The 120215-nt window shown below is 41.6% G+C and overlaps 2 protein-coding genes and 2 long non-coding RNA genes across 7 annotated transcripts; 2 read left to right on the plus strand and 2 right to left on the minus strand.

The window, feature by feature from the left end:
* The first annotated feature begins 4119 nt into the window (after nucleotides 1-4119).
* On the plus strand, nucleotides 4120-20985 carry LOC124868951 (sterile alpha motif domain-containing protein 9-like). 4 transcript variants are annotated; one of them, XM_047366612.1, is made up of 5 exons: nucleotides 4120-5291; nucleotides 6406-6534; nucleotides 6674-6778; nucleotides 15056-15110; nucleotides 15198-20985. In XM_047366612.1, the coding sequence occupies exons 2-5, from the start codon at nucleotides 6437-6439 to the stop codon at nucleotides 20013-20015; spliced, it is 5076 nt and encodes a 1691-aa protein (XP_047222568.1). In that variant the 5' UTR covers nucleotides 4120-5291; nucleotides 6406-6436; the 3' UTR covers nucleotides 20016-20985. The 4 variants fall into 4 exon arrangements, with proteins under 4 accessions (XP_047222568.1, XP_047222569.1, XP_047222567.1 ...); XM_047366613.1 differs by having other exon boundaries at nucleotides 6412-6534; XM_047366611.1 differs by lacking the exon at nucleotides 4120-5291 and adding an exon at nucleotides 5700-5754.
* A 4682-nt stretch (nucleotides 20986-25667) lies between these two features.
* On the minus strand, nucleotides 25668-27082 carry LOC124868846. The gene is made up of 2 exons (XR_007038404.1): nucleotides 26765-27082; nucleotides 25668-26025 (listed from the first exon to the last, which is right to left on the minus strand). It is a non-coding gene; the product is annotated as an uncharacterized LOC124868846 (long non-coding RNA).
* LOC124868847 lies at nucleotides 26998-29034 on the plus strand. The gene is made up of 3 exons (XR_007038405.1): nucleotides 26998-27119; nucleotides 28181-28451; nucleotides 28524-29034. It is a non-coding gene; the product is annotated as an uncharacterized LOC124868847 (long non-coding RNA).
* A 13857-nt stretch (nucleotides 29035-42891) lies between these two features.
* Nucleotides 42892-96368, minus strand: btr01 (bloodthirsty-related gene family, member 1). The gene is made up of 12 exons (XM_047364632.1): nucleotides 95585-96368; nucleotides 94718-95034; nucleotides 85562-86087; nucleotides 66695-66845; nucleotides 66287-66382; nucleotides 53478-53567; nucleotides 53255-53398; nucleotides 51010-51157; nucleotides 50846-50890; nucleotides 50748-50774; nucleotides 47507-47682; nucleotides 42892-44060 (listed from the first exon to the last, which is right to left on the minus strand). The coding sequence occupies exons 3-12, from the start codon at nucleotides 86068-86070 to the stop codon at nucleotides 43692-43694; spliced, it is 1755 nt and encodes a 584-aa protein (XP_047220588.1). The 5' UTR covers nucleotides 86071-86087; nucleotides 94718-95034; nucleotides 95585-96368; the 3' UTR covers nucleotides 42892-43691.
* Nucleotides 96369-120215: the final 23847 nt, after the last annotated feature.

The raw sequence follows: 120215 nt of genomic DNA on the forward strand, positions 1-120215 counted from the left end.
AGATGAAAGCAAATTCTGCATGTCATTCGGAAATCAAGGTGCCAGAGTCTGGAGGAAGACTGGGGAGAAGGAAATGCCAAAATGCCAGAAGTCCAGTGTCAAGTACCCACAGTCAGTGATGGTCTGGGGTGCCGTGTCAGCTGCTGGTGTTGGTCCACTGTATTTTATCGAGGGCAGGGTCAATGCAGCTATCTATCAGGAGATTTTGGAGCACTTCATGCTTCCATCTGCTGAAAAGCTTTATGGAGATGAAGATTTAATTTTTCAGCACGACCTGGCACCTGCTCACAGTGCCAAAACCACTGGTAAATGGTTTACTGACCATGGTATCACTGTGCTCAATTGGCCTGCCAACTCTCCTGACCTGAACCCCATAGAGAATCTGTGGGATATTGTGAAGAGAACGTTGAGAGACTCAAGACCCAACACTCTGGATGAGCTAAAGGCCGCTATCGAAGCATCCTGGGCCTCCATAAGACCTCAGCAGTGCCACAGGCTGATTGCCTCCATGCCACGCTGCATTGAAGCAGTCATTTCTGCCAAAGGATTCCCGACCAAGTATTGAGTGCATAACTGTACATGATTATTTGAAGGTTGATGTTTTTTGTATTAAAAACACTTTTCGTTTTTTGGTCGGATGAAATATGCTAATTTTGTGAGATAGGAATTTTGGGTTTTCATGAGCTGTATGCCACAATCATCCGTATTAAGACAATAAAAGACCTGAAATATTTCAGTTAGTGTGCAATGAATCTAAAATATATGAATGTTAAATTTCCATCATTACATTATGGAAAATAATGAACTTTATCACAATATGCTAATATTTTGAGAAGGACCTGTAGTGAATGTTTCAATAATAGTAATCTTTCTAGCTCAGTGAGAAAGTCTTTGATTAATTCTATTACCTAAACTCAGCAATACAAATCCAAAATGTGAAAATCTGCTACCAATATGCTTAATAAATACAGACAAAAATATTTTGACTAACATTTTGTCAAAAAAATTAGAAAAGGTGCTACCAGATATTATAGAGGACGATCAAAATGGATTCATAAAAGGCAGACTGAGATTTTACATTGTAAGAAGAGTTCTTAATATCCTATATAATCAACAAGATGAGGAAGATGCAGGCATTCTTGTGCTTGACGCAAAAAAGGCGTTAGATCGAATAGAATGGCCATATCTTTTTGAAGTATGTAGTATTTGGATCTTGCATTGGATTAAACTATTACATTCTAATCCCGTAGCAGAGGTTTTGACTAATGAAACCATTTCTGAACCCTTCAAAACTAGGAGAGGATGTCCCCAAGGCTCAACACTGTCGCTATTTGTACTCATTTTAGCAATTGAACCAATGGCAATTGTTATAAGATTAAATACTTTATTACAAGGAATTAAAACTGGTAGTAAAGAACATAGAATACCTTTATTTGCAGATGATGTTATCTTATTTCTTAAACAATTAAATACCTCCTTGCCAGCTCTCTTAGATTAAATAAAGCAATCCAACCATCTTTCTGGTTATAAAGTAAACACTATGAAATCATCACTCATGCTACTTTTGGCTGAGGACAATCAAAGTATAAAACAAAGTTTAAATACTTTTAAAATGACTTCTGGGATTACTTATTTAGGTATTAAAATAGTATCCCAACTAGAAAATGTTACATTAACAAACTATAAGACATTAGTAGAAGCAACCTCAAAAGAATTGGAACTATTGTCATCTTTCCCAATATCATTTATTGGAAGAATAAATATTATAAAGATGAACATATAACTTAAATTTATGCATGTATTTCAAAACATTCCTTTGGCGCCACCTGCAGGAATGTTTATTAAAATGTCAACTATACTTAGAAGATTTATTTGGAACAAAAAACGACCTAGAATTTGCTTATCCTTATAATACTTACCTTTCAATACTGGGGGTTTGAAATGTCCTAACCTTTATCGGTATTACTTAGCAACACAACTGAGGACAATAATGTTTTAATTTTCATCCAAAAACATTCCATCTTGGATAGATATTGAATCAAGCTCAACTAAGTTACCACTAAACCTGTATAAGTATTCTGCCAATTTAAAGAAACTACAATATGAGACAAATAATCCTATAGCACAAAGTATGATAGATATTTGGTTTGTAGGAAAAAGTGGATGAATCTAAATATTTTTATGTTTAGCCCTATTTGGGGAAACACTTCATTTACACCAGAAAAGATGGATGCAGGATTCCAGATCTGGGGAAAAAAGAGTATTTGTAAAATAGGCAATCTTTTCAATGAGGGGAAAATTATGTTGTTTGAAGAAATTGTTTTGAAATTTGATATACCAAGAAAACACCTTTTCAAATTTTTACAAATAAGAAATTTTATTTTATCACAAAATCAATCTGTCCAACTGCCACCTCTCACATCTTTAGAGGAACCGGTGACAAATAATTGCTTTAAAAGAGGCTTAATTTCAAAATTTTATAAGTGGCTCCTATCTGTCTCTTCGGAAACATCAATGTCTAAACTTGATCTATGGAAAGTGGAGCTGAATACAAACATTTCAGAAGAAGAGTGAGAAATGGTATGTCTTAAAGCGCAAAAACAATCAAATACTAGCATAAAATTACATCAATACAATTGGTTAATGCAAACATGTAACTCCGATGAGGTTGAATAAATATAATACATAATAATACAATACAGTAATACATAAAAAACCTGATACTTGCTTCAAATGTAGAGTTGCTAGAGGAACATTTTCCACTGTGTTTGGGAATGTGATATAATTAAGGATTTCTGGAAGAAAGTGATGAATAAAATCAAAACAATTCTGTCTGTCAGGGTGGAGGGTTTGGAGGTAGGACCAGAGCGCAGAACATGGTGAGGAGGCTGCATGGTGAGTAGATTGAGGTTTAATGTTATAATTGCACTCAGAGTTACAAGCAAGCCAGCAGGCAGAGTTCAGAGTACATGCAGGCCATTCCAAGAACACAAGTTCAGGAGGCAAACAGAAAACAAACCACTAAGAGGAAATCAGGAAGATAACTGGGGAGTAGATGAGAGGAACCACTGGGGAACAATGAAAACTAGAGAGCTTATAAACTGAGGAAATGCAGTGTGGACCAATGACACAGGGAGGCATGTAATCAGAGGAAACATGTAAAAGGGGTGGACCAGTCTGCAGGGAGGCTGAGGGAATGTGTTAGGTTAAACTAACGAGCAGGAAGAAAGCAGGGACATGAGGAACTGAGCAAAAACTAGACTAAATAAAACCTGGGAAAACTCTGACCTAAAAGGAAAGTAAACCAACACATGAACACAAGAATCTAGAAAGTAATAAACTAATAAACAAAAAACAAAATGGCAGATCCTGACACTGTCTATAAACATGTCCTTTGATGCAATGATGATATTATTACACCTGTACCCTAAAAAATGTCAGGTGAGATTTCATCAGATTAAGTTTATAGATTTAGCGGTGTTGCAGGCCAAAAGGTTGATAGCTCGTAACTGGAAAAGATTCGAATCCCCCACAATCAGTGCTTGGATTACTGTAATGGCACAATGTATAGCGATGGAGAGAATAACATGTAATGTAAAGCTTGCAAAGTATTTTTTCCAATATAGAAGAGAGATAATTATTCAGAAAAAGAAATAAAAGGCATGACTTTCTGTTTGCTGTCTAACTGCTAACTGTGTTGCCTCTTTAAATGAGGATACAAGTATACTCTTAATAATGCTGAAGTTGTTTGCTTAACTTAAATTATGAAAATATTTGAAACTAATGTAAAGTTTAAATACTTATTTTACCTCTAATTAAGAGAAGATTAATTATTGGGAGAAAAAAAAAACAAGACAGACTTCTGTTAAGATCAGTGGATGTATCTAATGATATTCTTTGCTGTCTTAAAGTGCTAAGTGCACATCTTCTCTTAAATAGGTTGATGTTAGTTGCTGGGGAGAGTTGAAAAGACTGCAGCACTTCCTGATCTCTTAAAAAAAGTATTTTGTTTAAATGCACTAGGGTATTCAGAGCAGCATTACCTTCTCCTACAATCTGACATCCTTTCTGTATATCTTGTCACCTAGTGGACATCTGCTTCTCATTTTTGTAGGGAAGATCTGAAAGAAAAAAGATGGATAACAGAGAGAGCCGGTCGACACTCTTTGTGGTGCTGGGACAACAGAACATGATAGCCTGAAGTTTGCTGCACGTACACACACAATCACAGATACTGGAAGATTTTAAAATCTTCCAGTATCATCAATCATTTTGACAGAAACATTTTTACAGACTGGGGAGCGGCTCATACAGCAGGTGGGCGTGGACCAAAGTTTTCAGTGCTCGTGCTGCGCACAAAGGGATAAACTCACCAGCAATAGTCTTTAAGGGTGAGTCCTATACAAAATACAACTTCATTTTATGGAGTTTGGGGATTGGGCAGAAGGGATGCTGCAGGTAGCATTTGATACATCAGCCAGTACCAGTGATGTTTACATTGAGCTTGATATTGCTTCAGGTAATTATTTCTGTTAAGTTCGGAGCGAGCGAGCTATGTAACTAATTGCAGCTGAAAAACACTGACAAAATGTTCTGGTTCAGTCCACCTTTTTTTCTTCACAGTGGCTGCATTAAATGTTCCTAAATACCACTTTATGGATAGCTGGGAGTCCTCTGTTTTGTTTTGGGTCACTCTTTAAAAGTTGTGCTACAGATTGTTGCATTGAGCACTTAGTTCCACACATAAACATTCTGCATTTGTTCAGGAATAAAACAACAGTAAACTGAAGCAGCATTGTAAAGAAGAGTGGGACCTAAGTCCTCTCACTGATGTGAATAGTGAGAAAGGCATAACTGTAGATCTGTATGCCAAAATGATGTTTTGTTTTGAAATAACACACTTTTAGAAAGAGGTTGTAGTTATTTCTACCGTGACTTCAGATCTGTAATACACCCTATTAAACTGATGTAAAATATGTGCCAGGGACACAACAATTGATGCGTAAATATTTCTTGTTGAGCAACTCAAACCAGAGCGGCCAGGCTCAGTTCCAAAGAACATAACTGACACACCTACTGTACAAATACAATCATCGCCTAAGCAACGGCAGTAGTCAGATAGTCAGATAGCTTTTAAGAGTCAAAGTACACTTCACTGAGGAGCAGAAAGACTGTACTGTGCACCAGCATGATTTCTGGAAGACGCAGAATGGGACAACTGACATTTTGATCCATTTGTTCAACTTTGGAAGCATGAACACTACGCAGTTTCATTAATACTGCACTAAAAGGTGAGAAATAAAGCTTGTTTTATATAAAAGTTTGACAGATTTGCTGGTCCTTTGACCAACTATAAATGTGTCTACAGTTTGTTCTGCTATCATCCAAAAGATGGACGCAAACTAATTATATTCAGTCTGACTTTGAATAAGAAGAAATAACTTCAAGTGTAACATGGCTCAGTGAGTAGTAATAAGTAGATATTAACATGTTTGGTAGTTTTACCTAGTAAAAGCATTTAGCAAAAACATTTTTGCGGGTCATGGTTAAACATTTTTTATTTATTTATTTTTTTTGCGACACTAGAGGCCTTTATTTTTTACGACAGTAGGTAGACAAGAAAGAGGGCAAAGAGAGTGGGAGACATTCGGCAAAGGTTCGGGACTTGAACCCAGGACAGCTGCATCAATGACTATAGCCTCTGCACATGGTCGTGCGCTTAACCCCTACACCACCAGCGCCACGCCCATCATGGTAAAACATTTGCGAAATTATTTTATCACATGTCAAACTGATGTAAGTTAAGGTTTTTTTCAGATACTTATAATCGGTTACAGTTCAGTCACCTTAAAGTTTGCTCAGATACATTTTTTAAGTTGTAGTGCTTTTTTTATTTGTAACAGAATAACATGCAGTTGGCTTTGAAGTAAACAGACACACTAAGGTGTGTCACATGTTATCTGAAGAAATTCTTGTCTTGGTACAAAATTAGACTACTTAAGCTTGCACTGGCAATCTCATGAGCAGGCTAAATAAAAGATGGAACCTTCACTATATGATTTGATTAGACCTGAAATGAGTTGTTTTTTAGGTTTTTCTGCCCAGACAACCTTTGCTGTAAAATTAGATAAAACTATACTGAACTCAAGTATGAATGAATGCTGTAAACAGGTAAACAGAACAGTTGAATCACATTTATTTTCTGCTTGAGCTGCTGTTTGTGTTCATTGGATTATCGAAAACAGGCATTAGCAAAGAGCCCCGACCTGAAGAACTGGTTTTGTATGTATTCTAAAATGCCTTTGGACTCTGATTGTTCAAACATTCCTTTTAATAACACTTCTGTACGAGACAAAGTTCCTTCTTAAATATCTAAAAAATCTTCTAAAATATTTTCACTGTAAGGACTAGCTCAGAACAAAGTCACCAAGCAACAATGGATCCTGAGCAGAAGAAGCGGACCACTTCTACATGCCTTTCTGTGATGAGTGACCTCTCTAAAGATGATCCTCCAAACTTTACTGTGGATGAAAGGTGTGTTACTGTCGTTACTTCTCTTGTGTGTCTGGTGAAAGCAGGTATTATTAAAGAATGAAGATTTTTACCATCTTGTTTTTTGTTAATGTTTATTGTGGCTTCACTTCATGTATACATGTATTTTTATCTTTGCCAGGAATTCTCCGAGCTCTATGACAGATGAAATAAATGCAAGAGCCTCATACCCAACTGACCCATCTCTAAAGAGCTATAGGTCTAGGACCCCTCCACCAGATTTCAGGTTTGATCCTACAGACAACAGATGGGGCTTTTTTTTCTCCATTTTTTTAAATTGGAGTTCTGAGATGAAAACTAAGGGAAAACTGTCACACACATATGAAACTAACACCAGTTCCTCAGAGTACCTCAATGATCATGTAGAAAATGATATATCACCCATAACTATCTAATCTTCTAAGATGCCAGGGGATGCATTTTATTGTAGGCCAACTTTAACGGCTACAGAAAATTGCATCCCTCCTATTTTCAACACCAGAATTATTATTTAAGTATGAAACTCACCAGTAGCTCAGAGTACATGTGTAAATATGTAGATAAAGTGAAATCTGCTACAAGTGTCTGTTCCTCAAAGATAGCAGGGTATGCATTTTTTGGCAAGGCTGAGTTTTAGGTTGCCGAGATTTGCATCCCCCATATTTTCACCCCAAATATTGTCTCTTTTTTATGACACTCAAACCAATAGCTAAGAATACATCTATGATAAAGTAGAAAATGATTTTTTTTATTCATAAGTACTCAATTTTCCTAGAACCCAGGAGATGCATTATCTGGTAAAGAGGATTTCTAGGTTGCCACATTATGCATCACCACTCCACCCCAAAAATGATCATACAGGTGTGAAACTAACACCAGTTGCTCAGAATATATCTAAGATCACGTAAGAAAGCATATATTATTCATAAGTATTTTATTTTCCTATAATCCAGGAGATGCATTATTTGGTAAAGCTGGTTTCTACTTTGCCGCATTATGCATCACATCTCGTTTCACCCCAAACATTCTCAGACAGGCATGAACCTTGTTGCCGAGATTGACCTCCACCATCTTATGTACGTAATCCATTTGTTCTTACATATATGTGTTTTTGGAAATTGTTTATTTCAACAATTAAACTAGCATGGCACACACTTATTGTTATGTGTAGTTATGTCTTATAAGAGTTGGTTATGTTACTTTTTTAAACATTAACAATGTAGTCAAAAAAACTGCTGAAAATGAAAACTGACAATGTTCTAACCATAATTGTAAACCATCTATGAACAATTTTTAAACCTATCACCTATTTAACTTACAAAAGCATTAGTTACCACATTTTTCATATCTAGCTGCACACGTAACATCATGGGGTAAGAATGCACACATACTTAAATCAAAAACAATTTCACAATAATCTATGTACTGCACAACTGTAAAAACATTTAAACTGTTAACTTCAACCTACAGAAATACAGAAACTATCTACACAATTCACATTGATACTCCTTGTCTGTTGGAGGGTTATTCACACAGTCTTGGTGGTACCACCTATTGCAGCTGTCACAGGCAATCTGAAAAAAATAACATTGAAATTGGATATATAGTAAATTTGTGAAAAACATTATATACTGTTCTTTAATTACATGTTTCTACTACATTTTTCTTTTATACAGTATGTCATTTATACAATGTATCTTTTAAACTTGCTGTAAATGTTTTAGGACAATAAACGACTATTGCCTAATACAACAACGTCCTTGTAAAATGTTTGAAGTTGTTTGCTAGTCAACACAGACCTAGTGAGGACAAGTTTCATTTCTCCTGAAAGTTTTGCAACACAGCATCCACATGCTTCCTCAGGTTAATGTACACATGAAAATTCTCTATAACTGTCCATTAACATTCAACTTAAGAATAATTGACTATTTAGTTCAACTGTGTGGTATAAGTACTCAGTTGAAGTTGCCAATGTGAAACTGCAATGAAGTCAGACTTTATGACTGTTTTTACAACATAAAATAATTCTCTTACCCACAGAAGGTAATCTGTGTCCTCACATCCACATTGACAGCAGAGGTTCTCTAGTGATTCTATAGAAAGTAATTAGAAAGTAATTCTTCTAACATGCAAGGCATGGTAATGCTTTTTTAGTGCTCAGTTACCTCAAATGAATGCATAGTTTGCCAGTTCTAATAAAACCGTGGCCTCCTACAGCCTTATGCTCCATTCAGTTCTCATTTGTCTTATGGTTCCCTGCTTATAATTTCTGGGCTTGTACATAGATGTAATAAAACCTCTGAACTTGTTGCCTCTACGTCATATGCTTATTTGCAAATTAAGCTATCTCCTGTTTATTTCTGCTCTAACATAAAAAACATCCGTATTAGTTGTCTTCTATGCAATCCAACAGCTGACACGCCTTTTTTATTTGGTTTTAATTTTGGCAAATTTAAAATTTGTGAATTATTAAGGTGAAAAACTTTTTTTCGTTTAAAGACCTAGTCAATGTCAGTATTTGCTGTGACATGTTATTTTTGGAGCTGAACATACTGAGAAAAATGTAGTTGTTGGAGTCATCCATTTTGGTCGCACAGTTGAACATGCGCTGCTCAACAGACATCGCTGCTCTGACGTCACCCGGGATTGTAAAACACGCAGAAAATAAAGTTTCGTTGCCATTTCCAGCGTGTCTCACGGGACGACACAACGGAGGTGCATATCCGGAGAGACAAAAGCTCGCAGGCGAACTTTTGCTCCACAAGGCCATTCCCGGAAGAGCTTGAAAGCTGGAAATCTGTCTGATACAAGAAGGTCAGAAGATTCATATACCGATCGAAGACCACGCCGACACCCGGCGAAGGTGAAAAACCCACAGAGGTTTTATTTCCAAGGAGATGAGTTTCCTCCTTGTTGATTCAGTCGACTAACAGTTCTTCATCTTTTCCCCTCCTGGACGGATGAGAAGTTTACCGTTTTTTTTTCTTGAGTTGGTCACAGACGGGTGATCCCCCTCCCTCGTTTTTCTTCAGACCTAACCCAACCGGTGGAGATAAGAAGTCAACATCAAAGTAATTTCATTCTTTTTTTTGTATTAAATTGAATAGGTGCATTTGGAAGTCTGGGCAGGAAGAGGCATAGTTAAGGTGATTAAGAATAACCAGTAGTTAATCAAAGGTATCAACTTGTTGCATGCAATATTGATTGAAGTGTTTTATGCTGAGCTGTGTTTTGATTTGCTGTGCAAGCGCTGCTGAATCGTGCGTGTTCATGGCTGATCCCAAATCAGCCAGGAGTGAGAAGTTGGACTCTTAAAAGTTTTTCATTCAAAGCAACTGTGGTCTGGGCCTCGCCTGACCACTCCTTTGTTCCAGTTTTATTACTGGAGTTTTTCCACTGAGTTCCCGCCTCAGAGTTTTATGACTCTTTGTTTGAGATTTGGGGCAATCAGCTGCTAGAGGCTAAAGGGGCGTGGCCCCACCGTTTTAACAGCTGATCACTGCAATCGAGACATCAGCACACCAGGAGGACTTCTCTTTCCATTTAACCCAAATTACACATTTTGTCCATAAAACTGCTGGTTTGATCTTCATAGACACTCAATGTGCATATATTTTTCTTTTATTATTATTGTTATGTAGTCATTTTTATTCCCTTTGTGTAGAATAGTGCTTGTTAGTTAGGTGAAGGTTTTTGGACCAGAATAATGGTATAACAGAATTATTTGGCTTCAATAAATCTTCATATATATATATCACATATATATATTAGAGACTATAGCCTAAGCCAAACTTAGGTGCGTAATGCATAGCCGCCAGGTCCCTACCATCTGAGGTCGGTCATGAGAAGACCTTAGTATTGGTCCAGCAGGCATGCACCTACTTCACAGTAGGGAGAACAAGTCTGATACACTGCTGATTTTGCAGGTTTTCCCACTTGCAAAGCATGTAGAAGTCTTACATTTTTATCATAGGAGTATGGCACACAGAAAAAAATGAAAATTCTTTCCCTCGCCGGAATTATTCCTGCATTGTACAGTATATAAACCTTTGAGAAATATCATGAGAAAGACTACAAACTTAAGAAAACCCTAAATCCACTGGTGGACATTACCTGTGCAATGTTTCATGCAGCTGAGGTAAACTAAAGCAAAGTTAAAGAGGTTTTAGTAAAGACATTAGTAGACGTTTTTACTTTTGACACCATATGGCACATTTCAGCACAATTCGGCACCATCTGCAAAAGTGGAGATTTCTTGTGTTTTTACTTGAAAAATGTAATAAACTACTTTTTACATGTCTAAAACAGCCTGTTTTTGATTTTTTTCTTTTTATTGCCCACATCTATTTTTTAATAATTTTCAATAGAACAAGAAAAATGCTATGTTGAATCATACTCGAGCACATTTATTGAACAGGAAGCACGTAGTCGTCTTGCAATCAGAAGGTTGTGGGTTCGATACCAGCTTACTCCTGCCATATGTCGATGTGCCCCTGGGCAAGGCACTTAACCTCAAGTTGCCTACCGATCTGCGTATCGGTGTATGAATGTGTGAGCGTTAGTGAGTGCAATTGGGTGAATGTGGCTCTAGTGTAAAGCGCTTTGAGCGGTCTGTATGACTGGAAAAAGCGTTATATAAGTTCAGTCCATTTACCATTTAAAAATAAATAAATAAATCTTCGCAATAAAATACGTAACAGCATCGCTAAAAATAAAATAACATCAATTATGTTATTTTATTTTTAGCGATGCTGTTACGTATTTTATTGTGAAGATTTATTTATTTTTTTTACACTGGTGCTTCCTGTTCAATAGATGTGCTCCAGTATGATTCAACATAGCATTTTTCTTGTTCTATTGATAATTATTAAAAAATAACAACTAGGAATGAATGTATGTGTACACAACAACTTTGTTTACCGGGCAGGTGGGGGTGGATGTGTAGGGGCTACTTACAGATGCAAACATTTCAGTACTATCTTCCACTGTGTGGCTTACAAATCCATTTATTACAGGATATCACTTAGCACTAGTGTAAAAAAGAAAATCAATCTTTAAAAGTATTTCACAATAAAACTAAAATTACATACCTTTCAAGCGGTAGAACTGCATAATCCAGCTCATCAGTGAACTTGTCGGGATAAATAAGGTCTTCGTCTTCAGATGAGAAATCCTCTGCACAGACCTCAGTACCGCAGTCCATTGTAATTAGGTCCAAAGCTTCAGCGACAGTGTTGAAATTTGTGCGGGAAACCATTGCGTTTAAAAAAAAACACGCGAACACGCGAAATGATAACCACAGCACATAAACAGCCAGAGGTAGGAAGATCTGGTGCATAACCGCTGTAGCAACTGCGCCTTGCGGTACAGCGTGCTCAGTGTTTATACTAACAACCTACATTACACACACCAATAACTCGAGTTTGGTTTGGCCAAATTGCACAAATTACCCCTCCTTTTCGTCCTTAGAGCCACTAGAATAAAGTTATCTCCACGTCTTTCACACCAATCAGGAAGCAGAGGCTGAGACTTCTGGTGAATTTATTTTGTAGAGTGCGTTTACTTCCTGCATTTTTCTGATTCAACTGCTTGTAGTTTTTACTGTGTTTGGTGTTCATAGAAATGGTTTATATCCACTTTTAGCCAAGCGTCTGATGTTTCAGAGGATACCACACATGTCTATGTTTAAGTAAGGGAAGTCAGTCAGTCATATTCTACCGCTTATTCCATAGTGGGTAGTGGGGGAGCTGGTGCCTATCTCCATCAGTCTATGGGCAAGAGGCAGGGTATACCCTGGACAGGAAAACTCCATGCAGAAAGACCCCCGGCCGGGAATCGAACCCAGGACCTTCTTGCTGCAAGGCAACAGTGCTACCAACTGCACCACCATGCAGCCAGTAAGGGAAGTTTGAGCAATAAACATAGGGGAAGCTCCAGGTCCTTTTTTTCTGTTTCCGAAGGGGTTGGGGCTTAAGGGGTTAGGAAGCCCTTCTGTTCTCCACTCATTACCTGTATTAACTGCACCTGTTTGAACTCGTTATCTGTATAAAAGACACATGTCCACACAATCAATCAAACAAACAAACTCCAACCTCTCCACAATGGTCAAGACCAGAGAGCTGTGTAAGGACATTAGGGCTAAAATAGTAGACCTGCACAAGGCTGGGATGGGCTACAGGAAAATAGCCAAGCAGCCTGGTGAGAAGGCAACAACTGTTGGTGCAATTATAAAAAATGGAAGGAGGTCATAATGACGGTCAGTCTTCCTCAGTCTAGGGCTTCCATGCAAGATCTCATCTCACGGGGGATCAATGATCATGAGGAAGGTGAGGGATCAGCCCAGTTGAAGTTTGCCATTGACCATCTGGATGATCTAGTGGAGAAATGGGAGAGGGTCATATGGTCTGAAGAGACAAAAATAGAGCTTTTTGGTTTAAATTCCACTTGCCGTCTTTGGAGGAAGAAGAAGGATGAGTACAACCCCAAGAACACCATCCCTACTGTGAAGCATGGATATGGAAACATCTTTCTTTGGGGATGCTTTTCTGCAAAAGGGATAGGACGACTGCACCGTATTGAGGAGAGGATGGATAGGGTCATGTATTGGTAGATCTTAGCCAAACAACCTCAGTAAGGGCACTGAAGATGGGTCCTGGCTGGGTCTTCCAGCATGACAAGAACAAGCACACAGCCAAGGCAACTAAGAAGTGGCTCCATAAGAAGCATCTCAAGGTCCTGGCCTAGCCAGTCTCCAGACCTGAACCCAATCTAAAACCTTTGGAGGAAGCTGAAAGTCAATATTGCCCAGCGACAGCCCCAAAACCTGAAGGATCTGGGGGAGATCTGTATGGAGGAGGGGATATTTGTTTTAGCCGTCACTCACATTTCAAGAGTACCTATGATAAAAATTAAAGAAACATGTGGGGAAGACTCCTGCTCTTGCCTTGCCCTCACATGGAAAAAGAAACGTAGCAAACAAAACAGTGGTTTTCTCACTTCAAAATGCTGACGCCCTTATAGACAACTTCTGATGCAAATAAACTGTAGGGCATAACTCTGACCATGGTCTAAACAGTCAATTTGTAAGTCAAAAATAAACATGAAATACTGTCCCCTGAAACAATGTATAAAACATGTAAAATGAAAACACAATATAGAGCGGGACATATAAACAATGTGTAAAGGTCAACACAACCTGAATAGCATAATGCTCAAGGGGAGTCGGACCTACATTAATTAACCGTCTTCACTACCCTTTGCTGAGATTATATTCTTTTCAACGTGGTCCAGGGCTTTATTTGCGTCTGCAAACTCTTTGTCCTCACCGCAAGTAATCCAAAGCTGTGGAGCAAAAAGTAACCCATAGCAAACAGCCTGCTGGTTGCAATGAATCTTCCTTACCTCTGTGAACGCCACCCAGACCTTGGCCACATTCGCTGTGTAATCAGATGTGATATTGATCGTGTGTCAAACCTTAATACATTTTCAAAGTATTTCTTAATATTTGTAGCTTGGCTACAGTAACTTGGAGCTTGTCGCCTGACTTCTTCCCGCACCGTGTCCAGCTGCAACACCTCCATGAGCGGTTTAGTAACCGCTGTGGTACAGCTAGACTCTGATGTCTCGGGAACTCCAAGGATCCACACATTGCACCTTCTTGTATGCTCATCCTTGTCCTCACACTTCTTTCTGAGCTCGTTTATCTCGTCTTTCAGTTCCATCATTGTGCTACGCAGAGCAACAACCTCATCAGACAACTTCATCAGCTGTATCTTTAGCATCGTTAACATTCAGTTTAACCTGGTCCAGGTCAGCATGAAGTAATGCTGTGCCTTCAGAATGATTTTTATTAAGCTTAATACTTACTACTCTAACTAGTGCATTTCTTACATGCATATCCTTTGGAAGGTCTGAGTTCCCTGATGCTGACTTCTGCAGGAGTGTTGTATGCCTCTTTTCCATTCACGGTTCCAGCACCACACAGCTCCACTCCATTTGATCTCACTCTGCTCCACACAACTGGAGTTATGTCTTGAAGCCCCACCTCCAGCTATCAGTGTGCTGCGCTGTGCTGCTACTAATCCTTGCTGTTTTATAGTTTGTTGTGAGCCTACCAAACATGAAGTAAGTACAAACATGCAAAATAAAATAAACACTCACCGTAGCACATCATGTCCTCCAACAATTGAACCACCATCGTCACGGCTTTCGGTTTGACTTGCTATGGCCATTGTGGTCCTTAATATTAGTAGTTCTTAATCTGGAAAAAAAAACCATGGGGCAAGTCCTGCAAAATCCTTTTTGCCTGTCTGATTACGTTGCCCTCACCATAATCAGACCGGCAAAAACATTACCTTGGATTGAGTCAAAAGAAATCTCCTTAATCTTTTGGGCATGTTTCAAGGAAAGGGGTTTTAAAGTGTCAATTTTGTGCTTTTTCTTACAGTTTCTTCAATGACTGCATTCTATAAAGACCAAATGCACTTTGTTTTGTAATTATATATATTTTTTTATCTGTTTACAGTAATGTGATCACCCCCGCAAGCCTTCTCCCTGTTGGTGGGCTGCTGACAACAACAGTAGGTGTTCTCTTAATACCAATGTATGTTCGAAAAAGTCTGTGGAAATATCCTAAAATTTTTTTCCTTATATTTCATCTTTTCTAGGAGGAATATAACTCTGCACTTCCACATCTAATTGAAGACTGGACTAAGGACCAAGTTAAAGACTGGCTGGTCATTAAACTGAGAGTATCAAAAGAACTTGCACAGAAACTTTATGACCAAGAGCTTACAGGAGCTTGCCTGGACTCTTATGAGAAAGAAGACTTGTTAGAGCTAGGTGTTCCTCCAGCACCAGCAATTCAAATCATTAGGCAGGTCAAGAAGTTTAGGAAGCAATCAGAGGCATTTGTGCCAGCTACTAGAGCTGCAGAAAGCGAACCCCATCTAAGAGATAATGCAGATATATCAGGAAATGTTGATGAATCAGCAGAAAATGAGACCGTGTCATCAGATTCAGGAATACAAAGTTTAAGTTCTTCAGTAAGGATGTTAAAGATGGCAAGAGACCGAATACGATCTTTAATAGATAAGAATACAGCTAAAAGACACACTTTTATTCCAGCTCCCGACTGTTTAGAAGCTCTACAACCACAGAGTGTATGTCAGATTCGGCCCTTTGATAAAAGTAACTTCCTAAACTTCTACATGGAAAATGACATTCTTCCTCCAATGGCAGGTTCAAGTAATCTCATTGACCCTGTTCATGAGTACCACCTCCTGCCAAATGTAAATAAAGTAAGCGAAAGGGAGATCCTGCATGAATTCACTAGGGAAGTATTTATTTTTGCTGCCAGCTGCATGAATTCACGAACCAATGGAACAATCCATTTTGGAGTCAACAGACAACTAGAGCAACATGGTCAAGTCGTTGGGCACATGATCACCTCTTTCAATAAGTACAATGAGGCTTTTGAATCATCTCTGAAGGATTTTTTTGAAGAACAGTATGTGAATGTTGCTCGACTGTGTATCAGGCCACCAAACTTCATACAAGTTTGCCATCAAAATGGAACAGCTTCAGAAAAATGGGTGATTGAGGTTGATGTAGTCCCAGCATATACACAGACACAGGAATATCTTTTCTATACTCAGCTGGGTATTACATCAACTGAAGAGAAACATCAGTGCAAAACTCTATGTCTGTTTGTCAGGGAAGGTCCACGGTCTGTCAACATTTTAGCAGATACTAATCCGCGAATAGGTCAAGAGAAACAGAAAAACCTAACTGAAAATGTCAAGAACTTGGTGTCAGCTCGTAAGACGGCAGAAAAAAACAGGGCAAAATGTGGCTCACAAAGCTATCAGGGGCAAAGGCTAAAGCAGCTGATAACACGTGGAAGAGATGCTCTTGAGAGTTCCCTTCAGGTTATTGTAGTTACTGAAAAATGTCACCCAGGCCAGCTGGAGCATATGGATTTTCTAAAAGAAATATCTCTGTTTGCTGTACTGGAGTTTGACCCAGAGTCTGATTTAAGTGGAACATGTCGTTTTTACAGAAGAGATCGTATTGCCAATCTACACTACCCACATTTGTACACCAATCTGGATAGTTTACCTACACTTATGGAAAAGCTTAACTTGTTTAAGCAAACCAGTTGGATTTTCTGCAATGGTCGACTGAATGAGGAGAGCAAAGAAGACAAGCCACTAGCACCCAATGAATGGCTTAAGAGGCGTTCAGGTGACATCAGTAACATGATTGCTTTGCTTTGCAATCCAGATGTAATTTCAAAAGACAGACTGCTGGTAATTTTTATTCTTCATTCAGCTATAACTGACCTGTCAAATCCTATTTTGGAAACATTCTGTGCAATCTATCGTACACTGGAGGGGGCTGACAATGTGCTGTGCATTTGCAGAGATTCAGGAGTATTCATTCACTGGAAGCAGCTGATAGATGTGCGTTGTAAGGAAGACATCTCCAGCAAATGCATCTATGAACTGAGCCTGAATGAAATATCCAGTACAGTAAAAAAACTTAAAGAGCCACAAACACAGTCTTCTCAGAGATACCTGCCTTCCACAGGCTTAAGCTCAGTACTGCTGACAAAAAAAGATGAGGAACTTTTCACGGTTTTGGACATTTTGAGTGAAAATGAATGTGAAAACACAGAAATAGAAAGTTCAGTTTCCTTTGATGAATTTAATAAGAAAACAGAGGAGGATTTTTATAGAGGTGGACAAGTAACATGGTGGAACTTTTACTTTTCTGAGCTGAGAGGCAGTCTGCCATTTATCAAGCGAGACAAATACAATGAGTTGTATGACCTGATCATGCCTGTTGAAGGCTACACATCTCCATGTGTCATGATCAACCTCTTCCATCCACCAGGGTGTGGGGCAACGACTCTAGCAATGCATGTTCTTTGGAACTTGAGAAGAAAATTCAGATGTGCTGTCGTAAAAAACAACAGGGCGACAAATAATGACATTGCAGCTCAAGTCATTGACCTGCTCACGTATGGAAAACAGGATCAGCCAGGCTACACACCTGTCTTCCTCTTAGTGGACAACTGGGAGGATGTTGAGGACCTCAAGCAGTGCATCCTTAATGTTGCTGGCGAAAGGTGGCAGCAGAACACTCTCATGGTTATCATTCTGAACTGTGAGAGAACTCATTTTCCTGCTGAGAGCTCCAGAAATAGCAACATTCGAAACGTGTTCATAACCAACAAATTATCCTCCAAAGAGCAGAGCTTGTTTTCTGGAAAACTTCAGCAGTTGAAGACTGATCACAAGAAGCCTGAAACCTTTTATGCTTTTATGATCATGACAAATAATTTCAGTGAGGATTACATCTCAAACATTGTGAGCAACATTGTTAAAGATCTTAATGCCACCACCCAGCAGGGCAGGCTCCTCTCTTTTCTGGCTTTGTTGAACACTTTTGTGAATGGATCCTACATGTCACTCTCTTTGTGTGAAAAGTTAGTTGGTATAAGGAATGCCTTTCAGAAACAAGAGACTCTTGATGATAAAATGAATCCATATTCCACACTGCTGTTAACATTCAGTGTTGAAGAGCATGGCTTCTATCAAGCGGTCCGATTCTTACACCCAATGATCGCCAGCAACTGCCTTCAGATACTCGAACAAAAACACAAACACTCCCTGGCAGAGATAACCATTGACATTTTATACTGTGACGAGGTCTATAAATCCTGCATGGGAAAGGATTTCCTTGTTCAGAACATTCAAAGCATGCTCATTTCACGCCACAGAAAAGAACAGGGGGATGATAGAGATACATTGTTTTCTCCTTTAATTGAAAAAATACATGAAGGTGAAGGGTCAGAAAAAGTTAAAGAGCTTTTAGAGAAAGCTATAGGGAGGTTTGACAGAAGTGCAACACTTCCACAGGCACTGGCAAGATATTTCTATTTGAAAGAAAAAGATTTTGTGGTTGCCCTACAATGGGCTTTAGATGCACGAGGTAAAAATTCTAATTCCTATATTGCAGACACAGTAGGACAGGTTTACAAGAGCCAACTGAAAAAGAAAATTGAAGATTCTGATCCTGTAACTTCTGAAGCTCTTAATGAATGCTTGATCCTGGGCTCCAAAGCTGCAAAAGCCTTCCAAGAGTCGCAGGAGCTGGCCAAAAAAGATGAACCAGTAGACCCATTAGATCACCACAATAGAAAGAGGGCAAAGTCTTACAACACATCAGGTTATGTTGGAGAGACAGAAGTTATAATGATACTTCTTGACCTCATTAGAGGACTCCCTCTTTCTCAGAACAAAGACAGACATCAAACAGATAAACTGTTACAGATTCTCAAAGGTCACCACACAATAAAAGGTTTACATTTTGATCACAGGAACACAGCCACTGCCCAGTTTGTGGATGTCTTGGAACACCATGAGAGATTTTTGATCTCTTTGAAGCCGAGGCTGAAGGAAATATTTAGCTTTTTTGAGAATTACTTCACATACCTGAGGCCTAGATCACAGGAAAGGGTAATAGCTGATGATAGAAACAAAAAGAAGTTATCAGAGTATTTCAAAAAATACTTGCAAATATTCAGTGGTTCAGAACAAGAGAAAACATCTGAAAAAGCCAGTAACCCCAATCTGAGTCTACACCAGGAGATACAGGACCAGAGGTTTTATCTGGAAAAAAAGCGAGCAGACTCATTTGCTGGACTTTTGCAATGTTTGAGTGACAAAAATGGTGTAGAGATGGAGCACATCCTCAGAAAATGGAAGTTTATCTTCAAGAGCACCCCTAAAAGATCTGTATCAGACACAGTTAACTTCATCTTGGCAAACATAGTGATGCACAGCATCAAACCATCTTCAAAGGAACTGAAAAAATATGAAGAGTTGGTTGACCTTCTGAACGAGGAACTACAAAAGGAGGGTACAAACTCAAATTCGACTGAGATGTACTACCTGTCCATGTTGCTAATGTGGCCAACTAAAGATAGAACACTGGAAAGCCTTTCAACATACAAAGATATCACAACATATTTCACATCAGGCAAGAAATCGTTTCACCGACGCTTTTCCTACATGTTTCCAACCCGAACTGCCCTAGCTCATTTCTTTCTTGGCAAATCCACTGGACTAAGGAGAATGGTCTCTAAAGTGAAGCTTGATCGAAGCTTGATTGATCATGTTTTAAAGCAAGAGTCTTGCAGTGGTCAGAGCAGTCAGCCTCGCACCCTGCACCATCTTTGGCAGAGTGGAGCAGCTTGGAATGAACCAGAAGTGGAAAAAGAGCTGTTAAGGGTTCAAGGAATTTCTGAAAATAGAGATATATACGTCAACTATGGAGGCAACCTAAAAATTCCTGTCCGCCCAGCTTACCTGGGAGACATCCGCAGTGGATGCAGTCGGGAACAAATATCTTTCTATCTTGGTTTTACAATGGAAGGTCCTGTAGCCTACAATATTAAATATCTCACTGCTCAGTGAGGCAGTAATAAGTAAATGGTATAAATGTAACAAATTTTACAAAAACACTGCAAGAACTCCAGAAACTGGTAAAAGTGGTAAATCATGTAATTGTCAACCAGAGCATATTAAGAAAACATTGAGGAGTCACTATAAATGTTTATTTGACCAGGATTTCTTTTTTTGCAAACCATTTTTTCTCTATACTCTATAAACTTTGTATATATATTTTTTTTTTTACCAGAGGTTTTTTAGTTCTGGGCTTTTGAGAACTTGGAGTTAGTCTTTTGTAAACATTTCTGGGTTGTAGACTACTTAAGATAATTTATCATGATTTATTTTACTTTTTGATGCATTTTACTGTGAAACAGTTTTGTTTTATGAAAATAATATTTAGGTTGGATGGAACTGTTAGTCTAGCCTATATGTAGGATTTAAATATTAAGAACCAGGATTACATAATGTTCTTTGTTTTGTGCATTAAAATAAAATGTATAAAAGTCAAACAAAATGGCTTTTTAAGTTTGACAAGATTTTTACCTTTGTTACTATCAGTAAGGTTATTATTGTAACTTTTGACCTGATTGGATGGAAACATTTATACTTTTTGGTCACTTGTAGACCTGCCCAGAGCCTGGACCAGGACAGTTTGATAATTTAGGCCTTAGCTGTCATTTTAGCGGATTTTTATAAAAACAATTTTATGGACTTCCTTTACCTTATGTTATCACTGCTTTTATTTGTTTGGGGGTTTAGGCCTTGCTGCGATTCCCTGTGATGGGTGTGCTCTGGTGGGGGTTTGGGGGGATTGCCCTGCATTTTTGGAGGCTTGATTTTTGTGTGCATAACTTTTTTTGTTTTTTGTAGACCGTGTCCTGGATAGTGCATTGTTGCATTCTGTCAATTTTGCTTTGAGGGTGTTATGGCCCCCTCTCAAGTTGAAGGAGGGAGAACACACAGGACAACCATAATAAAATGTCAGTCTTTGTAAGTGTGGTACTATGGGATTTATTTTTCTCTTTTAAAAAAAACAGACCCCAAAAGGGTTGAACAACCTGTGGGGGGGGGGGGAAAGGGGCGGTTAGGTTGTGCCAAATCAAAGAAATAAATAAAACAAAACAGGGCCTAACTGTCACCTAAACTAAGCCAGAAGAAATAGAGGAAAAGAAAGCTCTGCTATTCTAGACTAACAAAACAAGCCAAAAACATTAGATGGGTGGCACCAACCTACTTACCTAGTGTGTATAACAGAGAAAAAACTACATGATGGAAATATACAGGGTACCCCAAACTTACCTAGCCCACAAACTCCCACCACAAACCTTGAAATAATGCTGGAGAACAAAGCATGTGCCAAAAAGCCAGCCAGGTGAAGCCACACCCCCTGCCCTACAGGTGAGCAGTTTATGTAGAGCTGCCTGATCGGCTCCCTCAAGCCAATCAAGGCAAATTGGCATCACCCTGCCACCCTGCACTCTAAACCTGTGAGAGACAGGAGACACAAGGGGGGAGAAAAACACACAGTCCAGCAGACATGTAACAGAGGGTGTCCACTCTTGGTAGGGTGGCAACCCACTGCTGAGGGATGGACATAGATGGTAAATTGTTGGGGCTGAGTTGCCTTGTAGATTGACATGTGGGGTGCTCAGGGGCCTTTGCTAAGCATGCATTCTGCCAGGGCTGTTGCTCAATACCATGTAAACTCTAACATTATTGGCAGATGGCAGTTGCGGTCTTAGAATGAAACTATCTCCAGGCTTTGCAAGGATTTCGGGGGAGCAGTGATCTGTTGGCTGTTGGAGGGTCCCTTTCTTTGGCTGTGATTGGTAAGAAGTTGTTTCTGTGGGCGGTGGCCCATGAAGTTTGCTAGGTCTTGGTCCTTGGCCACCTAGTGATATGCTCTGTTTTCTGGCCTCACATCCTTTCTGTGTTGAACATGGAAATCGTTACTCTTGCCCCTATAAGGTAAATGTGACTGAATGGGAAGAGTAGTCATCTTGTAATCAGAAGGTTGTGGATTTATTTTCTGCTTCCTCTCGTGCCACGTGTCAATGTGCCCATGGGCAAGTCAATTAACCACAAGTCATAGATAATTCTAATAAGTTGTGGCAGATGGCCGCTCACACTGAGCCTGGTTCTGCTGGAGATTTCTTCCTGTTAAAAGGGAGTTTTTCCTCTCTACTGTCGCTACATGCATGCTCAATATGAGGGACTGCTGCAAAGTCAATGCCAGTGACTGTCCACTGTCTCTACATGCTCATCCAGGAGGAGTGAATGCTACAAATCACTGACTGGATGCAACCTGCTGGGTTTCCTTAGAAAAACTTTTTATCCAATTTGAATAAATAATTAACTTTGACTGCACTGTTCAATGGTTAGGGCTAATTGGAATGTATGTACCTGACTGTTGTGTAGTGCCTTGAGACAACATGTGTTGTAAATTGGCGCTATATAAATAAAACTGAATTGAATTGAAAATAATTAGTGAATGAATTTTCGCACATTTGTGAGTATGACTGGGTAAACGTGGTTCCAGTGTAAAGTGCTTTGAATGATTCAATTCAATTTATTCAGTGTCTACTCACAAGGCACTTTACAAAGTCAGTTCAATTGAATCATACAGATTTCAAGTTGGGTACATGATCAGTATCACTTGAACGACTAGAACAGTTCATATTTTTTTCGCTTTAGATGGATGAGAAGTTTACAGTTTTTTTTGAGTTGATCATGGACTTGTGATCCCCCCCCTCCCTTGGTTATCTTCAGACCTGACCCATCCTCAACTGGTGGAGATAAGAAATCAACGTCAAAGAAATGTCATTCTTTTTTTTTTAATTAAATTGGATAGGTGCATTTAGAGGTCTGGGCAGGAAGAGGCATAGTTAAGGGGATTTAAAATCACCAGTAGTTAATCCAAGGTATCAACTTGTTGCATGCCATACTGATTGACATGTTTTAAGCTGAGCTGTTTTGATTTGCTGTGCAAGTGTGTTTGCTGTCCAGCTGATCCCAAATCAGCCAGGAGTTAGAAGTTGGACTTTTAACGTTTTTCCATTCAAAGCAGCTGCGGTATGGGCCTTGTGGCCTGACCACTCCTTTGTCCCAGTTTATTACTGGAGTTTTTCCACTGAGTTCCCGCCTCAGAGTTGTATGACCATTTATTCGAGATTTGGGGCAATCAGTTGCTAGAGGCTAAAAGCACAGCCCACCGTCTACCAGCTGATCACCGAAAATCGAGACATCGGCACACCAGGAGGGCTTGTGTTTCCAGGTTAACCCAAATTGCACATTTTATCCATAAAACTGCTGGTTTGATCTTCATAGACACTCAATGTGCATATATTTTGTATTATTATTATTATTGTTAGGTAGTCATTTTTATCCCCTTTGTGTAGAATCGTGCTTGTTAGTTAGGTGAAGGTTTTTGGGCCAGAATAATAATTATATCAGGGCTATATGGCTTCAATAAATTTTCACATATATATATATATATATATATATATATATATATAAGAGAAGTGTTTGTGTTTATTTTGTGCAAGAGTGATTTATCTGTCAAAATAAGGTGAAAGTTCCCGCACCTTCTATGAAGCGTTTGAATAAACAGGTGTTAATGACTCTATTTAACATATGAAAAGCGGCTGGCAACAGCAGTAGCCCCACGTGGGTACTCAGTCATTGGATGGATCAGCTGACATCATCAATCACTAATCACACGATTGGCTGTCATTCTATAGGTAGATCTGTCTCTTTTGGACACCCTGATAATAATCCTGTATCAAAAATACAGGCCTTACTCAAAACTGTTTTCATATAATTCAACTCATGTTTTTCATTCATCCTGGGCTAATGATCTAACCAACTGGTCCTCAATCCTGCTCATCAAGTACCCCTGTCCTGCTTGTGTTAGGTGTCACCTTGCTGCCACACATCTGTCTAACATGAATGAGGCTTCTGCAACACTGCAATCATTTGTATGCTGAAACAGAGACCCCTACATGCAGGGCAAGGGTTATTGAAGTCCTGAATATACAGGTCCTTCTCAAAATATTAGCATATTGTGATAAAGTTCATTATTTTCCATAATGTAATGATGAAAATTTAACATTCATATATTTTAGATTCATTGCACACTAACTGAAATATTTCAGGTCTTTTATTGTCTTAATACGGATGATTTTGGCATACAGCTCATGAAAACCCAAAATTTCTATCTCACATTAAAAGGGTCTCTAAACGAGCTATGAACCTAATCATCTGAATCAACGAGTTAACTCTGCACACCTGCAAAAGATTCCTGAGGCCTTTAAAACTCCCAGCCTGGTTCATCACTCAAAGCCCCAATCATGGGTAAGACTGCTGACCTGACTGCTGTCCAGAAGGCCACTATTGACACCCTCAAGCAAGAGGGTAAGACACAGAAAGAAATTTCTGAACGAATAGGCTGTTCCCAGAGTGCTGTATCAAGGCACCTCAGTGGGAAGTCTGTGGGAAGGAAAAAGTGTGGCAGAAAACGCTGCACAACGAGAAGAGGTGACCGGACCCTGAGGAAGATTGTGGAGAAGGGCCGATTCCAGACCTTGGGGGACCTGCGGAAGCAGTGGACTGAGTCTGGAGTAGAAACATCCAGAGCCACCGTGCACAGGCGTGTGCAGGAAATGGGCTACAGGTGCCGCATTCCCCAGGTCAAGCCACTTTTGAACCAGAAACAGCAGCAGAAGCGCCTGACCTGGGCTACAGAGAAGCAGCACTGGACTGTTGTGGTCCAAAGTACTTTTTTCAGATGAAAGCAAATTCTGCATGTCATTTGGAAATCAAGGTGCCAGAGTCTGGAGGAAGACTGGGGAGAAGGAAATGCCAAAATGCCAGAAGTCCAGTGTCAAGTAGTGTCAAGTACCCACAGTCAGTGATGGTCTGGGGTGCCGTGTCAGCTGCTGGTGTTGGTCCACTGTGTTTTATCAAGGGCAGGGTCAATGCAGCTAGCTATCAGGAGATTTCGGAGCACTTCATGCTTCCATCTGCTGAAAAGCTTTATGGAGATGAAGATTTCCTTTTTCAGCATGACCTGGCACCTGCTCACAGTGCCAAAACCACTGGTAAATGGTTTACTGACCATGGTATCACTGTGCTCAATTGGCCTGCCAACTCTCCTGACCTGAACCCCATAGAGAATCTGTGGGATATTGTGAAGAGAACGTTGAGAGACTCAAGACCCAACACTCTGGATGAGCTAAAGGCCGCTATCGAAGAATCCTGGACCTCCATAAGACCTCAGCAGTGCCACAGGCTGATTGCCTCCATGCCACGCTGCATTGAAGCAGTCATTTCTGCAAAAGGATTCCCGACCAAGTATTGAGTGCATAACTGTACATGATTATTTGAAGGTTGACGTTTTTTGTATTAAAAACACTTTTCTTTTATTGGTCGGATGAAATATGCTAATTTTGTGAGATAGGAATTTTGGGTTTTCTTGAGCTGTATGCCAAAATCATCCGTATTAAGACAATAAAAGACCTGAAATATTTCAGTTAGTGTGCAATGAATCTAAAATATATGAATGTTAAATTTTCATCATGACATTATGGAAAATAATGAACTTTATCACAATATGCTAATATTTTGAGAAGGACCTGTAGATCCATTGATCTATATCTGAATAAAGGACATGAGGCACATGCTTGACTTTATATAAAAATAAAAAAAATCGAAATTAAACATGAAATTTCACAGAAGAGTTAAAAAACTTGTCCAGTTCTGGACCATGTGAAAGTGGCGTTCGTGCAGATAGGTCCCCAATGTGCAGATGCCTGTGATGAGTCAGACTGTACTTTGGGTCCGCCTCCAGTCTCCTCTGTAACTTCAAACAGAGGTCACTGAACTCCTGGCTGCAGAAACTTGGGGGCCGCACAATCCAACCAGACGCCCCCTCGAAGCTGCCATTTTCCTCATCTGACATAAGATCAGCGGTGACCTCTTTCTAAAATGCATGCTCCTCTGCTTTAAGCACACAACCTGCCCTCGCCTCCAGCAGCTGAAAACACAGAACAGACAGTCATTATCAATGCATCAAAGAATTGTCATTGTAAGCCATAATTAACTTTTTTGGTTAAAATGCACATAATACGCAGACAGAAAATAAAAAAAGATCCTTGTTACAGTAAAAGTATAAAGTAGCAGCAAATGTTTATGTAAAAAATTTTTCAAATCATGTATAATTTTCTTTCTACTTCACAATTATTTACCACTTTGTTTTGGCCTTTCACATAAAATTCCAAAAAATATATTTATGTTTGTGGTTGTGCCAGAGCAATCCATGAAATGGATAGATAAATGTTCCAATGCCATTTTGTAATTATTAAGAAGTTGCAATGTAAGTATAAAGTTGTAAGTTTTAGCTTTGCTCATACTTTGTTAGCTTATTTAATTGGGTAAAATATTTGAATTACTGTTATTGTTATGGAGTTTAAAAATTTAGATCACCTGCATGAATAAAGGTTAAACAAAAAAGGTGCATTACAAATACATAGAAATCTAATAATAATAATAATAATAATAATAAGTAGTTGAAGTATAAATTGCTTTCTTTAGAAATACATTTAGATAGCCTCCATAGAGTACATGATGTGTGATGTCATGTGGGAACTATTCAAACCTTGTTATGCTTCCTATGAGAAAAGTTGGAAAAAAAATAAAATAAAATTGCTTGGTGAATTTATTGTAATCTCACCATGATTCTTTGCGTTTTCGGTTTAGAAATGACCAAGCCTTACCACAATGTTTGGGTTGTTTTGGCACCTTTTCCTCTGCAGCTCTTCGGAACACGAGGCCTTGGACTCAACGACTAAACGACTCAAGGACTAAACCACTCAGTCTCTCATTACAAGTCACCGAATCATCGCGGACCCACGCTAACTGCTGGCAGACTTTGGTAGCAAACTGAGTCATCTGGCGAGACAACCCAGTCATTGTAGCAAACAGTGTCTTTTCGTCAATGGCGGTGTTACTTCGGGTCCCCGTCAGATACGGTTTCCCCTACATCTCCTTCCCGCCCAGGTGGCAAAAAGCACGTGTGCTTGTTGCACGCTCGGAATCGCCATGCTGTGCTCGCGCCACAGGGAAACTACGGTAACTCTGAAAGCTCAAACATCATGTTTCAGAGAAGTCAATCTACAGTTGTTGAGCTAGTGTGCTCTCAGATAAACTGATTTAAATATCATAATTTTAAGGATACATACCCATAGATGGATAGAAAGATGGATGGATTGATAGATAGATATAAACATTATGAAGCATAAACATATTTATACACACACAGACACACTATACCCTATACCTGAGGAGAGGGGGGGTCAGGGGGCCAACACTGATAAAGAAAGCTGACATCAATTCCTGGCATTTTACAGTGCTGATAGAAAACTGCTGTTTTCAGCCACTACCCTGAAGTTCTGCTGCAAATTTACGTGTCAATAACGGCTGATAATCCCGCTTTTCATGCAGTGAATAATAATCTTTCCAAGGTTTGGTGTAGGTTATGGTGTGAAATACAACTTAATTTTCCAGCTGGTCAAAGCAAGCTCCTGCTGCACTTAGAGCTGTAGCGCAGTCAGCCTGTTACCATAGCAGCCAAATTCCTGCCAGAGTAGGAGGCATCTTATCTGCCTCTGGTGTCCATTGGTGTAACCACAGCTGGAACTAACCCTCTCCCAGTCAGGGAGGATGCAACACCACTATCTGGTGGCCACTGAGTGAACTTCAGTTGCAACAGGATTTTTTTCTGCTGCAGACAGGCATTCAATGCCATCTTGTGGCCATTAGTGAGAATTACAGTTGCAACTACAGAAATTAACTCATTTGATTAGTTCCATTAACACAGGCAGATAATCCCATCACCAATGATCAAAGGGCATAACTTGAACTAAAATTAAGTTGTTGATCATTCATTCTGCTTTGAAATTTATGCATTTTTGCTGGGTTTTTCTTGTGTGTGAAGCATGTTTTGACCAGACTCGTATAACTAACTTTAGTTGTCTAACTTGTTAGGTTCTGCAAGAAAGTAAATAACCCATAGTATGCCTCACTAACATTCATTCGTTTGAATGTTTTAGTTTGCTTATCCCACTTAAAAAAAAAATTTTCTAAAAAAACGAAAAATGTATATATATTTTTTTCTATCTGTTTGCCTCTAGCCCTGGAACTCGAATCTGTTTCTGTCCCTGGATTTACACCCCAGCCATGCCACTGGTTTATTCAGCCTGAGCTCACCTGGCTCTCAAGTCTGCCTGGAATTATTGTCAAGAGGACAAACATAGCTCTCTGTGTTCCTGCCACAGTTTCAGCTGATTCCCCTGAGGATTTGGATCAGTCAGCAATCCGACTTCAGTCTGTTGGACTCTTCCACATAAACTGTCTGGATCATATCCTCTTCTGGATTCTGCACCTCATTCCCAGACTGAGAAGGTTAGTGGCTTTTTCTAACTGTTTTCAAGTCCTGAGTTTTATTCAGCCACTAACTCGTCTCTCTGTCCTCAGTGATTCGTGGAAGCTGACTGCTGGTCTCCTGTTTTCTGATCCTGATTTGCTGAATAAACCTTTTAACTTTTCACTTTGTGTTTGGCTGAATTGGGTCCTCTGTCTCTGGTTGTGATACCCTTAGGTGGTTGAGTAAAGCTCTCCAAACTACTTGGCTGGGGGGAAGGCGGTCAGAGTGCCAGAAAGCTCTGAACTCCTGTGGAGACGTTCGCGGGTTTTAAGGAATATTCACCCATTACCCAGCGCGTAATGGGCCTGACAAGTCCTAAGGAAACACCTCCTCCTCCTCAAGTAGAAATGTTTGACTACACAGTAAAAAATATGGACCAAAAATCACAGAGTGCATCAATTAAGGGGTTAAAGAGTCAAAACTTTCCTGCAGGAAGTTTCTTTTGTCTTAAATATTGCAATCACCCGGAAAAGAAGGCAAGAGTGAAAAGGAACATTAGAGATGGGAAAAGAAAGTTGTTTTTGAAAAGAGCACAGTGCATGTTCTGGAAGGAAGAGTGTGGAAGATACAGAAAGTAGAGTTTGAAGGAAATGCCAGGTATGTGGACCACTGACTGATAATATTTTTGTGTTCAAAATCTGAACCTATACTAAACTTTTTTCTTCTGTCTCGCTCACACACACACACACAGGATTTGAGTGCAACCTCGGCATTTTTGAGTCTGGACATCAGACACCTGCCCTCCCCATGGCTACTCCACCAGAGACGCTTCTTCAGTATGGCCTGAAAGACAGAGGAATAACAGGAAGAATAAAATATAAAACCCCTCTAGTTTTCCCCTGTAACAGTTCAAGGTCTAAAACGTCTCACAATGTTGTGTAAACAATAACTTTCATTTCCTATTCAGAGCTGCACACGGTCAAATCCAGGCTCTGCTGCAAATGCCAGTGTGAGTTTCCACCTGAATGAAACTCAGGAGAAGTCTGGCCAAAAGCCCCAAACCCACTGAGATGGGCAACGATCTGTGCTGTTTGCCAGAGCCAGAAGAGCGATACACTGGACTCATCTTGAAAGCACATCTTATGCAGGCAGAATAGAAACAGGCCGGGCAAAGTGCTTTCTCCCTCCTGGAGAAGTTAAAGTGGACAAGGAAGGTGCGTATGTCCTGGCCGGGTGAAGTCCTGGGTTTTTGGACTGATAGAGGACTGTGTGCCATGACAGCCTGACTCTGGAGCAATCAAGAAACTGAGGGGGGTAACGTACAAACACCCACATTTGCATATATCTTTTCTATTTTCTGCAATGAAGAACGCTTATTAGCCGCTGCTCATGTGACATACTTGCTTGACAGATGTAGCAGGTTAAAAAACGTATTTTAGGGTTAAAAAATGGGTGATAACTTATGCTCATTTGATACTTTCCAGTTAATTCTTTTAGAGAAGCAAGTCCCTCTCATCGTGGAATATTCAGGGTCAATTATTCTAGTTGCTGAAAGTTATTAAGAAGCAGAGGAAGTTACAATACCTCCAAAACCCAGCAGTAACCATGTGTTTCTATGTCAGCCTCAGGACAGATCTCAAGAAGGAGCATTTTCAAGACCCAATGCATGTGTTTGTGAAATTATACATCTCCAAAGATGAGAACATTATGAAAATTCTCTTTGGGTATTCTGAAACTATGGAAACAATGACCTGTAATCAGGCCTTCCACAAACATCATATTTCACATTTGTAATGTTCAGAATATTTAGCAGTCACTGCTTGTATAACAGGTAAAGTCAGGAGATTAATTCTTTTTTGCTTTCCCAAGATCTTTTGATGAAGTTCCATGTAATTAGGCATCTAGAGTAATAATGAACCACTGCATTTAGATTGCAAAATCCAGAAAGATAGACATGGGCTTCATTTTGTTGGTGTAGTGAAAGTATATAGTGATTGTTGTCTGTTTTCTTGTCCTGTTGAAGGCCACAGAATGGTCGTGGTTTCTCTGTGGGTGCAGCGAGGGGAGAGAGATACGTTTGTTTTTTGGGGATTGACCCACTCACGCATCCTGCATATCACTCACTAAGTGGTGAGGCAGTGGAGTGGGAAAATGGGACTTTAAAATTAAAATTAGCCAAGTGTTGTGGAGAGACTGCCTCACCTTCGACAAGGGTAAGGCAATATTTAAACATACTTGGGTAACAGTAAAAGTTCAACTTGTACTGTAATGGCACTATTTTATGTGGAAGGTTACATTTAGATTGACCCAGAAGTGACTAGGAGAAACCAAAGAGGTGAATGTTTGGAAAACAATGTTCTGTGTATCTAACATTTAGATGTTTGACATTAAAAGAAGCTTCAACGAAACTGGTGATACCCTTGGTTATCCTTGGTAACATTACATGGTGTCAGAAGATTTCGAAGTTCCCACTTCCAGAAGCTTTTGATTTTCCAGGGTCGGATTACCCACAGCCGGAGCAATGGCCTGAGTGGCAGCAGTGATTTCAGTGTAGCTACGAAGCTCAACCTAGATGAAGTTTGGGTCTGTACACTGCTGTTCACTTGGGAAAGAAGTGGAACAAGTGTTTAAGACATTTACATACGAAGAAGGGGAAGACGAAGATAAGTACAATTCCATTTTGACTCCGCCGCAAGTGCGCGGAACTCAATGGCCATGTCAGCTACCGACCTTGCGCCCTGTCTAAGAGCCAAAAGTTTTTTAGCTGCCTCCTCATTACTTATCTTGGGGGTGAAAGTTAAGTTAAATACATCCAAAAACTCCTGAAAAGAATAATACTGAATGGAAACTTCATCAATAAAAGCCTCCGCCCATTGTAGTGCCCTGTCCCTGAGTAACCCGACTATATAAGGTATTTTACTGGCGTCGTCAGGAAAAAAGGATGGGGATCGGTGGAAAACAAGTGTGCATTGAAGAAGAAACCCGCTACTTTTACTAAAATCTCCAGAAAAAGGCTCAGGAGCAGGTGGGAAAATTTCCCGGCTTACCACTCGTGACTGGACCGGAGTGGGCAGCACCGGAGCTGGAGGAAGAGCAGAGGGAGCACTGTTAGTGGAGAATGAGAAAAACACTGCTTGAAGCTGTTGAGCCATGAGATTTACTGTCTGTTGAATATCAGTTTGCTGTTGGGACAATGATTGTAGTGTAGTCTGATGCTGCCCTAAAAGAATGCCCTGATGGCAAACAGCTGTCCATAGTTGTGCCTCAGAGTTCTCTTGGTCAGCCCGTTCTGTCATAATGTAGCGTTTCTTTAAACCCTGAGGAGAACACAACCACAGATTCAGGACAGCGTTTTAACAGATTTATTTTGTGAAGAAAAAGGATCAAGGCAAGACAGGGACCCAGGCAATGACAGCAGGAGACTGGTTCCTCTCTGGAAGGGAAGGTGACAAGGTTGTGGATATCCCAGGAGAATTTCAATGTGTTTTCTTTTAGAAGGGTTTGTTTAGGAACTTACAGCCAGACCAGTTGTGGTTTAGCTGGGGAGGTAAGTCTTTCCTCTGAGATGGAGGTTGGCAGGATGAGTGTGGTAGGCAACAGTTTCCTTTAGCTCTCAAGTGATGACTCAGTTTAAGCGTTCCGACGTAGGAGGGTGGACAGGTAGGTGACAACAGAAGTAAGGTTCTCCAAAAAAAAACCTCACCCAAGCTAGGGCCAGAAGCTGAGAAGGCAGGGAGACTCACGGTGGGAGACGAGGAACGAAACCTTGAAGCTCACTCAGAAAACAGATCACAGGACTAGGAGCCTTAAAATCCCATCAGGCAAGGTCTGGGGAAAAAGACAAGAGAAAATTCCGATTAGGTTCAGCAAAATGTATTCACAAGCACTGCACATCACGGTCAGTACCACAAAAATGTAGCAACGGGTTGAGGTCTCCCTCCTGGTCTCAGCTCCTTAAGAAGGCCAGTGATTAGGCCCTGATCAGCAGCACCTGCCAGGAAACGCTCTAGAGCAGAGGGTGGAAAGAAACACACACACACATACACTGCGCACCAACACAGAGCCCTGACAGTATCAGTATTTTCAATACAGGTAGAACGGTTGCTATCTTTATATGATTTTAGAAACATTCTGGAAACCTTATTGAGATAGAAGTTTGGCAATGATTATCAAAATATCAGACCTTTATTAGGTCCCTCAAAGATGCATTACAATGAAATCAGTCATTCCCGTTCACATACATTCATACACTACTTACTTACTGACTTCTCTGTCAGAGCAATTTCAATTGCAAAAATTTGAACATAATATTACTTCTATTATTCTTAAAATGGACATTGTTTCCTCATGTCCCTTTTTGTTTCCACTGGGTCTGTTTTGAATGCTTCAATTCTTTTTTTATTCACCAAGAATCAATAAGGTGGGGTCCACCTTAAAGGTGTTGTCTGTTAATCATTGTCAGGTCAGTGAGGTTCATAAGTCAGTCAGAACCTTGGTCATTTGCTCTGTGCACATAATGTTTCATAGATTCACCCTATGATTAGTCAGCAAAACATCCACCTATAGGAGAACATTTTATTGTTAATAAATGAGCTGCATTTCCTAAAAATACTGTCTTCCTTCTGGATGAGCATCACCTGTTGAAAAACCTTCATCATTGTATTACAATATTGTAATATTGTTTCACATATTCACTCAGATCTTTATATTATACCAGTAGGTGACGTTTTTAGTATCTCATGTAGACTGACATATACTGTTGCATTGAGAGAATCTCAGATTAAATAAATTTAGTTAGAGCTCCAATCCAGGTTAATTTTGTGTCTGCAGACTTTAGCCAATTTTTCTTTTTTTTTTTTATACATAAAAATTCAAGCACACAATCACCATATTAAAGGCTCTACTTCTAGAGAATCACTAAACTTCTGGGGGCCGGTTTTGGCCCGCGGACCTTGAGTTTGATACATGCAGGGTAGAGTTACAATCTTCATCAGAGCTCTCAGCAGAGACAGGATTCTGCTGTGTGCAAACGTTTTATCTTTATTTTCAGGCACCTGCATTTCCTGTGTCAAGGTCGTTTCACAGAGCTGGAATTTAACTTCTCTCAAAGAGGAAAAAAATCAAAAATGCACACAATCTGAGACAAATACAAAATATTTCCCTATAAAATGAATCTTTTGCATTTTATCATGGTGCAGTTGGCAGTATAACACCATAGAATGATTTTTAAATGACCTGTTTCTCACTAACGCTTGACTACAAGATCTATTTATTCTCAGATTACTTCTCAGCACTGTTCTGCCTACAGGGATGGGTGGCGGTCTGCCCCCCCCTTCTTGTTTTCATTTTTCAGTTAAGCTGAAAGTTCTGCTTTTTCAAAAGGCCTCAGTATTATGGCTATTTCAGTTAAAGGCTGCTCTTGCTGTTTTTGAATTTATTTTATTTGTTTTAATCTGTTTACCAACTGTGTGCACGCAGAGACTGAGAGCTCCCCTTTGAAATTATAATCTTTCTGCCATTTAGCAAGCAACTTCCCATCCTTGGAGAAGGTGTATATACTTATTTTATATTTTAATTAATAGTTCCTAATCAATAACTTTTAACTATTTATTATTATTATCTTACTTTAACAACTTATTATTATTATCTCATTTTCAGAACATAAAATATGTATGTGAATCCACCAGCAAACAGAATTTCTCACCAGACCCTCAATTTCTCCTGGAAAACAGGCTTCTAGATGAAAAACCTAGTTTTCATCTGGTTTTCCGCTTAGGGTTCTAATCCCGGAGGTGAAAGAGGTTTTAGACTGTTGCTAGTAAAATGCCTAAAAATACAAATCAGAATTCTCTACAGCACAGGTTCACTGGAGAGCAACTTTATGTTCACATAACCAAACATGGAGAGGCAGCTTTTAGTTCTTATGCTCCTGTAGGATATAAACTATCTATGTGTGTAACTGAAAGGTGCAGATAGAGGAGAGGGGAGTGAAGCATAGAAAGTGCAAGGTCATAAATTGGTGAAGGACAAGGGATTACCGGATGGGGGGAAGAAGGTAAGATAGTTATCCTATCTTACCTGAGAATAACCAGAAGCACTCCTTATTTGGACCTAAGGAACATGTTATGTTATACATGAGTGACATGATATATGTATATGTTGAACACACCCTTGAAGACTGCATAAAACGAGCTGGAACCAGAGAGAGGGCAGAGTTGTTGCTTGCAGATTTTGGCTGGAGCATCTTTCTCTCACTCTGCGCAGAGTCAAACATAAGCTGATTGTACTTTGTGTTTATTTCACTCTTTTGAAACCTGTGCCCAAATCAACGGACCCGGGGAAGCAGAGACGGCTTCGACAACTGGGGGCTCGTGCGGGATTTGGAAAAACAGGTGAAAAAATTGGGATCACTGACAGGGACCAACAGACACCGGACACAGGCTAGCCAAAAACTACAGTAAAGGTAAGCAGAACCTGTTTTATCAAACTCTGCTTTTGGATTTTCGATAGGCTAAATTAATATTGTGTCCGATGTCTAAGTAAGTCTGAGTCCACCAAAACGTCAGAAAAAGAGTGTCATAAATGTTGACTAGGATTTAAACTGGTGAATAGGATGTTGTTTTAAGAGAATTACAAGACTTAGTGGTGGTGTTGTGTGGAAAAAATATAGTAGTTTCTCGAACGTGGCAGTTCAGAGTAGTCCTTGACGGAGGACTACAGTTTAGCTGGGTTGGAGGCCTGAGGAGAGTGAGAAACCTCAAATTCTACAGAAAAGTAAATACACTGAGATCAGGCATAAACACTTGGGTGTGAATGCCGTGTTTTACGTGAGTTCTGCCTCAGTAAAACCGGATTACAGACATAATAAAAGCACAAGCACATAGTCTGAGAATAAGTCCTGTGAAGTGATAAACTGTGAGTTGGAGAAATAATCCAACAAGACCAGGTTTGTGATAAAATGAATGAACTGTGAGCTGAATATGGGAATTCAGCAAGACCAGGCTTTTTGGTAAAAAACTCATGAGCTGTGCGCAGAGGAAATAATCTGTGTTACAGACATTATTAGGCGGAGTGAGTGAAAATTTGTGTGACTGGAGAGCAGCGCTGTGCAGAGCGACTCTCATAGCAGGTGACTGAATGCAGCTTTCTGTCCAGAAACCGAACGGTGATAACAAAGACAGACTGCTGATTGCTGCTTTTGATGAGTAACGGAAATATTTCTTTGTGAAAACTGCGCAGAGTCAAACATAAGCTGATTGTACTTTGTGTTTATTTCCGTCTTTTGAAACCTGTACCCAAATCAACAGGCCCGGGGAAGCAGAGACGGTTTCGACATGGGCCACCTCTGCCTCTGTGTGGACAGGCCGGAGGAGCCATGGCGGGACCGTAACACCCATACCCTCCGGGTGGACCATTCTTATGGGGGCAATCTCGGGCCCAATGTCCAGGCTCATTGCAGTAATAACACACATCAGCATTACCCAGCGTCCTCTGTGGTCCTCTTTGGAATCCCTTGCTCTTGGCCCTCCCCGTCCCCCAAAACGACCAGCATGTCCCTGATATGGGACCGGGGCCTGATGGCACTGTCCTGCTGTTTCTTGATTTCCAGGAAATGGAGGAGCCTGAGGGGGCTGAGACACTGCACCTTCATACATAATTTTAGATGTTTTACCCTCCTTCACCAATTTATGACTTTGCACTTTCTATGCTTCACTCCCCTCACCTCTATCTGCACCTTCCAGTTACACACATAGATAGCTTATATTCTACATTACACACATAGTTTATATCCTACACTCCACTAATTTGGAAGTTGCTTAAAATCAATTAGTGAAGTTTTCAGTTCAACTTTCGTTTCGTTTTCTTATCAATCATTCTATCATTCTTTTTATTATCATCTGATTATTTTAATTATAAATTTTTATTCTCTTTAATTATTTGTTTGTGTATTTTAATTGTTTGTGTGTTATTTATTTAATTACCTTTATGCCACTGCAATGTACTTTTTCTGTTTAGTTCTCTTTCTCTTTTTTTTATATACAGCACTTTGAATTGTCTTGCTACTGAATTGTGCTATATACAGTAAATAAAGTTGCCTTGCCTTTTATATTGCGTGTGAGGGAAAGACAATTTTCCCCCGCATGTAATAAAGGAGTTATAAACCTGATCCCCTAGACTGTCTTCAGAGGGTTGTTCCTTCCTTTCTTGGACTCTGTCAACGTTGCAATTGCACGCTGCTCCACACGTCGTATTCCGTTCTCAGAATCTCCCTAAAACTATTCTGAAGCATTTCTCTGCCTCCAAGGATACAAAAACCAGCTCACTCAGAACCAATAACACAGCCAAAGTGTTTTAAGAAAAAACACTGGAGATATTTAAAGAAATCTCCTCACCTGGCCGCATGGTATGACATCCTGTTCCTTTGTGGACCCTAGCCAGAAGTGGTATTTCGTGGGCGGAAACATCCAATTGTCCGAGCTACCGCAACCTGTTGGCAGTTACACATCTCGGAATTCCTTGGGATCTTTATCCCAGAAGTGACCCCACTATCTACAACATTTTCTCTTTAAGGAACCACACTCAAACAGAACAAAATTTGTAACACTTTTATTCTAAATAAGGCAGAGGAATGATTGCAGAGATCATCGCTGAGGCTCCAATTCTGGATCGTCTCGGAGATCAAAGTGACAAAACAGCCTCAAAGGAAGGTCACATGTAGTTATATATCTGGCACTCCTGTGCAAGGGATGTACACTCCCTCAGAGTTTATCAGTACACTATGTGTATGTGTCACCAGATATACATATGGATTCTTATCACATAAAAAGTGTACTGATATACATATGGATTCTTATCCATATCCTAACAAAAGTGAAAACATTAGAATTTATACTTTTATTATTATGGGGTGTGTGTGAAATCTCATGTATAAGTAATAATAAGAAAGGTTATTCCTAACATCTAAAACAAACAGACCTAAAATCAGTTTCTTTACCAGAGCAGTGAAGGCAACCGTCCCCCTGTAAACACTCAATAGTCCATTTCATGACCAATGCCCATTCATAGGCTGCTCTAGCACATGCTGCACTCTATGTAAATATGTCATGCTACTTCCCCATATTTCATACTTCTCTTTAGAGATGTTTTCAGCTGCTATAAGTGCTCCAATTCTCCTCCCGACGTTCCTTATAATTTTTATCTGTGTGTTTCTTATCTATGTGCATTCAAAGCCGAGTGTCTCAACAAGAAATTTCCTAATGGGTCCATAACGACAGTAAAGATTCTTGATTGTACAAATAAAGATTTATTGATTGAAATGTTTGACAGAAAGAAAATGAAAATAATGTTCAGATTTTTCTTTTCCTTCAGATTAACAGTACACTTTGTGAACTGCTCTCTATTGAGATGAGTGTTACTGCTCCAAACCATCCCTAAACAAATGGGCTGGATGATAAGAACAATGACAACATCAAATGGTAAGCATTAATTAGTATTAATTATGTATTTATTTTTTGGCCTTTTATTTGATCTTGTGCTCCATAATAACCCCTTCATAAACTGAATTGTCTATGAAACACACACCATCAAAACAGCATACCCCTTTATAAACTGTATTTTCTTTTAAACAAGCCACTATTAAAATAGTATTGCCCTTTGACTGTATTTTTAACAACATTAACACACTTAACAAATATGTGGATACTCCCTTGATAAGGTATGGTAAACTAACAGATGGAACTGTAAAAATCTACTTCTGGTTTGCTATTCTGACAGGGTATGCCACACCGACAGAACATAGCGCTCGTTCATGTGTTTACAGGTCCGCTCTGTGGCCACCACCGTGTCTATGGGGCCAAGCATGACAGCAACTACATGGGCTGAACTACCGGGCTACAGGCCATCTAACCCACTGGCCCACTGGGGGATATACCCACTACTCCCGCATGACAGTCCACCCATGGGTGCAGGTGAAAGTTCAATTCTGATGCGACTACCTTGTTTGGAGGACTGCCTTCAGGTTACGGTAGGAAGGCACTAGACAGCATGGCAGCAGCTCATTTGTTGTTGGCCTCCAGACTTGCCTTTATATACGGACATGCATTAGTGTGAGCTTCTGCTGCTTCTGCAGCCAATCAGGTGCTGCTTATATATGACATTGTCACACATAAGCAGCACACTGGTTGGGCAGGGGGTAAAGTGCATGACCTATGTGTGGACGCCTTAGTCCTCAACACAGGCTGTTGCGGGATCAAATCCTGGCCCGCTAATGTATGCTGCATTCTCTTCCCTGCTCTCTCCTCTCTATCTCCTATGATAAAGGCCACTAGTGCCTAAAAAAAATCACCTTTAAAAATCCCTCATCCAAATTGAATTTCTGACAGGGATCCAAGCTAATCTATTGGCTACTCAGAAGGCAGCCATGACAAAAGGCAATTTTTCTTTATGTAAACCAAATTGGACCCCAATGATCATAAATGAATTATAATTGATAGTTGCAAAACAACAATTATAACAATAAAAATCTGGGCTTCAACAAGGTTTGCATTATATATGGTTAAGAAAATGTCACATAGTAATATGTCATTTAACATCCATGTCAAGTTCCATTATAAGGTTCGAGCTGTTTGATGTGATGACCTAAGCATGAAAAACTTCCACAATCTAGAATGATGACAAAAACAATAGATATTTACAGTGGCTTGTAAAAGTATTCATACCCCTTGAACTTTTCCAAATATTGTCACATTACAACCACAAACATAAATATATTTTATTGGAATTTTATGTGAAAGACCAAACAAAGTGGTATACAACTATGAAGTGGAACCAAAATTATACATAATTTCTTTTTTTTTAACAAATTGACCAATGCTGATTGACCAATGACCAAAGCACCTTCTTCCACATGTTTGCTGTGTCTCAAACATGGCTTCTGGCAAACTGCAAACAGGACTTCTTATGATCTTCTCTTAACAATGGCTTTCTTCTTGCCATTCTTCCATAAAGACCACATTTGTGCTGTGCACGACTAATAGTTGTGTCAGGAAATGGGGTTGTTGGCTCTGTGCTCTATGTTCTGTGTGGCTGCAGTTTTGCAGATTCTCCAACAGAGCTCTTCCTCTAGTCGGCTGCTGAGCTGGGTGTCTCACCTCCTGCTGCACCTCCTTGAAGGTGTAGCTCAAGGAGGTGCGCAATCAGCCTCATTCCATTGGCAGCATAAAGAAGCAGGAAGCCAGTCACTCTTCGCCTGAGTGTTAACCATCACTGGTAACGTCAAGCCTCCTTCTGAGTATTCTTCTGAGCATTTCCCTGAGCATTATTCTGAGCTTTTTGTGAACCAACCTGAGCATCCTACCAGAACAATCTGATATCTCACCTGAAGAACCTACAGTAATCCTTATGTCTCTCCTCTCCTGAAGGTATTACCCAGTTCTAGTTTACATGCAGTTTCTCCTGTGAACTTACCTCCGCCATTACAAGAACCTCCGTTACCTGGATTACATTCCCACGACTGGCTTCCGTTACGCTGACCAACCTATCCATCTTCTACCTCGTCTTCCACACTACCTGTTCACCCAGCACCACTGCAGTCTTCATTACCCTCTGGATTTCATCAGCGCTGTGGAACAAACATTCATTCACCGGACTCCCTGTTGTCAACATCCCTGTCGGCCACTCACCTTCCCCCTGGCGGAACAGCACATATAATCTAGTAAGCTCCTTTCTTCTCCCCTTCTCCGTTCTCTGGATTCCCCTTCTCACCAGTGTCTCTCTCCTGGTTCTCCGTGTCGCTGTTTCCCCCTGTACCAGACTCTCTGCTACACAGTACCCATTGTATTCAATAAATATCATTTAACTGATTCCGATTGTCCTGAGAGTTTTCCTCCATGTGGGTCAGAAGCCTTAACAAAACAATGACAAGTTGTCTTGTGGACAGATTCCTACACCTGAGCTGTGGATCTCTGCAGTTCGTCTAGAGTCACCATGGGCCTCTTGGCTGCATCTCTGATCAGTGTTCTCCTTGTTCAAATGGCCTTGTTGTGGTAGGTTTACAATTGTGCCATACTCTTTCCATTTCTGGATGATGGATTGAACAGTGCTCCGTGAGATGTTTAAAGTTGGGAAATCTTTTTATAGCCTAAGCCTGCTTTAAACTTCTCCGCAACTTTATCCCTGACCTGTTTGGTGTGTTCTTTGGACTTCATGATGCTGTTTGCTCCCCAATATTCTCTTAACCAATCTCTGAGGCGTCACAGAGCAGCTGTATTTGTACTGAGTTTAGATGACACACAGGTGGACTCTATTTAGTCATCAGTAATCATCAGGAAACTTCTAAAAAGAAAATTGGTTGCACTCAGAGTAAATGCTGAATTTACTTATCTAAGAGGTAAAGACTTTTACACTCAACACTTGGTGGTTCCACAAAATATTGACTCAGAGGGGCTGAATACTTTTGCACAATGCCTTTTTCAGTTTTTTATTTGTAAAACATTTTATAAATCATGTATAATTTACGTTCCACTTCACAATTGTATACCACTTTGTGTTGGTCTTTCACATACAATTCCAATAAAATATTTATGTTTGTGGTTGTAATGTGACAATATGTGGAAAAGTTCAAGGGATATGCATACTTTTACAAGCCACTGTATAAATACTCACAACCCCACTTAAGGAGAAAAGCAATATCCTTTGTGAAATCTTCAAAAGAAGGGCTACATATACACCTAAGGGCTTACACTTAGGTGTGTATGGTTGTCTGTCCTGAGTGTTTCTGTGTTGCCCTGTGATGGACTGGCAACCTGTCCATTGTGTACCCCACCTCTCACCTATAGACCACTGGAGACAGGCACCAGCTCCCCAATGACCCTGTACACAAGAAGTGGCTATAGAAAATGCATGGATGGAAGTTTTAAAAGAAATTTCTTGTATGCTCAATGCATAATCATTTCCGCGAAATTGTTCATGAATGTGTGATCTTTTCACAATAACATTTAAAATGTTACTTTTATCCAATGGAGATTTCTTTTTTTGGCCCACTTAAATTTCTGATTAACATGAAAGTATTTTATGCCTATTAGAAACACAAAAATAACATGCTAAAACACACATTTAAGAAGATTTACATTCAAGCTTTACATTTAAATTCATAGCATGAGGTATAATGTACTTCTGGATGATTTGGTTCCTGAAATTTTAGAACAACTTAATATTTTAAGTTGAGTTTCCATAAAATTAAGTAAAAAGGGTTTGAATTTTTTATTTGAAGGAACCTAAATGATTTAAGAAAGGTGTCCTTACAAGACAACATAGAAACACGTGTAATTAAAAATTAAGACCTAAAAATACAGCTGCAGAAAACCGTAATTAAAATCAAACTGCTGGTGCATCAGTTAAGGTGACCAAAGAGTTGGATGATTTGATTTGCTTTATTCCTAACTTTTATATTTTCACGTGTGGCAATAAAGAACACTCAATGAAATGAAAGGACTATTATCATTGGTCTGGGAAGTGATTGGTGAATCAGAAATTATTATTACAAGTATGACTGACAGACAGACAGACAGACAGATTGATCTTGTGGGAGAATATTGAAAAGTATGATGAAACCCAATGTTTTGGCCAAAAATCCAAAAGGCAAAACAACTCTGCACATAACCAAAAAAACTCCTTCCCCTCGGTGAAAGATGGCTCTGTCAACATCATTACTTTTCTTATATATATATATATATATATATATATAAAGTGTGAAATAACTCTTAACATTATTATATTTAAAATACTTCGAAATAGCCATCCTTTGCTTTGATTACTTCTATTGGACCTTTAGCATTCTCTCCATGAGCTTCATAAGGTCTGAAATGGTTTTCCAAAGAGTCTTCATTGGAATTCATTCAGCGGTTAATTGAAAGACGGCCAAAGGTTAATATTTCAGTCATATCAGCAAAGGGTTGCTACAATAAGGAATCTAAAATTAAAACATATTTATTTTACAGTTTTTGTTTCACTATATAATTACTGTTTTGATGCCTTGAGTGAAAATCTACGTACAATGTAAATAATCATAAAGAAAACCATTAAATAAGAAAGGCATTCCTAAAACTTTTGTAGTGTATATATATCTAGATATATATCTTTCTCACATCCTACTGTCTCTTCATGTATTCCCAGTCACACTTGATGATGTTGAGATCAGGGCTCTGTGGGGGCCATGCCATCACTTCCAGTAAGTCTTCTGTTCACTGAAGATAGTTCTTAATGACATTGGCTGTATGTTTGGTTCGCTCACTTAGCATTTTGTAAATTGATAAAAATAAAAAATCATTTATATTTCTGAAAGCATTCTTCTTTTACAGCATCTTTTCACACCTGCCTAAAACTTTTGCACAGTACTGCTCATACATACATACATACATACATACATACATACATACATACATATGCAGTATATTTCTTCAAGTTGGATCATGAACCAGGTTTTTGCACATTTATAATCTTTATTGTTTGTTTATTGTTTCTTGTTGTTTTTCAGTTGGATTGGTCAGGATAAATATCACATTATTTTCAGAAACAGGTTTTTAAATCATTTATCATGGTCTAATTTTATTTACATGACAAAATCCTGACAGGACTGTTTAGGCTACAGTTTTACATTCATTAAATCACATCACACTATACAGCAATGAGTAAAAACAAGCTAAAGGCAGCTACAAGTAATTCTGACTGTCTCACAATCATTAAGGTTGAATATTTAAATAGCTTTAACTTAATTTTTTCAGCATTCACTAAAAGCAAGCACTAAAACTCAGGGCCCTTATTCACAAATACTTTCAGAGTCCTCTCACAAAGCTCCTATCTTAGCCTAAAAATTCTTGGTCAGGACTCCTAGCACCAAAAAGTGCAATGTGAAAGCAAACTGCACCAAATGAAAAAAATAAAGTTTGCTTTTGGTCCGGACCAAACAAGCGGACCAAAGGACTTTCCTGGTGTGAATACAACCTTTGGCTCACTAAAAGTCTTCCTCATTACTCTTAATATCCCCTCACATTAGAAGCTCTCATAAGGCCTAAGATGCTTCGTGAATAACTTTTATCTTACTGAGGGAAAATTCTAAGAAAAACCTTAGAATTTGAGAAATTCTGAGATATTTCCTAGAATGTCGTCACTAGGAGCTACTTTTAGTCTAAGGATTCTTTGTGAGTATGGGCCCAGATTTCTAAAACAGAAATATTTACATTCAGCATGGGTGAAATAAGTTAAAAGGAGACTGCTTCATTTTATTCTGTCACTGCAACAGGGCAGATGACTAAGGGAGCCTCATTCTGTCCTGATTTATTGGTACAAGGGCTGAAGAATGGATGGATGGTGTCTGGAAAACTGCCTGTGAAGGTATAGATAAGCAGTTTGGCCTCCACATTGTAGAACGACACAAGTCCTTTATCACAGTCTATATAAATTCCAACCCGTGAGGGTCTGACGGCAACTGTTAGGTTGGTCGAGGGATCTGTCCTGAAGGCATAGTCAGTCCCATCCCGCAGACTAAGGAACCAGTAGCCATGGGCGGGGCTCACTGGGATTTTACCCTTTCGAATAACAGACCGGCTTGCTAATCCCAGGTCCCAGTCGGTCTTATTGCCAACATCTACCTAAAAGAGGACAAATTACTGCATTAGCTAAGGACACATTACTGCATTAGCTAAATTTTTAACTGCTAACAGACGAGTGATGTCTTTTCTTTGTTTAATTACAAGAAACTTTACAACATGATAGTGGCCACTGCTGGCCCCTGCATTGGTCCCCCCTGGCCAGACAGTCCAAGTCAAAATGGGGGGGGGGAGGGGGGGGGGTTTCACCTGGTTCCGACAACTGGGCAGTGTGCAGCAGTGATTCGGGTATGGCTTCGCTTTGGTGGAGGGGATGGCCAGCCTGCATGTTGCAGTGGGGGTATGCCGTGCAGGAGTGTGTGCGGCCAGGATCCTGGGCCACTTCCGTGGTTGGGATGTGTGGTTGGCAGGCTCTCCAGTCTTTGGCGCGCTCTGGTGACCTTCCTCCGATACTTTGTCCTGTGGCTCTGGCCCCCAGCCTACCGCTGAGCTATAGTTGCAGTTGGTTGTGTGGGGCGCATCTTGTATCTGCACTGGGGCAGCTGCTGGGTTGTGCTCAGCCTGGCAGTTGTTCAGCCCAGGTGTGGGTATCCGGCTGTGCATGCTTACTTTTTTTTGTTCCGCTGTCATGGATGGGCAGCCTGGCATTCGCCTGGTGGTTGGGCAGGGGTGTGTTGATGGTGGTGGTTGGTGATTCATGGCATTTGTGTTTTGTGGCATGTGTTGGATATCTGTGTCCTGGTTGGGGGTGACCTTGTGGAGAAATTCATATTGGCCTTCATGGGGTTGAGATCGGAATTCATAAGTGGGGGGGGCACTGTTTCGTCCTGGGACAGCTCTGGTTGGCTGGCTCATTTGGACCAGGTAGCCACCTCTCCGGATGGGGACGTGGGGTAAGGAGCCATGGGTCGTTTGGGTTCAGGCAGTGCCGGCACTAGTCTAGGCTGGTGCTAGGGCGGTCTGACCATCTCCACCCCGTAATGAAGGGGACCACCTCCTGCGTCCGGTTGCCCCTCTGGGGTATTGGTACCTGGACCTGGGAGTATAGAGTATGTATGGGGAGTGTGAGTGAGTGTACGACGTCCATTGTTGTGTGTCTTTACATTTGGTGTGTGGGTGTGATTGTGAGTGTTTTTATGTGTACGCATGACTGTGGGAATGTATGATTGTGACTGTGTGTGCCTGTTTTTGGGTCTTAGGCTGCTCCCTCTTCTGGATTAGCTTAGGTCCCCTCCCTGCTGGTGGCTGGTGTCTCTGCCTGCTGGTGGTTCTCGGTGTCCAGGGCTGGGTGCTTTGGTGTGTAAAGGCTCACTCCTGGTGGCTGCTGGTTGGAGCCTGGGGCCCTGGCTCTGTCCGGCCACTGTTAAGGGGGTGAGGGGGTGATGTGCCCCGGGATCTTGGGTTTTTGGATCCATTGCGGGATGTGGTCTCCGGCATAGACGGCTGGGCCTGTGGACTCATCGCTGCAGCTGCCCGGGGCTTTGGCACTGTGGCTACTGGGTGTTCCCCAGGCCCCAGGGGCACTCCTCTGCTCTTCTCTGGGGGGTGGGGGTTGCGGTAGTATATATATATATATATATATATATTTATATACATAGTACAGTACAGTACAGACCAAAAGTTTGGACACACCTTCTCATTCAAAGAGTTTTCTTCATTTTCATGACTATGAATATTGTAGCTTCACACTGAAGGCATCAAAACTATGAATTAACACATGTGCAATTATATACTGAACAAAAAAGTGTGAAACAACTGAAAATATGTCTTATATTCTAGGTTCTTCAAAGTAGCCACCTTTTGCTTTGATTACTGCTCCGCACACTCTTGGCATTCTGTTGATGAGCTTCAAGAGGTATGGTTTTCCAACAGTCTTTTTTAAAGATATTTTTTCGGCACTAGTGGCCTTTATTTTTCTTCTTTTTTTTTTGACAGTAGGCAGACAGGAAAGAGGAGTAGAGAGAGGGGGAGACATTCGGCAAATGTCGCCAGGTCCGGGACTCGAACCCGGGATGGCAGCTTCGAGGACTGTAGCCTCTGTATATGGTCGCGCGCTTAACCCCTACACCATCAGCGCCGCGCCCCGGTTTTCCAACAGTCTTGAAGGAGTTCCCAGAGATGCTTAGTGCTTGTTGGCCCTTTTGCCTTCACTCTGTGGTCCAGCTCACCCCAAACCATCTCGATTGGGTTCAGGTCCGGTGACTGTGGAGGCCAGGTCATCTGGCGCAGCACCCCATTACTCTCCTTCTTGGTCAAATAGCCCTTACACAGCCTGGAGGTGTGTTTGGGGTCATTGTCCTGTTGAAAAATAGATGATGGTCCAATTAAACGCAAACCAGATGGAATAGCATGCCGCTGCAAGATGCTGTGGTAGCCATGCTGGTTCAGTATGCCTTCAATTTTGAATAAATCCCCAACAGTGTCACCAGCAAAGCACGCCCACACCTTCACACCTCCTCCTCCATGCTTCACGGTGGGAACCAGGCATGTAGAGTCCATCCGTTCATCTCTTCTGCGCCGCACAAAGACACGGTGGTTGGAACCAAAGATCTCAAACTTCGACTCATCAGACCAAAGCAGAGATTTCCACTGGTCTAATGTCCATTCCTCGTGTTCTTTAGCCCAAACAAGTCTCTTCTGCTTGTTGCCTGTCCTCAGCAGTGGTTTCCTAGCAGGTAATTTACCATGAAGGCCTGATTCACACAGTCTCCTCTTAACAGTTGTTCTAGAGATGTGTCTGCTGCTAGAACTCTGTGTGGCATTGACCTGTTCTCTAATCTGAGCTGCTGTTAACCTGCGATTTCTGAGGCTGGTGACTCTGATGAACTTATCGTCCGCAGCAGAGGTGACTCTTGGTCTTTCTTTCCTGGGGCGGTCCTCTTGTGAGTCAGTTTCTTTGTAGCTCTTAATGGTTTTTGCGACTGCACTTGGGGACACTTTTTTCCACACTTTCAAAGTTTTCCCAATTGTTTGGACTGACTGACCTTCATTTCTTAAAGAAATGATGTCCACTCGTTTTTCTTACTTCCTGCTTTTTTCTTGCCATATTACAAATTCTAACACTCTATTCAGTAGGACTATCAGCTGTGTACTGTATCCACCTCCTGCACAACACAACTGATGGTCCCAACCCCATTTATAAGGCTCAAAATCCCACTTATTAAACCTGACAGGGCACACCTGTGAAGTGAAAACCATTTCAGGTGACTACCTCTTAAAGCTCATCAACAGAATGCCAAGAGTGTGTGTAGCAGTAATCAAAGCAAAAGGTGGCTACTTTGAAGAACCTAGAATATAAGACATATTTTCAGTTGTTTCACACTTTTTTGTTCAGTATACAATTCCACATATGTTAATTCATAGTTTTGATGCCTTCAGTGTGAAGCTACAATATTCATAGTCATGAAAATAAAGACAACTCTGTGTGTCCAAACTGTGTTACAACATTTTTTTCAGTAGAAATATTCTTTATTTGTCACCACTCCTACCTCCCAGTAATGGCGTCCTGACGTAAATCCCTGATGGGCCAGCACACACACCACCCGGTTGAATCGCTCTGGGTTGTCCGGAACGAGCTGATAATGCTCACTACATTGCACCTGCTTTCCATCAGCTGATATGAAGAGGCGTGGGTGAGCGGTGCTTGGGTCCAGGGTGATGTCCTCTGGCAAATCAAACACATGGCTAATTAACACTAGAACTCCCAGGGCCGTCAATTTGACGGTTTTGAAAGTTTGACATGCCATAACTCTGGTTTATTAAAACTCTTATCTTCCTGGCATCCTGACTTTTTCTAAACCTGTGTCTTGTGTATTCCTATGTCTCTATCTATCTAAAATAACAAAGTAAATAAAAGATCTAAGTATTTCTACCTCTAACTACCACATATTTTGACGGCCCTATTATTTACATTGACATTTTATTCCCGCGGCTGAGTATATGCGTGAGCGTTGCCTAACAACCACCACTCTAGAACGCAGTCTGAGAAGGAGATTGTTGGCATCCTACAATTGGCTTCCAGAAGGATATTTTCTGTCAAGGGGCATTGGAAATGCTTCAAAAATTACATGATTGTGATTTTGGGGTTGAGAGGGATTCTGACGGCTCTTGGTCAGCATTCAGTTCCAGTGACAGCGGGTCAGAGAGTGAAACCCCCCGGCTGAAAAACACAAGTCGTTCCATTAGCAGGAGGTTGTGGCGCATTATTTCAAGATAGTAAAAGACTAGCCTATGTAACGATTTTATCATTTTAGGCTATAGTTTACAGATTAGTAAACTAATAACACTACTCAAAAAAATAAAGGGAACACTTAAACAACACAATATAACTCCAAGTAAAGCAAACTTCTGTGAAATCAAACTGTCCACTTAGGAAGCAACACTGATTGACAATCGATTTCACATGCTATTGTGCAAATGGAATAGACAACAGGGGGAAATCTTTGGCAATTAGCAAGACACACTCAATAAAGGAGTGGTCCTGCAGGTGGGGGCCACAGACCACTTCTCAGTACCTTTGCTTTCTGGCTGATGTGCTTTCACACTCGTTGTAGCGTGAGACGGACTCTACAACCCACACAAGTGGCTCAGGTAGTGCAGCTCATCCAGGATGGCACATCAATGCAAGCTGTGGCAAGAAGGTTTGCTGTGTCTCTCAGCGTAGTGTCCAGAGCCTGGAGGCGCTACCAGGAGACAGGCCAGTACACCAGGAGACGTGGAGGAGGCCGCAGGAGGGCAACAACCCAGCAGCAGGACCGCTACCTCCGCCTTTGTGGAAGGAGGAACAGGAAGAGCATTGTCAAAGCCCTGCAAAATGACCTCCTCCACGCCACAAATGTGCATGTGTCTGCACAAATGGTTAGAAACCGACTCCATGAGGATGGTATGAGGGCCCGACGTCTACTAATGGGGGTTGTGCTCACAGCCCAACACCGTGCAGGACGCTTGGCACTTGCCAGAGAACACCAAGATTGCCAAATTTGCCACTGGCACCCTAATCTCTTCACAGATGAAAGCAGGTTCGCACTGAGCACATGTGACAGACGTGACAGAGTCTGGAGACACCGTGGAGAGCGATATGCTGCCTGCAACATCCTTCAGCATGACCGGTTTGGCAGTGGGTCAGTAATGGTGTGCGGTAGCATTTCTTTGGAGGGCCGCATGGCCTTCCATGTGCTCGTCAGAGGTAGCCTGACTGCCATTAGGTACCGAGATGAGATCCTCAGACCCCTTGTGAGACCATATGCTGGTGCGGTTGGCCCTGGGTTCCTCCTAATGCAGGACAATGCTAGACCTCATGTGGCTGGAGTGTGTCAGCAGTTCCTGCAAGATGAAGACATTGAAGCTATGGACTGGCCAGCCTGTTCCCCAGACCTGAATCCAACTGAGCACATCTGGGACATCATGTCTCGCTCCATCCACCAACGTCACGTTGCAGCACAGACTATCCAGGAGTTGGCTGATGTTTTAGTCCAGGTCTGGGAGGATATCCCTCAGGAGACCATCCGCCGTCTCATCAGGAGCATGTCCAGGCGTTGTAGGGAGGTCATACAGGCACGCGGAGGCCACACACAATAAAGAGCCTTATTTTGACTTGTTTTACATTATATCAAAGTTGGATCAGCCTGTAGTGTGTTTTTCCACTTTAATTTTGTGTGTGACTCCAAATCCAGGCCTCCATTGGTTAAGAAATGTAATTTCCATTGATGATTTTTATGTGATTTTGTTGTCAGCACATTCAACTTTGTACAGACTATTTCATTCAGTCAGATCTAGGATGTGTTATTTGAGTGTTCCCTTTATTTTTTTTAGCAGTGTATAAACTACAGCAACAGTGCCACAATCAGCGCAGGTTCAGAGATAGGGAGACGAGCCAAGTGCACAATCAGTGCAGGTTCAGGTGCAGTGCTATGAACCCAGCAAACCAGCTCAGTGGCAGGAGAGAAACTAAAAAACAAGGTACTGATAATGGAAAAAGAAATAAACAATAAGTTAGGTCGTAGATATAGTAGCCCAACAGTAATCTATTCTGCGCTTTACAGCGTTTTCATCGCAAGATGAGAGCACACCGGGGAAGGAGGAGGAAATAGGAAAGGATGGCGCTGTGTGGACAGTAGTAGGGGAGGAAGAAAGTAGAGGGAGGCGTCAGAGCTAGAACGCGTTGACAGAGCGCCAGATCCAAGATGCCCAGACCACGTTCCTCTGCTTGGTGGATGCCAAAATGCTCATCCGCATTCAGTGCTGCAGTGTGGCTGAGGCCTGCAGAGTTTTAGGAGACGATTCCTCCTCGGACAGGAGTGTGGATGAGCTGAAGGCATTTTTAGCACTAGTTTATATCCGCAAAGTGAAAGGGGGGTGTAACATGTAGCTGTCCAGCTTTTGGTCAGATTAGTAAAGCTTTTTTTTTAAATGTACCCACTACTCTGTATTATTTTTCAGTACTATTTATAAATAATAATAAAACATAATAGGTTTTGATCAAATACTATTATTAATTCTTGTCAAAACCATAATTTTATAACGTGCAAGAAAACCTTTAGCATTCCGACCAATGTAATGCAATGACGTCATCACCGCCCTCGCATCCAGAATGCTCGCCGTCAAATTGATGGGCTAGGGAGTTCTAGTAGTGTTAGAATTCTGGGAGTCCTAGTGTTAATTCTTCTTTCTAACAAGGAAACACAGTAAAAATTACCTATGGAGAATAGAAGGTCTATTAACATCCCTTACCTGCATATTCCTGAACCCTCTTTACCTCTGCAGAGAAAGAAGAACATTATTTACAGTATTTGAATATGATATAGTTCAGTAATTAACCAAACGCCTACTTGGGTTGGGCCGAGGGTAAGGCTGATCTGATGAGGATTGTTGGCCTGTACATGAAAGACGTAAATTCAGAAAACATGCTAAGGAAAGAGACTAGTTGAAGTTCTTTAAATACATAATGTGATCATCAAATTTTCCTGGGAAATGTCTCTAAATTTGAACTTACAGACTTCTGGCAATTTTTGCATCTCTTGCTGGAGGTGTTCCATCATCTGATTGACAGTCCTGAGAATCCCTTCAGAGATCTTTACAGATGGGACAGAGACATTTGACCAGTCTTTAGCCTGCGGGGATGTGGACAAGGCAGGCAATGTCTGTAAAAACAAAACGTCATTCAAGTTTCATTCAACTCTGCAAAACAAAACATTCTGAATAACTGCACTCTAAAAACTAGTACTCCTTTTCAAAGCAATCAGTCACACTTTAACACCCAGATTTCTTGCAAATCTTGAATCTACAAAGCCTAAAGGTCCAAAAACCATTCCACACCTTTAAGACTGGACACATGGGTGTCTCAGAATCAGAATTTCTTTGAGAAATATGTACCAACAATATTAGAAAAACAAACCTGATTATGCGCAAAACATTAAAATAACGGTAGTGGATATGGCTGTGGCTGCCAATTTGATCGATTTACACATTGTACTTCAATCAGTTTGACCTTGTTTTGTTTAAGAATTTAAGACTGAGGACATACAATTTTACTAAGGATCATAACAATACTGCTATATAACAGTGCACATCCTGAACATTGGTTCCACCCAAATAGTGATGTTTACAGTGGCTGCTTGCAGCTGACATCCTGAACCTGTTTGTGTGACTGATGGTAAATGAAGTCCACTAGAAAAAAAAACCAAAAACATACAACCTCTGACCTAAAGGGCGCCTTTGTTTCTGACTTTAGACAAGCTATTCTGGTTGTGTAAGTACTCGTACTCGTCGTCTTCCGCTTATCCGGGACCGGGTTGTGGGGGCAGCAGACTCAGCAGAGATGCCCAGACGTCACTCTCTCCAGACACCTCCTCCAGCTCCTCCGGGTGGAGCCCAAGGTGTTCCCAGGCCAGCCAAGAGACATAGTCCCTCCAGCATGTCCTGGGCCGTCCCCTGGGCCTCCTCCCGGTGGGACATGCCTGGAACACCTCCCGAGGAAGGCGTCCAGGAGGCATCCGGTATAGATGCCCAAGCCACCTCAACTGGCTTCTCTCGATGTGGAGGAGCAGCGGCTCTACTCCGAGCCCCTCCCGGATGGCCGAGCTCCTCACCCTATCTCTAAGGGAGTGCCCGGCCACCCTACGGAGGAAGCTCATTCAGCCGCTTGTATCTGGGATCTCGTTCTTTCGGTCATGACCAAAAGTTCATGGCCATAGGTGACGGTAGGAACGTAGACCGACCGGTAAATTGAGTAAGGATTCTCTTAAAGAACCTAAATGAGACTTCTTGTTCATGAAAACCGAGAAGTGACAGCAGATAAGAAAGTAAAGAAGAGTTTAAACAAAAACGGTTTCATACAAGCTGCAATGATTCCATCTGCATCTAAATTCATTTAATTCTCACTGCAAGTTTGATTTATTTGAAAAATACAAAGCTTTAACTTTAAATACATGATCTACCTGTCCGACTGTGCCTCTAGGAATATTTTTTTGCTAACTTTTTTGTGTCCTTTTCCTTGTTTGTGCAAGGCCATGATCTCATCTCTGAACCTTCTGGATAATTCTTTTGATTTTACTATTATTATTCGAACATGCACTGGAAATTGTCACATATCTTGCACTCAACCTTCGCCCATAGAGGAGCAAGGACCAAAGTCTTTAGTTTTTGCCACATTAGTGTTTAAAAAACATGAATAGCATTAACTGTGGGATTTATTCACTATAACCTCAAGGTTTGAATTCAATTCAATTATTTTAATGCCAAGGAGAAATTAAATAAATTCAGTCATTCAGCATGTACTTTTAGTTATTACTCCTCTTTCCTGATACATGCCTTTATCCACTTTCCCCTTAATACAGACATCATTGTCAACATCACTCAGTTTCTGTAATCTTCCTCTTCTCTTATTTTCAAGGCACTGTCGCACCAGTCAGCTGAGATGATAAACCTCTTGCATAATGTTTGTGCTTATGTGCTTTGTAAATTAGTTTGTAAATCTTTTTGGAGCATAATTCCTAAACATCTTATGGGATTTTAAATACCCTTTATGGGGTATGGTGATGGATCAACGTTTAAAAAAGGGCAATGCAGGATAATCCGGAACTAAACCTTCTCTTAATATCATATTGAGTGAAAAATGTAAACACAGTACAAAGCTAAAATAAATCTTCTAGTGGGTTTATGTTTAAAAGGAAGAGTGCAGTGGCTCTTTTGCTCCATTTGTCTGCTAAATCTTTTTCATTATGTAAAAATGTACTCACACTGAAAAAGAGCACATAGTCGTCAGACACAGCCAGATGGCTCAGTGTTGAACTTCTCTTCTTCAGTGCAGCTATCTCCTCCTCCAGCTCTTTCAGAAAACTCTGAGCTCTGCTCTCTGCTGCTTGAACAGTTGTCTTTATCACCTGGTGGGAACACTCAAAATGCTAAAAACCGGCAGTTATGTAAATCACATTGTTGTAATTATTCTGTCAGATCATTTACCTCTAAGATTTTATATTGGCAGTACTCCATCGTAGAGATCAGCTTGGTCAAGGCACAAACAACTTTGTCTGTCTCTATCTCCGCAGCAGCCTGAGTGAATCATAGCACATACTAAAACTTTGAAAAGAATGACAGAAAGCGACTATTGGATTGATAATCTCCTGACTAAAACATTTCTTATATGGCAAATTCAAAGCTACGTTTGAAAAAATAGAAAATTGGTTGGTTCTATTCTGTGATTTTACTTAACATTGGTGTTGTGTAATTCTAGAATGCATAGACAGTGCACCAGATAGTCCCAACATGTTTTACCTGGAAACAGAAAGTGAATTCACAGATAAAGTCTACTGTTCTTCGCCAAGCTACAACAGCTTATTTCTCATCATTAATGGAAGAGAATAAGAATAATCCTAGGTTTCTCTTTAGTACAGTTGTGTGAGCATTTAATTCAATTCAATTCAGTTTATTTATATAGCGCCAATTCACAACACATGTCTCAAGGCACTTCACAAAAGTCAGGTAGACAGTAATGATCAGTTTGAAGAGTTTCAGTCAGGTTTCAGAGCTCATCATAGCACGGAAACAGCACTAGTGAAAGTCACTAACAATAATCTTATGGCCTCAGATAATGGACATGTGTCTGTACTTGTTCTGTTAGATCTCAGTGCTGCATTTGATACAGTCGATCACAATATTCTCTTAAAAATGTCGGAACATGCTGTAGGGACCAGGTGAACAGCACTAGGCTGGTTTAAATCTTATTTGTCTGACAGATTCCAGTTTGTTCATGTAAATCATCTTCCAACGCAACGGTTAATTGTGGAGTACCACAGGGTTCAGTGTTTGGGCCAGTTCTCTTTACTATATATATGCTTCCAATTGGTAAAATTATGAGGCAGCATGGGATACATTTCCATTGCTATGCTGATGATAATCAACTTTATGTATCCATAAATCCTGATGAGCCCAACCAACTTTGTTGTGTAAACTTTCTGCTTCTAAATTCAGACAAGACAGAAGTTGTCATCTTTGGACCGGAATCTTTGAAAAAGAAATTGCTTAGTCAATCAATTAATGTGGATGGCATTAAATTGACCTCTGGTAATAAAGTAAAAAACCTTGGTGTTATTTTTGATTAGGACATGTCATTTAAATTAAACAGGACTCTAGGATTTACTTCTTTCACCTCAGAAATATTGCTAAAATTAGAAATATCCTGTCCAGCAGTTACGCTGAAAAACTAGTCCATGCACTTGTTACTTCAAGGTTAGACTATTGTAATTCTTTACTATCAGGATGTCAACAAAATGCAGTTAAAAGCCTTGAGCTGATTCAAAATGCTGCAGCAAGAGTTCTGATGAAAATTAAAAAGAGAGATCATATTTCTCCTATTTTAGCTTCCTTTCATTGGCTCCCTGTTAAGACCAGAAAATAATTTAAAGTTCTCCTTCTCACATACCCTTAATGATCTAGCTCCATTACACATCAGAGATCTAATTGTTCCATATATTCCTAACAGAGGACTTGGTTCTCAGACTGCAGGTTTACTGGTGGTTCCTAGAGTCTTTAGAAGTATAATGGGAGGCAGATCCATTAGTTATCAGGCTCCTATCTGTCAGTGTCTGAGGTTGTTTTGGACAAAAATGCAAACAAGCACTGGGCAGTAACATGATGAGGGAAAGCTCATCATGTTACTGCCCAAAGGTTTTTCAAAAGCTTTACAGGAGATGATTCCAAAATTTACAAGAGCAATCCAAAACTTACATGAAGTTTCAAAAAGAACTATAATGCCAACAGAGACACAAGAGGGTAGTGAACAGGAGGAACCAGTGAAGAATAATTAGAGGAACCGGGTATTTAAGCAGGGAGAGAAGGAGAGTGGACTAATGAAGGAGAAGCTGGATTAATCAGAAGAGAAGTGGAAGCAGGTGTGGGAACTGGCTGTGGAGACTGAGGGAATGAATGGTTACTGTGGCGACAAGAACTAGGAAACACAGGGACACGAGGGAACTAAACTAAAAAAAAACCATAGGGAAACTAGAATCTATCTGATAAGGAAGAGCAGGGAAGCGAAGACCTAGAATTACTATAAACTAAAACGTAAACAATAAGTGGAACTAAGCCTAGTGAGGAAATAAAAAACTATAAACTATAACCTGTTGGAAGGAACTTAAACAGTAGAGACTAATACGGAGAACTATACTAGAAATAAGGCTGGGGAGAATTACTAATATAAAAGGGAAATGGACACTGAGTAAATAATAACTGAAGGGGATCTAAGGACAAGAGGAGGAACTACTAGGGTAACAGCAAAGAGGAAAGGCAGAACAAAGTAAACAGAAGGAATCAATAAACACAGCTATTAAACCAATAGAAACATTAAACATAAGCTAAACATAAATAGTAACTCTAGAGAGAACTAAATCTAAGGACATGTAAACAAGCACAAGAATCTAAGCAAATATAAACTAAACCAAGTAAACTACTAATCAAAGAAACAGGGAAAATCTTTAACGGTAAACAAAAACAAAGAACAAAATGGCAGATCCTGACACTCTCCTGTGGAACCAGCTCCCAGTTTTAGTCCGCGAGGCAGACACCCTGTCTACTTTTAAGGCTAGGCTTAAAACTTTCCTTTTTGATAAAGCTTATAGTTAGAGTGGCTTAGGTTATCCTGAACTATCTCTGTAGTTATGCTGCTATAGGCTTAGACTGTTGGGGGGCATAATGACCACTTTCTCTCTCTACTACATTGTCATACTACTCTCCAATTTTGCATTATTTGTTGTTATTACTTTTAACTCTATGTTCTCTCTCTGTTTTTTCTTTTTCTAGAAGCTACATCTGACCTGGCTCTGTGTTTAGCTGTGGCACCTTCCTAGAGGGGGACATTGGCTAAGCTGCTGCTGCCAACAACTTAATGCTCACCTTATACAGATGATACACTTGGCCCTGTCTTTCAGTGTTTAACCCTGTCTCTCCTAGACATGGCTACTGGCTGAGCTTCTACTGTGACTAACTGTATGTGCTCTCTTTCATACTCTAGAGTTGAAAACTGGCTCAGAGTTCATCTCCTTAGCTGTCTTTCTTACCTAGATGAAGCCACTAAAGGAGCTATAACCGTTAATGTTTCACTTTTCTTTCCGATAGAAAGTCCTACTTGATCAGTGCTTCTGTGTTTTTTTTTTTTTTTTTTCTGCTTTGTTCTCTCAGACCCCCAGTTGGTTGTGGCAGATGGCCGCTGTATGATAGAAGAAACTTCCTAGAAGCTACACCTGGCCTGACTCTGTGTCTACTTGTGATACCTTCATGGAGGGGGGCATCGTCCAAGCTTCTGCTGGCAACAACTTAATGCTCACCTTCTACTGATGATACACTTGGCCCTGTCTTTTAGTGTTTAACCCTGTCTCTCTCCTACTGACTGAGCTTTTACTGTGACTAACTGTATGTGCTCTCTTTCATTCTCCAGCCTTGAAGACTGGCTCAGAGTTTATCTGTTCTTTCTTCCTAGATGAAACGACTAAAGGAGCAACATCCATTAACATTTACTTTTCCTTCCCATAGAATGTACTCCTGGATCAGTGCTTTGTTCTCTTTGTGTCTCTGCTCTGTTCTCTCTAACCCCCAGTCGGTCGTGGCACATGGCTGCTCACACTGAGCCTGGTCCTGCTGGATGTTTTTTCCTGTTAAAAGGGTGTTTTTCCTCTCTATGAGCATGCATGTAGCGACATGCATGCTCAGTATGAGGGATTGCTGCAAAGTCAAGGCCAGTGACTGTCCACTGTCTCTACATGCTCATCTGGGAGGAGGGAATGCTGCAAGTCATTGACTGGATGTAATCTGCTGGGTTTCCTTAGACAGAAAAACTTTTGATCCAATTTGAATAAATTACTGAATTATACTGCACTGTTCAATGATTAGGATTAATTGGAATGTATGTACCTGAGTTTTGTGAAGTGCATTGAGACAACATGAGTTGTGAATTGGTGCTATATAAATAAACTGAACTGAATTGAATTGAATCTGTTTGTCCCACTTCCATTGGGATGGTGCTTCAGCTGCATTAAATCCAAAACAGACTTAAAAACAGTTTATTTCCCAGAGCTTTAAAGGCAATCGCCCCCTGTAGACACTCAATACTCCAATTCATAACAAAATGTCTGTTCATAGGCTGCTCTAGCACTTGCTCCACTTTATGTAAATACATCATGCTACTTCCCCATGTACATATTTCATACTTCTCTTTAGAGATGTTTTCAGCTGCTTTAAGTGCTCCAATTCTCCTCCTGATGTGACTTATATTTTTTATTTGCATGTTTCTTTTATCTATGTGCATTCTGAGCAGAGTGTCTTGACAAGAAATTTAATTATGGGTCCATAAGAACAACAAGGCTTTTGATTCTTGAAGTGTTGTGATTAAGGGGATTATGATGGTAATGTTGGCCTAAACCAGTGAAGAAGGAAAAGGGTCCAGTGAACAGGTGGTGGACTTAATTCTTCAAACATTATCTTGAATCTCTTTTGCTGGGGGACAGGGATGAAATTGCAGAAATGCTGGAACATTCCAAACTGAAGGTCATCTGTCAGGTGAAGCAGAAAGGATGGAGAACACAGTCTTGAATGAATATTGATGATGCTGGTACAGAAGAAGTCCAAAAACACATTACATTGGCCACCTGTGGGATTTGAGTTTAAGGATGTATGTGACTGGTTGAGATGATTAATTGTTGAAAAAAAGCAGTTTGGAGTTTCCAGGAGTGATTTGGATGATATTTGAGAAGTATTGTGTTCCTGCCTTTCTTAGTGATCTTGAATAGGTCTTTTGGTGATCCTGATAGGCTTGTCAGTGCGCAATGGGACCAGAGGATGTGAAGTTTTGCTCAAGAGCACGTCCAGCTGTCTTCATTTTCTGCTTAATGTTGGTATGTCAGGGAGCAGAACAGGAGAAGCTGACAGTCTTGGTTTTAATAGGGGTGTTGAGGTCCAACAAGCTGGTCAAAGTTTTATTGTAGAGGTCAACTGACTTGTTAAGTGGGGAAGGCTTTGTATCTTAATAAAAAAAAGCTGTTTTTCATGTTCCAAAAAGATATTGAAACGTTGATGGCATGGGTAGAAGTACTTATCATTTCCACAGAGACATCCAGATAGTAAGAGACACCAAGGTCATAGATGTTGAGCCATCCGCCATTTTGGTCATGTAAATGACTGTTACTACGCAGCTCAACAGGTGTGGCAGCTCTGACATCAGTGGAGTTGATAAAAACCCACTGAAGCAAACACTAAACTGCCATTTCCATCCGCAGTGTGCCAATACTACGCTCAGAGGCAATCTCTGGAGAATCGACGCTCACAGACGGGTTTACTTTTCCTCCACACTGGCCATTACTGGAAGAGGTTGAAAAGCTGGAAATCTGTCTCATATAAGAAGATCAGAAGATCCATGTCACGATTGAAGACCATCAGCTGATAGCCTGGCGAAGGTGAAAACCCCAGAGGGCTCCCCAAGCAGGCGAGTTTCCTCCTTGTGTCTCAGTCGACTGCAACAGTGCATCATATTTTTCCCATTTTGGACGACAGAGGAGAAGGTGACTGTTTAGAGTCTTTGCGGACGCACAACACTTGCTGCTCATAACTTCACCCCTTCCTTGAAGGAGGCCCACTCACCAGCACCCCTTTTCTCAGAGGATTCACCACCAAGTAAACTAGTTTTGTTTCCTATTTTGACCTCTTTGGTTGTTAGTCTGGGCAGGGGGAGGCACATAGTTAAGATGACCTATACTTTTGAAAATTGTCCGACTGCAAAGCGTGGCTGCGCTCAGCAAATTTTAAAGCTGGTGTGTGTGTACCATGTTCTGATCAAGTGAGCACTGACCCAGTTTTGAAGTTAAAGTGGACTTAAGCAATTCCATTCTGATGAGTTTGGATTATGTCATCTTTTAGCAGGCGAATCTGGCTGAGTGGAACAGTAGTCATCTTGCAATCTGAAAGTTGTGGGTTTAGGTTCCCCCGGGACATGTCAATGTGCAAGGCACGTAACCTCAAGGTACCTACAGATCTGCATATCAGTGTGTGAATGTGCGTGAGTTTGTGTGTCCAATTGGGTGAATGTTCCTCTAGTGTAAAGGGCTTTAAGTGGTCAGTATGACTGGAAAAAATGTTTTATAAGTTCTGTCTATTTACCATTTCAGTCTATTTGAAGTAATGGCAGAAAGCTGTGATCCACTATGCGTCTTCCAGCTTGCCGGCTGTATTGCTGTGTAACTGCTGTGATGGTGATGGTGCAAACCGTGTGACAGTGGGAGCGGCTGACCAGGATGAGGAAAAGGAGTTCTATTTCATCCCTAATGACCGCCAGAGGCAGTGCTTCAAGCAATGAATTATCATTCTTGCGCATAAGCAGGTCGAGAATTTAATAACAACATGGTCACATGCACCCGGTCACATGCACCCGGTAGGTCACATGCACCCGGTGTCAGTGACTATATAGTCACATGACACCGGGTGCTCAGTCCTTTCTTTCTTCTCGCGCGGAGGTTGATGAATGCAGGTGTTGGCTTGTGTTCGTTGTTACTCGTTCCTCTTGTTGCTAGAAGCCTCGTGATCAATTGTGGTCGGAGTTGCGGATGGTTCAGCCCTCCAGAGGCGACGCATGCTGCTTTTTCCTCCAGGTTTTCTGGTAAGTTTGTTCCACTCGCCAGTGGCGTTTTCTGCTCGTGATGAGTCCGTTAATTTTTTTCAGCGGTAGTTGCTGTCTGCTTTGCTTTGATTGCTAGATTCGCCAGTAGCATTTTCTGCTCATGCTGAGTATGATTCCTTTGACAGTGTTGCTGTTTGTTTTCATTTATACATTTCTATCTGACTCTCCAGTGGTGTTTTCTACTCGTGCTGAGTCTATTTACTTTCTTTGGCAGTGGTTTGCTGCTCGCTTTGATTTGTTCGAGCCTGTTATTGGCTCGCCGGTAGCGTTTTCTGCTCGTGCAGAGTCCGTTAAATTTTTTCGGCAGTGGTTTACTGCTCACTTTTGTTTATTCCTATTTGTCTGACTCGCCGATGGCGTTTTCTGTTCGGGCTGAGTCCTACGGCTTGCTGCTGTTATTGCCGTAACAGGGTCTTGACTGCGTTTTTTTTCTGCCCGTTTCACCCCATCTGTTCCTGCCTTTCCCTAGGTCATGGACAATCTTTGGTGTGCGTCCTGAGGACGGTCATGACATGTGCCCTCCCTTGCCCTCCCTGCCTTGGTGTTGACCATCTCAGGGAGGTGCTTTCGGATCATGCCTCCTCTAATTGCAGCGTTCTGCCCCGAGCGGTGCGGTTGGCCCAGCTATCCTCTGTGGAGCAGCCTGCTGACTGGGCAGTCTCTGTCCAGCAGGATCCGTTGCCACCTGGACAGGCTGCGGCTTCGACGAAGCGGTCTGCAGCGGACGTGCCTTTGGCCTCTGGGAGGAGGGCCAAGCAATGCAGGCCCCCAGGACTGTCCACTAGGGTGGATCAGCTTTCGATGGAGCTGGCCCAGATGAAGGCCCTCCTTCAGTCTCTTCGGGCAGATGGTGGCCACGGTGAGACTTCCCCTCTTGAACAGGGTGGGTCCTCAACTTGCGAGGATGATGCTATTTTGGTCGCGGCCTCGGGCACCCTTTTTTGAGAGAACTTTCTGGAGTTGGGCTCCTGTACTACAGGTTTGGGCACCGGTGCCTCTCAGGGAGGTGCAGGGGAGCTGTGGCTATTTGAACGGCTCAGGGCCGTTTGCAGCAGGGTGTTCCGCCAGCCCAGTCTGCTCCATCTAGTGCCTTCTTTAGGCGTTGTGACGCCGAGGCCGCCTTTGTCGTTCCTCCCTCGGCGGAATACGTCCAGGAGCTGCATGCTTGCTGGACGAACACTAGGGCCTTTTCCCGCCCGAAGGCGGATGGCAGGGCTCTGGCTGCCATGTATGAGGTGCCCAAGTTTGGGTTGGGCTGCATGACCCCTGTTGAATCTGCCATTGCCTCTCTTATTGTTTCTCCTGATGAGGCGTTGAGGCCTGATGCTCAGGCCACCTGAATGAGGCAGCAGCTGGCGGGTCTCTATAGACCTGCCCGTCGGCCTGTTGCTGCTGGGGCAGCTGGGGGCTCGTTGCGGGGCCGAGACCAGCTAGGGCCCAGGGGGACCATAGTGGGGCCCAGGCTTTGCGTCCAGTTCGGGCTGCTCAATCTGGTCGGTGTTTCCCCAGGCCCTCCGGGGGGCCAGGGATGGTGATATTTTGGAGCCGGTGGTCAAGTTTTTTCCCCCGGGTCAGCTTCGTTATTGGGCTGTTCATGCCCCGGACCCGTGGGTGTTGTCCACTCTGTCCCGGTGTACCATCTCCAGTTCCGCCCCCGGCCTCCCATCCCCAGCCGAGCCAAGATTACAGTCATTGGCGACCCGATAATGGCTTGGGCGACTGGTTCACATCTATCGACCTGAAGGACGCTTATTTTCCTGTCCCCATTGCTCTGGATCATTGGCGGTTGGTTTCTCCACTTTGTGTTTCACGGGAAGCACTTCCAGTTCAGGGTTCTTCCCTTTGGTCTTTCCCTCTCACCACGGGTGTTTACCTGGTGTGTGGCAGCAGCCCTTTCCCCCCTGCAGGCACGGGGAGTGCGGATCCTGCCTTATTTGGACAACTGGCTCATTTGTGCTGCGACCCGCAATCAGGCGATCCAGGAAACTCGGACGGTGCTCGTCCACATATGTCAGCTGGGCTTCGGGTTGTGCCTCGGTGCCTGCAGTCTCTGTCCCAGTGGCGGAACGGATCCTACATCACGGTGGGTGTTCCACTCGGCCCCCTTCTGTGTCGGAGGGAAGTGGTTCATGCGGATGCTTCCTCCAAGAGTTGGGGAGCAACCTGGCAAGACCGTGCGGCTCAGGGGGTGTGGTCCCCGCAGCAGTGCGGGGTCCATTTCAACGTTCTGGAGCTGATGGCTGTGTTCCTGGCGCTCCATGCTGTCCTTCCAGGGCTGCTGGGGAGACGTGTTGGCTCGCTCAGACAACACCACGGCTGTCTTTCACATAAATCACCAAGGGGGGTCCAGGTCTCTCAGACTACTGTCCCTGACCTGCAGGCACTTGGTCTGAGCGGCGCCACAACCTGCCAGCTTCAGGGCGGCCGATATTCCGGGTCCGCAGAGCGTGTCCGCGGACTTTCTGTCTCGGCAGGTGCCACTTTCGGGGGAATGGCAGCTTCACCAGAGGTGGTGGATAGCATTTGGGCGACCTTCAGCAGGGCAGAGGTGGACCTGTTTGCCTCCAGAGATGCGGTTCATTGTCCCCTCTGGTTCTCCCTGATGGTCAGTGCCAGTCCTCTGGGCTGCGACGCACTGGCTCTGTCTTCTCCCATTATGGGGGCAGGGTTGACAGACCATGACTGGCGCTTGGGCACCGTCCACGCGGGCCGTCTATGGTGCTAAGTGTGCGGTCTTTGCTGACCGATGTCGTGGTAAGGGACTGGACCCTGTTCACTGTCCTGTTTCCCATTTGCTGTCCTTCCTTCAGGGGTTGCTGGATCTGGGGCAATCCCATTCCACTTTGAAGGTGTATGTGGCATCCATTTCCCATTGGCATGTCGGGTTTGGTGGTTGCTCTGTTGGCCGGCATGGTAATGTCACGCTGTTCGTGAAGGATGCCAGGTGCTTGTGTCCACCCAGGTGCCCTGTGGCCCCTGCGTGGGATTTGTCGTTGGTGCTTGCGGCCCCTCAGTCTCCCCCTTTTGAGCCCGTTATGGGGATGGATCTCAAGTGGCTCTCCCTAAAAACCGCCTTCTTGTTGGCAATGGCTTCTGCTAAACGGGTGGGGAATTGCATGCTCTGTCTGTGTCTGAGCCATGTTGTCGGTGGAACCCGGATGGCTCCAGAGTACACTGTGGACTAATGCTTCCTTTGTTCCAAAGGTGCCTGCAGTGGCTGGCAAGTGTCCTGCCGCTCTGGCTTTCCCGTTTTAATCCTGGTACCCCCTCTGAGTCTCTTTGCCTTGTCCGAGCATTACAGGCGTATGTCCGCTCCACGACACCCATTCGTCAGACTGACTGTCTCTTTGTCTTTTATGCTGGTTCTTGGAAGGGTCAGGGCCTTTCTAGACAGCGGTTGGCACATTGGATTGTGGAGATGATCTCTGTGGCTTTCTCCATGCAGGATCGGCCCCTGCCGGGCGGCGTGCAATATCACTCCACTAGGAGCCTGTCCACCTTATGTGCTGCCATGGCCAGGGTGCCTCTAGAGGCCATTTGTGAAGCAGCTTCCTGGACGGCACCAAGCACCTTTGCCAAGTTTTACAGGGTGAACGTCACTGCGCCGCATCCCCTGAAGGCCATACTGGAGCAACCGCGTTCTGCGTCCCGGTGAGGTTGGTGGTGTTGCTGTGTTTGTGGAAGCGTAAAGCTTCGTTTGGTAAATTAATAAGTGTTACTATTGTTTTTACCATATGTAAAATTAATTCTGTGGAGATTGTTCTGGGCATAAGGGAAAAGTCCCTCTGAGCAGCATGCAAGGCCTGTCTGGGAACAATATAGATAAGGAAACAGTCTTGGCGTGAGGAAAGACTGACGGACTTGTTATTATAGAAGCAAACTTGTAGGCTGGATGGAAACAGTTATCCTGAATCCTGCCAGGTTGCTTTGACATTAGTTCAGCAGTCCAGTTTAGCTCAGGAATGGGGAGTTGACCGGAGTGATGAAACTGTTATGGTACAAACTGTCACGTAGACCAATTTGATTTCCTGCAGATGTTTGCTGGAACTGCGCTTGAGAATCAATGTTGTGAGTGCCAAAATGTGCATAAGTGAAAGGGTACATCTGATTGGTCAAAAAGTCTCACATACACAACAATGATATGACTGTTGTATATATATCTTGACTCATGAAAGGGATTTTGGGATTCTTTGGGATTTTGTATGAAGATGTAATCAGAGATGTGTTCTGAATGAAAGGACTCCCGCGTCAGCTTTAAGAGGAAACCAGTTGTCTCTTCATCAATTTTAAATTAGGAAACTTTCATCTCCCACATGTTCCTTTGGGTTTCTGTAGGATCCCTCGGGACCCTGTTGGTATGCATCATCAAGTGCTTAAAGCACCGCCTCTGGCGGTCAGTAGGGATGAAATAGAATGAAAGTTACGACGGTAACTACGGTTCTATGAATCTCGGATGACCGCCGGAGCGCTTGGGCCCTCAGTCTCCGCATGCTCACAAGAAGATTGTCGGGACTGAGATGACATCCATCAAGTGGAAAACCGTAGAAGCCCATGGATTTTGTTGCAGTTGAAGTCAGCAGTTGACAGTGGTTGAAGAACGGTAAAAATATCCAAAAATTGTCATTAAAAAGCACTTTATTCAAAAAGGAGGAATTGCCATTTTTAAGCATTAAACACATTCAAACATTCACACCACAAAGAGCAGTAGCAGCTAAGATGTGCCATCCTCTGTGTCGTTTGGTCTCTACTAATTTTACCTTCAGAAGCACATCAGCATTTACAGATGATTTGGATTTTCTTGCACACTACAGTTTGCTCCAGTGGTGTGTCAGAGTTGTGCCAAAAACAAAAATTTTTGGCCAGTCAAAGCATATTTTCATCTGAACCTGACTAAGATCTGTAAGATCAGTAAGATCTGTAAAATGTAATCCCCCTGAGTGAAGTACAGTATATTTAAAAGGTAGAAATCTGTCACTTTGTCAATAACAAAGTTCTCTTTAGTTATTTTGTACTGTGCATGGGTGTTTGATCCAATTAGGAACTGGTTCTCCAACTCCAGTCCATTACAACTTAAATAATTCATGTTCAGCTCCTACACAAACCAAGACCTAAGTTCACAGTCCACATATAAACTTGTTTTTGTTCTTTTCTCAGTATTTTGTTTTTTTGGAATAAAGTCTTTATTAATATGTAGATAATGATGTCATCCACAGGCCGCACGGTGGCGCAGTTGCCTTACAGCAATAAGGTCTTGGGTTTAACTCCCGGCCGAGGGTCTTTCTGCATGGAGTTTCCATGGTCTCCCCGTGCATGTGTGGGTTCTCTTTGGCTTCCTCCCACAGTCCAAAAACATGACTGTTAGGTTAGTTGGTCTCTCCAAATTTCTCTAAGTTCTGTCTTGTGTTCTGTTCCTTGTGTTAAGGTTTGGATTTATATTCTACTGTTAATCTTTAGCTCTTGGTTTAGGAAACTTTGTGTTCTGTTCTTCTGGCTTATTAGTCATTTTCCCTGAGCCTTTCACACTTACAGTTCATCATATTAATATTGACCAACCAATCTTTTCCTTTCACTCCTTTAGTTTAAAATTTTTGTTACTTGTTAAATCCCTTTTTGACACTGCTCTTCCTTACAGCTTCTGGGTCCTACAACCTATGATAAACCTGATGAGTGTGGCTATTCTTCCTTCACCATGAGATCACAGAAGAACTAAAAGCCACTGATATATACCTATAGCTTACTGAAAGCTATGGTTTTCTTTACATTAACATCAATTTTGATGGAAAGACAAAAGGGGAGAATTATGAACTAATGTGCGGCAGCTAAGTAGTAGGAAGGCTTCTGGGAAAGCAATTCATGTACATACTGTTGTTTACATATTTAGATCTAAATTCGATAAATCCTTAAGTTCTACCACTGCTACATCACTGCAGGTGTTTGTTGGTAGTTCCATATTAGTCCTATTCATAATTTCATATGTTCCCATGGTGAAGGTCTTTTCAATCAGCATAGCTAAAGTAAAAGTGCTCCAGAAAGTTAAAGCCACTCATGAAGGTCTTCATGCTTAACACTGGTCTTCTCTGGTCTGATTCTAATAAATAATCTGAGAACTCACCTTCATCTCCCGAACAGAACTGCGTATTTCCTCCACTTTTCTCTCTCTTTCATAGATGAGCTCCTTCAACTCCACCTCATGGATACCTAACTGCGACTGGAGATAAATAAGATTATTCAAAATAAAAAAATAAATATGAATTTTAAAATAAATAGTCACGACAAGAAGTAGTCTTACACAGAGGTGTGCAAACAAGTTGCACTGGATTTTTAAAGAGAAAATCAGGGTTTTAAAGACTTAAATCATTTAAATTTAACCTGTTGTTATGGCTACATGAGACCATGGTATGCTTTGTAAAGCTGTAACATCAGTCACTAAGCATGTGTTCAGCACCAATAATAAGTTATACATTTCTACATAAGTTCTGACAGAAGCAGTTAAATAAATTAGCTGGAAACACACCCACACCTTTTTAATCTGCCACTCTCTTTCTGCAGGGACGACGCTGTGTCCTCGGTGCTCTGCTGTCCCCACACAGACACTGCACACACACAAGTTGTCAGTGCGACAGAAGAACTCCAGGCCTGTCTTATGGATGGGACACAGTGGCATATCGTACCTGTATTAAAGATAAAATTATTTTTATAACAACATTCTGAATCATAACTGATTTAAATATATAAAAGATGTAACAATATGTACTTTAAATTCAAGGTCTTACAGGTGCTGTTTTTGGTAAATATTACTGTTAAGAGTTTTCTCTGAAATCAGAGAAGAAAAATTGAAAAGTAAAATAACACCTTGCAAAGAACTAATAATCTCAACTTTTCATGTTTTGTCACATTACAGCCACAAACTTTAATATGTTTTATTGAGATTGTATGAGACAGACCAACAAAAAGTGGAGCATAATTGTGAAGTATAAGGAAAATAATAAATGAAATTTTGTGGTATGCACTGGTATTCAGCACACTTTACTCTAATTTTACTAAATAGACTCCAGTATAACCAACTGCCAAAAGTTATTAAAATAGTAAGAAAGTTCTGGAGACGTTAACAGCAGGGTTTGGACATTTCACAAACCACCATTATTTTTGTAAAATAATATTTAGGGAAATATTATTTGCTGAACGATGAATCAATAATCATTTGGACAATTGATCTTAATGTTAACCAACTAATGGACTCCTAAAATGGTGGGGAGGAATGTCGATGGCCTCACACCAGATGGCGACGGATCGTATGTAAATATTTGATCTGCTTTGCGCTAGCATTAGAAGTTAGCCATTTTATCAGAAAAAGTTAGTTAGCTTAATTATAAACTTTTTTAGTTTTACATGTGCTTGAAATACTATTAATATAAATATTAAGGTGTTAATGAGCCCTAGCAATGCATTATGGCTGATCTGTGTTTATGATACTCATTATATTAAAGTTTGTCATATTTTTTATATACAACTCGGAACAAATAAATCTCAAGGCTTAAAGGACTGTTCACATTCAAATGGTTTAGCTTTAAGTACCACAAACAAAGCAAAACACCATGAAATAAACAATGGTTAGGCTGTTTTATCCTATACAAATTTTCTCTGGCCAGACACCAATTCTTACTACCATTCTGCTGAACAGAATTGAACAAGGTCCAAAGGGCGTAGGGTTGTGTGCCAAATACTGGCCCAGTCTAGCCATGTAGTTGCGTGGCATTCTAGAATTGCGCTACTCAAGGTGGCAGCAGGTTGGAGTAGCTCTGTTACTTTTGATTCTGATTTATTCTTTTTTGGGAAGTATTCCTCTTGTGGTGGATACAGTTGATTTTTTTTGGATGACTGTCCTCTCCGGTGTCGGATGCTGTGCAGCTTGGAGGATTTTTCTTAATACTTTCTATTTTTGGACATTTGTTATGATGCATTGCCATGGCAACGGGGTTGTTTCTTACAACCGGGAGCAGCTGATTAATATCTCAAAAGCTCAAATAATACTTCAACTACAACCCCAAATCTCTGATGAGTTGAAAAGGAGACGCCGTGGATGCAGAGCAGGAGCTAAGAGAAGAGAGAGAAGGAGGAAGTTCAAACCATCTCTTCCGTCGATTATGATGGGCAATCGTTGGGAAACAAGTTGGATGCACTCCAAGCCCTACAAAGGACCCAGCCAGAGTACCGGGCATGCAGTATCATGTGTTTTACTGAGACATGGCTGCAGGATCATATTCCCGACTCCAGTGTCTCTCCGCCGAGCTTTTTAGCCATACGAGCAGACAGAGATTTAAAGAGGAGCGGCAAATGTAAAGGAGGTGGACTGGCAGTACTTGTGAACAAAAGATGGTGTAATCCAGGACATGTAACTGTGAAGTGTCATCTCTGCAGTCCAGATATTGAACTCTTGGCAGTAAGTTTTCGTCCATATTATTTACCCAGAGAGTTCACCAGTGTTATTTTGGCAACAGTTTACGTTCCACCTTTCGCTGTTGCCGACACTGCATGTGATGCCATCAGCTCAGTTGTTGCTAAGCTACAGACACAAAACCCCAATGCTTTTGTGGCAATTTCTGGTGATTTTAACCATGCTTCACTCTCTGCTACACTTCCAATGTTTCAACAGTTTGTCAGCTGCTCTACCAGAGAAAACAAAACATTGGATATGTTTTATGCAAATGTCAAGGACTCATACATCTCTACAGCAAGACCTCCTCCAGGCAAATCAGATCACAATCTTGTTTTTCTCTGCTCGAAATATAAGCCCCTTGTTCAGAGGCAACCTGTAATAAAGAGGACTGTGAGAAAATGGTCACAGGAAGCTGAAGAAGCTCTGCAAGGTTGCTTTGAGGCTACAGACTGGGACGCACTGTGCCAGCCACATGGAGAGGACATCAATGCCATGACTGAGTGTGTAACCGACTATATAAACTTCTGTGTGGATAACATCATCCCCACCAGAACCGTGAGATGCTTCCCCAATAACAAACCTTGGATCACCAGTGACCTGAAGGACCTGCTGAACACGAAAAAAAGAGCCTTCAGAGAGGGAGACAGAGAATTATTGAGGAGAATACAGAAGCAACTTAAAGTCAAGATAAGAGACAGCAAGGAGGTGTACAAGAAGATGCTGGAGAGCAAGCTCCAGCAAAACAATATCAGAGATGTGTGGACAGGGATGAAGAAGATCACAGGCTTCAAGCAGAAGGATGATCAGACCGATGGAGGTCTGGACAGAGCCTATGAACTGAACACATTCTTCAATAGGTTCAGTTCAGAAACAAGCTTCGCATCCTCCTCTCCTGCTCACAGCCAAACAGACATTCCACCTTCCTTTGACCCACAGCTGTCCAGTAACACCTCACATTTTTTATCTTCCACCTCAGCCCTAGACCCTTCTGCTTCTACATGTTTGCCTTCAACCATATCAGAAGACGCTGATACTTCCTTTGCTTCCCCCTTCCACCTGTGTGTCTCAAGAAGTCAGGTGAAGAGACAACTGGAGAGACTGAATAGGAATAAGGCTGCAGGTCCAGATCATGTCAGCCCTAGAGTCCTGAAGGCCTGTGCAGAGCAGCTCTGTGGGATTCTGCAGCACCTCTTCAACCTTAGCCTGGCCCAGAAGAAGGTTCCGGTGTTGTGGAAGACCTCCTGTCTTGTTCCGGTACCAAAGAAAACTCACCCATCAGTCCTCGATGACTATAGACCTGTTGCCCTGACATCTCACATCATGAAGGTCCTAGAGAAACTCCTGTTGGCCCACCTGAGTAAGCAAACAGTAAACCATCAGGACCCCCTTCAGTTTGCTTATCGCTGTGGAGTTGGAGTTGAAGATGCCATCATACACCTGCTTCAACAAACCCACTGTCATCTGGACAAAGCCAGCTGCACTGTGAGGATCATGTTCTTTGATTTCTCCAGTGCATTTAATACAATCCAACCTGATTTGCTTTGTCAGAAACTCCAGAAGACTCAGGTGGAGGCCTCAACAATCTCCCGGATCAAAGACTACCTGACAAACAGACCACAGTTTGTGAGACTGAAGGTTTGTGAGTCTAACCAGGTAGTCAGCAGCACAGGAGCACCACAGGAGACTGTACTCTCACCATTTCTTTTCACTCTGTACACCTCAGACTTCCAGTACAAGACAGACTCCTGTCATCTGCAGAAATAATCGGATGATTCTGCAGTTGTGGGGTGGATCAGAGATGGACAAGAAGCTGAGTACAGGAAGGTGGTGGACCGCTTTGTGGCATGGTGTGGAAACAATCATCTCATTTTGAACGTGACTAAAACAAAGGAGATGATTGTAGATTTTAAGAGAAACAGGAATAAGTCAAAAACTATTTATATCATGGGAGAAGAAGTGGAGGTGGTGGAGGAGTATAAATACCTTGGTGTTCACCTGGACAACAGACTAGAGTGGAGATGCAACTGTGAAGCCATCTACAAGAAGGGACAGAGCAGACTGTACTTCTTGAGGAAGCTTAGGTCCTTTGGTGTTTGCAGCAAGATGCTGCATATCTTCTATAAGTCTGTTGTGGAAAGTGTGATCTCTTCTGCCATCATCTGCTGGGGTAGCAGCATCAGAGCTAGGGACTTAAAAAGCTCAACAAGCTGATAAAAAAAGGCTGGCTCTGTTCTGGGGACTCCTCTGGAACCTCTGGAGATCATTGTGGAAAGACGGATTCTTCATAAAATGAAGAACATTATGGAGAACCCTGAGCATCCTCTTCATGAGACTGTCCTACAACAACAGAGTGTCTTCACTCAGAGGCTTCTTCAGATCTGCTGTAAGACGGAGCGCTACAGGAGATCCTTCCTGCCCACAGCCATTAGCATCTACAACGGCTCTTTGAGGAAACTTTCATAATATGAGCTACAACATTTAATTTCCCTTTGGGATTAATAAAGTATTTTTTAATTGAATTGAATTGGATACAGTGGATAAAGGCACAGTGGCAAATGACATGACCTAAAATGGCAGCTAACATGCCTCTTTATTAGATGTTTATTATTATTGTATATTTTAAAAAAAATAAAATGTGCTTCTTGATATCAGAGGTGAACAGTTCACAGACTTTTTAAGTTAAAAAGATTCAGTTCCTTGTTAGTATTTAGTGAGTTTTATATGCACTGTCTGATTGTGAATAATAAAGCACCAACACATTTTAATGTGAAAATTTGAGTGTTGAGTTTAAAAAGCATACAGGTCCTTCTCAAAATATTAGCATATTGTGATAAAGTTCATTATTTTCCATAATGTCATGATGAAAATTTAACATTCATATATTTTAGATTCATTGCACACTAACTGAAATATTTCAGGTCTTTTATTGTCTTAATACGGATGATTTTGGCATACAGCTCATGAAAACCCAAAATTCCTATGAACCTAATCATCTGAATCAACGAGTTAACTCTAAACACCTGCAAAAGATTCCAGAGGCCTTTAAAACTCCTAGCCTGGTTCATCACTCAAAACCCCAATCATGGGTAAGACTGCCGACCTAACTGCTGTCCAGAAGGCCACTATTGACACCCTCAAGCAAGAGGGTAAGACACAGAAAGAAATTTCTGAACGAATAGGCTGTTCCCAGAGTGCTGTATCAAGGCACCTCAGTGGGAAGTCTGTGGGAAGGAAAAAGTGTGGCAGAAAACGCTGCACAACGAGAAGAGGTGACCGGACCCTGAGGAAGATTGTGGAGAATGGCCGATTCCAGACCTTGGGGGACCTGCGGAAGCAGTGGACTGAGTCTGGAGCAGAAACATCCAGAGCCACCGTGCACAGGCGTGTGCAGGAAATGGGCTACAGGTGCCGCATTCCCCAGGCCAAGCCACTTTTGAACCAGAAACAGCGGCAGAAGCGCCTGACCTGGGCTACAGAGAAGCAGCACGGACTGTTGCTCAGTGGTCCAAAGTACCTTTTTCGGATGAAAGCAAATTCTGCATGTCATTCGGAAATCAAGGTGCCAGAGTCTGGAGGAAGACTGGGGAGAAGGAAATGCCAAAATGCCAGAAGTCCAGTGTCAAGTACCCACAGTCAGTGATGGTCTGGGGTGCCGTGTCAGCTGCTGGTGTTGGTCCACTGTGTTTTATCAAGGGCAGAGTCAATGCAGCTAGCTATCAGGAGATTTTGGAGCACTTCATGCTTCCATCTGCAGAAAAGCTTTATGGAGATGAAGATTTCATTTTTCAGCACGACCTGGCACCTGCTCACAGTGCCAAAACCACTGGTAAATGGTTTACTAACCATGGTATCACTGTGCTCAATTGGCCTGCCAACTCTCCTGACCTGAACCCCATAGAGAATCTGTGGAATATTGTGAAGAGAACGTTGAGAAACTCAAGACCCAACACTCTGGATGAGCTAAAGGCCGCTATCGAAGAATCCTGGGCCTCCATAAGACCTCAGCAGTGCCACAGGCTGATTGCCTCCATGCCACGCCGCATTGAAGCAGTCATTTCTGCCAAAGGATTCCCGACCAAGTATTGAGTGCATAACTGTACATGATTATTTGAAGATTGACGTTTTTTGTATTAAAAACACTTTTCTTTTATTGGTCGGATGAAATATGCAAATTTTGTGAGATAGGAATTTTGGGTTTTCATGAGCTGTATGCCACAATCATCCGTATTAAGACAATAAAAGACCTGAAATATTTCAGTTAGTGTGCAATGAATCTAAAATATATGAATGTTAAATTTTCATCATGACATTATGGAAAATAATGAACTTTATCACAATATGCTAATATTTTGAGAAGGACCTGTAGAGCTAATATTTTTCTGTTTTGTGTTGGAGCTATCAGGACACTGTGTGTATGGTGACTTCTAGGCTTCTGATTCCAAGCAGCTCTGTCTGACAAAATTTTTAGGAATTTCCCTTTGGTGCTGTTTATGTTCGCTAAAAGAAAATAGCTGCTAAGTATCTCTTATTCTATTTAATTTGGAATTTTTTTCAAATGATTGTTTTACTAGTTTTTTTGGTGTTTCAACAGATCTCCAACTACGCCACCGTGCGGCATGACATCATTATCTACATATTAATAAAGACTTTATTCCAATTAAAACAAAACACTGGGAAAAGAACAAAAACAAGTTTATATTTGAACTGTGAACTTAGGTCTTGGTTTGTGTAGGAGCTGAACATGAATTATTTTAGTTGTAACGGACTGTAGATGAAGAACCAGTTCCAAATAATATCAAACACCCATGCACAGTACAAAATAACTAAAGAGGACTTTTTTTATTGCCAAAGTGTCTACCTTTAAAATTACTGTATTTCACTCAGGGGGATTACATTTTACAGATTTTACTAATCTTACAGATCTTAGTCAGGTTCAGATGAAAATATGCTTTGACTGGCCAAAAATCTTTGTCTTTGGCACAACACTGGCACACCAATGGAGCAAACTGTAGTGTGCAAGAAAATCCAAATCATTTGTAAATGCTGATGTGCTTCTGAAGGTGAAATTAGTGGAGACCAAACAACGTTCCAGCGACCATAGTTTGACTGCTGTGCGGTCTAGCTGCAAGTTGCTGCTCTGCAGGAGATTCTACAATTAAAGATTTGAGAAACTTCCAAAGCAAAACCATCAAAGTGCTCTATTTACCTGAGAGAAAATTGTAGGGATCATGGCTGAAAAGCCAACAGTCTATCTTTATGTTAGCACCTGAAAATGTGGATTAAAGCTGTTTTGTACCAGTGACTCAGCTTCCCTAGTTAGAATTCAGTACAACAATGAGACTATCAATACTATCATCTTCTTTTAGCATAAGATGCTTTATTATTAAGAGTGGCTTGGAACCAATTTCTACCAGTAAACCCATAAGGATTATTAATTATTTTTACTCCCAAGAATAGTGTCATTTGATTTGTTTTTCTGTGTTTGATTTCTGAATCATTGTAAGGTTTTTCCTCATGTACAGCGCTTTCAGTGCCTTGTTGCTGAAAAGCACTATATAAATAAACTTGACTTGACAATCCAGTTTGTCTTTATCTTGTTTTTAGATTAATGTTCTGCCTTTTCTAAATTACACTTGATAAGAACGTTTTATAAATCGCCCTAGAACTCCCTCTAGTGGTTGTCTTGTGACATTGTTTTAGTTACTCTGAAAAAAGAAAATAGAGAAAGCAGATGGCGGGACGTAATGCCTGGGTGTTCATAAATAATGATGATATCAACTTTGATATGTCGTTTTGGACGAGATTTGTCTGTAAGTAATTAATTAATGACTAAAATATTAGTTGTCTCTTTGTTTTGTGTAACAGTAGTGTGATAAATTGTACATTTCAGTCATTTATGAAAATGTTTTTATTTTAGCTTGCAGTAAGCATGTAACAAGCTAGTTTGCAATGTTAGTTAGCTAATACCATATTTATATATTCCAGTTTTACGATGGTCAAAGAGAAGGCAATGATCAGAGGCAATTCTTCAATAAATCAGCAAAAAGAAAGAGAAGTCTGTTTATTGGAGCATCGTTATCTTGCCGTCTAGCTGGTGAAAACTAGAAAAAACTCAGGGCAAGGACAGCATGATTAAGGTAATCACTGCTTGACTCATTGTTGGGGACTGTGAGGCGAAAGATTCTTCAAGGTTGACTTTAACAATGGAATTATTTAGGTAGAAAACTTCTTGTAAATATCTAAAGGGTAACCGTCCAGACCAAATGACTTTTCAATAGTTATGTTATCATTAGCCAGGGAAGTGCAAAATAAGGTCTGATAGTATTTTAAACAACAATAATTTATATCCTGGTCATTATCCCCTGATCATTGCGAATCTCCAGAATAGTTTGGTTGGCGGTTCTTTGTTGTAGCTGGTGAGCTATTGACTTCCCTGTTTTTTCTCCATGTTCATACGAAAAGCCACACATATTTGAAATTAGATATTCCGTTTGTTTAGTTATCAAACGGAATAATCAGTTTGTAATTGTAATCTACTTTTATATGACACAGGATCAGGAGAATAGCTAAATGCAACATCTCTTCAGCTAATTGAGAGAGACGCTCATTTGCCATTCCTTTTTCGTTCTGATTTTGACACTGGATTCCTTTTTGTGCACTGTGATCCAGAGCACATAATACACAATTTAAAATAATATTATGTGATGCCATGTTGGGGAGTCATGAGAATATATCACTACATAAATTATGATCATCCCAGTTGGGGGCATAGATATTTGCCAAAATCAAAGGGAAGCCATAAAGTTGTCCAACAACAATAACAAAACGGCCTGTCGGGTCTGTATCTATACTTGTAAGAAAAAAGGGTAAAGTTTTATAAATTAGAATTGCTGACCCCCGCGCTTTGGAATTCAGATCAGCTGGAAGGGTGGGTCAGATGTCTGATCTACCCATCCAGTCTTAATTTGAAAATTACGGCGGTATGCAGATGGATTTCCTGAAGAAATGCTATATCTGTTCTGAGACATTGTAGATGAGTAATACCCTTCTTACACTTAACTGGGTGATTGAGTGACTTCACATTCCAGCTTACAAAATTCACCACACAGTCATTGACGGATTGGACTGCACTCATTTCCATTTAAGTAGGAAGTTGTATAAGCACTGAATATAAAGCACAAGTGATAGCAAAAAACTAAATAGTTATAATAATTAAAAAGAATAAAAAATGAAACAATCTGGCTGTAACTCAAAACATTAAGAACAATCACACCAATTTGAACTTGGTGACTGAAAACCTGTACATGCAAATCCAAACATATAGTGGTTGTTTGGTTAACTATGAGCCAAACTGGGGCCCCTGCTGAACATGTAATAGGCTACATCCTACACTAAGCACACTCCCAAAGAAAATATGAATGACAAATCAAAAATTTTCACTTCATTTATTTTTTTTAGTTATTTATTTAAAATGGGACAGTGGAATTTCATAAAACATGACAATTCAAGTTAAAGAAGCCAGAATTAGCCTAATGGCTATTTTTCATCTGTAATCCCCTACAGTTCACATTGTTTTTAAATTATCAAGGGTTAATTAATCAGAATCGTTAGAGTTACTAAAAACACATATGTACAACACGCCTATATACACACTTAAGTGCTATTATTTACACAAAAGGTGAATCACATTCCCAGGGCTTCATTTGGTGCAACAATTACTACTGCCAGTAGATGTCACCCAAGGGAATTGAATGAAGCTTCGGGTAGTGAACCACTTTATGACACAATGGTTCAAAATGATTCTATGCTTCAAAAAGCCTCATTTTGACATTACTACTAGGACTCTAGGACTATGCTTTCTACGTACCGTCACCCAGCCGGCCTGAGACCTTGGCTGTGCAGGCTCTGCTGAAGGACTGCTACGGGGAGCTACCGTCGGTGGTGTAATGGTGCGTTCACACCAAACGCGATTTCTGCGAATTTTTCGCCTCATGTGTGTGCTTTTGCCCGCTTCACTTTCCGTTGGCATTTGGCAACAAGCGGCAACGCTTTGCCGCGTCATCAAATAGGAGGAGCTTCCATCTGCTGCTTGCAGGTTTCAACTGAACATGCTGGACATGGATTTCACGGACAATCACGGTGTTTTACCTGTGGAGAGCCGACAAACGCCGCCGACATCAATGTCCCTGGGTTCACCAGATTCTTCAGGGACGGGAACAGTTCGGAGATAACCACCACCTACTGCAGGAGCTGCGCTGGATGACGGTCGATTTCAGCGGTACTTCCGTCTATCCAGGACCCAGTTCGAAGATCTGCTGCCCCGCGTTGGGAGATGAATCGGCCTCCGGGACGCCGACTACCGGCGACCGCAGTGAAGCCAGCCCGAAGCTAGCGGCATCCAGCCCACGGCCGATCCGAGTCAGGCACCCGGATTTCGGCTAGCTGTTCTCTGTTGCTCCCACTTCTGACGCCCGATGGTTCACTAGGGACGTCAAGTTTCCGAACCAAACAATCGTGGAAAATCTGAGTGCCTGAATTGGATCAACCGTGAGTTAGATGCCGCTAACTCCGCGGAGCTTGAACATCCAACTTCAAACTAACTTCACCGCGGTTTACCGGCACTGTATCCCCGCTGCTGAACGCCTGTCCATCTGTCTTCGGTGAGTAAATAAATCTCAGCTCAGTAAAAAAAACAGATGATTTTTAATGTCCACATCTCCTAAATATAAGATATTTGTACCTAAACATAACCAGGTCAGGTCCTTTCTGTACTTGTCTCGGTAAAAGTAATTAGTTGAGTCATACAACTCTGGCTTGCCGCACACCGCCACTATGATCTGGTCCTCCATCATTGACAACTGCTTCTTCTCCGCTTTGGTCCTTCGTCACAGCCACATCCAGTCCCTGATTGGTTGACGCGACGCGAATTTAGGAAAAAGTTCAGATTTTTCAACTCGTCCATCGCTCCGCTCCCGCTTCGCTTGCCGCACCTCAATCCTGCCATCACGCATTCCGTGGTGGAAACAGAGGCTGGGGACTCGGGGTTGGACTCTTTCATCACCCAGGCTGAAGTCACCGAGGTGGTTAAAAAGCTCCGCGGTGGCAAGGCTTCGGGGGTGGATGAGATCCGCCCTGAGTACCTCAAGTGTCTGGATGTTGTAGGGCTGTCATGGTTGACACGCCTCTTCAACATTGCGTGGCGGTCGGGGACAGTGCCTCTGGACTGGCAGACTGGGGTGGTGGTCCCCCTTTATAAGAAGGGGGACCGGAGGGTGTGTTCCAACTACAGGGGGATCACACTCCTCAGCCTCCCTGGTAAGGCCTACGCCAGGGTATTGGAGAGGAGAGTCCGACCGATAGTCGAACCTCGGCTTCAGGAGGAACAGTGTGGTTTTCGTCCCAGCCGTGGAACACTGGACCAGCTCTATACCCTCTACAGGGTGCTCGAGGGTTCATGGGAGTTTGCCCAACCGGTTCACATGTGTTTTGTGGACCTGGAGAAGGCATTCGACTGTGTCCCTCGTGATGCCCTGTGGGGGGTGCTCCAGGAGTATGGAATCGGGGGCCCTTTATTAGGGGCCATCCGGTCCCTGTACGAGCGGAGCAGGAGTTTGGTCCGCATTGCCGGCACTAAGTCGGACCTGTTCCCAGTGCATGTTGGACTCCGGCAGGGCTGCCCTTTGTCACCGGTCCTGTTCATAACTTTTATGGACAGGATTTCTAGACGCAGCCAAGGGCCGGAGGGGGTCTGGTTTTGGGGACCAGTGGATTTCGTCTCTTCTTTTTGCGGATGACGTGGTCCTGCTGGCCCCCTCTAGCCAAGACCTACAGCATGCGCTGTGGCGGTTCGCAGCCGAGTGTGAAGCGGCTGGGATGAGAATCAGCTCCTCCAAGTCCGAGGCCATGGTACTCGACCGGAAAAGGGTGGCTTGTCCTCTTCAGGTTGGAGGGGAGTTCCTGCCTCAAGTGGAGGAGTTTAAGTATCTCGGGGTCTTGTTCACGAGTGAGGGAAGAATGGAGCGGGAGATCGACAGACGGATCGGTGCAGCTGCCACAGTAATGGGGGCGCTGTGCCGGTCCATTGTGGTGAAGAGAGAGCTGAGCCGAAAAGCAAAGCTCTCAATTTACTGGTCGGTCTACGTTCCTACCCTCACCTATGGCCATGAACTTTGGGTCATGACCGAAAGAACGAGATCACGGATACAAGCGGCTGAAATGAGCTTCCTCCGTAGGGTGGCCGGGCACTCCCTTAGAGATAGGTTGAGGAGCTCGGCCATCTGGGAGGAGCTCGGAGTAGAGCCGCTGCTCCTCCACATTGAGAGGAGCCAGTTGAGGTGGCTCGGGCATCTATACCGGATGCCTCCTGGACGCCTTCCTCGGGAGGTGTTCCAGGCACGTCCCACCGGGAGGAGGCCCAGGGGACGGCCCAGGACACGCTGGAGGGACTATGTCTCTCGGCTGGCCTGGGAACGCCTTGGGCTCCCCCTGGAGGAGCTGGAGGAGGTGTCTGGAGAGAGTGACGTCTGGGCGTCTCTGCTGAGTCTGCTGCCCCCGCGACCCGGTCCTGGATAAGCGGAAGACGACGAACGAAGAAGAAGACCCATGTAAAGAATATGAGACCTGCGAGGAGATGCAGAGAATCACAGCGTAGAGGAACACTGTAGAACCTGTTTGACTCCAAGATAACATACCAGATAAACACCATTCAAAGTACGTTTAACGGTGGTTTCCTGATAAGGTGATGTTTAAAATAACTGCTGTGTTCACATAGGAGATCATTTTTGGTAGTTCAGCAACAACTACAAGTCACGAGCATCAAACTAACATTACCTGCCGTCTATAGCCGCTCCTTCATTTAATACGGGTTGTTAAACATAAATATGTTTCTCTAATGATTTAAGAGCAATGAAACTAGCAGACAATCAACCTGCTAACAGATTATTGCTCTGATGGTTGTGTGAAATGTAAGGGGATTGTGTTACCCTGTCAAGAAGCTGAAAAGTTTTGTTCAAAGGCTCAGAACTTTATAGGTATTCCGTGAAAATAAACTTTACTTACTATTACAGTTTGAGTACTCAATTTACAGCTACAATCTGTCTGTCATGACCTTTTGCGGTCATAAGAGGGGAGTTGATAACATTGTGTAAGTAGTATTTGGAGTGATATGACTGATATTGGTTAAGAATGAAAAGGCAGGGAGACAGGATACACAACTTCTTTTTAAAAAGAAGCAAATCAGGCACAAATCAAATAGAGTTTTGCTCTGGTATCAGCACCCCTGATGGCTCCCATCCTGGGACCAGGTAGGAGAGGGAATGTCAGAGACAAGCCAGCCAACCATCACCAGGTCAGAGTATCTACAGAAACAGTCACTACCCAGTTCAGTAATTACCTTCAGATTTCCATTATTTTGAAATATTGTTTGCTGTTAAAGTGTGTTGTTTTTGATAAATCTGTCTTTGTTTTTATTTTGAAAATACTCATATTTTTTATTTAATGTACCGTATTTTCCGCACTATAAGGCGCACTTAAAAACCTTTAATTTTTTCAAAAAATGACAGTGCGCCTTGTAATCCGGAGCGCCTTATATATGGATCAATTGGTTAATTGGTTGATCCATACTGGTTGGACACGGCGCTCTGTCAAAATGTTTCAGTACGACTGGTAAACTACAAAGCCGCACCGCTTGCAGCATTACGGCTACCGTAGTCAGGGGCGTCGCCGAAGTAATAGCGGTAAACACCTGTACTGTGCTTACTCCTAGTCCAACACCACTTGTGTGTGTATAACGTTTGAATGTACTGTTGCAGGAATTGCCTGAACTATATGTGATTAGAAGCTCAGTGTGTGGGGTGTATGTTTCGTGTGTGTGTATGGAAGATGTTGACATTACTCGTCCGGACAGAGGTGGCGCTGTGTGCTGCCGTAACTGAGAATCAAGAGTGAAGGAGTGACGTCGGTATTATTGTGTGTGTGGGGTGGGTAGAGACGGCGACCGGAGCAGCGGTGTATGAGTCTGTAAGCCCTGTGTTTTTACGTGCTGCAAAGTCATTAAAAAGAACCCCGAATCTCGTCAACAACTCAGTGTTTTGATGCTGTTTCTTCATGCTCAACTCAGCAACGCATGAGTGAGGGAGTTAACCCCGAGGAAACTAGTAACTTCGGCCCTGGAGAAAGCGTCTCCCCTGTGTCATCAGACTACGGTCAGGAGACAGAAACAGGAAAGGTTAACAGTACTAACGTTTGATTTAGTGCATCAAACTGTTTCTTTTACGTGTTTACTGAATCAGGGAAAAGTTCCCTTTCACGTTTTAACTAACGTTTGATTTCAACTTCATAGACTCCAATGCATTCCTAACATGCGGTTGGCTCTATTCAATAGAATTCTATGTAGAGGAGACCTTAGCATGAGAGTGAATGGAGTTATCAGAACGCTGGTTTGTAGTGTATTAATAAAGTTTGACTGACTGACTTATCTGTTTTGTTGACATTCTCTTTAGCACAGCTCCATCTAGTGGATGCATAACGCAACCCCAGTCAAACGTTTGACTGCAGTAGCTTCTATTCTATGCGCCTTATAATCCGGTGCGCCCTATATATGAAAAAAGTTCTAAAATAGGCCATTAATTGAAGGTGCGCCTTGTAATCCGGTGCGCCTTATAGTGCAGAAAATACGGTAGTTCTATTGAGGGAGGAGTCTGAAGTCACAGAGGCCTTTGCCTCTGACCAGGATGATGGTGAGCCAGAAGACCTGTCCCAGGAGATACCACTGACCTCTTCCCAGCTGTGTCCAGTACTGCTTTTGCTCCTCCGAAAGGACCCAGTGGTAATTCTACTTAACTGAAACCTGCTAGTTAGCTGCCTTATCTGTTTTTACATTTTGTTATTTATCATTTATTTATTTTTGAATAAATCCATTCATATTCTATACCTGCTTCTTCCGTATAGGTCTCCTTTGAGAAGAACATGAAAAGAAAAAATATTGAAAAGTACTCAATGTTTGGTGTATATAGGTGCAGAGGTGAGGTTTTCACTGCTCTGTTAATCATGTTTAGTCTCTATACTTCACACTTTCCACAGTATGCTATCCATCATGCCTGCTATTCCAGACCGTCACTTTGATGTTGGCTTATCATCTATTTGAAAGCTGTTCAATAAATGGGAGCACCCCACAACTTATTTCCCAGCCTGAACATTGTTTGTAAGCGCGTAGGAACCTAGATCCGCCCAAACCCAGAAGCAACCAAAGAGATGGAACTTGATTGTCGCTACACAATATATATATATATATTGGTCTAATATTGGTTACATTAGGATAATGTGTTACAACTTATATATTTTCTTTCGATATTATTGATATATTGACAAATAATATATTACACATTCTATTTACATACAAGCAACAATATTTCTACCAATAAAATGAGGAACATCAACATTAATAATGACAATTACATTAGTTTTAAGTGTGATATCCATTTCTAATCCTCTTTTTATACTTGCTTGGACATTGCTTGAGCTTCACATTTGGAATATTCCAAAGCTTGATCACAATGGTGTCATTGATCAAAATTTATGCCAAGTGTTTTACATGTTACTTTTTATGTTACATTGTTAAACTGCAAATTATGTACACAAATCTCACCTCTTGTGTACTTAGTATGTACTTAAATATAGGTGACAGTTAGAAACTGATTTTTAGAGAAACAAATTCATTCTAATAGTCTGTGGACAAAGAACATTAAAGGGACAGGGTGAGTTGACTAACTTACGGATTGTTAGCATGATTTTTTTTTTTTTACGATACTTAGAATACAAAACAATCTCTGATTTCCTTTTACGTCGTGTTTTTTGTTTAGCTTTTAATTGCTCCATTTGACTGATGTGGACTGATGCCTCAAATGGGTGCCTGCATGCCAGATGAGCAACAAGGAGATGGACACAGAATGCAGGGAAACATGGAAAGTTTATCCACCTGAATGGAGGGCTTTGACATTGTAGATAGGTGCTAGCACAAACTTATGGGCTACAAAAACGTCCTGCAGAATGGTTCACCACAGAGTTGATAACCCCATCAGGCATGGGGTTATCAACTTTGGTTAAATAAAAATAATTTAATTAATAAAAAACCATAAATATCCGGCTGGCATCCGTCACGTGGGGTCATGAATCTGTGGACGTGATACGCCAAAGATGCAGAGATCTAAGGAACTGCCGGTGATCAAATGCACGTATTTTGTGTATTTCTCTCAGATGGGTATCCAGGTCTGCAGATAGACGGCAGGCATCCGTGACGTATGGTTAAGAATCCATGGACACAATACGCCAAAGATGCAGAGAGCTCTAAAGTAGGAACTGTGGGGGATCCAAGAATATTTTTTGGGATACCAGTCGGATGGGTATCCGGATGCTCAGATATTTTTGTGGGCCGTATCACGGAATATCGCAAAAACAATCCCTTACGTATGCATGTGGATCTTTCCGTATATGTTCCATATACAGATGTATTGCCGCATCGGATAGTACCGTATCTTAATGCTTTTCGTGCAGTAGGAGTTGCCTGATGTAAAGTCCAAAAGCAGAGATACAGCAGAGAAAAAAAAACAGAAAATTAAGAAGGTGCTGGAGGAGGGGGTGAGAGATACAGGGTTATGTTAAGAAATATTTATATGTGTGTGTGGATGTGTGAGTGTGCACATTTGTGTGATGGAAGAAAAAAGAGTGAAAGTTGTTACAGACAAAATGACAGGAGACAGAAAGGAGTGGATACCCAAAAGCCCAGCCTTGGGGCCACCCACATCAAACAACGTAAACATCATGCTGAGCTGTGCTTTACATTAAATTACAATTACTAGTTATCAAACCTTATCTAACCAGTGTTACATGTTTTAGATTAACATGCTCTTGCTCCTAATAAAGCCGCGGAATGATCTCCCGGTCCCTGAACAACTGACCATTAATATAGAGTATATCTACAGCCACTGTAGCTCTGGTGCCTTCAATGATATATTTCTTCCTACAGGGTTTTAGCCAGCGCATGTCAGCGTAGCAGGCTGCTACACTGAAAGTTGTCAAAGTTACGCTAAAATTAGGCAGATACGTTGATTTTATATGAGCTTATCGGCCCTTTGACTGACATCTGGGCTCATTCTCCGTGTCGTTTTTATGTCTGCTATTGTGTATGCGCTAAGTCTGCGTCATATCACGGCGTTCTTCCCGGTAGCTGCTAAGCACAAATCGGGTGACAGGCTTGCAACCAGTCAGGCAAATCAGTCAGGCAGCTCATCCAAAGCGCTGTTGCTAGAGTCCTGACCAACACCAGGGAACAGATCATGTCATACCAGCTGCTGTAAACAATTTGCACACGTGGACTTGTTGGTACCCCTCGGTTATTGAAAGAAAAACCCACAATGGTCACAAAAATAACTTGAATCTGACAAAGGTAATAATGAATAAAAATTCTATGAAAATGATCAAATGAAAGTCGGACATTGCTTTTCAAACATGCTTCAACAGAATTATTAAAACAAATAAAGTCATGAAACAGGCCTGGATAAAAATGATGGTACCCTTAACTTAATATTTTGTTGTACAACCTTTGAGGCAATCACTGCAATCAAACGATTCCTATAACTGTCAATGAGACTTCTGCACCGCTCAGCAGGTATTTTGGCCCACTCCTCATGAGCAAACTACTCCAGTTGTCTCAGGTTTGAAGGGTGCCTTTTCCAGACAGCATGTTTCGGCTCCTTCCAAAGATGCTCAATAGGATTTAGGTCAGGGCTCATAGAAGGCCACTTCAGAATAGTCCAATGTTTTCCTCTTAGCCATTCTTGGGTGTTTTTAGCTGTGTGTTTGTATTATCCGTCTCTTTGTTTTGTCATCAATTTTCCTCCTGTGGCCACGTCCAGGGAGGTTGGCTACAGTCCAATGGATCTTAAATTTCTGAATAATATGTGCAACTGAAGTCACAGGAACATGAAGCTGCTTGGAGATGGTCGTAAAACCTTTACCTTTAACGTGCTCATGTCTATAATTTTCTTTCTAATCTCCTGAGACAACTCTTTCCTTCGCTTCCTCTGGTCCATGTTGAGTGTGGTACACACCATGTCACCAAACAGCACAGTGACTACCTGTAGCCTTATATATAGGCTCAATGACTGATTACGACAATGTAGACACCTGTGATGCCAATTAATGGACACACCTTGATTTAACATGTCCCTTTGGTCAAATTATTTTCTCAGGTACCATCATTTTTGTCCAGGCCTGTTTCATGAGTCTATTTTTAAAAATAATTCTGTTGAAGCATGTTTGAAAAGCAATGTCTGACTTTCATTTGTTAATTTTCATAGAATTTTTATTCATTATTACCTTTGTCAGATTCAAGTTATTTCTGTGACCATTGTGGGTTTTTCTTTCATTAACCGAAGGGTACTAATAATTTTGTCCACATGTGTATGTATAAAGCTGCTTTTGATCAAACAATCTCACTAATTAATTTTTTTTCTGTTTAAAGTATGAGATTGAAGACTAGATTTGAATGAGATACAAAGTTAAAATTCAACTTCAGCGTAAGGTTGGGTTTAAATTTGCCTTTGTTTCTGTATTTTAACACATGTTTCTTTTATGCAGTGCTTTTAAGTGTTTAACATATAAAGCGCTTGTTAAGAAAATTACCTTATTTATACTGGAGACAGAAAGTGGGCATAAAGAAGGTGGGATCCAGAAAAAGCCCATGGGTCTAAACTCAAACCTGTATCCTATGAAACGTGTGCTGTTAATATCATTAACTGCTTCACCATCTGAACATTCAGGTACCCAGCACCTAATCTTAATTCAAGATTCTTGTATTTGTTCTGAAATGTGCAGGTAATGTCTTGGTGCCACTTTTCAGCATTTGTTTACTCAAGTCCCCAGAGGACTAATGTAAAAAGTGTGAATGATTACCTCAGGAGAGGGGAGTAAGGTGGCGGTGGGTCATGGTTGTTTTGTGTCTGGAAGGCCTGGTGAGATTGAGAGAAATGTTGATGTGGCATCCCAGAAGCCGTCATTCCCTGAAAACGTTCCACCATTTCTGCAAACACACTCTCTGGCATCTCCCCCTGTCTTGTTGGTGGACACAGGGCTGGATTTTGGGCATGCAAGCTGTGATGCTCCCCTCCTCCGATTCCCTCAGCAGTTTGTGTATCAGGGTTGGCCATCTGCTTGAACTGTTCTGTGATTTCCTTTAAGGTTCGACTTATATGGAGTTCTGGCCGTTTGCTAAAGGATTCTTTGCACAGGGGACACTGGTAAAACTTTGCACCCTGCCGTCTTCCTCCACCGTCCCAGTAGGAAGAAAGGCAGGACTGGCAGAAGCTGTGGCCACATGGAGTGGAAACTGGGTTATTGAACATTTCCAGGCATATTGAACAGGTGAACTGGTCTTCAGACAGAAAGGCAGAGGGGAGAGCCATGGTCCCTGGGGGTTTAGCTGTTTAAGAGACAGTGCAACAAAGAAGATTAGATGGAAAGACTAAACAAGTACACACAAACAGGATGCATCATTTAAACTTTATTTTATTTATTTTGCAAAGGCTGAAATAAATAACTTAAGTCCACTTCATGATCTAACAGCTTGTAGAAGTGGCAAGTTTAGAAGTAAATACAATGCACTAAAATATTTGAACTCTTATTTAATCTATTCCTGCTTTTTTTTGTCACATTTAAATGTTTCGCATCATTACAGAAATTTTAATCAGTAATGGGTTTTCTGTACCACTGCTAAGGAATTTTGGTCAACTAGTCTTTGCAAAATCATTTTAATTCAGCCATAAAGCTAAAATAAATTCCACAGCAGCCCAGTTTAATTTAACCCCACACTTTGATTAGGCCGCTTCAAAACCTTCATTGTTTAGTGTTTTGTTTTGCTTCATTCAGAGGTGGACTGGTTGGTCTGCATAACACAAGTCTGCTTGAGCTTGAAGTTACGTAAGGCCACCAAGACCAACACACCGCCACCATTTTTGACTAAAGGTATGATGCTCTTTCTCTGAAGTCATTTGTTAGTTTTATCCCAAACATAACAGGATGCATATCTTTCAGTCAGTACACAGAATATTTTCCCAAAAGTCTTGGGGAACATGAAGATCTTTTTGACAAATGTAAGATGGGCCTTTCTCTTATTTTTGGTCTGCTGTTGCCTTTACACATATTATTGTGGAAGGATGATGGCAAATACCCTAACTGAGGCAAACGAGACCGCCAGTGCTTTGGATGTTATTATGCATTCTTTTGTGACCCCCTGGTCATTGATGCAATCGTGGAGTCATTTTTGGTAACTCCTGGCAATGGTCACCATTGCTGTTTTCTTCATGTGTGGACAATGGCTTTCACTGTTGTTCACTGCAATCGAAAAGACTTAAAAATGCCTTTGTAACCTTTTTCAGACTGATCAATGATGTTTTTTCTCATCAGCTCTTAAATGTTGTTTGATTGAGGCATGATGTGTTACATTTTGAGATATTTCAGCCTACTTCATGTTGTCAGACAAGTTCAATTTATGTGATTTATTTATTCCAAAGGCCTGGTAGTAATCAAACCTGGATGTGGCTAGTCAAACTGAACAAAATACATTGGTTAATAACAATATATTCATAATATTCACAAAAGGGCAATTATACTTTCATAGAGAGCAGTTTGGATAGCTTTTTCTATTTAGTCAGGTGATTTTTGTATTATATAAACATCTTTTTATCTGCCACAGTTAAAAGTGGCGAGGTTGCACAGTTGTTAGCATTGTTGCCTAGCAGCAGCCAGGTCCTGAGTTCAAATTCTGGCCTCCCTGTCCATGCGTGGATTCTCTTTGGGTGCTCTGTCTTCTTTCCACACTCCCAGAATATGCATATTAGGTTAACTGGTCTCTCTAGATTGTCCGCAGGAGTGAGCATGTGTATGATTGTTTGTTCTGTTTGTCCTTGTGTCTGGGGTGTACTGGAGCTCTCGCTATTGACCGCTGAAGATAGGCACCAGCCCCCCTACAATCCTGCCTGTATAAGCCGTTATAGACGGTAGATAGATTAATGAAACATTTAAGTGTGACAAAAAGCAAAAACAGCCCCATTACAAAGACATCAATATTTTTACAATGTGCTGTAACACAGTAAATGTGTTTGGTTTTCAATAAAAATAACATTGTGCAGTATGATCAGTCTTTGTTTTCATCCACCTAAGGGAGATGTTTCTGAAAGTTCTGTGCCGTGTTTATAAAAACTGTGGTGGCATGTTCTTCTTGGAAAGAATAGGTTTTCTAAAGTCCGGCCTTTAAAAAAGCCATTCAGTTTTTTCCCCCAGATGAAGCTTGCAAAGATGCAGTTCTTGGATCATTTCTCTTAACAAGGAACAGCTTTGCTGGGAAATAAACTTCTGAATAAGTGTTGAATAATATTTCTATTGTACGGTCATCAATAACGTAGAATATTATTGAAAAGTTAATTTATTTCAGTAAGTTGATTCACTCAGTGAAGCAATAACAGTGCAGAAAGAGCAAATATGCACAGAGGAACTCTATTTTGTTAAAGTCTGAAAATCTTTAAATAAATTAAAACCTAAAAAAATAAAATACTAAAACAACAAAGGGAAGACTTGCTTCCCCTCTTAGTTGCATAACATGGTTTTATAAGAGGATGGAATCAGGTAGAATATCAGTGCATAAAAAAAAAAGGGAGCAAGCCAAAGCTGGGCAGCTGATCTGCCATTCCTCTGATGAAACTGCATCAACAGGTGATGATGGTCAACCGTCCTGTTGGACGCTTTAAGATTTGTTTGCAGAGAGAACAGGACAAAAAAACTCCTTAAAGTCTTCTTTAGTTGATTTCCTCAGAGCCAGAATGAAAAGCTGTGTTGCACCATGAGGTGTTTGAATGGACTGATATTGATGAGTGAAATAAAACTGAGGATAAAAACTTTCTTTGGTTTAAACCTGTGCAATCAATTTAAAAGTTGTGTAAGAAGCATTGTTTTTAGGACATCCTAAAATTTTTTCTAATATAGAGACATGAGAAAATGCAAAAAGAAAGGGGAAATTAGGTCTTTGATTGTTTTTGAAGGGCGACATAAGGGGATGGCATTTAAAACAACTGCCAACATGCCAAAGTAAAGGGTTCTCCAGCCTGACGATAGAGACAGGAAGATGGCTACAAGAAACATCTCACTGAAGTTATTTCGACCAAAGGGGGTAAGGCCACCAGTTATTAGTGGGTAGGGTGTCCTAACTTTTCCTCAATTTACATATTTTGTTGATATCTTTTAATGAGAAAAACTAATTTATTTTTAGTGTTTGTTTTTAATTAGATACAGTGGGGAGAACAAGTATTTGAAACACTGCCGGTTTTGCAGGTTTTCCCACTTGCAAAGCATGTACAAGTCTTTATTTTTTTTATCATAGGTACTCTTTAAATGTGAGTGATGGAATTTAAAACAAAAATCCAGTGCAGTCGTCCTGTCCCCTTTCATCAATGGAAATCAAATTTCTTAACCAATGGAGGCCGGGATTTGGAGTCACACATAAAATTAAAGTGGAAAAACAAACTACAGGCTGATCCAACTTTGATGTAATGTCCTTAAAACAAGTCAAAATGAGGCTCAGTATTGTGGGAGGCCTCCACGTGCCTGTATGACCTCCCTACAATTCCTGGGCATGCTCCTGATGAGACAGCGGATGTTCTCCTGAGGGATCTCCTCCCAGACCTGGACTAAAGCATCCGCCAACTCCTGGACAGTCTGTGGTGCAACGTGACGTTGGTGGATGGAGCGAGACATGATGTCCCAGATGTGCTCAATTGGATTCAGATATGGGGAGTGGGCGGGCCAGTCCATAGCTTCAATGTCTTCATCTTGCAGGAACTGCTTACACACTCCAGCCACATGAGGTCTAGCATTGTCCTGCATTAGGAGGAACCCAGGACCAACCGCACCAGCATATGGTCTCACAAGGGGTCTGAGGATCTCATCTCGGTACCTAATGGCAGTCAGGCTACCTCTGGCGAGCACATGGGGGGCCATGTGGCCCTCCAAAGAAATGCCACCCCATACCATTACTGACCTACTGCCAAACCGGTCATGGTGAAGGATGTTGCAGGCAGCAGATCACTCTCCACGGTGTCTCCACACTCTGTCACATCTGTCACATGCGCTCAGTGTGAACCTGCTTTCATCTGTGAAGAGCAAAGGGTGCCAGTGGCGAATTTGCTAATTCTGGTGTTCTCTGGCAAATGCCAAGCATCCTGCACAGTAAATGCTTCTGAATTCAATAGTATTAAAAAGCAATCAGACAGTTCTGCACAACTTCATGCATGCAACATACAACAGACTGAGTTGAATGAATGGTGATTTTAAATCATACTAACCATCCTACTTTATCCTGCCCAGGCAATTTCTATAGTACCAATAAAAAGAAACAGAATTACTTGGTGTCGTCTTCTCTGGAGCAGCAAGTAGAAAGCAGGGTTTGGTTTATCGCACATTTGTGACAAACTCAGGAACCAGTGTTACCAGGTGAGAAATGTAGGATTATCGTACTAGAGACATAAAATTATCGTATATTGAGGGAAATTATCGTACACTCGTCATAACCAAAATAACAAGTCTGTTGATGTGTTGAATAGCGTCTAACAGGCACTCGCAGCTTTGTGGCATCGGAATGGATTTATCAATAGCTGCAGGCCCACAGTGCAGGGCTCTGTTTCTTCTTCTTTTCCTCAATCATGTGCGGGCGCAGTGGACTATTCAGCCAATCATGGCCATTGTTCTGAGGCCAACAAATCACGTCACACGTAGATCACATTTAGAAAAGCACGATTGGCTGGAATTTCCAGCATTTGTTTCCGAATCCAGACACAGATGCCTTCAAGTTTCACAAAAAAACTCTGACAGACTTTGGCGATAGGCAGATGACGACTGATTACAACCACACATTCACGGAATGGTCAAATTATCGTACAATTGGCCTTTATTAGGAATATTGATCGTACATTGTACAGAGAGCACAATTATCGTACAAATACGATAATTATCGTACACCTGGCAACATTGTCAGGAACAGTCAACTTCTCCAATTTCGGCAGAAAAAGGGGAAAAATTATAGATCGTTTGTAGTCCACTGGAATAAGAGGAAAGAGGAAAAATTTGTCTGCTTTGGAAAACCTCTGTGGGTTTTTCTTGATTTGCGCATTACAGACACGCCTTCGATTGGTAAAGTAAATCTCCTGGTCTTCTTAATCCAGCAAGATTTCTACCTTTTTCAAGCTTCTCACGAGGTTGGCCAGTGATGGAGAATGGAATGAGTTTTTGATTCTCCAGAGATCGCCTCCGTGAGTAGTAACGGTCCAATACGGCTGGAAATAGCTAAGTTGGTGTGTTCCGCGAGCTCTTATAAAGCTCACTTCCTGTAACGTCAGAGCTGCTTTGTTGTTTGTTTGGCTCACAAAATGGAGGGCGCCCCAACAACACAACAGTTGCTGCCTTCTCCCCAAGCTGCTTGGTTATTTTCCTGTAGCCCATCCCCGCCTTGTGCAGATCTACTATTTTATCACTGATGTCCTTACACAGCTCTCTGGTCTTGTCCATTGTGGAGAGGTTGGAGTTTGTTTGATTGAGTGTTTGGACAAGTATATTTTATACAGATAACGAGTTCAAACAGTTGCAGTTATTACAGGTAATGAGTGGAGAACAGGAGGGCTTCTGAAAGATGAACTAACAGGCCTGTGAGAGCCAGAATTCTTACCACTGGTTTGGTATTACATACTTATGTCATGCACTATAATGCTAATTAATTACTTAAAAATCACACAATGTGATTTTCTGGATTTCTGTTTCAGATTCCATCGCTCACAGTTGAAGAGTACTTATGATAAAAATTAAAGACTTCTACATGCTCTGCAAGGGGCAAAACGTGCAAAATAGGCAGTGTATGAAATACTTGTTCTTCCCACTGTAACGTTCATTTCCAGAGATAATAAAAAAATATGTGAACTTTTTTTAACAAAGAAATTATATTTATATGGGGTGTCCTCATTTTTCACATGAGGATATATATATATATATATATATATATATATGTATGTATACATACACAAACAACTATATAGAAAGAAATAAAGAGCAACATCAGAACATTGCAACACCATGTTTTGTCCTAAACAGCAACCTTAACCATATTGAACTCTTGTTTTGTCTTCTTTAAAACTCTTGTCTTTGTGATGTCATCCAGATGATTTTGGGCGCAGTCTGATAGCATCTTGAGTTGCTGATAATACAGCCAGTAAGGCCAGCTGCTCTACAGGTAACACCAGTTGGTCTGTGGTAAAACCCAGCTTAGGCTTCAGGTATGCAGCAACAGGCTGAATTAGAATCACTTTTGGAATAAAGAAGCAGCACTTGTGTGTTGCTCCAGTAAAATGACTCAGCACTTTCAGTGACAACAGCTGGTAATACTGTGTAAAGACACATGCTCACTCTAAACAAACACGCTAAGTTATTCTATGCACTGGCTTTTAGTTGCAGAACCAGTCTGATAGGTCTGTGTAATACTTTAAAACTTTGTTTTGACCATGTTTGAAAACGTCCCAAAGGAAAATCATGTAAAGATGAATGCACTGAAAATAATTCACTCACACAGAGCTGTCGGTCCAAAGCTGTGAAACCCAAGCTAGAAAACAGTCATCAAAAAGTACTATGGCTATGTTCTTGTCGTGTGGTTTCACCAAACACCATTATAACCGTAAAAAAATAAACAAAGATATAATTGGAAAGATGACTTAAAAAGGCAACTTCTACATCCTGCAGCATTCAGAGCTACTGGATGTGTAAAAGTACTAACAGTACAAAGCTGTGAAATTTTTCATTTACAGTACACGGTGCAGCTGAAATTTTATAATCTTAATAAAACATGCCTCAATGTTTTCTAAGCTAAAGGAATATTAAAAAGGAGTTCAGTCAGGTGGTTATACTTTATATATTTCACATATCTTTCTTTGATTGTATGAGGATCTCTTGAAGTGATTTTCAGCATTTTTTGTTTTTCAAATGTTGACATAAAACAACTAAACATCAGAAAACAAACATAGCTGAATAACACATAAGGAAAAAGCTCATTGTCATATTTATGAAGCCCTGTCATTACATGCCATCCCACTCCTTTACTATGACTTTATGATAAACTTGAGAGCAAAGTGACAAAAACACATAAAACACACACACAGCAGTCAGACAGTAACCGTTCCCATCTCTAAGCACCAAACATATCTGTGGGTAAAGTTGGACATGTACAGGTCCTTCTCAAAATATTAGCATATTGTGATAAAGTTCATTATTTCCCATAATGTCATGATGAAAATTTAACATTCATATATTTTAGATTCATTGCACACTAACTGAAATATTTCAGGTCGTTCATTGTCTTAATACGGATGATTTTTGCATACAGCTCATGAAAACCCAAAATTCCTATCTCACAAAATTAGCATATCATTAAAAGGGTCTCTAAACGAGCTATGAACCTAATCATCTGAATCAACGAGTTAACTCTAAACACCTGCAAAAGATTCCTGAGGCCTTTAAAACTCCCAGCCTGGTTCATCACTCAAAACCCCAATCATGGGTAAGACTGCCGACCTGACTGCTGTCCAGAAGGCCACTATTGACACCCTCAAGCAAGAGGGTAAGACACAGAAAGACATTTCTGAACGAATAGGCTGTTCCCAGAGTGCTGCATCAAGGCACCTCAGTGGGAAGTCTGTGGGAAGGAAAAAGTGTGGCAGAAAACGCTGCACAATGAGAAGAGGTGACCGGACCCTGAGGAAGATTGTGGAGAAGGGCCGATTCCAGACCTTGGTGGACCTGCGGAAGCAGTGGACTGAGTCTGGAGTAGAAACATCCAGAGCCACCGTGCACAGGCGTGTGCAGGAAATGGGCTACAGGTGCCGCATTCCCCAGGTCAAGCCACTTTTGAACCAGAAACAGCGGCAGAAGCGCCTGACCTGGGCTACAGAGAAGCAGCACTGGACTGTTGCTCAGTGGTCCAAAGTACTTTTTTCGGATGAAAGCAAATTCTTCATGTCATTCGGAAATCAAGGTGCCAGAGTCTGGAGGAAGACTGGGGAGAAGGAAATGCCAAAATACCAGAAGTCCAAGTCCAGTGTCAAGTACCCACAGTCAGTGATGGTCTTGGGTGCCGTGTCAGCTGCTGGTGTTGGTCCACTGTGTTTTATCAAGGGCAGGGTCAATGCAGCTAGCTATCAGGAGATTTTGGAGCACTTCATGCTTCCATCTGCTGAAAAGCTTTATGGAGATGAAGATTTCATTTTTCAGCAAGACCTGGCACCTGCTCACAGTGCCAAAACCACTGGTAAATGGTTTACTGACCATGGTATCACTGTGCTCAATTGGCCTGCCAACTCTCCTGACCTGAACCCCATAGAGAATCTGTGGGATATTGTGAAGAGAACGTTGAGAGACTCAAGACCCAACACTCTGGATGAGCTAAAAGCCGCTATCGAAGCATCCTGGGCCTCCATAAGACCTCAGCAGTGCCACAGGCTGATTGCCTCCATGCCACGCCGCATTGAAGCAGTCATTTCTGCCAAAGGATTCCTGACCAAGTATTGAGTGCATAACTGTACATGATTATTTGAAGGTTGACGTTTTTTGTATTAAAAACACTTTTCTTTTATTGGTCGGATGAAATATGCTAATTTTGTGAGATAGGAATTTTGGGTTTTCATGAGCTGTATGCCAAAATCATCCGTATTAAGACAATAAAAGACCTGAAATATTTCAGTTAGTGTGCAATGAATCTAAAATATATGAATGTTAAATTTTCATCATTACATTATGGAAAATAATGAACTTTATCACAATATGCTAATATTTTGAGAAGGACCTGTATAAATGCTATCTATCTATCTATCTATCTATCTATCTATCTATCTATCTATCTATCTATCTATAACACACTCCCCTGTTTTACTGTCACCCTCCTTGGCTTTAATACACTGATAAAAAAAAGTTCAGTTTGAGTGAATAAGATAGCTCCAGTGTGTTTTCCTGTCTCTGTTAATGTCTTACCTTTTCTTGACGATGTTACTTATAGGAGATTTGTTCTGTCATTCAGTGGCTGTGAACGATGCAGCTTACATCCAAAATCTTCTGAATGGAAACTTTCTGTCTCTCCCAGTCTCTTCTTTCCTCATGTCGTTCTCCTCCTCTAGTATGCTTAAAGCCACTCCCTTCTTACCCTTCACCTGGTGAATGTATCCAACCCAACCTGCTGGACCAGTACGACTCCACACTGCAGGTATGCTGTTTTCATCTCTGCTCTCTTCATCCCAAAAGTTCATGGTAAGCTGGGGATGCATTACATGACCTTTATAGTTGTCAGAAGTCTGAAAAGAACAGGAGTTAACACAAGCAGACTGGTTACAGGCGGTTTTTTGTTTCATGATTTAAAGACTGAGGATCACACACTTTAACAACTGTGTCTGCTAAGGGATACAGACTACAGGTATAATGAAACCAATTAAAGCCAACTGAACACATTAAACTCAGGAGGGCTACAGTTTAAAGCGTAAAAAGGTGGCAGTAATAGAAGAGATTCTCAGAATTTGGACAGACTATATGTCTGTGCCACACCCCATTAAATGAATGAAATGCAATTGAAAATATGCTAAGTTTAAGCCACAAATCAAAATGATTTGGGAAGTGTTTACTGTATTTTTGGTTATATTAATGGTGAAAGGTTGGAATGTGTTTGTGGGTTTTGGAATGACTGTCAATGTTGACTATGATCTAAAAATGTTTATAAACAGCTTTATTATATTTGGACTGGATTGTGCAAACATTAAGAATGTATAATAAAAAGGTTTATTCTAAGTAGATTTTTTTTTTCATTCAGAAATACCACATTCAGAAATTAATTAGGAGATTTCCACTCACCATGTGGCTACCATCCCCTTGCCTGCACACTGGTCCAACAAAAACCTAGTTTAACATGACATACAGAGGAAACACTGGATATAAAGAAACTAATTATAAAATAGATACATAAGTAAAATTTGTAAAAAAAAAACAAAGTTATAGTAATCTAAAATTGTAAATACTGAACATAAAAAACTTAAATAGCAAACAATAATATCTGTGATGACCAATAACAGTATTATAAAAACACAACAGTGCTTGACAAGATTAGCGCTAACTTAGAGCCATAAAACATTAAACACAAATACATGATATAATAGCTAAACATTTTAACTAAAATGTATGTATAATAATAAACCATGAAATAATAAATTGCAATAAACCTAAAGAAAATAAAGTCAAAATGAATAGATGAGTCTTTAGCTTGTTTTTAAAGCATCCAAACTCTCAGCTGCCCTCAGGTCTTCAGGGAGGTTGTTCCACATCTGAAGGCCGTAATCAGAAGAAGACGCTTAACCTTCTCTTTTATTTCTCACTTTAGGTATCAACAGAAGATGCTTCAAAGATGAGGGGCCTGGAGAACCTGAAAGATAAAAGAAATGCGATATTCACTACACACAGTGATAAACTTTCAAATGTTCATTTCTATTCATTTGATAATTTTGACCAGTACTGTACATAATATAGCACTCAGTACTCAGTAATTGAAAGGTTCAAGAATCCCTCATGAGGACAAAAATATCAAGGCACGTGACGTCGCCCGGTACGGCGGAGCCGTGGTCCCACCGTGGAGCCAGGCCTGGGGTCGGGACTCGCCGGAGAGCGCCTAGTGGCCGGGTTGCTCCTTGCGGGACCCGGCCGGGCCAAGCCTGAACGAGAGACGCAAGGCCATCCCCCAGTCGGCCCACCACCTGCAGGGGGAACCGTGAGGGACCGGTGCAAAGAGGATTGGGTGGCGGACGAAGGTGGAGACCTCAGCGGCCCGATCCCCGGATGCTTAGGCTGGCTCTAGGGACGTGGAATGTCACCTCGCTGGGCGGGAAGGAGCCTGAGCTTGTGCGGGAGGTCGAGAAATATCGACCAGAAATAGTCGGGCTCGCCACCACGCACAGCGTGGGCTCTGGAAACCCATCTCCTTGAGAGGGGTTGGACTCTCTTCTACTCTGGAGTGGCCCACGGGGAGAGGCGGCGGGCTGGTGTGGGTTTGCTTGTCGACCCCCAGCTCGGCCGTCTCGTGTTGGGGTTTACCTCAGTGGATGAGAGGGTCGTATCCCTGCGCCTTCGGGTTGGGGAGAGGTCTCTGACTATCATTTCAGCCTACGGGCCGAGTGGTAGTGCAGAGTACCCGGCCTTCTTGGCATCCCTGTCGGGGGTGCTGGATATTGCCCCTCCCGGGGACTCCATTATTCTGCTGGGGGACTTCAACGCCCATGTGGGGAACGACAGTGACACCTGGAGAGACGTGATCGGGAGGAATGGCCTCCCCGATCTGAATCCAAGTGGTGTTTTGTTATTGGACTTCTGTGCTAGTCACGGCTTGTCCATAACGAACACCATGTTCAAACATAAGGGTGTCCATCAGTGCACTTGGCACCAGGACACCCTAGGCAGGAGGTCGATCATCGACTTTGTTGTCGTATCATCAGACCTTCGGCCGCATGTTTTGGACACTCGGGAGAAGAGAGGGGCTGAGCAGACAGACTTGGTAGGCCCAAACGCATAGTGAGGGGTCTGCTGAGAACACCTGACGGAGCCCTCGGCCAGGGATGTATTCAACTCCCACCTCCGGGAGAGCTTTGACCAGATTCCGAGGGATGTTGGAGACATAGAGTCCGAGTGGACCATGTTCTCCGCATCTATTGTCGATGCTGCTGCCCGTAGCTGTGGCCATAAGGTCTGCGGTGCCTGTCGCGGCGGCAATCCCAGAACCCGGTGGTGGACACCGGCAGTAAGGGCTGCTGTCAAGCTGAAGAAGGAGTCCTATCAGCTGTGGCTGGCTTGTGGGACTCCTGAGGCGGCTGACGGGTACCGTGAGGCCAAGCGTGCTGCGGCCCGGGCTGTGGAAGAGGCAAAAACTTGGGCCTGGGAGGAGTTCGGTGAGGCCATGGAGAAGGACTACCGGTTGGCCTCGAAGCGATTCTGGCAAACTGTCCGGCGCCTCAGGAGGGGGAAGCAGTGCTTCGCCAACACCGTTTATAGTGGGGGTGGGAGGCTGCTGACCTCGACTGAGGACATTATCGGGTGGTGGAAGCAGTACTTCGAGGATCTCCTCAATCCTGCCATAACGCATTCCATGGTGGAAACAGAGGCTGGGGACTCGGGATTGGACTCTTTCATCACCTATGCTGAAGTCATCGAGGTGGTTAAAAAGCTCCGCGGTGGCAAGGCTTCGGGGGTGGATGAGATCCGCCCTGAGTACCTCAAATCTCTGGATGTTGTTGGGCTGTCATGGTTGACACGCCTCTTCAACATTGCGTGGCGGTCAGGGACAGTGCCTCTAGACTGGCAGACTGGGGTGGTGGTCCCCCTTCATAAAAAGGGTGACCGGAGGGTGTGTTCCAACTACAGGGGGATCACACTCCTCAGCCTCCCTGGTAAGGCCTACGCCAGGGTATTGGAGAGGAGAGTCCGGCCAATAGTCGAACCTCGGCTTCAGGAGGAGCAGTGTGGTTTTTGTCCCGATCGTGGAACACTGGACCAGCTCTATACCCTCTACAGGGTGCTCGAGGGTCCATGGGAGTTTGCCCAACCGGTCGGTTCACATGTGTTTTGTGGACCTGGAGAAGGCATTCGACTGTGTCCCTCGTGATGCCCTGTGGGGGGTGCTCCAGGAGTATGGAATATGGAATCGGGGGCCCTTTATTAGGGGCCATCCGGTCCCTGTACGAGCGGAGCAGGAGTTTGGTCCGCATTGCCGTCACTAAGTCGGACCTGTTCCCGGTGCATGTTGGACTCCGACAGGGCTGCCCTTTGTCACCGGTCCTGTTCATAACTTTTATGGACAGGATTTCTAGATGCAGCCAAGGGCCGGAGGGGGTCTGGTTTGGGGACCAGATGTCTCTTCTTTTTGCAGATGATGTGGTCCTGCTGGCCCCCTCTAGCCAAGACCTACAGCATGCGCTGTGGCGGTTCGCAGCCGAGTGTGAAGCGGCTGGGATGAAGATCAGCTTCTCCAAGTCCGAGGCCATGGTACTCGACCGGAAAAGGGTGGCTTGTCCTCTTCAGGTTGCAGGGGAGTTCCTGCCTCAAGTGGAGGAGTTTAAGTATCTCGGGGTTTTGTTCACGAGTGGAGGAAAAATGGAGGGGGAGATCGACAGACGGATCGGTGCGGCTGCCGCAGTAATGGGGGCACTCTGCCGGTCCGTTGTGGTGAAGAGAGAGCTGAGCCGAAAAGCAAAACTCTCAATTTACCGGTCGGTCTACGTTCCTACCCTCACCTATGGCCATGAACTTCGGGTCATGACCGAAAGAACGAGATCCCGGATATGAGCGGCTGAAATGAGCTTCCTCCGTGGCGTGGCCGGGCACTCCCTTAGAGATAGGGTGAGGAGCTCGACCATCCGGGAGGGGCTTGGAGTAGAGCCGCTGCTCCTCCACATCGAGAGACGCCAGTTGAGGTGGCTCGGGCACCTATAACGGATGCCTCCTGGACGCCTTCCTCGGGAGGTGTTCCAGGCACATCCCACCGGGAGTAGGCCCAGGGAACGGCCCAGGACACGCTGGAGGGACTATGTCTCTCGCCTGGCCTGGGAACGCCTTGGGCTCCATCCGGAGGAGCTGGAGGAGGTGTCTGAGGAGAGGGACGTCTGGGCGTCTCTGTTGAGTCTGCTGCCCCCGCAACCCGGTCCCGGATAAGCCGACGAGTACGAGTACTTGAATAGGCCTCCTTTGGCAAGAATTACTTCATGTGATGTGGCATAGAGGTGACAAGCCTGTGGTCCTGCTGAGTTGTAATGGAATTTCAGGTTGCTTTAATAGCAGCCTTGAGGTAATCTGCGTTGTTGGGCCTGATGACTCTGATATTCTTCTTGACAATACTCCATAGATTCTCAATATGGTTCAGGTCAGGCCAGTGGTTATTGAACCATTGGCCTAATCTTTGGCAGTGTGGGCTGAAAAGGTCCTGCTGCAAAGTCAAATGTGAATCTCCCTAATGCCTGTCAGCAGAAGGAAATGCTCTATAATTTTTGCTGGTAGATGACTGCTGTGACTTTTAACTTGATATACCCAGTGGACCAACAGCAGCAGATGAAATGGCACCCGAAATCACAAATGACTGTGGAAACTTCCGACTGGACCTTAAACAGCTTGATTTCCAAATATTTACTTTTCACATTTTAAGAACTTTGGACCCATGAGCAATTATCCTATTTCACCTTAGCCCGGGTAAGATGCTTCTGTTGTCTTTGGTTTGGGAGGGGCTTAACACAATGAATGCAACAGTTGCAGCCCATCACCTGGATAGTCTGTGTGTGGTGGCTCTAGAAGCTGTTGCTCCGGCTGCAGTCCAACGCCTTGTGAATCTTCTCCAAACTATTGAATGGGCTTTGATACATATTCCACTCAATGCTGAAGTTATCTCTGTTCTTCGTGAACCATTTTGTACCAAATCTTTTCCCTCCACTCAACCGTCCATTCATATGTTTGTTTAGAAATTGTCCTTTTGTGGCTTACCCTGCACGTTACCCTGCAGGGTGTCGGTGACTGCTGGACAACTTAAGTTGGCAGTCTTCCCCATGATTGTTTGGGACCTCCATAAAGGGAAAAATACTGTAATGAACTCCCATTATCCAAGTTTCTTCAAAGAGTCCTTTTAGATGGTGATGGCTGACTGCAGGAGGATCTCCTGTTGTGGTCTGTGTTGCAGCCTCTGACCTAATACACTGTTAATAAATTACTGTGTTGAGAAGAGTAGAATCGTCCCTCACTGAGGAAATTCAGGTGTAGCAGTAGCAAACAGGCAAATGGAAGCATGCAGATTAACGCAAACACAAAAATATAAAAACATTAAATAAGAATAAGAGACTGCACACTAAGGGCAAATTTAGAAAATAGAATTTTTTTTTACAGTTTTCTAAAGATTAAAATAAATGTGCAACTGAGTAGGATAATTTTTCTGGATTTTCTATGTTTCTATTTAAGGTGATAATTTAAAAAGTGTACAAAATGACCATATTTTGTTTACTTACAGAGACGGACAGACGGACAGACACACATACACACATTCTTGTTTTGCTATATGTAGTGAGGACCATGTGTTGACTTCCATTGATTTTCAGTCATTTTCAACCCTTTCTATGCCCTAACCCAGACAATATCCCTAAACCTAACCATTACCAGTGCTTACCTAACCTTAACCTAAAGTCAATTCACACCTTAGTCCTAAACCTAACCATTAGCAAAATAGGTCGTGAGGACCAGCAAAATGTCCTCACTTTGGTACAAATGGTGCTCAATTTGATGGTGAAATCGGGAAAATGGTTCTCACTGTGATGCCAAGACAGAAACACACACACACACACATATATATATACATATATATATATATATATGTATATATACTGTATTTTCCGCACTATAAGGCGCACCTTCAATGTATGGCCTATTTTAGAACTGTTTTCATATATAGGGCGCACCGGATTATAAGGCGCATAGAATAGAAGCTGATTGACGCTGTATTGGCCGCAAAAGGAGGCCCTACACCATATTAATAAATTATTGTGGTCTAAAACCAGGTGTTTTAGTTTCATTGTCCAAACCCTGTATATACATATATATATATATATATATATATATATATATATATATATATATATATATTATATGGTCATTTTGTATACTTTTTAAATTATCACCATATATATATATATAAATCAATACAGTTTATTTATATAGCGCCAATTTGCAACACATGTTGTCTCAAGGCACTTCACAAAGTCAGGTACATACATCCCAATCAATCCTAACCATTGAACAGTGCAGTCAGATTCAGTTATTTATTCAAATTGGATAAAAAGTTTTTCTATCTAAGGAAACCCAGCAGATTGCATCAAGTCAGAGACTTGTAACAGTTACTCTTCCTGGATAAGCATGTAGAGACAGTGGACAGTCACTGGCGTTGACTTTGCAGCAATCCCTCATACTGAGCATGCATGTAGCGACAGTAGAGAGGAAAAACTCTCTTTTAACAGGAAGAAACCTCCAGCAGAACCAGGCTCAGTGTGAGCGGCCATCTGCCACGACCGACTGGAGGTTTGAGAGAACAGAGCAGAGACACAAAGAGAACAAAGAAGCACTGATCTTGGAGTCCTTTCTATGGGAAGGAAGAGTAAATGTTAATGGATGTTGCTCCTTTAGTCATTTCATCTAGGAAGAAAGAACAGATAAACTCTGAGCCAGTTTTCAAGGTTAGAGTCTGAAAGAGAGCACATACAGGTCCTTCTCAAAATATTAACATATTGTGATAAAGTTCATTATTTTCCATAATGTCATGATGAAAACTTAACATTCATATATTTTAGATTTATTGCACACTAACTGAAATATTTCAGGTCTTTTATTGTCTTAATACGGATGATTTTGGCATACAGCTCATGAAAACCCAAAATTCCTATCTCACAAAATTAGCATATCATTAAAAGGGTCTCTAAACGAGCTATGAACCTAATCATCTGAATCAACGAGTTAACTCTAAACACCTGCAAAAGATTCCTGAGGCCTTTAAAACTCCCAGCCTGGTTCATCACTCAAAACCCCAATCATGGGTAAGATTGCCGACCTGACTGCTGTCACGAAGGCCACTATTGACACCCTCAAGCAAGATGGTAAGACACAGAAAGAAATTTCTGAACGAATAGGCTGTTCCCAGAGTGCTGTATCAAGGCACCTAAGTGGGAAGTCTGTGAGAAGGAAAAAGTGTGGCAGAAAACGCTGCACAACAAGAAGAGGTGGCCGGACCCTGAGGAAGATTGTGGAGAAGTGTCGATTCCAGACCTTGGGGGACCTGCGGAAGCAGTGGACTGAGTCTGGAGTAGAAACATCCAGAGCCACCGTGCACAGGCGTGCGCAGGAAATGGACTACAGGTGCCGCATTCCCCAGGTCAAGCCACTTTTGAACCAGAAACAACGGCAGAAGCGCCTGACCTGGTCTACAGAGAAGCAGCACTGGACTGTTGCTCAGTGGTCCAAAGTACTTTTTTTCGGATGAAAGCAAATTCTGCATGTCATTCGGAAATCACGGTGCCAGAGTCTGGAGGAAGACTGGGGAGAAGGAAATGCCAAATGCCAAATGATGGAAATGTCAGTGATGGTCTGGGGTGCCGTGTCAGCTGCTGGTGTTGGTCCACTGTGTTTTATCAAGGGCAGGGTCAATGCAGCTAGCTATCAGGAGATTTTGGAGCACTTCATGCTTCCATCTGCTGAAAAGCTTTATGGAGATGAAGATTTCATTTTTTAGCACGACCTGGCACCTGCTCACAGTGCCAAAACCACTGGTAAATGGTTTACTGACCATGGTATCACTGTGCTCAATTAGCCTACCAACTCTCCTGACCTGAACCCCATAGAGAATCTGTGGAATATTGTGAAGAGAACGTTGAGAGACTCAAGACCCAACACTCCGGATGAGCTAAAGGCCGCTATCGAAGCATCCTGGGCCTCCATAAGACCTCAGCAGTGCCACAGGCTGATTGCCTCCATGCCAGGCCGCGTTGAAGCAGTCATTTCTGCCAAAGGATTCCCGACCAAGTATTGAATGCATAACTGTACATGATAATTTGAAGGTTGACGATTTTGTATTAAAAACACTTTTCTTTTATTGGTCGGATGAAATATGCTAATTTTGTGAGATAGAAATTTTGGGTTTTCATGAGCTGTATGCCACAATCATCCGAATTAAGACAATAAAAGACCTGAAATATTTCAGTTAGTGTGCAATGAATCTAAAATATATGAATGTTAAATTTTCATCATGACATTTTGGAAAATAATGAACTTTATCACAATATGCTAATATTTTGAGAAGGACCTGTATAATTAGTTACAGTAAAATCTCAGTCAGTAGCTATGTCTAGGAGAGAGATAGGGTTAAACACTAAAAGACAGGGCCATGTGGATCATCGGTAGAGGGTGAGCATGAAGTTGTTGCCAGCAGAAGCTTGGACGATGCCCCCTACAGAAAAGGAGTTCAAGTATCTTGGGGTCTTATTTTTGAATGAGGTAAAAATGGAGCGGGAGATCGATAAACAGATGTGTGCTGCGTCAGCAGTGATGCGGGCGTTGTACCGGTCTGTCGTGGTGAAGAGAGAGCTGAGTCAAAAAGCCATTTACCGGTCGATCTACATTCTTACCCTCATCTATGGTCGTGAGTTTGGGTCATGACTGAAAAAACGAGATTACGGATACAAGCGGCCGAAATGAGTTTCCTCAAGAGGGTGTCTGGGCTCTCCCTTAGAAATAGGATGAGAAGCTCGGTCATCTGGGAGGGACTCAGAGTAGAGCCGCTTCTTCTACACGTTGAGATAAGAAGAGGTTAAATTCATAATCAATTTTCTACTGAGAACAAGGGTGGGAGTGTTACAGGATTGTTCCACCTGAGAACATACAGCTTAAAGGACGTCGCTGTGTGCAGTTTGAGAAACGGTTCTGTCTATGTCCTCTCCCTTGGTGGTTGAGATGACTGCGCATAGATCAATAGATCGCTGGCAGAGTCCCCTCCCATTGTGGCTGAGTGAGGATCTCCTGGCCAATTGGTTAGGAGTCCTTAGGTGATTGAATTAGGCTCTCCTGACTGCTTGGCTGGGGGGAAGGCGGTCAGAGTGCCAGAAAGCTCTGAACTCCTGTGGAGACATCTGCAGGTTTTATGGAATATTCCCCCATTACCCGGCGTGTAAGATAATGGACTTGTGTCTGTACTTGTCCTCTTAGATCTCAGTGCTGTATTTGATACAGTCGATCATAATATTCTCTTAGAAAGGCTGGAATATGCTGTAGGGATCAGGGGGACAGCACAAGGCTGGTTTAAATCTTATTTATCTGACAGATTCCAGTTTGTTCATGTAAATGATAAATCATCTTTAAACTCCAGGGTTAATTGTGGAGTACCACAAGGTTCAGTACATGGGCCAATTCTCTTTACTAAATATATGCTTCCAATAGGTAAAATTATCAGGCAGCATAGGATAAATCTTTACTGTTATGCTGATGATACTCAGCTTTACTTATCCATAAATCCTGATGAGCCCAACCAGTTAGATAGACTACAAGCATGTCTTGAAGACATAAAAACTTGGATGACTTTAAATTTTCTGCTTGTAAATTCAGACAAGACAGAAGTTGTCGTCTTTGGACCGGAGTCTTTAAAAAAGAAACTGCTTAGTCAATCACTTAACCTGGATGGCATTAAATTGACCTCCGGTAATAAAGTAAAAAACCTTGGTGTTATTTTTGACCAGGACATGTCATTTAAATCCCATATTAAACAGGTTTCTAGGATTTCCTTTTTTCACCTCTGGAACATTGCCAAAATTAGAAATATCCTATCCAGGAGTGACGCTGAAAAACTGGTCCATGCATTTGTTACTTCAAGGCTGGATTATTGTAATTTGTTACTATCAGGATGTCAACAAAATGCAGTTAAAAGCCTTCAGCTGATCCAAAATGCTGCAGCAAGAGTTCTGATGAAAATGAAAAAAGAGATCATATTTCTCCTACTTTAACTTCCCTTCATTGGCTCCCTTTTAAATCCAGAATAGAATTTAAAATTCTCCTCCTCACATATAAAGCCCTTAATGACCTAGGTCCATCATACATCCGAGACCTGATTGTTCCATATGTTCCTAACAGAGCACTTCGTTCTCAGACTGCAGGTTTACTGGTGGTTTCTAGAGTCTCTAGATGTAGAATGGGAGGCACATCCTTTAATTATCGAGCTCCTCTCCTGTGGAACCAGCTCCCAGTTTTACTCCGTGAGGCAGATACCATATCTACTTTTAAGGCTAGGCTTAAAACTGTCCTTTTATAAAGCTTATAGTTAGAGTGGCTTAGGCTATCTTCCTTATTGTTACCTCCGCCTTCCTCCCTCCCTGTTGGATGGAGTAAGGGGGAGTCAGGTTTATCCTAAACCGGCTGAGTTATGGTTGAGGTGCAAACACACCCTCCATTTCTGCTACCTGTATGACCCCCTCTCTTTTCCAATGGTTATAGTCAGTCAAACAGAGAGAGGTATCCCAATCCTTGTGGTTTTTAGTATAACAATGGCCATCGGTGGGCTCTAGTTGGACAAATTTTTATCAGTTTATTATTTTACTTAGTGCCCCTACACGTGGCCCATGTTCTGGGGTGGCCAGACTCTGGCACTCCGTGGTTTGGTCTGGCCTTCCCGGCGGCCGCGCGCCGTTCCGGACCCTTTGTGGGGTGGGGTGCCTTGAGACGACATTGTTGTAAATAAGCGCTATATAAAGAAATAAACTGAAACTATCTCTGTAGTTATGCTGCTATAGGCTTAGGCTGCTGGAGGACATAATGACCACTTTCACCCTCTTCGCTACATTCTCACACTACTCTCCAATTTTGCATTATTTGCTGTTATTTCAGTTTTTTAACTTTATGTTCTCTGTCTTTTCTCTTCCTGGAAGCTACACCTGGCCTGACTCTGTGTCTACCTGTGAGACCTTTCTGGAGAGGGGAATCGTCCAAGCTTCTGCTGGCAACAACTTAATGCTCACCTTCTAAAGATGATCCACTTGGCCCTGTCTTTCAGTGTTTAACCACTTTGCTAGATATAGCAATTGACTGAGATTTTACTGTAACTAATTATATGTGCTGTTTCAGACTATCCTTGAAAACTGGCTGTCTACTTTTAAGGCTAGGCTTAAAACTTTCCTTTTTGATAAAGCTTATAGTTAGAGTGGGTTAGGCTATCCTGAGCTATCTCTGTAGTTATGCTGCTTTTGGCTTAGACTGCTGGAGGACATAATAACCACTTTCACCCTCTTCGCTACATTCTCACACTACTCTCCAATTTTGCATTATTTGCTGTTATTTCAGCTTTTAACTTTGTTCTCTCTTTTCTCTTCCTAGAAGCTACACCTGGCCTGACTCTGTGTCTACCTGTGACAACTTTCTGGAGAGGGGCATCGTCCAAGCTTCTGCTGGCAACAACTTAATGCTCACCCTCTACCGATGATCCACATGGCCCTGTCTTTTAGTGTTTAACCCTTTCTCTCTCCTAGGTATAGCGAATGACTGAGCTTTACTGTAACTAACTGTATGTGCTCTTTTAAAACTGGCTCAGAGTTTATCTGTTCTTTCTTTCTAGGTGAAACGACTAAAGGAGCTACATCCATTAACATTTACTTTTCCTTCTTATAGAAAGGACTCCTGGATCAGTGCTTCTGTGTTCTTTTGTGTCTCTGCTCTGTTCTCTCAAACCCACCAGTCGGTCGTGGCAGATGGCCGCTCACTCTGAGCCTGGTTCTACTAGAGGTTTCTTCCTGTTAAAAAGGAGTTTTTCCTCTCCACTGTCGCTACATGCATGCTCAGTATGAGGGATTGCTGCAAAGTCAACACCAGTGACTGTCCACTGTCTCTACATGCTCAGCCAGGAGGAGTGACTGGTATAAATCTCTGACTTAATGCAATCTGCTGGGTTTCCTTAGATATAAACACTTTTTATCCAATTTGAATAAATAACTGAATCTGACTGCACTGTTCAATGGTTAGGATTAATTGGAATGTATGTACCTGACTTTGTGAAGTGCCTTGAGACAACATGTGTTATGAATTGGTGCTATATAAATAAACTGAATTGAATTGATTATTCTGGCATTATCATGGTCTATTTTTCGAAGTCCAAGACTCTTCAAGCCACTGAGAATTATTTGGCAGACATAGCAGCTTCAGGGAAGTGAAGTGTATCTGCTCAGATAATGGTACTGAGTATACAAACAAAGAGTACAGAGCTATTTTAACCAAGAATAAGATCAGACATGAGACTTCGGCACCTTATTCACCACACCACAATGGAACAGCGGAGAGAGCTTGGAGAACCCTCTATGACATGTCCAGATGTCTGTTACTAGAAAGTAAGTTACCAGATAAGTTTTGGGACTATGCTATGCAAGCAGCAGCTTTATCAGTTTATCAGTTATGACAAAACAGCCCAGCTTTTCTAGTGTATTATCCTAACACTGAAAAGATACAGAAACATAGACAGGTAAGATTCACAACCAAAACAACAAGAGAAGAGGCACAAACTGAGCCTACCATAGAATATGTTCAAGAGGATCTATACACCTGAAATCTTGAAAAAGATTTTGAAAGTGTTGAAAATGAACCTGATAAAAGTGATATTTCTGAGGATGCACCAGAACAGACTGTAACTAGAAGGAACCCACCAAGAAACAGAAAGAAACCAGAGCACCTACCAGAGTTTGAGACTGAGGTTGCAGTAGACAAACTACAAATGAGTGTAGACTCTTGTTACAGAGCAGTTTGCAATATTCCTCAAACCTATAAGGAAGGTATTGCATCGCCTAATTCAAGGCAATGGAAAGAAGCCATGAGAGAGGAAATACAGTCTCTGAAAGGAAATTAAACTTTCATACTCACCCAGCTACCACATGGCAAAAAGACAGTGAGGGAAAATGGGTTTTTGCTCTAAAAAATTAGGTTGATGGAACTGATAGATTTATGGCAAGGTATGTAGCGAAAGGTTACAATCAAAAACAAGGCATCGACTATAAAGAGATATTTTCACCAACAGCTGACATGACAAGTGTAAGAGTGGTTATGCAAAACAGCTCAAGAACATCGAATATTACACCAGATGGATGTTAAATCTGCATTTTTGCATGCATGTATCGATCACAAAATTTACATAGACCAACCAGAAGGTTTTGAGTAAAAGTCTAAAACAGGAGAAAAACTTGTTTGCAAGCTACAAAAGTCTCTCTATGGTCTAAAGAAATCAGGCAGAAATTGGAATGATTTACTACATGTATACTTGAGTGAAAATGGTTACAAATAAAACCCTAGCGACCAATGTTTGTATTGTAGAGAGACAAATTGTGAAAATATCATCTTACTGGAATGGGTAGAATGCCTTATCATTGCAACTAACAGTGAGGAAGTTTTGAAGGAAGCTAAGATGCTAAATGAAAAGTTCAAAATGAAAGATCTAGGAAGACTGAAACATTTTTTAGGAATAGATTGTAATCAAACAGAAAAACAAGTTAAAAGGTCACAGAACAATTATGTAACATAAATATTAAAAAGATTTGGAATGGAGGATTGTAAACCAAGGGAGACTCCGTGTGAACCAAAGCTAGAGTATTCACATAATGCAGACAGAATGGAAGATCCAAGAAAGTACAGAGAAGCAGTGGGGAGTTTCATATATTTGTCCACATGTACACGACCAGACATAGGTTTTGTGGTCAGTAAACTTGCACAACACTTCACTGAACCAACAGTAGAGAACTGGAATACAGTGAAACATGTTCTACAATACCTAAAAGATAGGGCAGAAACAAGAGTTAAGTTGTCAAAGAAATAACTCACAAAACCTCGGACCAAAAATCTTCTGTGATGCTGATTGGGCATCAGATAAAACTGATAGGAGGAGCACATCTGTGTATTGTGCTAGGTTAAATGATGAAAGTTCATTAATCTCTAAAAAGACAAAGAAACAACCAACATTGGCACTGTCTACCTGCGAGTACATATCATTAGCATCTGCAATACAAGAATGTCTTTTTTTGGAACAACTTCTGAAGGGCATAGATAGTTACCAGTATTCACAAACAAAAGTGTATGAAAACAACCACGGCAATATTGCACTGGCTAAGAACCCAGTGAACTGACAGAGATGCGGACATATTGATATTATGTACCATTTTATTAGGGAAGTAGTAAACACTGGACAAGTAGTGCTGCAATATTGCCCTACTGATCAAATGCTTGCAGATTTTATGACAAAACCTACTACTAACTTAAAACTGAAAAAGGTTTCTCGGGACATATGTGGCACATAAATGTGCAGGGATATGCTTTCAAGATAACCCAGTGAGTTATGAGCGAGTGGGGTGTTAAACTTTACTGTTGTGAACGCTAATACTCAGCACATGTTCTAATACTGCCACCAGCTGTTGTTGTTCTGTATGTTACTCCTGGTGTGCGCATGTACAACGTTATTACATCATGATTTTACGTTTTTTTTTTCTCTGAAGAAGTGAAGTGGCATACACGCAGCTTTGTTAAAATGCTTTAATAAATATGCCTGATAGAGGCTGAAGAATCTCAATGACTCACTTATTTTAATCTCATTGCAACGTAAATACCTCTGCGCACCACTCATCGCAACAATATTAATATTTGACACATCAATGACTTGCTAAAAAAGAAAAAGTACTTACCGTATTTTCCGCACTATAAGGCGCACCGGATTATAAGGCGCACCTTCAATGAATGGACTATTTTAGAACTTTTTTCATATATAGGGCGCACCGGATTATAAGGCGCATAGAATAGAAGCTACTGCAGTCAAACGTTTGACTGGGGTTGCGTTATGCATCCACTAGATGGAGCTGTGCTAACGAGAATGTCAACAAAACAGTCAGATAAGTCAGTCAGTCAAACTTTATTAATACACTACAAACCAGCGTTCTGATAACTCCATTCACTCTCATGGTAAGGTCTCCTCTACATAGAATTCTATTGAATAGAGCCAACCGCACGTTAGGAATGCATTGGAGTCTATGAAGTTGAAATCAAACGTTAGTTAAAACGTGAAAGGGAACTTTTCCCTGATTCAGTAAACACGTAAAAGAAACAGTTTGATGCACTAAATCAAACGTTAGTACATTCACAATATAGTAGCGTTAACTGTTGAATTCTCTCGCTGCTGCTCTATTCCCATGTTCGACTGCGTAGCTGACAGCCTTGAGTTTGAACTCAGCATCGTAAGCGTGTCTCTTGAAAGGTGCAATTTTGGGGTTGTTATACACACACAAGTGGTGTTGGACTAGGAGTAAGCACAGTACAGGTGTTTACCGCTATTACTTCGGCGACACCCCTGACTACGGTAGCCGTAATGCTGCAAGCGGTGCGGCTTTGTAGTTTACCAGTCGTACTGAAACATTTTGACAGAGCGCCGTGTACAACCAGTATGGATCAACCACTTAACCAATTGATCCATATATAAGGCGCTCCGGATTACAAGGCGCACTGTCATATTTTGAGAAAATTAATGGTTTTTAAGTGCGCCTTATAGTGCGGAAAATACGGTAATTTGCAAAAACGCACAAAATGTAATTTGGAAATAAATAATTTGATTGTGAACACAACTTAAAGCTTAAGAAAAACAAAAGGACAAGACTTGGAGCTCATAAACTTGAAGAAAATGATTGTTTGGAAAAACTAATTATGTCGTCCTAAACCAGGGGTTCCAAAACTTTTCAGCCTGTGACCCCCTACAAATACATAATTTTTACAATCTATATTTACCGTATTGTTTGCACTAAAAGGCGCATCGCATTATAAGGGACAATATCAACTAGAAAAATATGCATTTCCTGCGAAAATGCAGTGTGAATGCTGTGGACTGAATTTTTTAGCTGAAAGCTGGCAGAAACAAGCTGAAATTGACTGCAAAAAATCTGCTAAAATTTAATCAATTAGAAGAAAACAGAAATGCTCAAGTCATGTTGAAAGCTGGCAGAAAGTGGCTAAGGCTGAAAGCAGAATTTCAGCTGAAATCTGATAAATTAGTAGAAATAGCAGAAACAGCAAAGAAAAACTGTCATCTGATCTGTTTAAGCAGGAAGACTATCAGGTTTAAAACACCGTAACAAGGTAAAGTTACCTCAAAACTACTTGAAATAGTTGTTGAAATACAAGAACTGACAAAAACATTAAAAAAGCAGGAAAGAGCTGCCCATAGATGAGCTGAAAAAGCATAAAGCGAAGCAATAAAATAGCCTAAGAAGTTGAAGTCAGTGCTAAAATATATAAAAAATGGCAGAAAATTTAGAAAAAGGAAGAACTAACAACAGATATGCTGAAAAAAACACAAAAACAAAAAGGAAATTGCCTAAAAAGGTAAATGTGTTCTTCAGCTAAGAGAGAAGAGAGGACAAAGAGACGCTAAAATGCTAACATTAGTATATTGGCTATCACTAGCATGACGATGAATATTAATTTACCCCATCTACTATGCAAAAAGCAATGCATAAGCTAAAATTTGCTAAAATGGTAATGCGTACTAAAGCCTGTATTCAAAAGTCTATGAAATTGTCCTTTAAATTATTAACTCTTGGAACAGCAGTAGAAGCTGTTTAAGTAGCTGACATCAAATGGTCGCTGTTTTGATGCTCCACTGGGACCTATGAAGATGGTCTTATCATCATAAGTCACAGAGTAGTGGTTTCATTCTGGTTCTGATAAAGATTGGAACTGGTTCTGATGGGAGCTGGTTCCTGATTCTGACAGAGGGTTCCTCCTGGATCTGGTGAAGATTTGTACCTGATTCTGATAGTTTGGACTTGTTTCTGATGGATGCTTGTACATGGTTCTGGTGTAGATTTGTTCAAGGTTCTTATGGAGATTTTTGCCAGGTTCTGGTGGAGTTGGGACCTAGTTTTGATTAAGATTTCTTCCTGGTTCTGATGAAAATGTATACAATGTTCTGATGGATGTTTCTTCCTGGTTCTGATAGGTTTGACCTGGTTCTGATAGACTTTAGACCTAGTTGGGATGGAGGTTTGTACATGGTTCTGATGAAGATTTGTACCAGGTTCTGATGGAGTTTGGACCTGGTTCTTATAGAGGTTTATTCCTGTTTCTGATGGAGTTTGGACCTGGTTCTGATACAGGTTTGTACCTAGTTCTGATACTGGTTTGTACCTGGTTCTGATGGAGATTTTCTCCAGGTTCTGATGGATTTTGGAACTGGTTCTGATAGAGGTTTCTTTCTGGTTCTGATTGAGTTTGGACCTGGTTCTGATAGTGGGTGACTAACTGGTCCTGATAGAGAATTCCTCCTGGTTCTGATGGAGTTTGGGTCTGGTTCTGATGGAGATTTGTTCCTGGTTCTGATGGAGTTTGGGTCCAGTTCTGATGGAGGGCTCCTAACTGGTTCTGATGAAGAATTCCTCCTGGTTCTGATAGAGTTTCCATTTGAGTCTGATGGATTTTGGACAATGTTCTGATGGAGTTTGGGTCTGGTTCTGATGGAGATTTGTTCCAGGTTCTGATGGATATTGGACAAGGTTCTGATAGAGGAACTTCCTGGTTCTGGCAGATTTTGGATCTGGTTTTGATGGAAGATTCTTAACTGGTTTTGATGGAGATTTCCACTTGGTTCTGATGGAGTCTGTGTCTGGTTCGGAGAGAGACTTGTTCCAGGTTCTGATGTGCTAACAGCCTATATGCAAAACTCTATGAAATTGCCTTTTAAATTTAATTACTGTTGTCTAGCTGTTGGAACAGCAGTACATGCTTTTTAAGTACTTGACACAAAATGGCCGCCATGTAGTTGCTTCCTATGAAGATGGTCAAAGGGTTAGGGGTCGGGTCAGGTTTAAGCCATAGAAATGAATAAAATTGAATGGAAGTCAATGCAAAGTCCTCACAAAGACAGTAAAACAGGAGTGTGTGTGTGTGTGTCAGGGCTCTTGTGTGTGTCTGAGTAGGAGACAGGGAGAGAAGAAAGACAGAGTCACATACAGACATATACAGTGGAAGATACATAGAGCTATAAATAGAACAGTGAGGAATGAATCAGCCAATCAACAAAGAGTGTCAGTGTAACTTGACACCTGCAGCATTTCTAATGCAGCACCTCACTATAATCTCCCCCTGGCCTGGGCTTATAACATGGAGGCGCATGCTCCCGAACTACCGCCCATAACTCAGAAACCGTAAGGGCTATTCTTGGACCGTTTTTCTCAGAACGGACAGGGGATCGAGAATATTAACACTTTTTTGCTGAAAATATAATATTAAAGGCACAACACTAGGTGACAACAAAGGGAAAAATGGAGAAAAACAGTAAAATGCCAGAACATGCTCTCGAACAATATTTAATAACTCGGAAACTATAAGGGCTATCGATTTAATTCATGCACCGTATGAATTAGCAGGCCTTGCTGAACAATCATGGAGCTTCTCAAGTTTCTACAAAAATCTGTCTGGGAGGTGTGACCCTATGAAAAAGTGGATCATTTTGACCATTTTTAACCCGAGTGAAGATTAATTTTTCACTCTCCAACAAACCTACTTCACCAGGAATCGATAAAAGGTATCCAAAAAATATTTTGACCGTAGGTATCAGCAGGGATCGGTGAACAATCCTGGAGATTTTCATGTGTCTACATAAATCCATGTAGGAGATGTGACGGTGTAGAAAAGTGGATAATTTTGATATTTGTCAATTTCAAGCGATTTTGAGAAGGACAGATTTGGTACTCCTAAACAAACCTTTTTTATGACAAAATGATAAAAGGTATCAAAAAAATTATTTCACTGTGAGCGCCAGCAAGGTCTGAAGATAAATCTCCACAAGGCTCATGTCTCTACCTCAAACGGTTTACGAGAGGAGGCTATTTGAACATGTGTGAGTTTAAGGATTTTTTGCTCAGATTTTTTCTGAAATTCCTACAGATTTCCTATACAGGGTGTGTTGACTTTGCGTTGCTTTGGGGCGTGCTGCCGGAAAACTGTTTGTCCCACATCAATGAGGGCGACATTTTCTTTATTGCGAAAGAGCATCCTACGTTGTGATGTATAATTTGTATAGGTAGAGTGAAAATTGAGCGAGTAAAGAGTTTGTTCGTTCTTTTTCAGGTTATTCAAAAATCTACAGTGTACACTCTAGCAACAGAAGAATTCCGTCATTGGATTACATTATAAAACTGAAAATCTGAAAAAATTGTAATAATGTTTGAATCAAAATTGTAGAAAAACTGTAAAAGATATCAAAAAGTTTAATTATACAATAATAGCAGAAGGCTGTAAAAGCATGTTAAAAGTTGAATGGTGTTTCTACCTGAAAGTATGCAGAAGTAGTTAAATGGCAAAATGGCACCGGATTATAAGGCGCATAGAATAGAAGCTACTGCAGTCAAACGTTTGACTGGGGTTGCGTTATGCATCCACTAGATGGAGCTGTGCTAAAGAGAATGTCAACAAAACAGTCAGATAAGTCAGTCAGTCAAACTTTATTAATACACTACAAACCAGCGTTCTGATAACTCCATTCACTCTCATGGTAAGGTCTCTTCTACATAGAATTCTATTGAATAGAGCCAACCGCACGTTAGGAATGCATTGGAGTCTATGAAGTTGAAGTTGAAATCAAACGTTAGTTAAAACGTGAAAGGGAACTTTTCCCTGATTCAGTAAACACGTAAAAGAAACAGTTTGATGCACTAAATCAAACGTTAGTACATTCACAATATATTAGCGTTAACTGTTGAATTCTCTCGCTGCTGCTAACAACAAATATGCTGAAGATACACAAAAACAAACAGGAAATTGCCTAAAAAGGCAAAAGTGTTCTTCAGCCAAGAGAGAAGAGATGAGAAAGAGAAGCTAAAATGCTAACATTAGCATATTGGCTATCACTAGCATGAAGGCTGATATTAATTTACCCCATCTGCTATTCAAAAACAATTTATAAGCTAAAATTAGCTAAAATGGTAATGCTAACTACAGCCTATATTCAAAAGTCTATGAAATTGCCCTTTAAAATTATTCACTCTTGTTCAGGTGTTGGAACAGCAATAGAAGCTGTTTAAGTAGCTGGCATCAAATGGTCGCTGTTTTGTTGCTCCACTGGGACCTATGAAGATGGTCTTATCATCATAAGTCTAGTGTATATCTATTCAAATTTATTATGGAAATTTTTGCCAGGTTCTGGTGGAGTTGGGACCTGATTTTGATTAAGGTTTCTGCCTGGTTCTGATAGAGTTGGGACCTTGATCTGATAGAGGTTTATACCTGATTCTGATGAAAATATGTTGAAGGTTCTTAAAAAGATTTTTTTCTGGTTCTGATGGAGCTTTTTGCCAGGTTCTGATGGAGTTTTTACCTGGTTCTTATAGAGGTTTCTTTCTGGTTCTGATAGAGTTTGGACCTGGTTCTGATACATGTTTGTACATGGTTCTGATGGAGTTTTTTTTTTTTCCTGGTACTGATGGAGCTTTTTGCTATGTTCTGAAGGAGTTCTGATAGAAGGTTCCTCTTGGTTCTGAAGGTGTTTTGGACCTGCTTCTGGTGGAGGGTCCCTAACTGATTCTGATGGAGTTTGGGTCCAGTTCCGGTGGAGATTTGTTCCAGGTTCAGATGCTTCTTGGAACTGGTTCTTATAGAGGTTTCTTTCGGGTTCTGACGGAGTTTGGACCTGGTTCTGATAGTGGATGACTAACTGGTCCTGATGGAGAATTCATCCTGGTTCTGATGGAGTTTGGAACTGGTTCTGATAGAGGTTTCTTTCTGGTTCTGATTGAGTTTGGACCTGGTTCTGATAGTGGGTGACTAACTGGTCCTGATAAAGAATTCCTCCTGGTTCTGATGGAGTTTGGGTCTGGTTCTGATGGAGGGTTCCTAACTGGTTCTGATGAAGAATTCCTCCTAGTTCTGATTTGAGTTTGGCTCTGGTTCTGATGAATGTTGGACCATGGTTCTGATAGAAGGGACCTCCTGATTCTGAAGGAGATTTGGACCTGGCTCTGGTGAAGTTTCCTTCTTGGTTCTGATAGGTTTGACCTGGTTCTGATGAAGACTTGTTCCAAATTCGGATTGATATTGGACAAGGTTCTGATAGAGGTTCTTCCTGGTTCTGACAGATTTTGGACCTGTTTATGAAATTGCCTTTTAAATTTAATCACTGTTGTCTAGCTGTTGGAACAGCAGTACATGCTGTTTAAGTACTCAACACAAAATGGCCGCCAGTAGTTGCCTCCTATGAAGATGGTCAAAGGGTTAGGGGTCGGGTCAGGTTTTGGCCATAGAAACGAATGAAAATGAATGGAAGTCAATGCAAAGTCCTCAAAAAGATAGTAATCAATGGATGTGTGAGTGTGTGTGTGCGTGTGTGTGTGTGTCCCACTGGCAAAGAGTTAGTGGTAGGGTCAGGTTTAGGCCATAGAAATGAAGATAATGAAGGGAAGTCAATGGAAAGTCCTCACAAAGATAGTAATACATGAATGTGTGTGTGGGTGTGTATGAGACACGGAGAGAATAGAGGCAGAAACAAAGACAGAATCACATACAGACATATACAGTGCAAGATACACAGAGCTATAAATAGAACAGTGAGGAATGAATCAGCCAATCAGCAAAGAGTGTCAGTGTAACTTGACACCTGCAGCATTTCTAATGCAGCACCTCACTATAATCTCCCCCTGGCCTGGGCTTATAACATGGAGGCGCGTGCTCCCGAACTACCGCCCATAACTCAGAAACCGTAAGGGCTATTCTTGGACCGTTTTCTTGGACAGGGGAACGAGAATATTAACACTTTTTTTGCTAAAAATATAATATTAAAGGCACAACATTAGGTGAAAAGAAAGGGAAAAATGGAGAAAAACAGTAAAATGCCTGACATGCTGTCGTACAATGTCTAATAACTCAGAAACTATAAGGGCTATCGATTTGATTCATGCACCGTATGAATCAGCAGGCCTTGCTGAACAATCATGGAGCTTCTCAGGTTTCTACAAAAATCTGTCTGGGAGGTGTGACCCTATGAAAAAGTGAATCATTTTGACGATTTTTAACCTGAGTGAAGGTGAGTTTTTCACTCTCAAACAAACCTACTTCACGGGAAAAAGATAAAAGGTATCCAAATATTCTTTAGACCATAGGTATCAGCAGGGATCGGTGAACAATCCTGGAGATTTTTGTGTGTCTACATAAATCCGTGTAGGAGATATGACAGTGTAGAAAGTGGATAATTTTGAAATTTTTCAAACCATTTTCAAACTTTTTATGACAAAACAATAAAAGGTATCAAAACAATTCCTTCACTGTGAGCGCCAGCAAGGTCTGAAGATAAATCTCCACAAAGCTCATGTCTCTACCTCGAATGGTTTACGAGAGGCGGCTATTCAAAAATGTGTGAGTTTAAGGATTTTTTGCTCAGATTTTTTCTAAAATTCCTATAGATTTCCTATACAGGGTGTGTCGACTTTGCGTTGCTTTGGGGCTTGTTGCCAGAAAACTGTTTGTCCCACATCAATGAGGGTGACATTTTCTTAATCGCGAAAGAGCATCCACGTTTTGATGTATAATTTGTATAGGTAGAGTGAAAATTGAGCGAGTAAAGAGAGTTTGTTCGTTCTTTTTCAGGTTATTAAAAAATCTACAGTGTACACTCTAGCAACAGAAGAATTCCGTCATTGGATTACATTATAAAATTAAAAATCTGAAAAATGTTTAATAAAGTTTGAATCCAAATTGTAGAAAAACTGTAAAAGATATCAAAAAGTTGAATTAAACAGTAATAGCAGAAGGTTGTGAAAGCATGTTAAAAGTTGAATGGTGTTTCTAGCTGAAAGTATGCAGAAGTAGTTAAATGGCAAAAACTGTGAAGTTTTAGCAGAATTTTTGAGGTTTCCCATTCATTTCAATGGGAGCAAATGGGACCATAAAAAGCTGAATATTTTAAAAAGTATATAAGTTATAAATACCAAAAGTCATAGCCGGAATGTCCTGAAAGGGCTGAATATTGTGAAATTTGAATGGTTGAAATAGCACAAAGTATGCAGAAGGAGTAGCGAATAAAAAAGTGTACGGAAGCAACCAGAATAAGAAGACGGAATAATAAAGAATAAAGAGAAACATGATCTCAGTGTGAATGGGCATTCACACAATGAACGGATCTATTTTCATACATTAGGCGCACTAGGGTCGCGGGGAAGCTGGTGCCTATCTCCAGCAGTCTATGGGCGAGAGGCGGTGTACACCCTGGACAGGTCGCCAGTCCATCACAGGGCAACACACAAACAACCAAGCACACACCCCGCGACCCACTATGGAATAAGCGGTAGAAAATGACTCATGAGGCGCACCAGGTTATAAGGCACATGACAAAACATATGTAGAGCGAAACAAAAGCGTCAGGTAAGTCGAACTTTATTGAACTCATTCACAGTAACTCAGAACATGGTTCAGTTGTACAGAAAAAATACACACATTTTAAATCATTCATCTTCCACAAATCCATCGAATTCCTTATCTTCAGAGTCTGAGCTGAACAGTTGGGCGATTTTTGCATCAAGCATGCAGATGTTACACCATATACTGCGACCATAGGAGGCGCTGTTGTCGCGTTACACCCCATCTTAGCCTCAAAGAAGAGTATTCTTTGGCCAAAGAGAGTGGGGCCAACAAACGCAGAGAAAAATCCGAGTAAGCTCTGTCGTTTGAAAAGGTGACTTGCGTGGAAAATTCTAAACTCGACTTTTACACGATAAGAGAGAAATGGACTAGTGCACATGCACATTAACATTATTATTGTTAAAACGTACTAGCTTTTTTGTGTTGACACGTCTGTTTGCTTTTGTTTACACTGACATAATAGGTAACATTAAATATAGACGGTCAGATAATGACAGCTGATATCACAACTTATTACCTACTGTAACTTACACTCACCAGCGACTTTATCAAGTACACCTGTCCAACTGCTCGTTATTGCAAATTTCTAATCAGCCAATCACATGGCAGCAACTCAATGCATTTAGGCATGTAGACATGGTCAAGACGATCTGCTGCAGTTCAAACAGCGTATCAGAATGGAGAAGAAAGGTGATTTAAATGACTATGAACGTGGCATGGTTGTTGGTGCCAGACGGGCTGGTCTGAGTATTTCAGAAACTGCTGATCTACTGGGATTTTCACACACTACCATCTTTAGGGTTTACAGAGAATGGTCCGAAAATATCCAGTGAGCGGCAGTTCTGTGGGCTTTGTTGATGCTAGAGGAGAATGGCCAGACTGGTTTGAGCTGATAGAAAGGCAACAGTAAATCGAATAACCACTCGTTACAACCAAGGGATGCAGAAGAGCATCTGTGAACGCACAACACTTTGAACCTTGAGGCAGATGAGCAGCAGAAGACCACACCGGGTGCCACTCCTGTCAGCTAAGAACAGGAAACTGAGACATCAATCCACACAGGCTCACCCAAAATTGGACAATAAAAGATTGGAAAAACGTTGCCTGGTCTGATGAGTCTCGATTTCTGCTGCAACATTCTGATGGTGGGGTCAGAACTTGGTGCCAACAACATGGAAGCATGGATCCATCCCGCCTTGTATCAACAGTTCAGGCTGGTGGTGGTGTAATACCTGAGTATTGTTGTTGACCATGTCCATCCCTTTATGACCACAGTGTACCAATCTTCTGATGGTTACTTCCAGCAGGATAACGCGCCATGTCATAAAGCACGAATCATCTCAGACTGGTTTCTTGAACATGACAATGAGTTCACTGTACTCAAATACAATACTCAAATAATACTCAGCCAGCAGGTCACAGAATTGAATTTACTACTTCTAGCTTCTAATACTAGAAGTAGTAATACTCTCAATTCGATTGAATTGAGATCTGAGTCACCAGATCTCAATTCAATCGAGCAACTTTG

This window comes from Girardinichthys multiradiatus, chromosome 5, assembly GCF_021462225.1.
Source record: "Girardinichthys multiradiatus isolate DD_20200921_A chromosome 5, DD_fGirMul_XY1, whole genome shotgun sequence".
NCBI classification, from domain to species: Eukaryota; Metazoa; Chordata; class Actinopteri; order Cyprinodontiformes; family Goodeidae; genus Girardinichthys; species Girardinichthys multiradiatus.

What these genes read in the sequence shown, in the direction of transcription:
- LOC124868951 (XM_047366611.1), top strand. Translation starts at nt 5,708, where the DNA reads ATGGTCGTGCGCTTAACCCCTACACCACCAGCGCCACGCCCATCATG. An exon ending in ACCCCTCCACCAGATTTCAG is followed by an intron (nt 6,779 to 15,055) that starts GTTTGATCCTAC and finishes ATCTGTTTACAG; the next exon opens with TAATGTGATCACCCCCGCAA. An exon ending in GTGGGCTGCTGACAACAACA is followed by an intron (nt 15,111 to 15,197) that starts GTAGGTGTTCTC and finishes CATCTTTTCTAG; the next exon opens with GAGGAATATAACTCTGCACT.
- btr01 (XM_047364632.1), bottom strand. Translation starts at nt 86,070, where the DNA reads ATGGCTCTCCCCTCTGCCTTTCTGTCTGAAGACCAGTTCACCTGTTCA. An exon ending in GAGAGTGGCAGATTAAAAAG is followed by an intron (nt 66,383 to 66,694) that starts GTGTGGGTGTGT and finishes ATTTATCTCCAG; the next exon opens with TCGCAGTTAGGTATCCATGA. An exon ending in TTACCCTCGGCCCAACCCAA is followed by an intron (nt 50,775 to 50,845) that starts GTAGGCGTTTGG and finishes CTTTCTCTGCAG; the next exon opens with AGGTAAAGAGGGTTCAGGAA.